This window comes from Ictidomys tridecemlineatus, chromosome 11 (assembly GCF_052094955.1).
Source record: "Ictidomys tridecemlineatus isolate mIctTri1 chromosome 11, mIctTri1.hap1, whole genome shotgun sequence".
NCBI lineage: Eukaryota > Metazoa > Chordata > Mammalia > Rodentia > Sciuridae > Ictidomys > Ictidomys tridecemlineatus.
In genome coordinates this window covers 7,565,053-7,682,181 of record NC_135487.1, presented here as the reverse complement: position 1 = coordinate 7,682,181, position 117,129 = coordinate 7,565,053, and the positions used below count along the sequence as shown (strand labels likewise).

General features: G+C 54.8%; 6 protein-coding genes and 2 long non-coding RNA genes across 21 annotated transcripts; 4 read left to right on the top strand and 4 right to left on the bottom strand.

Annotated features, from left to right (window-relative positions):
- Nucleotides 1–6,793: 6,793 nt before the first annotated feature.
- On the bottom strand, nt 6,794–8,744 carry LOC144367863 (uncharacterized). Its single transcript, XR_013427412.1, has 2 exons — nt 8,430–8,744; nt 6,794–8,171 (listed from the first exon to the last, which is right to left on the bottom strand). It is a non-coding gene; the product is annotated as an uncharacterized LOC144367863 (long non-coding RNA).
- Nucleotides 8,745–11,109: 2,365 nt separating this feature from the next.
- LOC144367862 (uncharacterized) lies at nt 11,110–15,153 on the top strand. The gene is made up of 4 exons (XR_013427411.1): nt 11,110–11,593; nt 11,813–11,940; nt 12,038–12,072; nt 12,550–15,153. It is a non-coding gene; the product is annotated as an uncharacterized LOC144367862 (long non-coding RNA).
- A 15,715-nt stretch (nt 15,154–30,868) lies between these two features.
- Nucleotides 30,869–34,538, top strand: Nppb (natriuretic peptide B). Its single transcript, XM_005317469.4, has 3 exons — nt 30,869–33,402; nt 33,554–33,809; nt 34,352–34,538. Exons 1-3 carry the CDS (start codon nt 33,277–33,279, stop codon nt 34,366–34,368), a joined length of 399 nt encoding a protein of 132 aa, XP_005317526.2. The 5' UTR covers nt 30,869–33,276; the 3' UTR covers nt 34,369–34,538.
- Nucleotides 34,539–44,327: 9,789 nt separating this feature from the next.
- Nucleotides 44,328–46,253, top strand: Nppa (natriuretic peptide A). Its single transcript, XM_078027733.1, has 3 exons — nt 44,328–45,429; nt 45,552–46,031; nt 46,146–46,253. Exons 1-3 carry the CDS (start codon nt 45,229–45,231, stop codon nt 46,251–46,253), a joined length of 789 nt encoding a protein of 262 aa, XP_077883859.1. The 5' UTR covers nt 44,328–45,228.
- A 2,338-nt stretch (nt 46,254–48,591) lies between these two features.
- Clcn6 (chloride voltage-gated channel 6) lies at nt 48,592–79,818 on the bottom strand. 6 transcript variants are annotated; one of them, XM_005317463.5, is made up of 23 exons: nt 79,685–79,818; nt 78,529–78,588; nt 71,967–72,032; nt 71,545–71,610; nt 69,663–69,729; nt 68,104–68,210; nt 67,038–67,164; nt 66,199–66,266; nt 65,045–65,103; nt 63,807–63,939; nt 63,139–63,252; nt 62,741–62,907; nt 62,040–62,166; nt 59,180–59,306; nt 58,809–58,962; nt 58,530–58,689; nt 58,336–58,442; nt 57,018–57,204; nt 55,796–55,953; nt 55,553–55,709; nt 53,493–53,600; nt 53,282–53,407; nt 48,592–51,321 (listed from the first exon to the last, which is right to left on the bottom strand). In XM_005317463.5, the coding sequence occupies exons 1-23, from the start codon at nt 79,769–79,771 to the stop codon at nt 51,241–51,243; spliced, it is 2,613 nt and encodes an 870-aa protein (XP_005317520.2). In that variant the 5' UTR covers nt 79,772–79,818; the 3' UTR covers nt 48,592–51,240. The 6 variants fall into 6 exon arrangements, with proteins under 6 accessions (XP_005317520.2, XP_077881418.1, XP_021589179.2 ...); XM_078025292.1 differs by lacking the exon at nt 48,592–51,321 and adding an exon at nt 51,596–52,548; XM_021733504.3 differs by lacking the exon at nt 48,592–51,321 and having other exon boundaries at nt 55,553–55,675.
- Nucleotides 79,819–80,006: 188 nt separating this feature from the next.
- On the top strand, nt 80,007–94,472 carry Mthfr (methylenetetrahydrofolate reductase). Of its 9 annotated transcripts, none has more exons than XM_021733482.3 (13): nt 80,007–80,133; nt 80,435–80,599; nt 83,456–83,695; nt 84,728–84,966; nt 85,731–85,841; nt 88,696–88,889; nt 89,517–89,767; nt 90,526–90,660; nt 90,814–90,994; nt 91,157–91,339; nt 92,182–92,283; nt 93,086–93,205; nt 93,536–94,472. In XM_021733482.3, exons 3-13 carry the CDS (start codon nt 83,469–83,471, stop codon nt 93,752–93,754), a joined length of 1,962 nt encoding a protein of 653 aa, XP_021589157.2. In that variant the 5' UTR covers nt 80,007–80,133; nt 80,435–80,599; nt 83,456–83,468; the 3' UTR covers nt 93,755–94,472. The 9 variants fall into 9 exon arrangements, 8 of the variants coding, with proteins under 8 accessions (XP_021589157.2, XP_021589166.2, XP_077881423.1 ...); XR_013427410.1 differs by lacking the exons at nt 80,007–80,133; nt 80,435–80,599 and adding exons at nt 83,023–83,211; nt 91,568–91,649 and having other exon boundaries at nt 93,536–93,555; XM_021733491.3 differs by lacking the exon at nt 80,435–80,599 and having other exon boundaries at nt 80,023–80,133.
- Nucleotides 94,473–98,457: 3,985 nt separating this feature from the next.
- LOC106145147 (uncharacterized protein C1orf167) lies at nt 98,458–109,636 on the bottom strand. Its single transcript, XM_078025299.1, has 12 exons — nt 109,367–109,636; nt 109,120–109,256; nt 108,289–108,404; nt 107,704–107,878; nt 105,887–106,062; nt 105,331–105,502; nt 103,544–103,729; nt 103,310–103,456; nt 102,456–102,664; nt 100,842–100,959; nt 98,832–99,075; nt 98,458–98,685 (listed from the first exon to the last, which is right to left on the bottom strand). Exons 1-12 carry the CDS (start codon nt 109,634–109,636, stop codon nt 98,638–98,640), a joined length of 1,998 nt encoding a protein of 665 aa, XP_077881425.1. The 3' UTR covers nt 98,458–98,637.
- Nucleotides 109,637–109,896: 260 nt separating this feature from the next.
- LOC144368553 (uncharacterized protein C1orf167-like) lies at nt 109,897–112,167 on the bottom strand. Its single transcript, XM_078027732.1, has 2 exons — nt 112,098–112,167; nt 109,897–111,163 (listed from the first exon to the last, which is right to left on the bottom strand). Exons 1-2 carry the CDS (start codon nt 112,165–112,167, stop codon nt 109,932–109,934), a joined length of 1,302 nt encoding a protein of 433 aa, XP_077883858.1. The 3' UTR covers nt 109,897–109,931.
- Nucleotides 112,168–117,129: the final 4,962 nt, after the last annotated feature.

Genomic DNA, 117,129 nt, shown 5'->3' with positions numbered 1-117,129 from the left:
GCGAGTTCTGGAGCCCTGTTGAGGGTCCGTCTCCTAAAAGCGGGGTGCTGAGAGGAGGGCAGAGCGTGTCCATCAACAGGGGTGATCCTGATGACAACGGGGCGGACTGTGGGACAATATTATGCGACAGAAGAGAAGACTGCTCACTCAGCCAGGGACTGAAGGAAAGGAAGGTTGGGTGCCGTGCGCCTGTCTGAGCCCTTGAACCTGCACAGGGCTTCCCCGGGAGCCAGCCGAGGCCAGCCCGGCACCCAGGGCGCGCCCCGTTTCAGCACCGCGGACAGGGCCGGCCTCTTGTCCAGGGCTCTGCGGGTCCCGGGACCATACCCAGCCCCAGCTCCCTTGGTGGCCTGCCTGGGTCGGGTGCGCCCACTTCCTGCCCCGTTGCCCTCCCTGCCCGGCAGGACGCATGAGGATCCCCGGGGGCGTCCTTCCTTGTCCCTGCGGGACCCTCGGCCGCCAGCAGGCCCTGCCTGTGACCCAGCGAGGGGGGAAGGGTTCCAGAAAGGCCGGCTCCGCCCGACGGTGCGGTCCACGCAGAGCCGAGCCCAGGCCCGGTGCCTGGTGGGGACCAGCGGCCAAGAGGGGCCCCGCTGTCCGGGGCTGGAGAGGAAAAGTCGTCTCCCCGCGCTGCTGGGCTCATCCCGAGGGCGCGCGAGGAGGGAAAGGCTGAGGCCAGAGGAGGGCACAGGGCACCTCCTGGGAAGTCCATCCAGAACAGGGGAGGACGGTGTCCCTCAGCCCAGAGTGCACTGTCCTTCCAGGAGCTGTCCCCTGTCCCAAGTGCAGCCTGGATCACCTTCCACGCACCTCAAAGCTTCTGTTGCCCCACAGTGTTCTGAGCCAGAATCTGGACCAGGGAGGCCAGACCCTGAGGTGGGCCTTCCCACACAGATGATGATAATCACAGTTATAATTATATAGAATAAATACATAATAATGTTTATTACTAGTCATATTGGGGCTTGAACCCAGAGGTGCTTTGTCACTGAGCCACATCCCAGCCCTCTTTTATTTTTTATTTGGGACAGGGTCTCACTTGGTTGCTTAGGGCCTCACTAAATTGCTGAAGCTGGTCTCGAACTTGTGATCCTCCGGCCTCAACCTCCTAGCTGCTGGGATGGCAGGTGTGCGCCACCTCGCCCAGAGGATGCAGATGATTAGATGCAGCTCCTAAATCACGTCAGAATTCAAATCTTGGGCCCTATGAGGCTGTTCTGGGGGTTGCAGGAGGGATGCCCAGAGCGGGTGGGCGGGGTGCTCCTACCAGCACTCCTTCTGAGGTTCCTCCTAGCGCTCCCCCTTCACTAGCCCTGCCCAGGCTAAGGCGACCTGGCGTCCTGGAGAGTGCAGCTTAGTCCTCCAGGGCAGATGACCTATTGCCCGTCTGCAGGCTGGTTCCCACCGCTAACCCAGTTACCCTCCATTGTCCATGTGGATAAGTGGGTGAAACAAGAAGCCTCAGGGGTTGGAGTCCTTTCCCCTTGGCTTGGGAGTGTAGAGGGGGCTCTGCAATAGACCCGCTTTCTGGCTCAGTGGTGAACAGTTAGTCTGTACCAATCAGAACGTGCCTCCGCAGGGGCAAAAGCCAGGCCCCATGAGATTATAGTAGCCACCCCCAGGTGGCGCTGTCCGGCCTTGGGTAGTCGTGGGACACGGTGGGATTCCGTGGAACCTCCACTTCTGTCCAAGCCCTGGATCCAGAAACCACCAGGGACACAGCAGGTCAGAACAAGTGTAGCTCACTTCTGTGGCAGAGAGGGAGAGAGTACCCGCTGGGAGAGGAAGCTGCGAAAGGGGGCTGAGTGTGGAGGGGAAGCAGGCCAATGCAGCCCTTGGGCATCTCGAGAGATTTTACCCCTAGGGAGGGAAACCAAACCAAGGCTGGAGCTATAATTGGTTAAAAAAAGAAAATATCCGTCACTTATTAGCCCAGAGAGGTGGTGTCTGGGGTCCTGTGGCTTGGACTGTGGGGGTGTTTTGTCTGTATTCAGGCATGACTTTGGAGAGGTCCTATTTTGTCTTCATCCATCACAGTCCCAGAGTGGCCTTGTGCCATGTTGATGCTCTGTGTAACTGTTCCTTAGCTCCAGGACTCAGCTGTGAGTGCCAGCCAGCTCTTAGCGGAACTGGTCCTTCCGGACCACAGGACCAGACGGGACAGCCCCCAGACGTCCTGGGCTGCAGCTACAATGATTTTCTTTTCTTTTTTCTTTCCCCTCCCTCCCTCCCTCCCTTCCTTCCTTCCATTTTCCCTCTCTTTTCCTTTCTCCCTCTCTCTCACTTTCTTTCACAGTGCTGGGGATGAAACCCAGGGCCTGGAGCGTGTTAGGCAAGTGCTGTACCACTGGGCTGTGTGTACCCCCAGCCTCAGTCACAATTATTTTTTATGTGATTTTTTTTTTATACAATCAACCCACATTGGCAAAGGCTCTGTCCCTACAAAACCCACTGAGGGTCTCTGAGAGAGCCATGTTGGACTCATAACAGAAGAGAGGGGCAGTCGGGTAGATCATTGATGGCACATAGAATAATGTGTTTTCCAGAAAAATATCTTTTTTTCTTTTTTAAAGAGAGAGAGAGAGAATTTTAATATTTATTTTTTAGTTCTCGGCGGACACAACATCTTTGTACGTGGTGCTGGGGATCGAACCCGGGCCGCATGCATGCCAGGCGAGCATTATTATTTTAATAAGTATTAAAATTCTTTCTCTCTCTCTTTATTTTTTTTATTTTAAAAATATATTCAGGATCTTTTTTTTTAAAGAGAGAGTGAGAGAGGGAGAGAGAGAGAGAGAGAATTTTTAAAAATATTTTATTTTTTCATTTTCGGCAGACACAACATCTTTGTTGGTATGTGGTGCTGAGGATCAAACCCGGGCCGCACGCATGCCAGGCGAGCGCGCTACCGCTTGAGCCACATCCCCAGCCCCCCTCTCTCTCTCTCTTTAGAAAAAAAAAAATCTCAAAGGCTCTTGGGTTGCGGTGGTCCTGGATCCTCCTGCACCACTGCCACTCCACCTTACCTGCTGACATGTCCACGGGAGCTTGCTATCTCCCCTCCTGCCAGCAAGCGTTGTCAACAGTGCACGGGTGATTCTTTCTGACTTACACATAGAGACTAACTTCTTCACCGATGGGGTCAAAATTTTCTCCCAGGGTGGGCTCACCTGGGCCCTGGACAGTAGCCGGGGGACCCTTCAGAGAGCCCTGTGATCTTGACAGAAAGGGTCCAAGAAAGACCTGGGTCATTTTAGCTGATTGGACAAAGGAGTTAATGAACATTGCTGAAGTGAAGTGTGTTCTCGGCAGTGACCCTTCTGAAGATCTGTCAAATTCACACTTATGTTTGTCTCCAAAAGCATCTATTTATTTATTTACCTATTTATTATTTTTGGTCCTGGGGATCGAACTCAGGGGCTTTTATCACTGAGCTACACCTCCAGTCCTTTTATTTTAAAATAGGATCTTGCTAAGGTGCTTAGGGCCTCACTAAGTTGCTGAGGCTGGGCTTGAACTTGCAATCCTCCTGGCTTCAGTCTCCCGAGCTGCTGGGATTGCAGGCATGTGCCACCATGCCCAGCTCATATTTAATACTTTTTATAGCAAAAATATGTTTGCTGGGGCTGGGGTTGTGGCTCAGCGGTAGAGCACTTGCCTAGTGTGTGCAATGCGCTGGGTTCGATCCTCAGCACCACATAAAAATAAATAAACAAAACAAAGGTATTGTGTCCAAGTACAACTAAAAGATAAGTATTAAAAAACAATGTTTGCTGCAAAAACCATGTGGCCTAGATGCCAGTCAGCGGTGACACTGGCTGTCCCTCTGCCTGTACCAACTAAAGAGCCGAGAGGCATGGATCAGTGCTGTTCCAGTGCTCACGCCAGAGGTGGGGAAACTGGGGCTCAGAGGGGGCTAAGGAACTTCTTCAAGGCTGGGCGGGGTGGCACGCCTATAATCCCAGTGACTGGGGAGGCTGAGGCAGGAGGATCACAAGTTCAAAGTCAGCCTCAGAAACTTATCGAGGCCCTAGGTAACTTCGTGAAACACTGTCTCAAAATAAAAAAGGGCTGGGGATGTGGCTCAGTGATAAAGCGCCCCCCGGTTCAATCCCTGGTACCAAAAAAAGGAACTTGTTCAGCATCACAGTGCCGATCTGTGAGCACCAGGTGCTGTAGTTTGTAACTTCCCTGAAGTCTCGTGTGTCGGGGGCTTGGCCCTGACCCCTGTGCTACTGGGGCGATGGGGGGAAGTTAGACCGTTGGGGGTGTGCTCTTGAAGGAGGAATTGAGACCCGGCTCCTCCTTTCTCTCTCTCTCTCTTCCTGGCTGCCAGGAGGAGAGCAGCTCTGCTCTGCCCACACTCCTGCCATGCTGCGCTGCCTCTCCACAGACCCGAGTAATGCCAACAGCCCACTGTGGACTGAAGCCGTGGGCCCAAATAGACCTTTTCTCCTTTTAAGTTGGTTACCTCAGGCATTCTGTCACAGTGACGGAAAGGTGGACAAACACCCACCAGGACTGGCCCTCTGGCTGTAGAGATGGCTTCCCAACCAGCCTGGGATGCCACTTTGTCTTAAGCAGCAGGAGGTGATCCACAGGACTGGATCCTGGGGACCAGGGACATTGATGCTTTTCTCTGGGTCTGAATCTCCCTCCTTGCTCCCTCAAGGTCACAGGGAGAACTCGTGTGTCGTGGCCTGGGCCACGTGGGACCACATAGGACACACGTGATAGGTGTTAGCGATGGGGACTGCCCTGGGTCCCCCTTTTCCTCCCCAGGGCTGAGCTGCCCGCTTTTCCCAGGTTCCTGAGTCCGTGTCATCCCAGTCCCCACGTTAATGGGAGCTGCGGTGGGGAGCCAGCCAGCCCTGGGAGAGCAAATGGGGGAGACTGGAAGTCACAGTGGCCCTGGCTCACAAATAGGGTTGTTAGGAAAATTGGGGGCTCACCAGAAATAGGGATGACACGGCCCCAGCTGGCCCTCTGGTCTTCTCTGGACTCGTGTCAATCCTATGGCGGTCAGCCAGCCTTCCTCCTGGCCTGGCCCTCAGCGGAGCCTCCATCCAGGCCTCCCTGCATGCAGCCACCTGGCCACCCTCCCACCACCTCACCGGGGTTCCAGTGGGAAGAACTGGTCACCGGGTTCACAGGGTCAAGGGTAAGCGCTAACCTGAGAGGCCCCGGCTCCCCTCCCTGCCCTTGGTCTGTAGGAGGCTGTTACAGATCTCCAGCAGGTGGCGCTAAAGGCCTTCTCCTCACCAGGGTGACCCGCCCACTACCTCCTTGCTGCTGGCCAGAACTGGAAAGATAGGTCAGCGGCCTAGCCTGAGGCCACCTGAGTCCTTCCCCACCCAGCCCCAGGTTAGTAGGCAAGGCAGAGGAGCGCTCCCAAGAGATCCTGCCCCGACAGCCGCACTAACAGCTCCTGTAGGGACACCACTGCCGGTTCTAGTGACTCACAGTGGGGAGGAGGGGAAATTCCAGGTTACTTCAAGGACAGTCACTTCTTTTAGAAAAAGCTGGACAAGATAAGCACCGTAATGTTAACCTGAGGTCAGTGACTTTCTTTTTGTGGTGCTGGGGATTGAACCCAGGGTCTCATGCTCATGAGGCAAGCGCTCTACCCACTGAGCTATATCCCCAGCCGCTTGGTGACCTTTTTAAAGAATAGCGAAACCCAGTCTTGGGGTCCCTGGGAAAGGCCAGGTGTGGCTCCCCTGGCAAAGCTGTGCCTGGGGCACCTGGTTCTGAAATGGGCAGCAGAATATCACAGGCTACCGACAGGTGGACCCAAGTCCAAGGTACAGTGAGTGACCAAGTCAGACGAGTGGGCAGGAGCAGAGCCAGGAGTCCGGGTGCTTCCAAAGCGTGTCTGTGGCCTGGGAAAGAAGACACCAAGTCTGGGCTGGAGGCACAGCTCAGGAGCAGAGCGCAGGCCTCGTGCGCAGCCAGGCCTTGGACAGGTGGGCAGAGCCGGTGGGGGGGGGGGCTGTCTTTGGTCCCATGTAGCTTCTCTGGGCCTCCTTTAGGGGACCAGGTGGTCAACAGGTTGACAGCAAACTGATGGAAGGACCCCAGTGGGAGGCCTTAGGTTCCCTTCCCCGATGGGGGTCTCAGTTCTCAGGGTCCCCAGAGGTGGACAAGCCACAGTGCTATGAGGGCACTTTGGAGATTATGAGTTAGGGCAGGGGAGATGCAGGGGCGTGTGGGTGGGCAGGGTGGCCTCATGGGGTGGGGCAGGTCTCAGATGGAGACTCCCGGGGTTGACACTGGAATCTGTCCGTCACCAACGCCTGGCTGACCCTTCTTTGCTGCATTCCGAGAGCGTCCTGTGGAGGGCCAGAGCCGTCTCTGGAGCTGCACAAATCTCTGTGTCACCTGTCCCATCAGCACCTCCGCAACGTCCTCTCCGCCTCAGCTTCCCTCAGGGTCTAGAGCAGGGAGCTGGTGTTCAGGTGATGGGGGTGGGTCCACCCTTCTGAGATCTGTGGCTCCCAGCCCTGACTGTCCCACCCCCTCCCTCGTCCCCCAGTCTTGACACAGCAGCGTGGAACCAGAGACCCCAGTTGCTGCTGGACACTAGCAAAGCGCTTCTCTGGTCTGGGCCTTGGGTTTCCTTGTCCATCAGATGGGTACAGCTGACCTGCCCAGTCTGCCTCCAGGGCTGGGGTGACAGTGGGACCACACAGTGTGCCTTGTAAACAAGGGAAACAGCACGTCAGCCACTGCTGCCTCTCCGTGCCTCTCCCCAGCTCGATGCAGTCGGCAGACATGTTTTTGTTTGAAAAACTCAGCAGTAAAATATTTTTAATTAAAAAAATTTTTAATAACATTAAAAATATCAGATTCTTCCATAGGATTTTAAAGAATTTACTTCCTTGTCTGACTGAACAGAAATATTCCCACAAGGTAGCCCTCAGGCTCTTCAAGCTGCTTCAGTCCCCAGAGCACCCTCTACGTCCTGTCATGTCCCCAGCCAGGCTGAGGGTCAGGAGCTGTGTGTCACCCATTGCACCACCCACCTGGCCCCCGTCTGAGTCTGCAGCCTTTGCATTATTTAAATGGGAGGCACTGGGTGGCGGTCACTCCCTCTGGTCATTTCCAGGCTGGGCAGCCCCTGCCTTCCTAGGCTCTCTCTGGCCTTGTGCATGGACAAAGCACACGGGACAGACAGGGCTGTTGGGGACAGGGCTGCTGGCTGAGCCTTCCCAGGACGTGATGCCCCTTCCTTGATTGTTTCCTGAAAGCACTTTCTTTGCCAGGTGTGGCCTGCAACATGACCTTCTCGCAGAGCCCTCACCTCTGAGCCAGGCTCCATTTCCTCCCTGGAATCCCGCCTGGGGCTTGGACCTTCGGAGCTGTGTTTCCAACATCACTAATTTGCTGTGTGACCTCAGGCAACCTAGACAGAACCTCTGGTCTGCTTGGTAGAAGAACTGAGTAGAGGGCCTAGACAAAGGCAAGGGGAGAGGCCATCGCAGGGGTCAAAGAGCATTCAGGTAGGAGAACCACGTGCCCCACGAGGCAAGGGCTGGGAGCCACATTTCCTGAGTTCAAATTCCTGTTCCACCTTTTGGCACTTGGGGACAATCATAGTACCCACCTCACAAGGTAGTTGAGGGAGTCAAATGAAACCATCCAGGAGAAGCACCTGGCACCCACCCACAGCAAGTCCCCAGAAAACACTTAGCCATTGTCACTGTTGGGACAAGAGGGTGCAGAACCCGAGAAGGGAACGGAGGCCCCCCTGGGCCGAGCTACCCGCCCACCCTGGGTCCCACAGGTGGGGCTGGGTGAGTTGGCACCTTGGTTCTCAGGGGGTGGAACCTGGATGGGGTCATAGGAATCGGGGATGTCCCTGAGGAAGGCAGATGGACGAGGAAGAGGGGTGAGCACTGACCGCGCCCTGCCCAGTGTCGCTGCCAGCGTGGGGGCTGTGAGCTGCGCTGGCCAGAGGTGGGTCCTCTGGGTCCAGCGTCACAAACGCACCAGGGACACGGCTCCCCCACGGAGACCCATACAAGGCCTTGGGCTTGAGCGGACCGACTTGGATCACGGGGACGCAGGGGGTTCACCTTCTCCAAGGAGGGGGCAGGAACACAGGGGAAAACAGGGAGCTATTTCGAGAGGTGTCGAAGGCCGGAACACTAAAATTAGAGCCTCGGTTCCTAAAAAGACATTGGCGCCAACCAAGGCCTTGGAGAGGGGCTCTTCAGCACGGAATGTGACCCCAGGAAGCACTCCCGCGGGCCTGGGCAATGAGGTCAGCCTGCGGGGCCAATGGCACCGCCCAGTGGCTGGTGGTCCCGGGCACCTCTCCCCTGGCCAGCCCCGCCCGCCCGCCCACCCTGGAGCTGCTTCAGCCGCTTCCCCGCTGCGCCAGGCCAGCGGGAGGGCAGAGCCGCCCATTCCCGGTGCTGACTGACCTTCCAGCCGTGGCTTTCCTTTCTTGACCGTCCTTTTTGCTTTCTGCTCTACTCTGGGGGTGCTGGTGGTAGGGGGATGCCCAGGTAGCCGTCTAGCGGCCTGGTGCTCAGCCCAGGAGCCCTGAGGGCCTGGGTTCCCAGCCCAGCCGGCCTGGGGCTGGAAGCTCAAGACTTCCTCCCGCCTTGGTCTCTAGGCTCCCAGCACTCCACCCTCAGGGACAAAGTCCCATGAAGCCAGCCTCTGGATGGGACACACCGAGGGCCCGCAGCCCCGCTGCACAGGGACGACTCCTCTCCAGCTCTCCAGGGCCTGGCCTGCCATCCAGGCATGTCCTTGACCTTTCCTTTTATCCCAAGGTTTTTTCCGAGGCAGGAAGGGTAGCAAATGGGACCTGCTGGCCTATTTCTGTTCAGTTTAGTGGCTGCCCCTGGCCCCTGGGGAGACCTGACTCCCATAGTCAAGGAGGCCCCACAGAGCTCAGCCCTGTCACCCCTCACCCCAGGCCCAGGCCCACGGTCATGGCTCCTGTCCAGCAACACACCGAGTCCCTTTCACAGGGCCTCCCACAGCTCTCCCTCTCCTTCCTCTCCGATGCCACCTCTTCAGAAAAGCCCTCCCAGGCCCCCGGAGAGGCTCATTCTCTTTCCGTTCCCGCAGGACCCTTCTCTCCTTTGGTGATACATCAGCTCCACGCAGAGCGCTGGGGGCTCCCCACTGTGACTCCAGGACTCGGGGCTCAGGAGCTGCTTGAAAACACAAATTGAGACAGAGCCCAAGAGGGCAGTGCCTCCGTCACACTTGGACAGAGGGGCCCAGAGTGCAGGGAAGTGGCTGGGCCCCATTGGAGATGCGCCCCTCCGCCCTGGGCAAAGGAGACGTACAACCTATCCGCCAAGGAGGCAGCCAGATGATACGGTGGGGGCTCAGCTGCACCAGGGCCTGGGGACAGTCTGCATGCTCACCACACGGGTGACGGGTGGCTCGCTGGCTGCCTGTCCCTGGCAGCCTGGTTCCATGAGACTCAGGCAGAAGTGGACAAGCAGGTGGGCGTGGAGTCAAGGCTGGGAAGCCCCCGGAGCATCGGGGCAGAAGTGGGGGGGGCACCGAGGAAGACGAGAGGCACATCTCCCCCAGCCTGGCCCCTCGTTCTCCCTGAGTCCCCAGACAGTCTCCCCAGGAGCCTCGCGGATGTGAACAGAGTTGGCGCAGAGCCTGCCCGAGGTGCCACTCCCCCCAGGCCCCTGAGCTGTTAGGTCTGTTAAGTCTTAGGGTGTTCAGGTGAGTGCACGAGGTTCCGCTTGGCTCAGCTCTCTTTCTCCCAGCTCCTCCTTCGACATACTTGTCTAGGGCCACCCTGGTTGACACCCTCCACTTGGCTTAATGTATCCCATGTCATTCTTTTTTTTTTTGGGGGGGGGACCAGGGATTAAACTCAGGAACACTCAGCCACTGAACCTCATCCCCAGCCCTATTTTGTATTTTATTTAGAGACAGGGTCTCACTGGGCTGCTTAGCACCTCGCTTTGCTGAGGCTGGCTTTGAACTCACGTTCCTCCTGCCTCAGCCTCCCCAGCTGCTGGGATTACAGGGGTGAGCCACCAGGCCTGGCTCCCTTGTCATTCTTGAAAGCCTCTGGGTTTGGATTTTATGCACAAGCCTGTTATTAGGATTCAACATGTTCATGTGGAATTGTCTCTAAGCTGATTCAGAAATTAAATAGCTTAATAATTTATACACACACACAAAAAAGGAAAAAAGTAGAAATAAGCCAGCAAAGCTGGAGTGGAACCAAGGCATGGATGGGAGGGAGAGTCACCTTTAAAGGTGGACTTTTTAAAAAGTTGATTTTATTTTTTTTTTACTGTGAACATATTTTTTAAAAAAGTTCTCTGAGGCCCACGGCCCGCCCCAGGCCCCCAGTCTGAACTTCCAGGTTTCCATGCCATGCTTGGGGGCTTTGCATTATTTTTCTCCCACTGAATTCTGAGTTGGGGTGGGTCCCGGTGAGACCTGGCCTTTGTAATTAATGACAGAGCAAAATAGCAACAACTACAGTTGGTCTTCCTCTGTTTCTCGACTCGCACATTTCTGGAGGCCAGGGAGGGGCATTTGGGGTATTTGCAGAGTGCATGGTGGGTGTTGGCTGGGCCCCTATCACCCAGGGAGTGGGGCAGGGCAGGACGGGTCAGTCTCAGAAGCAGGAGGCCCCTGCACCTCCGTGGTCACTGTCTGGAGCCGACCTCCGCTTCTCTCCCGGCTTTTCTGGCTCTTCTACCAGGGATGACCGAGGAGCTGACGGACCTTGTCACCCATTCTGTGGACGGGGCAGGAGGGTCCTCTGAGCTCCGCATGCTCCAGGCTGCTGTGAGCCAGGTGTGGGTCACCGAGCCCGGGGCCCGAGACGCTCTCTGGCCACACTGCACACCTGCAGCTGAGTCCCGCGTGGGGAGGGGGCTGAGGAATCTGAGCAATGTGAGAGCAGCCGACAGCACTTCACACCAGCTGTGGGGCCAAGTGACTTCCACGTGACTCCTCCAGGTCTATAGAAGAAAAGTGTTCAGGGGTGGCGGAGGCTGGGGCACCCAGATCCTGTCTCCAAAACTCTGGGTCCGAGAAGCTGGACGAGCAACACCCAGAGACCAAATTCAGTGGTCAAAGCCGATCATCAATAGTCACCTCCTCGGTCTTCCAGGGACCATAAGACAAAGGCAGAATAATTGTAACCATCATGGTGACAGATTGCGACTGGGGGGTACAGTGTGACAAGCTGAGCACAGGGCAGGTGTCACCCATTCAGCCATCACAAAAAAACCCACGAATTAGGAGGGCTCTGAATTCAAGACCATCCCAGGCGACATAGCAAGACCGTCTTAAAAACAAACACCGCCCCCCCATACCTGTCACCCCAGGAACCCTGAGGCTGAAGCCCCAGAGACCAGCCGGCGGTGGTGCAGGCGGGAGTTGATCTTGGCGTATCATCCAGACCCCCAGAGCCGGATTCCATTCCTGGGAACTCACCTACCAGCTCCCCTGGCCACGGGGCCCCAAGGCGTTCTCCATCAGAACAGGAAACTCCCAGCCACACGAGCTCAGGGCGCTGGCGCCCACAGATTACCTGTGTCATCCGGTTGCAGTCTGAGGTGCTGCAGGAAGGTCCCCACCTGTGAGTGGCATCTTTGGCAGGGAGCCAAAGCCTTACTGAACGCCGCTGGGGCTTCTGCTGCAGGAAGAGGGGAGGAAGCCGGTGGGAGCCTGGACTCCAGGCAGGTCAGGTTCTGCGGAGCCCCCCTGGTGGCCGTGCAACCCTACCGTTGCCTCGGGTTGTCATGACAAAGTCCCACAGATTAGGTGACTTGAACACCAGGAATTCCTTGTCTCCCAGTTCTAGTGGCTGAAGTCAGAGACCAAGGCCTGGGACCTGTCCCCTCCCCCTCAGCTGCTGGTCTTTGTGTTCCTGGACTCCTGGGTCTCTAATCTCAGCCTTCGCCCCCACATGGGGGTCCCTGTGTGGTATGTCCTCCATGTCCTCTTTTATAATGATATGCCAGCTATATTGGATTAGGGCGCAATCTAATGAGTTCATTTATGTACTTTTACTTTTTTGCAGTGCCGGGAATCGAACCCAGGTCCTGCAACCGCTAGGTAAGCTCTCTACCACTGAGCTACATCCCCAGCCCTTTTTATTTTTTATTTTGAGAAAGAGTCTTGCTAAGTTGCCCAGGCTGTCCTCACACTTGCCGTCCTCCTGCCTCAGCCTCCAGAGTAGTTGTAATGACAGGCATGTGCCCATGCCCAGTGGTCTCATTCTACCTTGATTACCTCTGTAAAGACCCTTTCTTCAAATAAGGTCACCTTCTGTGGTACTGGGGCTTTGGGGTTCAACATAGCTTTTCTAGGGGACATAATTTAACCCATAAAGAGGACTTCAGGTAAGTTGGGCAAATGCTCTGAGCCTCACTTTACTTACCTGTAAAATGGGGTTAGTAATCATTCCTCCTCCTCACCCAGAGCTGCTGTGTGGGAGCTCCACCTGCAGGAGCATCACCTGCAGGAACCGTAGCACCCAGCTCATTGTTGGCACCCTGGAAACCACGGCTGTAACTCCCATGTTGTTCCTAGAACGAACCTGGCCTAAGGCATGGAGTACCTGCATGGACACCTGAAGAGCGGGGAAGTGCCAGCGCTGGGGCCATGCGGGCTCGTCTGGTCGTCTGGGAGGCATTTGACAGGCGACCCTGGTCCTTGTCCGGGCTCCAGCAGGCCTTGGACTGGCCTTAGCCCCTCTGGGCCAGGCCCTTGGAGGCCCCCTTCCAGGCTTGCTCCCGTGTTCGGCTCGGGGCTTCTCAACTCCGGCACTAGCGACGCCTGGGCTGGGTTGTGTTTTGCAGTGGGTGTTCCTGAGCGTGATGGGGTGTTGAGCTGCCCCTGGGCCTCTGCCTCTGGGATGTAGGTAGCCCCCCTCCCTGGTGGCAACAGGGGATAACACATTGGACATCGCCAAATGTGTCTGGAGGGACAGAACCACTCTCTGGGGTTGCAGGGTGCCTGGGGAAGGGTCCCCACGATGCAGAGCTTTCCCGACAATCACGGTTGAATTCTATCTGCTCCCTGCTGGCTTCTCTCTGGCCATCCACACACCGATCCCTCAGAGAACAGAAGAAACCGTCTGGAAATGAGGGCCCCGGACGGCATTTGAGGCAGGAGAACATCACCATGGTGGACTTGCCCGGTGGACTTGCCCCGCGTGCGGCCAACTCTCCGCCCCTCTCCTGCTGCTGCAAGCCTGGCTCCCTAGGGTCACCTCAAGGTGGCCTGGGCTTGGCTGTAAACAGGCGGCAGGAAGCTCCGAGTGTGTGGGGCGGAGGCCCCGGGCTCCTGGCTTGCGGCAGCTGCAGACCCGGCGCTGACAGCCCCAACTTATCAGGGCTGGAGGCCCGGGCTCCAGATCCGCAGCTTGTGGGGTTTATCAGCTGCTAGAGTGACAGAGCTTGCAGCCATCCTGCTGCCACTGCGGGTGCTGACAGCCAGGAGCTGGGTGGCAGAAGCAGCTTCCCATGGCCTCCCGAGCCAGGCACAAGGAGGGGTTTAAAGGAAGTCACCCTGTGGGGACGAGAGAGAAAGAGAGGCGCAGAGGGCTTGCTTTCTCTCCACCCAGGGACACCATCACTGAGCCACCTCCCCAGCCCTTTTTACTTTTTGAGACAGGGTCTTGCTGAGTTGCTTAGGACTTCACTCAATTTGCTGAGGCTGGCCCTGAACTTGCAACCTCCTGTCTCAGCCTCCCAAGCTGCAGCGGTTACAGGCAAGAGCCACCACGTCCTGCTTATGACAGTCAAATGTATTTCTTCCTTCCTCTATGTGCCCCCCACCCTCCGCCTTTCTTTCTTTCCTTCTGTCTCTGCAGCACGAGAGATTGGACGCAGGCTGGCACGTGCCGACCAGCGCTCTGCCACTGAGCTACATCCCCAGCCTCGAATCACCTTCAAAGGGGTGGGGATTTTTCCCACCGCCTGACCTGTCTGGGTGACCATCCCCCTTGCCCCTTGTGGCTAACACATTTTCAAACATTTTGTGGCTTAAAAACAATACAAAATTATCTTATAGTTCCAGACCAGACGTGTGAGTCAGCACCACTGTGGGTCAGACAGGAAGGGCCTTGCTCCCTCCCGGGGCTCCAGGGGAGTGTCCTTTCTGTCTCTTCCAGCGTCTGGGGCTGCAGGTGGCCTTGGCTGGTGGCGGCGTCACGTCCATTCCTGCCTCGGTTGCTTCCCACTGCCCTTTGGCTGCCCTGTGTAGGGCTAGCCCCTCTGCCTCCTCTCGTGGGAACGCTTTTACATGAGGGGTTCCCCTGGATGATCCAGGACAATCGCCCCATCTCGAATCCTTCATGAAGGATCTTGGTGAAGCATCTTCATTCTGCCACCTTATCTGGCAAAGACCTTTTGTTCCTCAGGTACGGTGACATTCGCAGGCTGCAGGGATTCGGGTGGGGCATCTCCTGGGGCCTTTAATCCGCCCACTCTGCACCCCGTCTCGGCGCCCTGGCCTCCAAGGCTCCTCAGCCTGCCCTTTGCCCTGGCTCCTTCTCCCTCCTTGGGACTCAATGAAAATGTCACCTCTGTGGAAAGAGCTTCTGGCCCATTCCAACGCGAGGTGGCCTTTCCTGTTCCTGCCTGGGCCTGGCCGGCAGCACTTGCACAACACCCGGCGTTGGTGAAAGAGGACTAGAAGTCCCGGCTGAACGCCGATGGCCCGAGGGGACGCAGGGGACGCTGGGATTCCCACACCTGGAACATGCCCTGGGCCCTTCCCTGCCTTTGTTCTCTGCATCTGGACAGAGGTAGCCCCGGGCCCTGAGAGGCGGACAAGGACTGTCCAGGCTGGACAGAGCCTGTGGTGTGTCTGCGCTGGCCCCTAGGCCTTTCCCCCACCAAAGCCTGGGCAGGGGTGTGGGCGGCTGCACTGTGTCCACTGCAGGCCAGGGACAGGAGAGATCACCGAAGGGCCCTGCCTGGCAGCAGCCGCCAGCGGAAGGCCACCTTCCCAACACATTCGGGAACCCCTTGGGGACGGAGTGGTGGGTGACAGCAGAGGCTGGCATTGGCCTGAGTGGCCACCACCACCTCCTGGGGGGTGTTGGGGGGCACCCAGTGTCATTAAATAAGAGCCTCTGTCAGGGCACGGATGGGCCAGGGCTCTGCTCCCGAGGTCCCAGGAAGTAGGATGGCAGGCACCTTGGGGTGTTTCCCGGGCCTGGGGTGGGGGGGCTCTGGGTGTCCATGTGACACAGGAAGGGAGGAGGGTTCCTTTTCTGAATGAATCTCAAAGTCCCCTTCATGGTTGTTTGTTTGCTTTTGAGACCAAGAATAGCTGAGGTGCTGGGTGACAGGGGTCACCCCAGGGGACATAAAACTGAAAACTCGCCCAGGCAGAAACCGACAGAGCCTGGGCGCTGGCCCTCGGGACTGGTGAAGTCGGCCAGGGGACCATGTGGCTGGGTGGGGACGGTGAGCGTGAACCTCCCCCCAGGGTCAGAAGAGCCAAAGAGACTGATGGGGTCCCAAGAGCAGCTGTCCTCTGTCACTGCTGGTGAATGACAGAATTTTAATCATCCTTCAAAAGCCTGGAATTCTGTCCAAAGCCATTTCATGTCAACAACAACAACAAAATCCTACCACAAGGGGCTTCAGAATCACCAACGGGGGGCGCCCAAGCTGTGGGTCAGCTTTATTCTCTTAAGTGGTCCCAACCGGGGACATTCTGCCACTCGCTTAATTTAATTCTTTTTTTTTTTTTTTTTTTTAACGTACTGAGGATTGAATACCTTTTTATTTACTTTTATGTGGTGCTGAGGATCAGATCCAGGGCCTCGCACGTGCTGGGCGAGTGCTCTGCCACTGAACCACAGCTCCAGCTCCTCCCTAGACCTTTTTATTTTTTATGTTAAGATCTTGCTAAATTGCTTAGGGCCTCACTGTTTCTGAGGCTGACCTCAAACTTGTGATCCTCCTGCCTCAGCCTCCTGAGTTGCTGGGATTATAGGCGTTCGATTCCTCGCCTGACCTGCCACTCTTTTCCCACCCTACAATCCCTCTGGGAGCCCAGGTATCTGTCCCACCCTCAGCAATGAGGGGTAAGGTCTCTCTTTATCTCCTGACCTCACTGAGGGGAAGAGGAGGAGGTGAATGATGAGCACTTCAGCCTCAGAACAATTACTCCACGAGATGAGAACCCTGCGTCTTGGGATCAAAGAGTTGGACATGGACAGACTGACGTTCAGCCATTATGAAGTGCCTCTGGGTCTCTAGGTCCACGCATGGAGGGTCTTGTAGTCCTTGTTTCCTGTTGTGGTCCCTTGTTTAGATGGTGCTTGGCATATTGCAAGCGCCCAATAAATGGTTGTTGAATGGATGAAGGAATGCCTACCTTCCTCGCGTGCAACAGAGAGTAGTGGTACCTTCCTGCGTTAGTCATCCATGCTGCGTAACAAGTTAGCCCAACACTCGGTGGCTTAAAACTATAGCAGTCAATTTTTTTTTTTAAGAGAGAGAGAGAGAATTTTTAATATTTATTTTTTAGTTCTCGGCAGACACAACATCTTTGTTGGTATGTGGTGCTGAGGATCGAACCCGGGCCGCACGCATGCCAGGCGAGCACGCTACCGCTTGAGCCACATCCCCAGCCCCAGCCCCAGCCCGATAGCAGTCAATTTTACACCTGCCTGTGGTTTCTGTGGGTCAGGACTTGGGGAAGGGCTCGTGTGGTTCTGACTCAGGGTCCTTCAGGGCGTTGCAGCCAGACGCTGGCCAGGGTCGGCCAGCAGGAGCTGCCCAGGCATTTCTCTTGCTTCCTGTGGCCTCAGGACACCTCCCAGTGCACTAGTCTGGTCTCCGGGAGGATCTAGCCTCGGGCTCCTGCGCAGGTGTTCTGGTGAGGAAGGCACTTGTACTTCTGGCCTGACACGCCACCACCGAGTGTCATCCTGCCTGTCCCAAGCCCATTTAGATTCAGGAGAAGGGGAAAATATGGGCGGGGGTGGGGGGGGGAGAGAGAGAGAGAGAGAGAGAGAGAGAGAGAGAGAGAGAGAGAGAGAATATGGAACACAAGCAGCACTTTTTGATGGAAGGAGTTTCAAAATCTCAGTCAAGGTCCCAATGTCCCTATGGCTGACTTGGGATTCACTCTGCCACAGTGAGAAGAGGTGGTCTCCAGGCCCCTGTCACTGCACGGTGTCATGGTCCCTGCAGCGTACACCTGAGGGCGCAGTGAGGCCCAGACCAAGGAGCCCCACCAACACAAGAGGCCGAGCTTCACAAACGGAGGGACTGGAAACAACAGAGATCCACCCTCTTAACCTGTGGCGGCTGGAAGTCTGAGGGCGCAGTGTGGGCGTCTTAGGGGAGCGTCCCCACCTCTTCTAGCTTCTGGAGCTGCTGGGGATTGAATCCAGGGGCTTTTTACTACACAGCTGCCTCCCCAGCCCTTTTCATTTTTTATCTGGAGACGGGGTCTTACTAAGTTGCCCAGGCTGGCCTCAAACTTGTGATCCTCCTGCCTCAGCCTCCCGAGTTGCTGGGATTACAGGTGTGCACCAACAATAGGATCTCATTTTAACAAATGACATCTGCAAAGATCCTATTTCCCAACAAAGCCACATCCTAAGGTTCTGGGTGCACATGAATTTGAGGGGTGCTCTTGAATTTTCTCGACATGCCCTGCCTGTTCTCCCAGTCCCTTGCGTTGCTCTGCGTGATCCTTTAAGTGGGGGCAGGAGGTGACTTCAGGTCACCAACCCTGGGTAGGAAGACACAGGCCGCCTCGGAGCCTGTGGTGCCGGCCACCTTCCCTGGGGAGAAAGTCCTGGGCAGAAAGCCAGCCAGAGGCACTGGGGCCCCTCCCGACCCCCAGCGTGGGGCGGTCACAGGGCTCCTTCTGGCTGGGGCCCTGTTCCTGTGTCGTCCCCCCGGCACAGTGTGTCCTCCCTCCAACAGCTCTATTAATAACCCTCCTTACGTTCCAGACTGCCATTCATGCTCTGTCCCCACTCCAGGCCATCTGTGGGTGTGACCCCCCTCACCCCGCTGGCTCCCTCCCTCTCTCCATTCTCAAAGTGACTGCAGGACACACCCACGTGCCTCTTCACCGTCACCCCACGAGGGAAGGGCCACGGCGCCTACATCAGGGTCTAAAGGAACAGTGCCTGGCTGGGGGTGCCCGCGGGCTCTCCTGGGGACAGTGGCAGCGGCGGCCCCCATGGGTCCAAAGGATCCCTGATTCTACTCCTCTGACCCTGGTGACAAAGACCCCACGGACCCCAGTCCTCAGCACTGAGACCCATGAGCACCTCAAGGCTTTGCAGTGAGTAAGCCTCATTCCTGGGCCTTTGTCCTGGGTAAACTGTTTAACACGGTCCTTTTCAGTGAGGTACAGTTTTGTCCCTCAGGGGACATTTAGCAGTGTCTGGAGGCAGATTTAGTCGTCACAGTTTAGGTGAAGGAGTCGCTGTATAATGGGCAGAGGCCAGGGAGGCTGTGAGCTCTCCGGCAGCACCCAGGAGAGCCCCACCTCCACACCAGCACAGGATGACCGGGAGCCGGGACTGAGGAGGCCACCTCCTCACCTGGAGACATGTGAAGGTGCTTATAGTAGCACTTAATTAAGAAAAAAAATCTAGACACTATTTAAGCCCCAGTTTAAAAATAGCTGATTATACGAAGAATATTGAACTCAGTGGACTCTTAAGCAGCCACTTAGAAGAATGGAAGTGGCGGCTCTTAGTAGCAGGAAGTGCGTTAAAGTTGCACTTGACCATCTGTGGGGTCCTCGAGAGATGAAACACGGTTTCCAATGACCCGCCGATTCCACCCCTGGAGAAAGAGGAGAACCTGTGTCACATGCAGACGCGGGCGTGAATGTTCCCCGCCACTTGATTCGTTTTAGCCTAAAGATGGGAACCACCCGAAGGCTCTTCAGGGGTGAGTGGAGATAAAGTGGGTCCACACAGGGAAGCTCATGCCACCAGCAGGACGAGGGGGGACAGGGAGGGAGAGAGGCACGTGTGAGTCACCCCTGGCCCTCTCCAGCATGTCCTGGGACCCTTGTGGGAGATAGTGGCTAAGAATGTGTGACAGGCCAAAGGGCGGCCTTAAAATAAGTCCCCAGTCGGCCATGTGACATCCTGGCTCTGTCCTGTCCCATTTTTGAGTCTGGAGGGCCCAGGTCAGCCATCCCACCCTGGACACACCAGAACTGCCCGAGGACCGGAGCAGGGGCAATGACAAGGACAACGAGCACCCAAGTTCAAGGCAGGTGCTGAGGTGACGGAGCAGGTCGGGGAGGTCCTCCCGGAAAGCAGACAGCCCTCCCTGTGGTCACTCAGGGAATCTAACAAGCGGGGCTGTGGACAAGGTGGGGCGTGGAGTGTCTACGGCGTCCCTCTGCTCCCCAATTCATCATGGCAGCTGGAGGTGGCCTCGGGAGGCGGAGGCAGAGCCCTCAGGAGTGGAGTGACCGTCCACCCATGAGCGACGAGTGTGTCAATACGGAGTGGCTGCGGGATCCAGCAGGCTCTCTCCAGCTCGCTTGCTCGTCTTGCTCTCTGCCCTGTCGTGACACAGCAAGACCTTTGTCACGTGTTGGTGTCATGCTCTGATGCTCCCCAGCCTCCAGAACGTGAGCTCAAGAAACCCGTATTGGTTACAAAGTCAGCCTGTGGTGGTCCGTCACAAGGTCAGCCTGTGGCGGTCAGTCACTAAGTCAGCCTGTGGCGGTCAGTCACTAGGTCAGCCTGTGGCGGTCAGTCACTAAGTCAGCCTGTGGCGGTCCGTCACTAGGTCAGCCTGTGGCAGTCTGTCCCAGCAGCGGAAGGCAGGGCAGGCAAGCCCGAGGGCGGGCATGGGGAGAACCCAGCAGACCCTGTACCCAGGGAGGGCAGCGGCAGCCCTATCGCACCCCTGAGCCGGAGGCAGGCAGGGCTGGAGAAGAGTAGAGGCCAGTCGGGGGAAGGCAGGGCTGGCAGAACAATCCCCTCCCTTACTTCTCTTCCTCCCTCTGAAAACTTGCAGCCTCTGCCATCCGTGAATCTAACTTGGAGCCAGAGGGCACATCAGTGGGTCCTCAGAAGCCATACAAGTCAGCCTCACGGGTGCTGAGGGTGGGGAAGGGTGAGGTTCAAGGTTTCCAGCCCAAGCTGGGTGTAGTGGTGCACGCCCACAGTCCCCGGGACTCAGGAGGCTGAGGCAGGAGGATCATGAGTTCAAATCCAGCCTCGGCGAGACCCTGTGTCTAAACAAAATACAAAACAGAGCCGAAGATGTGGCTCAGGGGGTGAGCACCCCAGGGCTCCATCCCGGGCTCGGAAGCTCAGTAGAAAGGCTGAGGAGGTGGTGGGGCAGTGCGCCAGCCTGGCGCTGAGAAGGAATTAAAAACAGAAAAGCTCAGTGAGGAGAGAGAGGAGAAGGGAGCTCAGGTCATCGACAAGGAGGAGCGGAAACCACCCGCGGAGGAGAAAGCCCATCGAGTGGCCGACGTGGACGCAGGCGTGGGATGTGGCGGGTCAGCGGAGCCTCGGGAAGGGCTTGAAGCGAGTGGTCACGGGGACGGTCTCATTAGGCACTGCGCCTGGGAGGGAATCTGGGGAACCCCTGGACCACTGTGGGATCCCCTCTGTCCGTGGACTTGCTGGGGCGGGGCGGGGGCTGCTTTAACCAGTGGACGATGAGGAGGAGGCTGCCCTAGGAGGACTGGCAGCTTCCCTTTCGGACCCTCGCTAGGGGACGATCCACCGCCACTGACAGCTCACGCTGGCCGCCCGCAGAGGCTGCGTGGACACCTAGGCCCTTCATCAACCAGGCCGGGCCTGTTCGGCTGCCCCAGCCCAGACATTAGGCAGTGAATGAGGACGTCTTCAAGTGACTCCTGTCAGCCACCAGCTGACACCCCTAAGGGGGACCCAGGGGGCCAAGCAGCTGAGGCCAATGATCTCTAAGATCATGAGATATAATGAAATATAATGCAATGGTCGTCACTTGAAGTCACTAGGTTTCAGGTGGTTTGTTATATCGCAGATCACCAAAATGATAGAATGCCTGTTGGTGGCCCTGGGAGAGGTGGCCGGAAGGGGAGGAGGTGAGGGGACCTTCGGGGTTGAAATTGTGTCTCCCTGAAATTCACACGCTGAAGTCCTCATCCCAGGACCTCAGAGGGGGATGGCATTTGGAGACAGGGTCTTTCAAGAGGACAGTAAGTTAAGTGAGGTCACTGACCCAATAGGACTGATGTCCTTCTTGGGAGACTGGGGCCCAGACAGGAACAGAGGGACCACCTCTGGGGACACGGGGAGGGGGAGAAGAGGCCATGGAGAGAGGCTTCGGGGTGAAACCCGCCCTGCTGGCCCCTCAGCTCCGACCTGCAGCCCGCAGGACCCGGAGAGGTAAATCTGTTGGTGGGACACCAGTCCGAGGCGCTGGGCCGGGCGGTCCTCGAAAATTAATCCCAAGTCACACGGATCCAGTTTCTGCAGGAAAGTTTAAAGAGAAACCAGATGGACCTCCCCCCAACCCCGCAACCTTATCCAAGTAAACAAGGTACTGTCACAACAGGAAGGGCTGTTTGGGACCAAGAGTCAGACCCCCAGAATGCTCCAGAACAGGTGGAATCAAGTCTGTTTCAATTGCGTGACATTTTTTCAAAAGTCCTAGAATCCGAAACTCAAATCCTAAAGGAAAAAATGCACAGGATAGGAAGAGGCGCAGGGAGAGCTGCTGAGATGCAGGAAAGAAAGGGACTTGGACGGAGGCTGAGCTGAACAGACAAGAGCTGTGTTCTAAAGGCGCGGGAAAGAAAGAGAGGAGGAGGCAGGCGTGAGGGGATTCAACCTTCAGAACGACGCTGTGGGGACTGGGGCTTTGGCCCTCAGCACCACATAAAAATAAATAGAATAAATAAAGACACTGTGTCCATCTCAAAAAAAATCCTATGGAAAACTATGCTGTGACACCTATAAATCTTTATAAACATATCTAATTATTTTCTGGATGTACAATTCTATAGATGGAATTTTGGGGGTGAAGGGTATGTTTATTATGCTTGGTTAAGTTTAAAAAATATCATCCTCTGTAAAGCAAGGATGCATCTTGATTTAAACACAATTTATGCCGGGTGTGGTCGTGCACATCTGCAATCCCAGTGACTCAGGAGGCTGAGGCAAGAGGATTTTCACAAGTTCAAATCCAGCCTCGGAAATTTAGCAAAAAAATTAGAAAAAGAAAGTTCTGGGGATGTGGCCCAGTGGTTTAGCAACCCTGGGTTCAATCCCCAGGACAAAAAAAAAAAAAAAAACTAATTATAACTTATGCTTCTTTAAATGAGAATAAAAATTCTCTTCTTTCCAATGATCAATAAGCATAAATAAGCTAAAGTATGAAAATGCTATTTGAGATGTTATCATGGAACTTCTATTGTTTTGATTTTCACTTAGTTCTGGGAGAGACTTCTTAGGAAAGTGAACAGGGCCTGGTCCCTGGACATGTCAGTCTCTGTGACTGAAGCGCAGAAGGCCCAACTCAAAGCTAGAACTGTCACATTAGATACCAATGCATAACAGTGGAAATATATATATATATATATATATATATATATATATATATATATATATATATATATATATATCATGCTTTCTTATGTCACTAGTGTGAATATTTAGTATTGAAGACTCTGACATGCAAAAAAGAATAAAACAATGTAACACGATTAATATTGTAAAATATCCAAGAAAACCTTTCCAAAATAAAAGAAAATGTATTCTCAGAAAACTGTGAGGTTGACCATGAATTATCAACTCCAAGACACGCTGATAAAATTATTGGGAAAAAACTATCCTAATTTATTACCCAATTTGTTTATTACCTAATGTATATGTGTATTGAATTGTATACTGTACCTTGTGAGTACATGCAGTTATTATGTGTCAGTAAAAATTATGGTGGTATCCAGGATAAATACTAAATCAAATTATTTATAAGATCAATGAAATGAGTCTCGGATCAGACATCTCAAGAGCAACATACAAAGCAAGACCACAGTGGAGCAGTATTTCCAAAAGATTCAAGAAATAAAGCGTGAGTCAAGAAATTTATGTCTACTTAATTGTTCTTCCAGTATGGAGGGTGTGGAAGAACAGGCTTGAGCAGAGTAAATACTGTGTACAGCCGCCTTTTCTTTTTCTTTCTTTCTTTTTTTTTTTTTTTTTTTTAAAGAGAGAGTGAGAGAGGAGAGAGAGAGAGAATTTTTAATATTTATTTATTTATTTTTTTTTAGTTCTCGGCGGACACAACATCTTTGTATGTGGTGCTGAGGATCGAACCCGGGCCGCACGCATGCCAGGCGAGCGCGCTACCACTTGAGCCACATCCCCAGCCCCCTTTTTCTTTCTTTCTTTCTTTTTTTTTTTTTGGTACTGGGGATTGAACTCAGGGGCATTTAACCTCAGAGTCACATCCCCAGCCCTTTTTTTTCCCCTCTATATACACATTTACTTGCAACTGAAAATTAAAACAGCACATCAAGATTTCCTTTTATTGCAACTCAAATTTTTGAAAACCAGAAAATCTAATTATCTATTCTATTTATTACACTCTAATCAAACTACCCAATATTCTCTTTACATCTCTTCCAGTTCCTGAGTTTTATTTCAGATTTCAGGCTTTTAAAATCCACAGCAGGGCTGGGGATGTGGCTCAAGCGGTAGCGCGCTGGCCTGGCATGCTTGCGGCCCGGGTTCGAACCTCAGCACCACATACCAACAAAGATGTTGTGTCCACCGAAAACTAAAAAATAAATAAATAAATATTAAAAAAAATTTAAAATCCACAGGAAGATTTGAGACCTATTGGTACTTCTTTGAGTCAAACAGAAAAGTAAAACTAAAGTATATTGAAATCACTTATGCACATTTTAACTGCTCAGATTCCTTATAAATTACTGGCATTAAGGCATGAAGGGATCCCTAATACCAAAAAAAAAAAAAGACACCAAAGAATGAAGACATCACAGAACTCATATATAAGCTTTTCAAAATCATTGGTGTGCAGTCTGAGCAGAGAAAAGTGTGCCTAAAGTTACCGTCATGAAGAGCAAGTACAATTTACACCTATTTTGACTCTGGGTCATAATCATACCCTATTCTAGCATTCTCAGAAGGATCCCATCCATGATATACGCAAAACTGCAGGGACACTTGAATGCTACACTTTGTGACTTACCCTGAGCTTCCTTAAGATTGTTGTCTCTTTCTCTTGAAGAACTTGGGAGATATCTCCATCTTGCCACACGGTATTTCCGTGCAGATAACAAAGTGCAGACTCCTCGCCGCCGGTTGGGAAAGCCTCTTCAGACCTCCTGTTGGGCCCTCTCACTCCTGTCCAGTGGTTGAGGTGGACCTTCTGGCAGAGGAGATGGGCATTTAGTACAAGGATTCAGAGTCAAGTCATGAAGTTGCTTTACTAGCATTTCTGAATTGACCGGATGAGAGTCCACTGAATTTTCTTCATTTTCAGACATCGGAAAAGACTCCTGAGTCGAGGTTGGGTTAAATTTTTGCAATGGGTCCATTGGGAGGTGAGCAGAACCCTCAAAAAAGTTGCTCCCACTGTTGCTTGGGAGGAAAAAAAATCTTGTAGCCCTGAGACAAACTTCAACAGCTAGAGAGACAAGTGGAGCCAATCTCTACATCCCCAGCCCTTTTTTGTATTTTATTTTGAAAAAGTCTTGCTAAGTTGCTTAGGGCTTTGCTAAATTGCTGAGGCTGGCTTTGAACTAGTGATCCTCCTGCCTCTGCCTCCAGAGCCTCTGGGATTACAGGTGTGTGTCACCACACCTGGCCTACAGGTGCCTATTTTGAGAAATCTAGTAGGTTTGTTAGTCAGCTTTCTGTTACTATAACAAAATCCCAGAGAGCGTAATCTTAAAAAGAGGAAAGACTAACTTTAGTTTACTGGAGTTTCTAGCCCTCATCAGTTGGCTCTGTTGCTTTGGGGCCTATAGCAAGGCAGGGAGCTCCTGGTGGAGCAAGCTCCTCACCTCATGGTGACTGGGAAGCAAAAGAGAGACAGAAAAAGATGGGCTTCTCGTAATTCCCTTGCAGGGCACACCCCAGTGATCTACCATCTCCCGCTAGGCCCCACCTCTTCAGGTCCTCACCACGTTCCAGCCGCCGACATGAGACTTTGGGGAACATTCTGAATTCCACCTGGACCAGTAGGTGAGCTTAAGCAAGCAGGATTGGGAAAACATAGGGAAAAATTCAATAGTCAACACTTTATGTATATTTTTTCTTTTTTCTTGGTCCTGGGGATTGAACCCAGGGGCACTTTGTCCTTGAGCTATATCCTCAGTCCTGTTTATTTTTTATTTTGGGACAGGGCCTTGTTATGTTTTGGAGGCTGGCCTCGAATTTGCCATCCTTCTGCCTCAGACTCCCCAGTAGCTGGGATTACAAGTCTGCACCCACGGTTGCTCCTGGTGGTAAGAGTTCTTGTCTATTCTGGAGCCTTACAAAAGACAAAGCTTGCACATGTTTTCAAATGTGGGATGCCTTTTCATTTTTTAAAATGTATATATACTTTCAGTTGTCAGTGGACCTTTATTTCATTTATTTATACGTGGTGCTGAGAAACGAACCCCATGCCTCATACAGGCTCGACAAGTGCTCTGCCACTGAGCTGCAACCCCAGCCCTGTTTTCATTTTTTAAAATGTACCTTTATTTATTTATTTATTTATATGTGGTGCTGAGAATCAAACCCAGTGTCTCATACATGGTAGGCAAGTGGTGAACACTGAGCCACAGTCCCAGTTCCCTCTTTTCATTTTTTGATGGTGTCCTTTGATGCAAAAAAAAAAAAAAAAATTTAATTTTGCTGTAGTCTGATTTATCTTTTTTTTTTTTTTACTCCTGAAGTTGCTTGGGTTTCAGGTGCCATATCTAGCCTAATCCAAGAGAGAAAAATAAAGGTGGCAAAATATTTTAAAACATTTATCTGGGTAAGGAGCACATGGGAGTCCTCTGGATTATCCTGGCAAGATTTCTACAAATCGAAAAGTGTTTCAGAATAAACCATGACTGGCATCTGGAAAGCCTTCGGCCCGGGGAGCGTGCCTGAAATGTCGGGTAGTGTGTGCTTTGCGTGGCCTGGGCTGTGTAGATGACACAGCCTTCATGGGTGACCCTGGACAGAGACCTTCGTCTCTCCTGGCCTGTTTTCCCAGCTGTAACAGAGAGGGACCAAGGGGTGCATTTTCCAGGGTGAGGCCAAGAAGCCCTGGGGAGAAGGCGGGGAACAGAACTCAGGCCAGTGGCCATCCTCCAGAGCAGAGGCTGCTCAAACACAGAGGCTTTTGCCTTAGCCTTTGTTATGTAACAGATTCTGCCGCTAAAACAAACAAAGCAAAACCAGTGTGAACTAGCCTCTAAGAGCTCTTCCATCTGTCCCCAAATCCCTGGTTCTTAGGGCCCGAGCTGGCCAGGTGGACCCTCAGGAGGGGTGAGCTTAGACTCCATCCCCATCTTCATACAGAGCTCACCACCTCCTTCCTCCTCCTAGAAGGAGTGGAACTGGGTCCTCAGCAAGAAGGCGACTTCATGGGACAGAACAACACCTTCCAGGAGCTGAGCACCTGCAGGACATGGGCACCACCCTGACCCGAGGCCAGAGCAGAAGGGGTGGCCATGGGCACAGAGGAGATGAAGGCGCTTGGCAGTCACACCTCGGGAAGCCACCGAGGACCAGGCCAGCCACAGCATGCTGCTCTTTCCTGTCTGAGTGGAGAGGGGAGTCCAGTGGGAAAGAGCTCCAGAGACTGCACAGGCCTCGTGCCCCAAGAACAGGATGAAGTTCCAAGTCACTCGTCCAAGAATTCACTGCCAGAAACTTGGCCCAATGAGATAAGCAGGAGGGACATCAGGAAGAACAGCCAGGATTTCTGAACATTTCGTACCTGCCAGGCGCTGTCCCAGGTGCTGTCCCAGGTGCTGTGTGGGTTAATTTGTCTTCAAAAGATCCCATTGTTCCCATTTTTGATAAGGGGAACAGTGGCACAGAGAGGTTGCAGGACTCGTCCGAGGTGGCGCAGCTGGTAGCTGGTAGCCGTGAGGGAGGCTTGGAGCTGGAAACCTCACCCCTTGGTCCCAGCTTGGGCTGGGTGGCAGATTGAGACCCTGCGGGGGGCAACTTCCACAGAGCAGAGATTAGTAACGAGGCAGGGCTGGGGCCTGAAGGTGGGCCAGGAGCCTGTGGGTGGGAGACGGATGCGGGAGCTCAGGCTGCTGGAGGGGTGCTGTTCCTTAACCAGCCTCCCATGCTGGGCGACACTCCACCTGTGTGACCCTGCTGAGGTCTTCAGACACACAGGTCAGCACCCACAACGGCAGGCAGTGGCCTGGCCTGGTGCGACCAAGGCAGGCGGCAGGTAATGGGGGAGGCACCAACGAAAGCTGGAAAACGGCTCCCCAGGCTGGTCCTGCCTCCAGTGTCCACAGGGAAAGGATGCACGAGGGTCATGGAGCACAGGCAGTGCCCACTGTCACTTCCTGCTCAATCTAGCACACAAGGTAGGACGTCCAGGTAAGCATGGATTGCAGACAGGCGAGACTGACTTTTAACATAAGCAAGCTCCAGCTCTCCCCCCGGGAACTGCCGGTGCCCTGGGCAGAGCCTGTGGCCCGACCTCGGTGGGGCTGGGTCATGCTGCCTCCGACCTAGGGGGGAGAGGCCTTCAACTGGGCAGCCGCAGCCTGAAAACAGGCCTGTGAGCTAAGGACCTGGGGAGTCACGGGGTCAGCTCCTCCGGCTGGCACTGGCCTGGGCAGTGAGCACCCTTCAGGGCTCCCCTACCTGGCTCTTTCACCTGGAGCCCAAGCTAGCCACACCGGACATGCCAGTCAAGCCCGTGCTGGACTCGAGGCCCGTGGAGGTGAAGTTTGATGTGCTGGGGTCTCATCCCACCTGGGGCACTGGTGCAGACCCCACCTCTCTCCCAGACTAGCAGGGCCAGGGAAGAAATGTCTCAGACTGGTGACTGGGAGCTGAGATATGTCTTGCCCTCTCCTCCTGCAGGAAGGGGACGAGGTTCCTGGACAATGAGGGTCTTGGGAGGAATCTGCCTCCAAAGGTGGAAGGACCCCTTTCTCCTGGTGGGTGGGGCCTCGGTGCTGTCCTTTGCCCTGCCTCTTAAGGAGCCCTCTTCAGCCTGATGGGCGGATGTCTGTGTGTCCGATACCACTGGAAGGCAGGCTCTCCAGTTCCTGCAGCTGTCCCCACCATGCCAGGACAGAGCCAGGTGTGTCGTGGTGTAGCTGTCGCTCTGCCCCCTGATTCCTCCCATCTGCTGATTCATGCCCACTATTTAGATTAGGGGAAAAACCCCCAAAATCAAAAAACAAAGACAAAACAAAACCCAACAAAAATAAAGCCTGGAAAACTAAACAGGCTTCCAATTTCCTCTGAAAGTGCAGGTCCTAACTCGCTTTCCCACCTTTTGTCTGACCACAGGGGATTGACTCACATGGCGAGAGGAGAGAATTCATCAGACAATGATCAGAACATTTGTCTGCAAAGCTCTGAGCCTCGAGCTTCACCAAGGGTGCGGTGTCTTGCCCTCAAGAAGTCTTTCTAAGAACGAAGGCAGGCAGTTTCTTTTGGTGACTATGTCAGTTAAGAATCTGGAGATGGGGGCTGGGGATGTGGCTCACCTGGCATGCGCAAGGCACTGGGTTAGATCCTCAGCACCACTTAAAAACAAAATAAAGATGTGTCCACCGAAAACTAAAAAAATAATTATTTAAAAAAAGAATTTGGAAATGGAAGTGACAAAAATCTAATCTGAGCCTGTTTAGGCAAACAGGGAAAGGCAGATTTGTTGGCTCACATACTGAAAAGTCCAAGGTGGATTGAGTTCAGGCACTGCTGGATCCAGGGCCTGCAGGATGTCACCAGAATGTTAGCTACAGGGACAATATGGGGAGAGAGGGAGAAAGGAGCATTCCCTGCACTACACTAGGACCCTCAGATGCCCTGACTCTGCTGGTGAGGCTGGGCACGGCAGCGGGGGGTGGTGGCAGTTAATAGCTGCTTTCCCCATGTTGCCGCGCTGGCTCTTCCCTTACAGCCACAGTCTAGAGGATCCCTCAAGGCCAGGGAAGGACTCTACACCAGCTGGTTTCCAAACCACCCCCAACACTCTCTCTTTGTCTCTGACATTGTCTCTCTCTCTCTCTCTCTCTCTCTCACACACACACACACACACACACACACACACACGCCCCTCTGCATTCTGCCACACCTCTGAAGGATCTGGAAGCCCCTCTGCAGGTGGTTTCTGGCCTTGGGGAAGGCCTGAGGGTCCTGGAAGATGGACATACCTCTGTGGGGTGGGAGCTGGCAAGCAGATGTGACCGTGAAGTAGGGACACTGACGTACACAGTTCGGGTTTTGTGCTTGAGGGAAGTCCCAGCCTAACTCCTTCCTTTTACCAGGGGAGACAGAGGCCCAGGCAGAGCCGCACCTTGCAGAGAGCCTTGTTCAGTGGCCAGAAACGTGCCCGCCTCTGCCCTGCCTGCTCAGTGGTCCTCTCGTTTTCCCTTGCCTGTCCCCAGGTGCCCGGGGCTCTCATGCCACCGGCTATGGCTACTCATGACTGGGATGGAGATTGGGAAGCTACAGAAAATCCCTGAAGAGGGGACCACGCTCCCCAGCCATCGGGCCTCTCCTTCCCTGCACCCCCCTCCTCCTGTCCAAAGCCTTGGAGGCAGGGGACCCATGAACCAGCCCTTGGCTTTCGCTTTCGCTGACTGCTGGGCCCAGAGCTCTCCCACCCTGGCTCTCACGGCCACTCCTGGTCCCTCAAAGCCTCGGTCCAGCCTTTCCAGGAAGCTCTCTCCTCCACCTCCACCCTGCGGTGCTTGCAGAGCACCCAGGACTGCGCCACCCGCTGTCCCTCACCTCACCCCGCGCCTGCCTTTCCCCTGCACCAGGAGCTCCTCAGAGGCGGGACTGTCTGGTCCTAGGTGCCTGCAGGAACAAAGCCTCATTGTCTCCACAGCACTGTGAGCAGGTGTGAGAGGACAGAGGGACAGCGACCTGGCAAGACCACACAGAGAGCAAGAGGACGATGAGGCGGGAGGAACCCAGGAAATCGGCTCCAGAGTCAGGCTCTGGACTCCTGTGCCCCAGGTTCGTGATGAAGGTTTGTTGGGTGGATTAAGGGTCTTCTTTCTGTCTCTGTGGCCAGCACCTTGCACATAGGGTTTGGCCCTAGTGAGAACCAATTTTGCCACCGCAGGTTTTCCTGGGGCTTCCCTGGGGCCAGCGCCATGCTCAGGGTCACACGTCCTGCGTTACTCTCCTGGCTGCTGAAACAGATGCCACAGGTGTGCTGGCTTAGGTGACTTTGTTTTCTTTTTGGAGATCGGAGTCTGCAATCTGCTTCACTGGGCCAAATCAAGGTGGGCAAACAGTAGGGCTCAACTCTGCCTCTTGGCTGCAGCCCCTCCTCCACCTCCTCGCCTCTCCGTGCATTCTCTCTCTCTGACCCTCCTCCTCCTGCCTCTGTCTTCTGAGCGCCCTTGTGGCCATCTTGAGTCCTCCTGGATAACCCATGAGAATTCACCTCCAGGTCCTTAACCTAGCCACACCTGTGGAGGCCTTTTCACCATGTAAAACAGCATTTTCTCAGGTTCCGGGATAAGGACACTCTGAGGGGATATCATTCCACCTACCATGGGCACCATCTAACAAAGTCCCTGTGCAGAAGGCTGCGACAGAGACCGCAGGATTAGCCATTGAAGGAACGAACAAGGCTCCTTGTGGAGCCTTTGCCTGTTTATTGAGGAACAGCTCTGCTTATTTATAGAGCAGGGGATGGTTTGACAGTTATGACAGTTTAACGGTTTAATGGTTTGACAGTTGGCACGGGATGGGGGCTGGAGATGGGGGCTGGGGATGTGGCTCACCTGGCATGCGCAAGGCACTTGGTGCTTTCTGATTGGTGGGTAAGGGTCATGTGAGTCAGCAGGGCTAGTCTGATTGGTGGGTAAGGGTCATGTGAGTCAGCAGGGTAGTCTGATTGGTGGGTAAAGGTCATGTGAATCAGCAGGGCTAGTCTGATTGGTGGGTAAGGATCATGTGAGCCAGCAGGGCTAGTCTGATTGGTGGGTAAGGATCATGTGAGCCAGCAGGGCTTACCTTTGGATGGCTCTTCTCTGGGGGGATGGGGAAGTTAGTCTTTGGAGCTGGGGCGACTCCCAACAGCCATGTTGAAGAGATGTGGAGAGTGCATGGTGTACAGTAGGCGCTCAATGTGTGTTCGTGATCCGGTGTGCGAGCCGGTTGGTGTCCCGTTGTTCTTCCTGGAGAGAAGCCTGGAGGATGCACTCAGTCCTGTCATCCCTGTCCCCTCCTCTATGGGCAGAGACGCTCTGGACTTGACTTCTCCGTCTCCTTGGCAAGCTCACAGTCCCCTCGGGTGCAAGGACCAACTCTCTGGGTGTATTTCTGATTCTTGCTCCCCACAGCACAGGTCCCCAAGTCTTCATAGATGACAATAGATTTACCTAAATTTTCTTTGAGCAAAAACATCTTGCAAGCATCCCAGCAGCAAGTAAGAGTTTCAGGTCTGGAATCAGACTGCCTTGTGTGCAGATTGTGTGACCTTTGGAAAGTAGTTTAATTCAGCTGAGCTCTGTTTTCTCATCTGAAAAATCAGGACCAATAAGAACACTTTTCTCACTCAGTACCTGAAAAGATGCTGTTTTGGTTTGTTTTTGTTTTTGTTTTGGTACCAGGGATTGGACCCAAGGGCACTTAACACTGAACCACATCCCCAGCCCTTTTTGTTTTTTACTTTGAGACAGGGTCTTTTTGAGGCTGGCCTTGAACTTGCAATCCTCCTGTCTCAGCCTCCTAAGTCGTTGGAATTACAGGCATGCACCACCACACTCAGAAAGAAGTGATTATGCTGGAATTTGCTAAGTGGTCCCAGGGTTGTTTTGTTGTTGTTGTTTTGGGTACTGGAGATTTAACCCAGAAGGACTTTACCACTGAGTTATATCCCTAGTCCTCTTTTTTATTTTCATCCTTGGTCTCACTAAGCTGCTGAGGGTCTTGTTAAGTTGCAGAGGCTGGCCTTGAACTTGTGATCCTCCCGTCTCAGCCTCCTTCATTGCTGGGATTACAGGCATGCACCACCACGCCTAGCAGTTCCCAGCTTCTTGCTGTCCCCTCCCCCATCTCTGCCATATCCTGTCTCCTATTCTAGACACCCCACCCCCGCCCGCCTATTAACACAGATTCTCTGGAAGGGACACACCTCGGATGTCCCACCACATAGATAGCCATCTTTCCACTCGGCCTTTTCCCATCACGCATTGTCTTGGTGGGGCAGAGGTGACGTTTGCACCTGGAGGAGATGTCATAGAAGGCATTCCTGCATGACTTCATCTCTGGGCTGTGCTCTCAAAATTCCAACCGAATCAGCTCTACCCTTTAAGGGGTGGGAGAAGGGTCGGCATTCCAGAAGTTCCTTGTCATACTCAGGCTTTTAATCAGTTGACATTGGAGAATTCGCATCCCAGTGCTGAAAGGCTCCCGGGGTTGGGGTGTGAGTCGGGAGAGGGGTCAGAGCTGTCCTGCACCCCGCCCCGCACAGGTCTGTCTGGTCTGGGAATCTGGCTGGAGGGCCAATCTTGAGAGTCCGCACAGAGTTCCCTGTGGGTGGTCAGCACCACGGACAGCGGCCCCGGCGACGGCCGGGTGTGAGGACCCAGGCGGGTGCTGGGTTACAGCTGCAGGCGCGGGGAACTGCGGGAGGAAGACGCTGCTGGCGGCGGTGGGCGTCGGCTGGGGCTCCTCTCTGAGTCACCGTGCGCCCCACGCTCCCGCGGGCCTTGGAAGGCTGGGGTTCTACCCGCCGCTTCCAGCAGTGGCTGGGTGGGGAGGGAAGGGGAGAGAGCCATGTTCAAGGCCCCAGATTTTTGCGAAGGAAGAAGCTGTCCCCCGCACGCTCCCGCCCTGGCCCGGCCCATTTCTATACAAGGCCTGCTTCCCCACCTCCACCCCCAGTGAGTATTCCTCACAGGCGCAGAGCATTCCCAGGTCCTGAGCTCAGAGGGCCGGAATGTGGCTGATAAATCAGAGATAACCCCCACACAGGGGGGAAGGGCTGGCCGGACACTCAACGCCAGGATAAAAGGCCACGGTTGCTGGAGGGGCCAGGAGAGCCTCCGTGGGCCTGGAAGAGGTGGCCGTGAACTTGGACGGAAGCAGCAGCAGCCCCAGCCCACCACCCAAGCGACATGGACCCCCAGATGGTGCTGTCCCGGGGAAGTCTGCTTGTGCTTTTCCTGAGCCTGTTGCTGCCAAGAGGTCGCCCCCACCCGCTGGGCAGCCCTGGCCAGGCTGCGGAGCTCGCCCGGATACAGGTGAGGCTGAGGAGCTGGAGGCTGAGCTGTCCGAAGGGCTTGGCAGCAGCACTTAAGGGGCTCCCACCCGTCATCCCAAGGGTCTGCCCTTCATTGGGGAATGAGTGACAGGTGAGGCGCATGATCCTGAGCTCAGGCTCCCCACCTACAGGAGCTGCTGGGTCACCTGCAGGACGAGGGGTCAGAGCCACCAGCAAAGCAGACGACCCTGGAGCCGCTCCAGCAGGACCAAGGCCCCACAGCAGCCTCGGAGACTGCGAAGGCTGCCCCCAAGGGTGTCCCTGGGCCCAGAGACAGTGTCCTCCAGGCTCTGCGGGGACTTCGCACCGCCAAGATAATGCGAGACTCGGGTTGCTTCGGACGGAAATTGGACCGGATCGGCTCCTACAGCCGCCTGGGCTGCAATGGTGAGACCCCACCTGGCCACCCCGCTGGCCAGCTGCACTCTCACCCACATCCCTGTGCAGGCCACCGTTAGAGGCCCTGTGGGTTTGTTGTCTAGGACACCCGGGCATCTCCTCTGACAGTCCAGGGCCAAGGGGTGCCTTTCTGGAAATGTGAAATGGGGACATCATTCATTAGGTGCTCAATGAATCCCCACCCTCCTCCTGGCCACTCCCTGCCTCTGACCAAACGGGAGCGGACTCTCCAGAGGGTGGAGTTTGTTCACTGCCTGGCAGCCCCTCCTGGGAGCAGGCAGGGTCCTAAGCCAGGAATCCCCTGGCTTCTCTGGAATTGCGTGGAGCCTTGAAGGCAGAGGACAGGATCGCCAGGGTCACCCCACTTTCCAGAGGAGGAAACTGAGACCCAGAGAGGAGGATTGTTCCAAAGCCTCAAACATCAAGATCAGTGGAGGGACCGGAGGGTGGGGGTGGCACAGAGCGGGGGAAGCTCAGCTCCTGCCTCCATTTCCCCTCAAGGTCATGGTCACCCTGTCTTCTCCCCACAGTGCTGAGGCGGCATTAGGAGGAAGTCCTGCTGCGGACACCAGCTTCCGATTCCACAGGGGGCTCGTTCCCCAGCCCCACGGCTCCCTTTGAAGTGACTGCTATTTATTCTACTTATTTATTTATTTATTTATTTAGCTGTTTTCTATGTTTCTTACCTCTGAGCACAGATTTCCTCAGTGAAATAAAGCCAACATTGTACCTCTTTTGAAATGGATTTGTCTCCCTGTGTTCACAGCAATCCTGAGTTTGGGGAAAAAAACAAAAATCACAGCACCCTGCGTTTTCTGCAGGTCCCAGGGGGTCCTAATGGTGGGTTGGAGGCGCAGCCTGAGGGCTGGTCCAGCGGGTGGTGGGGCTCGCTTTCCCTCCAGGGTTGTTAATGCTCTGAAATGTCCGTGCACACGTCATCCATGCAAGACACTTTGCAGAAGCCGCTTTTCCGAGCGGATACTCCCTTCCTGGGAGCGGGGTGACCGCGGGGCATGAGTCACCGCCTTTGTCTCCCTGGTCTTCGGTGCCTGGAATCCCACGAGCCAGTAAAGCTGTCTCCCTGATGACGGCTCCTTCCAGAAGCTCTAACCAAAGTGTCAGGGACTGGAGGCGGAGGGGGGGGGTGAAGGCTGCTCACTTGCACCCAGTGGGGTGAGGCTCCATCCTGCCCCAGACCTCAGCTTCCTGATGCCACCCAGGAAAGGAGCCTTCAAAAACCCCTAACCAGCTGGGCACCACAGAGCCCGCCTGTCATCCCGGAGACTCAGGAGGCTGAGAAGCGGGGATCTCAAGTTTGAGGCCAGCCTTGGCCACCAAGCCACACTGTCGCAAAAGAAAACATAAAAAGGGGCTGGGGATGTGGCTCCGTGGTAAAGCACCCTCGGGTTCAATCCCCAGTGCAAACAAATAAACAAGACCCCAAGTCACAAGTCAACGAGGTTCTGACCAGAAGCCCAGCTCTTTGGGTGCCCTTCCCCTGTGGCTGCCATCTCACTTCCTCTGACCCCAGAGAGAGACAAGGAGACAGCCTGCAGAATCCCGTTGTGTGTCTTTCACAGGGTCCTCCTCCCACACCCTGCGTCATTTATGGTCTGAGCTCAGCTGCGGGATGAGGCCCATTTGCTGCGTGAGAAAACTGAGACTCAGAAAAAAGCAAAGCACCCTACCTGAGAGCCTGCAGCCACCAAGGGCTGGTGCTGGGGTGCTGGTGGGAACCAGGCGGCGGCCAGGTCCGTGCGCTCCGACGCCCTCACTCCGGGCCCTGCCTGCGCTCCCACAGGTCCTTCCCACGTGCTCATCCGGGTTTCTTTGAGTGAGAGGGAACCAGGAGGCTGGCTCTTCATGTTATTTCTCATTGTAACCCAGAGTGCACCAGAGCTTAGGGGTGTCTGATGAGGTCAATTAACATTTTTATGTTTTAAACTGGGGATTGAACCCCGGGGTGCTTTGCCACTCAGCCACATCCCCAGCCCTTTCTACTTTTTTTTTTTTGACACAGGATCTTGCTAAGTTGCTTAGGGCCTTACTAAATTGCTGAGGCTGGCCTCAAGCTTGCGATCCTCCTGCTTCAGCCTCCAGAGTCACTGGGATTGCAGGTGTGCGTCACCACACCTGGATTTATTAAGATTTTTTTTTTTTTTAATGAAGTTTTAGGAGCAGCTTATTTTCCAAGAGACTGTTGAGTCGTCTTTGTTTATACTTCTGACCCAGGAGGGCAATGAGTGGTTAGAACATGTATGAAGGTCTTATCAGTGGAGCAGGCAGAGTCCTATCAGCTGTGACTGTCCTTACGACTCCACAAAGAATTCCTACCACCCCTGTTCTAGAGACGGGCAACCAGGCCACAGAGAAGTCATGTACCCTGCTTAGGACTCTGCAGTGAGTAAGTGGCTCTGCCGGGACTCAACCTGGCTCCTAACCACTGTCCTGCCCAGCCTTTCCCGAGCCAGTGGACTGGGCTTGCCGGTGGGAGGGAGTTTCCTCCTACTGGCATTGCTACTTCAGCACTTGGGGACAGGGCCTGCTGGCAGCCTGTCCCTCTGCTCAGTGATGAAGACACACCCCTCCCAGAACAGTCACTCCCCAAACAGCCGGAGCTTCAGAATCTTCAAGGGGAGACCAGCTCATCCCTAAGGAGGGCTCGGTTGGTGGAACCCGCACACGTACTAGATCCTGTTACTGGGTCTTCTCCCCAAGTAAAGGTCCAGGAAAGAGGACCCCAGGTTACTTGTGCAGGAGTCAAGTGTGACTGCTGGGGACTAGGCGGTGGGCAGCCTGGTGTACCCAGAAGAGGGACGTCTGTCTCACCCAGTTCCCCTGCAGATGGTGTGGTGGACAGCACCACTGTGCATGCACTGTCCCTGGATGCCCTTTAAAACCAGCCCTCCATAGTGCACGCCTGTAATCCCAGCGACTCTGGAGGCTGAGGCAGGAGGACCGCAAGTAAAAGGCCAGCCTCAGCAACTTAGTGAGGCCCTGAGCAACTTAGTGGAATGGTATACCAAAAAAATTTTTTTTAAAGGATTGGAGTAAAAGCACACCTGGGTTCAATCTCCAGTACCTAAAATAAAATAAAATAAAATAAACTCCGCCCTCCCTGATGTATTCCCTTGTAGTACCATGGCTCTAACCTCCCCGGCTAGCCGGTCTTCAATCTACCAAATGATCTTTTTTTTTTTTTTTTTTTAATTGTAGTTGGACACAATATCTTTGTTTTATTTATTTGTTTTATGTGGTGCTGAGGATCGAACCCAGGGCCTCATCCATGCTAGGCGAGTGTTCTTCTGCTGAGCCACAACCCCAGCCCCAAATGATCTTTCAGACACAAATCACTTTATTCTTTCTTGAAAGAAGTGTTGGTGAAAACAGGCCCAGGGAGATTCAGTCCACTGCTCCAGGAAAGTTTTCAGGGGAGGGTGACCAGCTTTGCCAGGCCTTGAGTGACGAGGTTACGGAAGTCAGGACAGCGGTGGGACAATTACTTCTTTCTTTCTTTCTTTTGGTTCCAGGGATTGAACCCAGGGACACTTAACCATTGGGCCATGTCCCCAGCCCCCTTTTAAGAGATATTTCATTTTTTCTGTTTAGATATGCATGACAGTAGAGAGCATTTTGACACGTCATGCATACATGGAGCATAACTTCCCATTCTTGTGGTTGCACATGATGTGGAGTTTCTCTGGTGTGTAGTCATATATGAACATAGGAAAGTCATGTCCAGCGCATTCTGCTGTCTTTCCTATTCCCACCCTCCCTCCCTTCCCTTCATCCCCCTTTGTCTAATTCAGCAAACTTCTATTCCTACCTTATTGTGAGTTAGCATCTGCTTATCAGAGAGGAATTTCAGTTTTTGGTTTTGGGGGATTGGTTTATTTCACTTAGCATGATAGTCTTCAGTTTCATCCATTTACCAGCAAATGCCATAATCCCATTCTTCTTTATAGCTGAGTAATAGTCTTTTTTGTGTATATAACACATTCTTTTTAAAATTTATTATTTTTATTAGATCTACTTTGTTGTACATGACAGAAGAAGGCATTTCAATTCATCGCACACAAATGGAGCTCAACATTTCAATTCTCTGGTTGTACACAATGTAGAAACACACCATTCTTATACCACACTGTCTTTCTCCATTCGTCTATTGAAGGGCTCCTAGGCTGGTTCCACGGCTTGGCTATTGTGAGTTGAGCTGCTATGAACATTGATGTGGCTGGTCACTGTAGTATGCTGCTTTTAGGTCCTTTTAGCATATGCCGAGGAGAGGCCCAACTCTTTTCTTATATTTTATTTTGAGACAGGGTCTCACTAAATTGCTTAGGGTCTCGCCCATTGCTGAGGCTGGCTTTGAACTTGTGGTCCTCCTGCCTCAGTCTGCAGAGCAGCTGGGATTACAGGGGTGAACCATGGCGGCCAGCACCTGTGATGCTCTTCCCGCTGCTCCTTGCGGTGGCCTTAACCCTTCTGAGAATGACTGGTGGAAAGGCGAAAAATGCAGACCCAGGTCTAACCCAGATCAGGAACTTGGCTGTTGTCTGGCTCCTGCTGTGACTGTCTTCTGTCCTCTCTGGGACTTGTCACCCACTGCCTATCTGGAAGAATCAGTCCTATTCCACTAAGTGACCCGTTTCCCCCACGGCGGGGTCAGGAGTCACCCCACACAGCTGGGTGACCTAAAAACCCGCTCTGTCTCTGTCTGCCCTGGACACTGGCTCCTGCTCTCCTGCCCCTGACATGGCCCAGCCCATGGCCTGACCTGGCCACTTCTGTGCCACCGGCCCGGCTTCCAACAGCAGTCCTGCTCTCTTCTGCCTGAGGGCCGTCTCTGGCACGGGGCACACCCGGCTTCCCTGGAGCAGACGGGAAGTGCTGGGGAGCGGACCTAGCCAGAGCGGCCTCCACCAACCTCTGGCTAGACTTGGCATTTGAAGGCCCAGCTCCCGTAGCTCACAGGTGACTCTCGTCTTCCCCAGGCTCAGTGCTGTCCGCAGGAGGGACAGCTCACGTGGCCATTGAAGTCCCACTTTCCTGTGCCACTTCTCTGCTCTCCTGCTGGCATTTCCAGGGATTGCCTCCAGAATAAGCCATTTGTGTTTGAATCCTTGTCTCAAGTTCAGGAGACCTAAGCTAAGACGCCCCCAGTGATTAACCCTTCTTCAGGGCCCTCCTGGATGACATGATGCCGGCCCTTGGAATCTTCCTGGACTCTCTTCTCTGGCTGGACCCTGGGCAGGCACCACGTCCCGGTTCCTCCCTCCTCACATCTGCTCATGACCTTCGTCCTGGTTTAGGCCCACGCTAACCGCTGCCCCAGCTTCCGTTCATGTCTCTCTGCATCAGTGGAGAGAGCAGGACCTTTGTGTTTCAGTCAGAGTGTGACTCCCTCTCTCCATGGCGTCCCCTGGGAGGACAAGGTACAATGGTGGGCACTCAGGTGTATTCGGGGCCCTGGGTAGAGAGGAGGCACCGAAGGCAAACTTATTGCTGAGGCTGGCTTTGAACTTGTAGGTCCTCTTGTCTCAGTCTCCAGAGCAGCTGGGCACCGAAGGCAAACTTATTGATTTAGTCATTTAGAAAATATCATCTAAATAATTGGTATGTCCCCTCTGGGTGCTGGGTGCTGGGACAGTGTCCTGAAGCTGCCCCACACCTGCAGGGCCTGCCCGCACCTCTTGCTGCCCAGCACTTGCGGCCATAGCCAGGGCCGACGCGGTGCTCACGGTTGCCACCTGCACCCCCCGCCCCCCTGCATACCAAAATGTCCACACAGGCAGCACCTGCCGGCAAGGGAAGGTTGTCCATCAGTCATGAGAGGCTCAGAGGGGACCCAGGGAGGAGCCAAGCAGAGCCCAGAAGTGCAGGGGAGTCGACGGCCTGGGGTGAGAGACAGAGCTGGGAAAGACGCTGCAGATAAAGTGTGCGCTAGGGGGTGACTTGTGCCCCCCAAATATAGAATTCCTAGCCCCTGGAACCTCAGAATGTGACCTTATTTGAAAATAGGGTCATTAGCGGTGTAACGAGTTAATGCGTAGACATGCTGGTGCCGGGGGACTCCTGAGACAGCCCAGAGCAGCAGACACCTGGAGGCAAGGAAGCCTCGCACTGTCGGGGCCAGAGACTAGAGGGTGGCAGCCACGAGCCTAGGATGCCAGGCACGGCCACCAGAACTGAGGAGAGGAGGAGAGGACTCCCTTACAGATTCCAAAGGAGCAGGGCCCTGGCAGCACTCGCTCTTCCATGTCCAGCCTCCAGGACTGGGAGCAACGCATTCCTGTCACTTAAGCCCCACTGTGTTCTTCTCAGGGACGACTCTGAGCAGTTCTCTGTGAACTCTGCATGGGTCCAGTGTGACCACCCACTGTGGCCGGCTGGGTCACATGTCACCTTTCATTTCCTCTCTTCCTGTGTGGGCAGCCTCAGATGGTCCCCAAGGACGACATCACCCCCCCCACCCCCCACCCCACCCCCGTTCTCCGGCCCTTGTGGAACCCTCCCCCTTGGCCTATGAGCAGAGCCTAGCAACTCACCTCGTGGTGAGGCTTCCAGAGCTCCCCTTCTCTCCTCCCTCCTCCCCCACCTGACGGAAGTCCATTGCTTCTCCGACAGCAGATCCTCCCCAGCAGGCCTTGCCATGACCACAGACCCAGCAGCATCTTCGCGGCGGCCCACGAGAGCCCTGAGCCGGAGACACCAGCCCAGCTGGTTCTCACCCTGATCCACAGCCATCAGTGGTCAGCTAGTAGGTGTGTTGCTGAAGGCTGCCAGGGTTGGGGGCTGCTTGTTACTGCAACAATGGCTAACTAACACACTCCCTCACTTCCCTTTCCCCCTCACTCTCATTTCCGTGGGGTTGGCACCCCCACAAAGCCTTAGCAAGTGAAATTTTGCCTTGGGCTTTGTTTTCCAGGGAATCAGGTCCCTATCTTTCAGCCCCCAGGGTCCTCCATATTGTACCAAAGAAACAGTAGGTTGATTTCAAAGTCAGGAACAGCCATTCCTAGATCCTGTAGATTCCAACCGGCTTCTCCCAAGTGAGGTTTCTGCCTTAGACCACTGGGGTCTGATAGAATCATGCTACCAATGTGATGGGTTCTTCTGCCAGGTCGGCACAGGTGTGGCGTTGCTGGGACTTCAAGGATCCCTGCAGCAGCCCACAGCACCCCCCAGGGAGAGTCGTGAAACCAAACTCCAGACCAGAAACTAGAGAGACCCAGATTATGGATTCTGCACCTATTGGCCACATTCCTTCCACCCTAGGACCAAGATGAGCTCTTTCCAGAGGAAAAGGAAGGCCCAGCTGATTGTCCAGCTGGAGGGGCGGTGGGGAGGCAGTGGGCCCGGCTTCCTGTGCCTGTGGCTCCTCTTCTCACTCCCACAGGTGGCTTCTCCATAGTCCACTAAGTATTGTGTCTGCACAAGGCTCCCCGAAGTTGAGCAGGGATATGACGAGGAACTCAACATTAAACCATTTCGGATTCAAATCAGGGCTTTATTAGAATTTGGGGGGATGCTGTTGAAGGCTGTCTGGGTCTGACCTGGCTCTGTTGTTGTAGAAGGTGACTCTGGTTCTACACAAAGCCTTCCCCTCCCCAGTAAAATACGGTCATAAAAGAAACCTGACGAATGGCACTCACGTCCCACTCCAGTTTCACTGGAAGAAGAAGATGGATTTTGATAAAAGGAGATGGGCAAATTCTGAAATTCTCTTTCCAGAAGCTTGGAGGGGGACTTCTGCTCTCCTGGGGCCACCTGTGAACCTCAGACCTGGCCCAGGAGAGGGGCAGCCTTGTCCCTCTGAGGTCAAGCTATGCCATAATGCCTTTCTGGAAGACTCTGCCTGCATCAAAGGCCTGTCTCAAAGAGCATCTCCAGGAAATGCGCCGCGTGGTGCGCGCAGCAAGGGGCCGGTCCCCCGTGTGGCTGTATGCTGAATCCCTTTTGCTATTAATAACCCTGCAGCCGAGTAATTAAGCTGTGAGTACATTCCAGAGACTCATCAGGATGGATTTTTGGCTCAGATCTTCTACTTAGAGTTGTACCAATTTCAGATTTCAAGATGCTCAAACCCTCAAGATGGCTGAAGAGGGTCCCCATTTCCTTCCATCTTAGAATACAATCACCTCAGGCTCCTCTTGTGACCTTTGGCCGTTTGCTGCCCTGACTCGCTGTCTTGTGGCTATCTAACAGCTTCTCCATCTGGACAACCAAGGGGTCAGCACAGCTGGGGTGGACCTGGCCAGGATATCCTGAGCCTTCCAGCGGTCTCAATCACAGTGGGAGCAGACACAGGTCATGGAGATCAGAAGTGGCCCTTTCCCTGTGACGGTCAGAGAGGGGGACAGCCACCAAGTGCACAGCTACAGCCGCAGGGCAGGGGAAGGTGGGAGCTACTCATGGCACCCGAGAGGTGTCTCGTTGGGGAATTCACCCACGGGGCAGAGAGGCAGCAGTGTGCCGAGATGGCTTGAGAATGTGAGCACTGTCACCCCTGGGCTTCCACCCTGGGATTTGTCCCTCTGAAAATGGTACACTGGCACCCACCTCCTAGGGGTTGAAATGAGATGGTCACATATGGCCGTCAACACAGGGCCGAGCACATCCTGAGTGACCAATAAGGGTGACCATCACCATCACCCACTGTTCCAGAGCAGCTCCTCTGAGCTCCAACACTGCTCTGAGAGGTGGGTGGGGGTGGCTTTAACATTTTTTTCTACTTCACAGATGAAAAAAAAAATAAGGCCCCAAAGATGTAGGGGACTGGTTTGTTGGAGGCCAAGATACAGGTCTCTCAACCCTTCAAATTCACCTCCCTCTGCCATGCGCCCTGTTGAGCCGGCCCAGTGTGGTGTTCAGCAACTGGAGGCCACTCTCTCAAGGCGGGCGCCTCACTGCCAGTCCTTTCTCCTGTGGGGCTCAGGGAATTGAGCCTCTGTGGCGCAGTCACTGGCCTGGCCTCCCAGAGGAACGGCTTGAAGGGGAACGGCGTAGGCCACTTGCCAACTCGCCCTGGCTGCCCTCCTGGAGTGGTGAAGGCCATCCCCCACTCACTGTCTTGCAGGGTCACAGTGAGAAAAAGCGCCGGCCAAGCCGCGCTGGTTGGTGGGAAACCGAGACCATGAGACCCTTTTTTGTGTAATTGGGACTTTTCATTTCCATGCTCATGTTCCTGACAGGAGGCATGAGCATGTTAAATGCCAAACAAATTACATTTCAGATGGTTAGAACATAACAGGTAGTTCATGCCTTGGAGGCTGTTCTACTACCCCTCAGCATGTCAAGGACAAAGTAGAAGGCTGTTCTTCTATCTCAGCACATTGAGGACAAACCTGATAATGGACGACAATCATCCTCTGAAAGGTCACGAGAATTTTAGGCACCACATTGATTATATCAACTAGAACCCAAGCCCATATTTCCGGCCTCTTAGAAAACCTAATCATTATGCTTATTTTACAAAGTTCACCCTATGTGGTCTCATTTTTGGTTAAGGAAAGTTACATTATACACTTAGGAAAGTTAAAACATATAAAGATATATTCTTCTCTTTTTATAACCCCTTTTTACTTTACATAGGAATTTATGATGAGCATAGTTAATATTGGTGGAAAGTGGACTGATGTTTAGAGCTTACTTTCTATTGAGAAAGATTATAAAGATATGAGAACTAGTGCACCTTGACTGAGAAACCAAGAAACTCTTTGAGAAAGCAGCTCAACCAGTTTTATGAGAATAAATTTAATAATTAATTAAAGTAGCTTTATAAGACACAGTTTTAGAATAATGTTAGAAATATTATTTTATTTAGATTCTTAAGTTTAGAAATTCTTAAGTTTTTAGTTGTATGGGTTTCTGATGTTTTAAGAATGATTTATAAACTTTAGGATGTTTTAAATATAAGATTTAAGGGGACTTTTTTAGATGGGAATTTTAGATTAGAAATAAAGTACAAGTGTACTTTAAACTTAAAGGTTAATGATAGGTTAGAAGACTTAGAGTCTGGTTATGTAGTTTGGCATTAGTTAATAAGAAAATAGCATATCTTGAGGAAAATAGTAAATCTTGGGAAAATCTGAAAAATGTAAATTAGTGACGTATTTTATTAATGATTCTGTACTTTTATTTCTTATTTTTAATTTTTTAAATATTTTATTTTTTAGTTGTAGTTGGACACAATACTTTTATTTTATTTATTTTTATGTGGTGGTGAGGATGGAACCCAGGGTCTCACACGTGCTAGGCAAGTGCTCTACCACTGAACCACATCCCAGCCCCCGATTCTGTACTTTTAATAATTAAATAACTAAAGGGCATATACTGGAAAAATGTAAATGAATGTTACGTTTTTTTGTACCCCCAATCATGGTTAAGGAAATGTCATGTCTTGGCAAAGTTTTAAATTATTTAATCAATGATGTATTCTGAATTTCTAATGATGAGAAAAATTGTAATAAAAGATGACCCAGAGAAAGCTGCATTAGAGCCTCTCTCTCTGGAGATTGCTCTTTTCGCCGCCGCCACTCATCCTTCAGGGCTTCCTGGACCCGGCTAGGGCGGGACCCCGCACTGGAGAGGATGGGGCCGCCGCAAGCTCCCAGCAGTCCCCAAGCAGCAAGGTGGGGAGATGAAGAGGCGCCTCCTCCAGGCCTGTCCCCTGCACACCTGGGGCGGGGGCGCCCGGGGGACGTGAAGGAGGAGCAGCTCTGGAGAGGACCAGTGCGTCCCCCCACTCCTCTGCCAGCGGAATTCTTGGAACCTTCATCGCATTTGTTCCCAGCTGACCTAATACTCTAAAAAATGACTCCCTTTCACCTGACCGCTGAGAAGGACGCCCAGGGGTGAGGGCACGGTCTGCAGCCAGAGGTCCACCCCCAGCCATGAATCAGGTGTGAAGGCAGCCGAGCACCCGCCTGCACTTCCTGGGCCCGAGCCCCTGGCCGCCTGCCATCCCCTCCTCTCCCACCCTTATTTGGAGCCCCTGACACTGAGCCACCAGCAGACAGGGGCAGTTGGGCCCCGGCCAGCGGCCACCCTCTGCTTCCCGCGTGGGTCCCCGTTGCTGAGGAGAAAGAATCCCGGGGCGCGGCGGGAGATAACCAAGGACTCTTTTTTGCTCTTCTCACACCTTTGAAGTGGGGGCCTCTTGAGGCAAATCAGCAAGAATGTGGCTCGTGCAGCGGAGGATCTGGGGGGCTGCGGGAGCGGCCCGAGGCGCAGGGGCCGTGACAGCGCTGCTGGCTGATAACTTTAAAAGGGCATCTTCGGCGGGCTCCTCACTCTGCCGCTTTATCACTGCAAGTGACAGAATGGGGAGGTTCTGGCCCTGCTGCATGCTCAGACGGCAGGGGCTATAAAAACGGGAGGCGCTGGGCAGCAGAGACAGTGACGGATGCAGGCCAAGGAAGGGGAGCCAGAGAGGAGGGAGAAGAGGCAGCAAGCACCCCACCGCCCCTCGACCGCCACCAGCATGGGATCCTTCTCCGCCGTCGCCGTGAGCCTCCTCCTCTTCCTGCTGTTCCAGCTTCCAGGCCAAGCAGGAGCCAAGCCCGTGTACAGCGCCGTGTCCAGCGCAGACCTGGCGGAATTCAAGGTAGGGCCAGGAAGGAGGTACAGCCTGGCACCAGGGGGCTTTCCAGTGCTGGGCTGGTTCTTTTCCATTCTCTCCAAGTCAACGAGACCCCTCCCTTCCCCCTGTATTTTCCTTTTGTGAAGAATTTGCTAGAGCGTTTGGAGGAGAAGATGCCTTTAGAAAGTGAGGTTCCCTTGCGAGTCCGAGGCGAGCAGAATGAAGAAGCAGGGCCAGATGTCCCTGACGAGGCTTCCTGGACCGGGGAGGTCAGCCCAGACCAGAGAGATGGGGCTGGCCCCGGGCCGGACCCCTGGGACTCTGCTGATCGCTCTGCCCTCTTGAGAAACAAGCCGACGGCCCCTCGGAGCCTGCCGAGATCCAGCTGCTTCGGGGGAAGGATGGACAGGATTGGAGCCCACAGTGGCCTGGGCTGTAACAGCTTCCGGGTAAGAAGATCTGGAGTTGGGAACAGGATGGGAAGAAGATGGGGTCGCATTGCCATAGCAGTACTAGCAGGGGACTCCTACAGGAAGGGGACCAGTGAGAAGATAACTCCTTCTGAGTTTCTACCCCGACTTGGGGGGTGCCCCACAAGTCTCAGAACAATGTCATCACACTCAGCTGTAGCCTGCTGGAAAAATGCTTTAAAAAAAAAGTTACTACCACAGCATTGAACAATTAAAATACAGGGTGAAGTCCCCTTTGCTCTGCTAATTAGCAATTCGTGTTCTTTCCAGAACTGCAAGATCCTGCGGGAGCTAGGTGACAATGACAAGGATTGCTCCTCTGAGTTCAATGGAACTCAGAGATCACTAAGCTGGAGGGGGCACGGGGCGGGGGAGTAGCTGCCCGAAGGTCAAGTAAAAGGTTTGACACTGTCCTATGATGCTGACCCTCTAGTAGAGCCAGATCGCCAAGCCGAATGTCTTTCTCTTTGTAGTACGGAAGATAACAGCCTGGCCGGGCAGTCTGCAGGAGACCCTCAACCAGGGGTCTCACCAAGTTTGGTCTCATCACATTGCCACTGAGTCGGGATGAGCACACTGTTGGAGCTTCAACTTCCTGTCAACATTTCTCACATCTGATGCTAAATGTAGATCAAGTGGCTTAGCTGTGGCTCCTCTGCTGCTCCACCCCACGCGTCACTGTCAACCCCACCTACTACTGAAAGCCTTGCAAAACCAATAAACTTCAGCACCACGGACAGAAGCCGAGCCCCGGGTGTATTTTTTTTTTTTCCAGTTTCCAAGGGAGAACAATGGAGCCCAGTAGGCCATTGTCTGGAATGAGAATGCTGTTTCTTTCTTCCTCTTTCACCCCCCTTTATTTTTGGTGGGAGGTGGGGACCTCAAATTGCAGCTTCCAACCTGCTCCGCCTCCTCAACAGCCTCAGCCCCAGAACCCAGAAAGTCCCTGAGACTGAAAGGGCACTTCTCCAGACTTGCTCACATTCAGGGCATTGTTGATCGAAAATAAAACTCACAAACCTCTCCATTTCATCTCCTGGTTACAGCTACCGCAGCCGCACTCAACAGACAACACTTGCATCCCTACTGCTTATGGGTTAGAGTATTTGTTTTGTTTAGGGCACATTTAGAACAAGAGGCTATTAGCTACGTTTTATCTGATTCATTTAAGAGAGTTCACTGCGGCAGCCAAGCCAATCACCCTTCTAGCTTGGTTCAGAGCTGGCTGTGCACTGGGTTCAACGGCTGAGCAAAGTGAAGAAAGGTTTGCTGTGCCGAGGGGCCGTGAGGGGCCATCAGGGCCACCAGGGGCCGTGAGTTCCCGTGCCTTTTGTGAACTACCTACCAGAGTATAGTCTTTTCTCTTCAGGCCCAAGGTGCCTGGACTTGTGGATGGCACCAGGTGCAAGCTGCTGGGGAGGAGGCAGTGTTTTTGTGTCTACATCTGGAAAGGGTCTTATCCTAAGCAGGAAACTCCACCTTAACCAGGGCGCGGTATTCCCCTGGCCCTCTACCTGTCGCCCCAGCCACCAGCCCTCCTCTGCAGGTTCTGGTACTCTAGCGAGCCCCTTACCCACACACCTGCCCCTTGGGGCCTTATTTCTGCTGCTCCCTCCAGCCGAGGCCTGCTACCTGGGCCCCCAAGACGTGCTCCTCACCCCGAGGCTCATTGAGATGCCACTTCTTCCCTGACACCATGTGCCCAGTAGCCCCAAGTCTTTTTACAGAAACCCTTTTGTGACTATTACGCCGGGGTTTGGCGTGTGACTGTGAGTGCCAGGAGGGGAACACTCTGCAGTCCTCGCATCTTGGACGCTCATGACTGCTGGCCGCGTTGTCTTGTACAAACTGGGAAGAGGAAACCAAGTAAATGTGCCCCTGCCAGAGGGAAGGGGAGGCCCAGAGTGAACGGTGGTAAGAGGCGGGGGTGAGGGAAGAGCTCGAATCATGTCCCAGATGCTCCTTATTTGGCCTTCAAATACAGGAGGGCAGAGAAACAAGCAGCACAGAGTGACTCAGGAGGACAAGCATAGAGCGGCACAGTATCGCTCCACGCCTGGCTCAGAGGCCGGGCACCAGGGGTTGGGTTGCTAGGAGGGAAAGGGAGGCAGTCGGGCACCCTCCAGAGGTGTCGCCTGGCGAGGGAGCGCTGGCTGACTGGAACTGACCCAAAATGGCAAACACACAAGCAGAAAGTCCCTGAACTTGGAGAAGGCAGGGGTGAGGGGTGGGTGCAGGGGCCAGACTGGGCTGTCACTGGTGGCAGGGCGACTTGGGGCAGGACGCAGAGACAGTTCTTGCAAAACAAAAAGCAAGTGAACCAAGAGTAGTGACAGATGGCACTGCCAGATGCCGCCCGGGGTGGTGACATCCACAGATGCTGAGCTGGCTTGGTTCTTCTGGGCAGAGTTCTGAGGAGTCCTTCTGCGGCAAGTCCCTAAACACAACACTGGCAGGAAATGAGCACTTGGGGTGGACTGGTGTTCCTGTGAGAGAAGGACCAGAGGTGACCTGGTGACGTATGCAGGACCTAGGTGCTTACTGAGGCAGTGGGTGGCCTGATCCAGCTGAGCCCACTGTGAGGGTGAAGAGGCGGCCGGGCAGCCACAGGAGCTGAGGCCGAGACACCTCCCAGCACCCGAACACTGGCCTTTTAGAAAGAGAGGGAACAAGCTAAAAACCAGCACCCTCGAAAGAAAGAGAGCGGGAGTCAGGCTACCGGAGACAGGCAGACGTTTTACTCTGACATGTTACAGTTACCATGAGAACTTCCAAGTTCCAAAAATTCAAATAAAAATAGAATTTTACAAATTAAAAAAAATACGATTCATATACACAGTGGAATTAGCTCACGTTACCTTGTAAACAAACAGTGCAAACAGAAAGGAGGCGGCTGCGGAGGAGGGACGCCCAAGGTCAGCAGGGCTGAGGGCGGCACTGCATGTCAATACTGAGGGCCAAGTGGCCTTTCCTGAAGCCTCCTTGTTACCAGGGGCCCAGTCAGCACACAATTCTGCATCAGAACTGTCACGTGGTTGTCTGGGCCAAGCAAGATTCCATTCCCACCAGGGCAAACAAGATCGTGCATGAGCAGAGATCCCCCAAAGGGCAAAATTCCACCAGGACTGGAGACCTGTCACACCACTGCCTCAGCTAGAGGTGGAGCAAAGAGCCCCTCTGGTGACCTGATTCCCCCCTGCAGATGCCTTATCCAGGTGCCCAGCTCCGGGCGAGGCAGCTGCAGGGCTGTTAACAAGTGAGACTCTGCGGGCGCTGGTTTCTACTGCACAGAAATCCAAGGAGCAAGGCTTACGATTTCTGGTCACAAGTGGAGAAGTTGTCATCTTTGGGCTTTTCTGAGAGGGGCAGGTGCAGAGGAGTCCAGGAATCCACACGCCTTTAGGAGGCCTGTGCTGGGGGCCTCCTTGGTGGCCAGTGACTGGCTCAGGGCGAGGGAGGCGTCTGCACTCTACTATCTATTTCTGGGTTAAACTGATCAACAGAACAACTTGATGTGCTCAAGGGATGAAGTCCAACAGTGGCATCCAGACAGCCTCAGTGAGGCAGGTGGCTGGCGGCCCAGCCCTTGAGGCCTAGGGTCCCCACACTGGGCAGGGCCAGGGGGTGAGGGTCCTCTGACAGGCAGTGACTTGGTTCTCCTGCCTTGGGCAACTGGCTTAATAAAACCAGTTCTCAGTAAAAGGAAAAAATAGGGTCAAGCTCTGAGCAGCACAGTACAAAGCTGCAACCAGATGAACACACCCCGTGAAAAGTGCTCTGAGCTCCTGAACTAGTCACTGGGAGTGTCACCCCAATACACAAGCCTGCGTCCAGAGATGCTGCAAATGGAGAAGTCAACATCATTTTGGTCAAAAGGATAAACAAATGGGCAACTGGAGGGCCACAGGCCTTGGTCAGTTGGAAAAGGCCCTGAAGCCCACCTGCACACAGAATGATTCTCTAGAATGGGCGGGGCATGAGGCCGGCCAAGCCGGGAGTGACACCATGCCCAGGCTGCAAGAAGCCAGGCCCAGGGCACAGATGCCATGGGGCAATTTCATGGTTTAAAAAACACTAAATGCAAATGAACACCATCTCGAGTCCCAAAAAACAGCTGTTAGAGGGACACCTGATGGGACCACGATGCCAAAAGACATGTAGAAGTTGGAGGAAGATGGGTGCCAACGTCCCATCCAGATCTTCTGGGTCCTGGAAGAGCAGGCAGGGTGCTTCCTCTGGTCACCACTAAAGCCTTCAGGCACCTGCAGGCGGGAAGCATCTCCCCCGCCCCACCCCTGCAGCGCAGCAGACCCTGCTGAGCCCCTGTCCCTGAGCCCCTCAGGAGGATGGGGAGGTCGGCAGCAGGGGAGTGAGATGACCGTGAAGGGGAGCCACCTCCTCCTGCAAGCAGCCCCTGCTTCCTCCTACAGGAGCCTCTGAGGGACTGCCCTCTCAGGTGGACTTCTTGCCGGCTCCAGGAACAACCTACTCCCTGGGGCTCCAGGAAGAGGGTTAGTCTGGGGGGCTCTGGTTTTGATTGACTTTGAGGGTGAGTCAAGACTGAGATGGGGCCCTCTCATCAGGGAGATGGAGATAAAAACTTAGAAAATCTAATAAATGGTGGAGATGAAAGGATAGGAGACTGTTAGGGGACAAATGTGGCCTGGAAGACCTGGAGCAATCTGCAAATGGAGAGACAGGGTGGGGTCAATCTGACCCTGTGACTGGACTCCTCATCTCCAGCTGCAGTGCTCCCAGAGGGCAGGTTCTGAGGGGAGAGCAGAGCACCTGCGCATTCCCGAGAGCACACAGGTTCCCTTAGATGAACCAGAAGACATCAAGTGAGCAGTCCCAAGGGAGGAGGATCGAGTGAAGAGTCCCAACAAAGTGGCCCCTGAACACGGGGAATCTTCCGGGTGCCCGATTCCTAAACTTAGTAATGAACCTGATTTTGGAAATGGCATCCCCCGGGTGCGCCTCGACCCATGCTCCTCCCAGAGGACTAAGGCAGCAGCTGGGCTGTCCAGGAAAGCAATGTGGGGCAAGAAACTGCTCCACGCGTGCCCTGGGGATCCAACCTGACTTCCCCCTCCAGTCCTGATCTCTTGGGGCCGGGGCAGGCCTGTGCCAACACGGGCAGGAACACAGGGAGCAGGAAAGAGGAAGGTACTTGCTGAGGAAGTCGGGAAAGTCCACACTCTGATGGTTCAATGTCATCCCCAGGACCTCTGACCAGCAAAGCGTTCCACGAGACCCGGTTCTGAGCAGGTGGGTGGCCAGGAACCCCGTGCCCTAGAACAGCCCCAGCCGGCTGCAGCAGCCGGAGTGCGAGCGGGGGGGCTGGTGGTGGCAGCGAGGCAGGCTGTCAGAGGGTCTGGTAGTGCTGCCGCAGGCGGGCCTGCAGGAACTCGGACGTCAGGTTGTGCCGCGTGATGATGCCAACAATCTAGGACAAGGGAAAAGACCCAGGTCACTTGCAGAAGAAAACCCACGGCAAGGACAGCTGGCCCAGTGTGTCTGTCACCAGATGTGGAAGGAGACAGAAGCGGGCCTGATCAGTACAGGGCCAGGCATGAGAAGAACAGAACAACCATTTCACAGGCTTCCTACGTAAGAGAACTACAGCAGGTAACTAGGGCTCACAGACTCAGGGGGCAAAAGTAGCTCTTTTTAAAAAGGGTCTCAGTTGGGCAGCCGACACCTGAATTGGCCTGTCTTCATTTCCTGTATTTGTTTCTTTTAGGGCTGGGGTTTAAACCCAGGGCCTCTGCCATCTTTACAATCGAGTGACAGCCTCAGCCCTGGCATGTCCTAAAAAGGGCCTGTGCTGTAGCGCTGTCCCTTCCCGCCATGCCTGCCTGCTTCACTGGTGTGTGCAAGAGCCAGGGACCCAGAGGCTCCTGAGCCCAAGGCCCCTGCTACATCCACCTGTAACCACCACCTTGCAGAGCCACCGACAAGAGCCATTTGTTCACAATTCCTTAGAGTGATTCCCGATGTCACTGATGGTGGGTGCCCCAAAGTCACACTGCAAACTGTGTTTGAACTGGTTAATGGAGTTAGCAGTTACCTTTCAAGAAACACAGTTCATCCTCTATAAATAAACTCACATAAGAATGTGCCTCCGGACTGCTCAGAGGACGCTTCCTCTAGCATCATTCTCCAGAGGGCAGCTGGCCACATGTACTGAAAGCCTCCAAAAGGGAGGTCTGCTGTAGGTGCCTTAACTGAATATCCAGCAGAGAGGACGTGGAATGGGACAGCCATGCTACAGTGCCATCAAGACACCATGGAAGCTGTACTCGTAGTGACCCAGGAGGCTGAGGTGGGAGAGTCACAAGTTTAAGGCCAGCTTGGACAATTTAGTGAGACCCTATCTCAAGGAAAATAAAGAAGGCTGGGGATGTAGCCGTGATAGAGTGCTTGCCTAGCATGTGTGGGGCCCTGGGTTTGATCCTCAGTTCTGCCAAACAAAGTAATACCATACACAGGTGGATACCAGGTGAAAAATCAGGCTACTGTACAGAATGAACAGCAACTCTCTTTCACCAAAACTTAACATTTGGTCAATCTCTGGTCTTGCAAAAAGACTGAAGGGCGGGATGTTGCCATGGTGATGCTGCAGCAGGGATGAGGGCTTGGTTTTGTTTGATCACCTGTTTTTCTTATTCTTCTAAAAGGAAATAACAATAATTGTGTAATAATAATAATAATAAAAGAACTTCTAAAAAGAAATAACGGAAAAACTTGTGGCAATAATTACTAAGTGTGGTAGCTTTAAAACTCTCCAAGTATCCTGCTTGAAAGCCTCTCATTTAATGCTACACAGGGCCATCCCGGGTGGGGACTTGAGGAGCACAAATGGGGTCAGGATTGAAGAGAAACTGGAATGAAGAGGCACCCCCTCCCAGGGGTCTGGCCAGCAGACAGGCTACAGCATGTTGGCGCCACCTGCTGGCCACGCGGGGCCGAGGCTCATCTGCACTAGAGGGAGGGGAAAGGGTTCCCAGGCCACAGCCTTCTGCCAGCCCTCCCCTCTGCCAGCCTTCCCTCCACTGGAGGCTGAGGCAGGAGGCTGTGGCAAATTCAAGGCCAGCCTGAACAACTTAGGGAGCCCATGTCTCAAAAATAAAATAAAGAGGGCTGGAAATGTGGCTGAGCAGTAGAGCACTTGCCTAGCACATGTGAGGCTCTAGGTTCAATCCTCAGTTTAAAAAAAAAAAAAAAGTACCACACACAGGGGAACGTTTATCTTGCTATGGATTGAACAAAAACCTATGGCTTTCCTTTTGGGTTCTTTGGGGTACCCGGGAGAGCTGCTGAGGTTTGAGAAACCTCCCTGTGATCGGCCACCAGCCTGCAGGGCCACAGAGGCAGGGCCCCCGGGTCCCCTCACCAGGACTCACCTCTCCCACGGCATTCACCACTGGTAAGTGGCGCAGCCCCATTGTCCTGAACAGGTTGAAGACTTGGGAGACGTGGGTGTTGGGGGACACCGTGAAGGGCGAAGGGTTCATGTATGGAGTGACATCCTGCAGAAGAGAATGCAAAAGTCACCCACAGCCTGGACAAAGAGTCACCCTACACAGGGCAGGCCCAGAGGGACAGTCCCCTCACCACGATCATCCGGGGGTTCAGCAGGGTCAGGTCCAGGTCATGGATGTCGGGGTACCGCGGGTAGTCCTCAGCCATCTCGGCATAGGAGAGGCGCGGCTGGCTGGCACTCTGCAATCCCAACCAGGACAGTATCCTTGCACCAGGGTTGGCAGGTCACATTACAGCCCCTCCCCCTTCACATCCACATGGACAGCCAGGCCCCCTGCCCAGGGGAGGGGTGCAGAGCCCAGGCAGCAGCGGGCACTCTGGAGGGACACAGTCTGATCCAGAGTCAGTTCTCACTGGCCCTGACAAGTCACCGTGGGCAAGGCCTCTAACCTCTCTGGATATTCTTTTCTTTAGCTACAAGATACAAATGGGTTTTTTTGAAGTTCAATTGAAAAAGGTGCTAATGGCCCCTCAAAAGATGTGGCCAAGTTCTAAGCCCTAGGTCTATGAAGTAACCTTACTGGAAACAGGTCTCTGCAGATGTAATCAAGTTAAGGTGAGGTCATTTTGGCCAGGCATGGTAGTGCACACCTGCAATCCCAGCGACTCAGAAGGCTGAGGCAGGAGATTCTAAGTTCAAATCCAGCCTCTGCAATTTAGCGAGACCCTGTCTCAAAATAAACAATAAAAAGACCTGGGGACATGGCTCAGTGGTTAAGCACCCCTGGTTCAATCACTGGTACAAAAAAAAAGATAGATGTCATTCTGTCATTCTGGATTAGGGTGAGCCCTAAATCCAAAAGGTGTCCTCACAAACTGGGAGAGGACAGACAAAGGATGCCATGTGACTACAGAGGTAGGACCAGAGCCATATGTCCACAGCCAAGCCACACCAGGATGGCTAGCAGCCATCAGGAGCTGGGAAGGGCAAGGACAGGTCCTCTCCTGGCCTTCAGAGACAGCACGGGCTGACTAGACCTGGATTTTGTACTTCTGGCCTCGTCCTCTGAAAGAATAAACCTGCTGTTTTCAGGAACTGGGTTTATGGCAGTTTGACACAACAGCCACATGATAGTGACACAGGCCTTCTGTTCCCTCCGGGCCTTCCCTTAATTCTCAGTCACTGCACAGGGGCCACAAGCCTTGGTCACTGCTCTCCCCAGCTGTGATCCTGCTCCCCTGAACCCTCTCTGAGCAACTGCACCTTGCACAGCTGTCTCCACACACAGAGTGCTCAGCTGCCCTCTGGGCACCACTGATCCCTCTGGGCACCTCTGGTCCTGCACTTTCTCCAGCTGGCCCAGACCAGGCCCCGCGGGACGCAGTGTGTGCTGCCCTGCCATCTCCTTGCCAGGCTGGTCCTCGACTCCACCAGGGCCCTTGCTGTTCTGCCCCACAGGAAAGAGAGCCACAGTCTGGCCCCTCGTGGCCAAAGCCCACCCAGGAGAGTCACCCTGGAAACCAGGTCTCTCGGCGACTTTCTCGGTCTTTTCCCAAAGAAAGTGTGTGATGGGGTGGCCTCAGGTGGCACAGGGGCCACATCAAACAATACAGCTCCCCCCCAAAAAATGAAAAAGAAAACAGCAGACGAGCAGTGAGAACGGTGTTTCTTCTGACGATACGCGTAAGAGAGTTCCCTCCCGGCTGGGCGTGTGGCGCACACCTGCAGTCCCAGCAACTCAGGAGCCTGAGGCAGGAGGATCACAATTTCGAGGCCAGCCTTAGCAACTTCGTGAGGCCCTCAGAAACTAAAGGAAACCCCATCTCAAAATAAAAAATAAAAAGGGCTGGGGACGTGGCCAGTGGTAGAGCACCCTGGGTTCAGCATTAGCAGCCTCCGCGCTGAGAGGAAGGCGTTGGATGAGCATTTGGCCGGAGGGCAGTGGAGGGGGAGGGCAGTGGAGGGGGAGGGCAGTGGAGGGGGAGGGCAGTGGAGGGGGAGGGCAGTGGAGGGCGGTGGGCAGTGGAGGGTGGAAGGCAACAGAGGGTGGGTGTCTTGACCCAGGAGGCAGCTGCGGGGGCCTGGGCTCAGCTGCTCAGGGGTGAAGGCGCGACTCAGCCTTGCTCTCCCCAGCTTAGGCCCATGCTCCTCCCCACCTGCCTCCAAATCCCAGGGCTAAGCCGACACCTACCGACTGACTCTCAGAGTAACACACTCCTCGGACGAGCAAGGTGACGAGCTGGGAGCGCAGGATGAGGCCGTGGAAGGTGAGTGGGCGGAAGCGCTCCTCCATGGTCCAGTCTTCGCTCGGGGACTGGTCAGGGTATAGGTTGGGGTAGGGGGTGTATCTGTTACACAAAAACCAGACGCTGCCTAGCACACCCTCAGCAAGGCCGCTCCTCCCGAGCGCTGCGGCGGGCACGGCGGGCCTCACCTCCGCTCCAGCATCTGCTGCAGGAGGTCCTCCTTCTCGCTGGGCTCCTCGGAGGCCACGTGCTCGTCACACATGTTGCGCAGCTCACTGGACGGGTAGGACTTCATGGACTGGCTGCGCTTGCGCTGCTCGCCGGCCCGGGTGAGGATGCTGGATTTCTGTGGATGGGGAGCAGGGACAATGACAGGCTCACACAGGGAGGCCACCACATAGCAGCACTCAGAGGCCAAGCACCTGGGAACAATGAGGGTCAAGACACATCCTGACATGGGACCGAAGAGGCCTCGCAGGACCACAGGGGACTCGCTGACTTGTGGGCTTGATTCTCGGGCCAGACTCCCAGGACTGGGCCGTGGACCCCGCAGCTGGTTTTTGGTTTTCCTTTGTGGTGCTGGGCGCCGCACCTGGGCACTGGGCTAGGTGTGCTGGCGAGTGCTCTACCACTGAGCCACACCCCAGTCTCTGACCCGTGATTTCTGCTGCCCCAACATCCCTACCCTTGGAGTCAGGAAGAACACCTCAGTTTTCCAGAGGGGACCAACCCCCTCCCACATCCTGTCTTGGTGGGACTGTTAATATCTGTGCTATCCTCCTGAAACCACCAAAGCCAAGGAGGGGCACACAGACCAAGTGAAGCAGTGGGACTTGCCCTCGTCTTGGAGTCTGGGTCGGGAAGAACCCACAGGGACAGCAGCAGCACCCATTCCTCCTGGGGCTGCGAAGGGCATCATGAGGCTCAGTGCTTCTGTCCCCAGAGCACACGGCTGTTCAGCCCTCCTGTCAGTCCTGATGCTTCCATGAGATTCCCTTCTCTGCTTTAGGCAGGTCAAAGTCCCTTCTGGCTGGGCACGGTGGCTCAAGCCTGTAATCTCAGTGATTCAAGAGGCTGAGGCAGGTGGAGCACAAGTTCAAGGCTAGTCTGAGCAACCTAGCAAGACCCTAAGTAACTCAGTGAGACCCTGTCTCAATGTAAAAAATAAAAAAGGGCTGGGGATGTGGCTCCGTGGTAAAGTGCCCCTGAGCTTAATCCTCAGCACCAAAAAAAAAAGAAGGAAGAATGGACACACACCTGTGGTCTGGTGGGTGCACCTGTGCGGCCCAGCCTCCTCTCTGCCGCAGAGTGAAGACCGTCAGGTTGTCCCTCAAGTCCATCCCAGCTGGGAGGTGGCAGCACCCTAGTGTGGACACCAAGGACCCTTCTCCTCTTGGCCCTTTCCCTTACCTTGAACTTGATGTTGTTGCTGATGAGCTGGTTGCCCTTCATGAACTCCTTCTCGTTGCCCCTGTTCTCTGTGACCACGGGGAAGGCGTGGTGGACCGTGGTACGCAGGATGCTAACCAGAGACTGGATGCGGGTGTGCGGGTAGACGTAGGTCAGGTTGGGCTCCATGATGTCACTGGCTCGCAACCTGGTGGGGAGGAGCAGTCCAGCCTGATGAGAGCCCATGGTCCCCTGGAGCACGCAGTGACGGGCTGCACTGTTCTCCATGGCTGCCTGGGTCACTCGGAGCCCCTCTCCTGAGCCATCCCCAGCAGCTCCTAGAACCCAACCCATTCTGCCTGTTACACGTGTCCCCATGCCTGGAATGAACTCTGGCTTTGTCATACAGGTGAGCCTTTGTTCAACCCTTGCTTCAATTTTTAATGTCCCCTTAACACAAACCTGCTAGCTCACCCCGGGACTGACCATCCCTGCCCGGCACTCCACGGCATATTCCACATGTTGCCAGTGAGTTGCTAACTGCTAGTACTGGAACTTGAAAAGCCATCTTTGGGCCAGGCACAATGATTCATGCCTATGATCCCAGCTACTCGGGAGGCTCAGTGGTAGAAAACCCCTGGTCTCCCTAGATTCAATCCTCGGGGATGGGGTGAGGGAGGAGCTACCCTTGATAGCCTTTAGATCAGGGATGGTCTAAAGGTCAGATCAGCCCACAGCTCAAACCCAGTCTTGCTCACTCATTTACATGGTATCTGCAGCATTGCCTGCTTTAACAGAAGAGCTGGGGGTTGTGACAGAGATGCATAAAGCTGAAAGCATCTACTACATGGCCTGTTACAGAAATGGCCTGCAGACCCCTGCATTAGCCCATCAGGTCCTTGCCTGATGGGAGGCCCAAAGTATTTGTGGATCATCAGGTGGGCTCTGGGCTGACTATGCCCAAGACAATGTCTGCTGACCATACATTCTGCTGGGTGCACGCGGAGCCCTGCTGGAGCGAGCTCTACCTTAATGTGAACGTCCAACCACACTGCACACTCCATCCAGAGACCCCACTTCAAATGTAACCAGGTGCTGCAGGAGTCAAACGAGCAGGAACGGCCCTTCCTCCACGACTCCACTGTTCCTGGCCCCTGCCCTGTCCCCTGGGCTCTGCCGCCCCAAGCTGTTCAACATTCCCAAACATGCTGGGAGAACAAATGTGCTCATTCTTCCAACCCAAGAAACCTGTAACTATTTCCCACCCGCAGACCAGCCTTCCCTAGGCCCGGGAGGTGGAAGTTCTGCCGCGAGGCTGGGAGTAGAACCACGGCCTTACTTGTCCATCTCCACCTCTGTCTCCCACTCTAGAAGTGGCACACCTCGCAGGCCCACGTGGATGTCATAAATGCCTTTATTGAAAAAGTCTCCTGTCCATTTAGCCACCTGAAACACAAAGTAGAGACCTGAAAATGGGCCCTTCAGGGTGAACTTGGCCCTGACCTGAAAGGGGCCTGGAAGGGACATGCTCACCATCAGAGTGATCATAATGGGAAGTCCGTAAGTGATCTCGTTGGTGGACTCTATCAGGATGACTGTGAGACTGATGGTCATCCGGACGACCCCACCCAAGAAAGCCGAGGCACCAATCAGGGCAAAGGTCCCTGAATATATGTGGCCCAATCCGATGTAGCTGGTGAAGAAGGAAACCGAGAACATGGCTTAGAATGCCGCCAGTGTGGGAGGGCAGTACGGGGCCAGCCTCCACACCCTGCAGGAGGATCTCCATGCACGCGCACACTCACACCGTACCTCTTCAAGACATTGGCGACTAAACGTCCAAAAGCAGCTCCACACAGCAGAGAAGGCACAAACAGGCCACTTGGCACAGAAATGCCGTAAGTCCAACACGCAAGCAGGAAGTAGAGGACGAAGAACAAGCCCAGGGTGATGGGGCTGAAAGTCCCTGTGATGCAGGAACCATCTGAGTCCTGCAGCCAGGCGCCTGCTGAGGCCCAGCGACAGTCCCGGCTTCTGCCAACCCCTCAGCCCCCACCCCATCACCTGCCAGCGCTGGAGGCAGAACTCTTACCTGGTTGCCATTTTTTACAAAGGAAAAGCCCTGTCCTTGCTCCAAATGAAGGGCAAGGCTGCATCGCAGGGAAGGGGCAGCGGACACTCACCGTCCTGGTGGAAGAGCTGGAGGATGGCAGACTCTTGGGGATTGAAGAAGAGGGTAGCCATGTCATTGTAGGTATCATTGGGACAAAAAAATGTCTTGATACTTGAATTCACATCTTCTGATGTGACCTACAAAGAAGGAACCCAAGAGTCACCACCAGGGCACCACAGGGCACCCCTAATAGGTAAGTCTGGGAACAGCTTTGCCTCCAGGTGAAACAGCAGCAAAACCTGACAGACATCCAAAAGCCACTGACTGCCATGTTGAATCCTCTGGGTTCTGCAAGGGTCAGGATGAGGGCCTTCATCCAACCATGCTCCAAACCAGCAACCATGGCTCACCGTGGGCTCAGCCCTGCTTCCTCCCTGGAGCTGATCTTGTGACAGCGCTAGAAGCCAGGCTGAGAGCCTCAAGGACTGTGGGAAGATGAGGCTGGTGAGAAGCAAGTGGCTGGGAGCTGACAGGTCAGGGGAGTCACCCGACCAAAAGTCCCAACTTGGGTTCTGAATGAAAAAAGCCTTTGTGCTGGATTTTCTGCAAAAGAAACCCAGCTTGACACCAGGGCGGACAGCAGAAACCGCGCTCCTGGCTGCCTCTCCCCCGACCCCTCCTGGAGAACAGAACCCAATTGGAAAAGGGTTGTTTCTCCGCATTCGAGCCTCTTGTGCTCACCTTCATTCTGTGTGGGAAGATGAAATTCTGGCACCACCTGATTTACTGGGGGGGGGGGGATCTGTAGAACAATGTTTTGGTTTTTTAACTGATGACTACAGGGGATATGCCTCACCCCATCGCTGTCCACCTGACAGGGCCCTGTCACAAGGATTGACAAGAATACAGGTTCTCCTGGATTCAGTTCTATCAATGAGGCTACCCAGAGGCCCTTGTGCAGAAGTTAACACAATGCTAGGGACAGTCTGTACCATCCCACCAGGTGCAAGCACCGCTGGAGGCAGGCTACAGGAGGAAGAGCACAGCGCCTCCTACTGGCAGATCCTGGCATAGGAGAAATGCCTGCAGAGCCCACCATGGCAGCAGGGCACAGCACACAGTGGACAAGCCGACAGCTTACAAGTGACACATGCAGGGCTTCCCAAATCGTGTCTGGAGGAACATGGGTCCTGAAGGCTTTCCGGAGAAAGTTCTGTGATCAACTGCACTGAGAAGCACCACAGCACTTCTTAGAAACCAGCGAGCCTGCTAAGCAGGGCAGACTCCAAACCAGACGCCTCTGAGTAACTCTGGCACTCCAGTGACCTTAGGAAGGTATTTCATTTTGTGAAAATTCACCTTCCTCATCCATAGCAAGGGAATATTAACTACTCTCATGTTACATGTTACTAGCCAAAGTCAAAACCTCATATGGCCTCAGTTTCCCCATCTGTGAAACGGGGAGGATATTATCAGCATGGTAGTGGTGAGGACGTGATCAGGCTTGGAAAATGGTGTAAACATCTGGCACACAGTTACACCAGTTACAGCTGAGCTTCCACAACACTTGTTAGAATGCCACAGGCCCTAAGAAGTCCTGTATGTCCTATGATGTCCCATCATCTTACACATATGACCTATGAAAACCTGTAGATTTTAATAAGACACCTGTACAATTGCTCAATTTAAGTTTTTATAGGTGCCCTATACATAGGATGATGGGACATAATGGCTTAAAGAAACTTATTTAATTCTGGTTAGCCCTATGCTCTCTTATTTTTGAATCATATATCAATGTTACAGAACCACATTTTGGAAACCACTGTCGGGAAATGAGGCAGCCCTGGGGTTAACTAGTGACAGGGGCCAGCCAGTGTCTCCATAAGGTCCAGCGTTTCACACTCTGCAGGTCACATGCAGTCTCTGTGGCACCTTCTTCTTTTCTTACCCTTAACCTGGGGCTGCACAGACAAGCAGTTCCAAGGGCCAGTTGTGGCCCAGGGGCCTTGTTTGTTGGCCTTCATGGACTGTTCCGGGGGAAACTCCCAGGCACCCCCATCTGGAACCAGGGGCCTGAGGGGCTCTGAGAGATCTGAGCGGCTGCCCGGGAGTGACGAGAAGGTGGAGTGAAGAGCAGGCTCACCAGGGTCCAGCCCAGAGGCCAGACACGTGGCTGCTCCCAGACCCACTAGAGTGGACCAGAAGCAGGGGAAGAGTAAAGTCCCCACCCAACTCCTCAGGGAAGGGTTCTGGAAAACACCATCCCTCAAGGAGGGAAAAGAGAAACACAGGAAGGGACATGCCCGTGAGTGAACCCAACCCAGCAGGACCCGAGGAGCTAGAAGAGCTGGGATCGCACAAGCCTCCAGAGGCTTGAGAGGCTCCAGAGGCTGAGGCAGGAGGACTGCAAGTTCAAAGCCAGCCTCTGCAAAAGTGAAGTGCTAAGCAACTCAGTGAGACCCTGTCTCTAAATAAAACACAAAATAGGGCTGGGGATGGAGCCCAGTGATTGAGTGCCCCTGAGTTCAATCCCTAGTACCACCCCCTCAAAAAGAGAGTTAGGATCATGGTTCACTCTGACAGACACCCCTCTGTCCCTATGCCAGAAGGACTCATAACCATGAGGGTGAGGCAGTGGGGAGGAGGCCCTGGACGGGGTCCCTGCAGGCATGGAGAGGAGCGGTGTGTGGGGGGCTCTTGCCCTTGTGTCCTAGAGAGCAGCTCCCTCTGCGGCCTCCAGGGTCACTGGTGCAGGTGAGGACAGAGGCGTCTGGCGCACAAGCTCTCTCAGGTAAGACGACATTCCCATGTCTCCCTGAGACCTGCCACAGGTGTCGAGCGGCCAGCCTCCACACCGTGAGCTCTGAACAGGCACATTTCTCGGTTCTCCTCTGTGTACACAGGACCAAGGCAGCAGGAGCACTGTTTACCTGGAGCTGGAATGAGCCGTTACCCACTTGACTCGAAGAGGACATCTGTCGGCATTCTCCTAACACCATCGAGGCCACAAACACCACCACGGTGGTCACCAGGGACACCAAGAGGCTCTCCAAGACCCTAGGAGGCAGAGCACTGCTGTCACAATACAGTAAACAGCCTGGCCTGCAGAGCCCACCCTACGCCCGCCCACCCTCCCCGCTGTCCCCAGAGGAAATGCACAGCAGCCCCGGACTATCCACACATGTGTGCAAGCGCACACACACGTGCATGCCAAGTTTATTCCAGACACGCGAGCAAATTGTACATAAAAAGTGGGTGTTCGAGACAGTGGGTTGTCGACCATCCCCTCTCTTTGAAGAACTAAACAGTTTTCCATGCTGTCCTGAGGCAAGAGCACCTCGTGACAACCAGCCCCTCAGCAGGGCCACACTGACCCTGCTGACTTGTGTCCCGTGTGCTAGTGATGGGTCAGGGGAGGGTGGAGTCAGTGAGCACCCTGGAAATAACTAAGCCCAGACACAGCCGTCTGGCCTGAGGAGCGGGTAGGTTCACGACCTTGTTCACATTCTCGGTCTTAGATGAGGAACCAAAGCTGCTGCGGGAGCAGGGCGTGGGCATGTGACGTTCCCCTAGGACAGTGCCCGGCCCACAAGAGCTCAGGGAGCCGTGACGGGGAGACAACTGCAGATACCTGACCAGCTTGGGTTTCGGGTGCACGTTTCGCATGCGGTACTTGGCAAGCCTCTTGTTCAGGCAGTTGAACGTGGCCCCCAGGAGGCCCCCGATGACCCCCATCACGACGAAGAAACCCAGGTCCATAGCTGTCCAGAGATGACATTTTTTATCAGAGTCAGAGCACTGAGAGAAGGGGAGAGGGAGGGAGAGAGAAAGCAGAGCAGCCATGAGAACAGGAGGGGAGAGGAGGAGACAGAGCAGAGCCAGCCGAAGCCTGTGCGCGGCGGGCACAAGTGTGCCCAGAGGCTCAGGGGCGAGGTGGCCCTGCTAAAGCCGTCCTTCTCTCTGGTCCTTTACTTAAGAGCATGTTTCATGGGTCCAGTAAGAAACCCTGGGAGCAAGGACAAGACCTACCTTAAACTCGCCAAAGTTCAGCAATCCAGGGAGCTGGAAGGAGCCCCAACTTCCAAACTGAATCCCAGAACGAAAGAAGTTGAGGGTGAAGGTGGCAGACATGGAACAGAAGAGCTAGGGAACAGGGACAAAAACCAGGAACTCAATGGCGCCAGGTCCTGCTTTCTCCCCGATGGTTCCTCCTGAAACCCAGGGTGCTAACAGGGACCTCAAAACCTGGGCTGCACCCAGGGAGCTGCAAACCACTGTCCACTTCAAGGCGGAACAATCAAAATTGGGTTCTAAGACCTTGTCACTCGGCCAGCCTATTGTGGGAGACCATGCGTTTAGAGCCTCCTGGGAGCAGGTCCTGGGCCAACAGGGAAGGTAGACGCGGGGGACGAACACTCCACCTGCAGCAGGAGATGGGCTCAAGTGACGCCCGAGACCTCCCGCTTCATGTAACCGCCATGTCCCCTGCAGGGTCAGGGGCTCGTGAGGAGGGTTCGCAGCATCTGACGTGGGCTGTTTGGGGGTGGGAAGTACTGACAAGGGAGGTGCAAGAGCCCAGTTTGGAGGTCATGGCTGCTGCCACAGAGGACGCTCAGCCCATCCAAGGCCGGTACTGAGGCCCAGCGTGATGGGGCGTGCTTGGGCCTGGGTGGGGATTTCAGGGACAGCCTCCTCACCACTTTCCATGTGAGCCCCTGGTTCCAGAAGGACGAGCCCTCCTCCAGGCTGAACAAGGTGCCCCCAATCGGGGCCCCGAAAGCTGCAGCGACCCCAGCAGCCGCCCCTGCTGACACAAAGTCGCGCTTGTCTCTGAGGAGAGGAGAGAGAGGTTTTATTCAAGAAAGAGCCCACAGGCCCAGAGCACTCTTCCTGCCCATCTGTGAACGCTTCCTCTCGTTTCCCTCATGGCCACCTTCCTTGGCCACCACCAGCCAGGACTGTGGGAAGGGCAGGTCTCTGGCTGCAGTTCACCTGTGAGACGAGCACTCCCTGCATCAGACTTCCCTCAGGGCAGCGCCCCTCCACCTGGGAACAGGAGCTGCCGACATCTGTGTGTTCCACAAACTCGAGTCGCAGCCCAGTTCAGGGAGCAAGGCTGCCAGCGCTGAGCCACCTTCCCCCCAGAGCTTCATTCCAGAAAACCACAGCACCACGGAACAGCCTAGCCTCGCGGGCCACGTGTGCGGAGCAGGTGGACGACGACTGGATGTACCACGAGGAGAAGGTGGTCCGTGTGCGGAGCGGGGGCTTCTGATTCCAAGGCCCTCCGAGGTGTGCAGGTGGGTGGCACGATCCACAGCAGGACAGCTTACAACTCAGGAAGGCAGCAGAAGCTTAACTTCACCTCTTCTTTCCTGTGTTGCCTTGAAATCCTGGGCTCAAGCAATCCTCCTGCCTCGGCCCCCTGACAAGCTGGGACTACAGGCATGTGCCATCACTCCTGGTCATTAAGTCACTGGGAATACATGACATCTTGAATACATGCCCGCCTGTGCCCTTCCTTGGTTGGGTTTTCAATCGTGAACCATCTTCATTGGCTGAGATGCCTCTAGGCCGAGTGGCGTGGCAGACCAAACCCACGATGCGAGTTTAGTCCTTTTGTTTCTTATTTTCAGAAAGAAATGCAAAGCCCCCTGGTCTACTCTGACAGTTGGGTTTCACGTGCAGCCTGCCTGGCACAAGTAACCGAGCCAGGCTACAGCAGGCGTTGGGTCTGACGGGTAGGTCATTAACATGAACTCCCACGTAGGCCTCCACGTGCCAAGCCCAAGTTCCACCCCTGCCCCCAACAATTTTGTTTTTTCATAAAAAGGATTCTGGGGCTGGAGCTGGAGCTCACCAAGTATGCACAGTGCCCTGGCTCAACCCCAGGGTGGCGAACAACAAAACAAATGAATTCCTGCCATCTCCATACCTGTCGCTTCGGAAATAGGGGAAGTTAAACTGGATCTTCCGTAAGGAGATGCTCTGAAACTAAAACAAGAGAAGGCGAGTCAGAGAGGGACCCACGGGCACCGACGCTGCAGGGATCCAGGAGGCCCTTGGCCTGAGCACACCTGGGCAGGTGTGTTGCAAGAAGGAAGTGTCCAAAGAAGGAAGTTACCTCACTTGGGAGCAGCTTAGTTTTCCTGCCTCAAAGTTTCTAGGCCCTTCAGAAAGCCCCCTGTGCAGAGTCAGAAAGTCAGGAAGCTGAGCTAAAAGACTGGGAGGAACTGAAAGTGCCCTGAGAAGAAGTGAGGCCTGCGCAGGACGCCAGCAAGGAAGGCCGAGGGCCCGTCCCTAGTCCCTGCACAATCCTCACACCAGCGCCCGCGCCCCCGGCCCCCTCCTCAGCTCATTTCTGGGGACCTGGCTTTCGAGGCAGGAGCGAGAGAGATGAAAAGATGAGCCTGAGGGAGAATCTTCCCTCTTTTGCCTCAAAGATTCACCCACAGGGCCCTGAGCTCTCAGAGCAGGGAGGGCGAGGTCCTGGAGGCGCAGCCCCCAGGAATCGAGACTTCTCAGCCGCAGCCCAGGAATGTGGAGCGGCCCTTGAGAATGGCGAGTCTGAGTCCTGAGCTGGCCCCTCGGCCTAAGCCCGGGTTTCCTCTGAGGGCGGGAATAACAAGGAAACACGCAGTGGCTGGAGGCACAGGGGGGCTGGTGCACAGGGGTCCAGCACATGCCACACGTCGCTGGCAGCCACCCCTGTGCTGCACTACTGGACTCCTCAGAGCTGGGCCCGAGGCCACCATGGCCGACACGCCCAGCCCCTCTTTCGGTGACACAGAAGCAAGCTGCCGGGCTGCCCTTGAGTAGGCGCTTGGCACTGGCCTGGAGGGGCCAGGTGACTTGCAGTTGCCTCTCCTAGTTTCCCTCCAGGTCCCGGCTCTCTCCTAGGAGGCGGCAGGGCATCGTCAAAACTCTGAGGTCTGAGTTACAGGCTCTGCTGGGAGACGGGCCACCTCGTTTTTCTTAACCCCAAATGGCATCAGGTTCCAGGTCACATTAGGGTGACTCTAATGGCTTTTTCCAAAGCCAACCAGAGGCACGGCGCTGAGCCTATCCAGGAAGCCCACCGACCCTTACCTGAGGCAGGCCAGCTCCCACCACGGCCCCGCTGTGGATCATAGGGCCTTCCTTCCCCACAAAGAGCCCTGGGAACAGTGACAAAGAAGACCATTAATCAGCACAGAGGAGACCTCTGCTACATAGCCCTCTCTCTCTCTGACTAGAAAGTGGAAATGAGCATTCCCACGGGGGTCACACCCAGGGCCTGGCACATACTAGGCCAGCACCACCAGAGCCACTCTTCGGGCCCAAGCTCCGTTCAAAGTCTTGCTCTTTACATTCTAAATATGGGTTCAGCAAACCGTGGCCTGTGGGCCCAGACCTGCTCTCTGCCTCCCTGCACAATTTTGAAAGCTGAGAATGGCTTTTATATTCTTTTTTTAAAAAAAATATTTGTTTTAGTTATGTGTGGACACAATAACCTTTAATTTATTTTTCTATGGTGCTGAGGATGGAACCCAGCGTGCCGGCGAGCGCTCTGTAACTGAGCCCCAGCCCCAGCCCCTTGATATTCTTAAATGGAGACATTCTCATCAGTTACACAAGTACTTACACTATATCCTCAATTTTGCCTCACAGCTCACAAAACCTATCTGTACATTTACACAAAAAGCTTGCTGATTTTTATAAAAACAACTCCACATACAACTAGATAGTCATTCTTTTTCAAAACAGAATGGTGCGTCTGTCAGATAAGGCTGAAAGGTCGCAGACCTAACAGTCCACACTTAACCATCCACAGAAAGCACAGACATCTTGATTAGGAGCAGGCCCTTCAGTCCAAACCAAATGAATTTACGAGTCTAGTCATCTTTGCCAATTACACTTGAAGAGGAAAGCAGAAATGCCCTCCTCACCTCCAGCCACACTGAACAGCACTCCAAAGACTTTACAGAGCAGGGTTCGGAGCCGGACGATTCCTGGCACCTTCACGCCATTCAAGTAGCATTTGATCTCAGGTATCCCAGAACCCGCTGCCACTGGCTGGTGGGGGACAAGAGGCACACCCATAAATTTTTTTTTTTTTTTAAAGAGAGAGAGAGTGTGTGTGTGTGTGTGTGTGTGTGTGTGTGTGTGTGAGAGAGAGAGAGAGAGAGAGAGAGAGAAATTTTTTTTTTAATATTTATTTTTTTTTAGTTTTCGGCGGGCACAACATCTTTGTATGTGGTGCTGAGGATCAAACCCGGGCCGCACGCATGCCAGGTGAGCGCGCTACCACTTGAGCTACATCCCCAGCCCACACACCCATAAACTTAAAATCCACTGCTTCTTCAGCTAACCAGTAGCAACAGGCTTCTCAACCATCGGTGCTCACCTCGCCTAGATTCCCAACTCCGTAGGTCTTAAAGAGAACAGGAGCATTTACTTTTTTTTTTTTTTGTTACCGGGGATTAAACCCAGGGATTCTTAACCACTAAGCCACATCCCTATCCCTTTTTATTTTTTATTTTGAGACGGGGTCTTGCTATGTTGCTTAGAGCCTTGCTAAGTTGCCGAGGCTGGCTTTGAACTTGAGATCCCCCTGCCTAAGCCTCCCCAGTCACTGGGATCACAGGCACCCAAATGAGCATCTGCATTTCTGACAAGTTCCCTTAAGTCCCGTGAGTCTGCAGCACCTGGGAGTCTTTCAACAACCAAAGCAGAGCCCACTTCCAGAGGTTCTGATCTATGCATTTTTAAAAAGCTCTCCCATTGATGCCAATGTTCCGCCAAGGTTGGAACTGTCATCTTATCTAGATTTTTCCTCTTTTCTCACCAGAGACTTAAGCCCTAACTTCCTGCATAAGTGACCAAGAGGACCCTTGTGCAGGGACCTACCAGCTATGCTGTGCAGTGTCCTGATGTGCTGGGAACGGAGATGAAGCAAATAGGCTCAGAACTGAAAACCTCGAGGACAAAGGGGTCATTCCCAAACCAGCTCACCTCGATGAGGACAAAGAGGCTCGCCAAGAAGACGAAGGTCAGGTTAAAGCCCAGGAGCTCCAGGAGGGACAGGGCGAGGTAGCCCTTCTGGCTGTACTCCTCCACCGCTGCAGGGGCCGGTCAAGGAGCACGCGTTCTGGCACACACCTTCCTGTCCTCCAGGGGTGACATTTGGGAACACCACCTGGGTCATTGTGTTAACTTCTGCATGAGGTGACATCCTGTGAACACATTGCTGTCTTCCATGCTCACACCTGGTGACCCCCTTCCTATTGTCGCACAGCAGCAGACCACCCTGGACATGTCCAGGTGCTGGTCTAGGAGAGGAACTTCTGAGGCAGGAGACTGGGCACCTTCCTGTCTATTCCTTGGGCTCACCAGCCATCCAGGTTTCCTCCTCTGACAATGGTCGCTCCTCATTCCCCGCCCAGTTTCTACTGTACCTTGGGGTTTTTCTTAGTAAGCTGCTGGCGGTCTGTCTAGTCTAGAGACTATCTGCCCCTTCGATGCCTAGAAAATGTCTTCCAGGCTTGGACTTTCTTACTGTATTTATAGGGTTTCATTGCTGTTTCTGGGTTTTAGGTCTGTCTTTTTATCAAACCCAGGGCCTCACACGTGCTAGGTGAGTGCTCTACCGCTGAGCCACAGCCCCCGCCCAGGAATTTTACTCTGATAGGAAAAGATCAGTAAAGTTGACCCTAACAGCCTGTGCCTTCTAGAGTTTTAAGAAATTATTCCCTCTTGACATCATCTTGTCTCTTACACAGTTTTGTTTTGCTTATTTACATCTTCAATCCATCTGGAATTGAGCTTTATTTACGGTATGAGGAGGAATCTAATTTTATACTTTTCCATAGGGACAGCTAAAGTCCCAGCATCTTTTATTAAATAATCCCTCACTCTCTCACTGATTGCTAAATTAACCGTCATTCATCAGATTTCTCAATGAATGGGCCAGTTCCCGCTCCTCTATTATTTTCCCCATTGGTCTAACTGGGTATTACTGCGTCAATATGACACTGTTTCAATTGCTACATCTTAAATTTTCTAAGTCTTGACATCTAGTAGGGCAAACCCACCAGTCTGTTGTTCAAAACCATCTCAATTACTTTTGGCCCTTTATTCTTCTATACAACTTTAGAAAGAGAGTTTTTGAGTTCCATAATAGATTCTGTTGGAATTTTTTAAAGTATTTTTTTAGTTGTTCGTGAACACAATATTTATTCACTGATTTTTTATGTGGTGCTGAGGATCAAACCCAGTGCCTCACACATGCTAGGCAAGCACTCTACCACTGGAATTTTGATGGAAACACTGAATTTACAGACTGGGGAGAACAGCCATATTTGTGACACTGGTGTTTAACTAACCACAAATATGTAGTATATCTACTGAAGTCTTTTTCCCCTTTGGTCCCTTGATGACACTTAAAACCTTAGAGCCGAATGGCTGGTAAGGGCCCTTCAAATGTTGTGTTGACTGTCTGGCCCATTTCTAGGTAAGGAGGCAGCTCAGGGACCACTGAAGTCTGGAAGAATCAGGAACCACATAAAGGATACACGTCTGAACCACTCCAAACTTGAGCTGGGTGAAGAGTCGGACAAAAAAGTCCACAAAGAGACCCACCTGCAGACAGCAGAGACCTGGTCAGACTCTTCCTGGGGTAGCGCCTTCCCTCGCTGCATGGATGTGGCTGATCAAGTCAGCACCAGCAAGGTACAACTGAACTTGGTCAGTCACTCTGGCTCTGAGGACAGCTCTGCCCCAGCCTGGCCCCACTGCCCCAGCAGAGAATAGAGACGGGGTGCAGCTAAGTGGAGAGAAGCAGAGCAAAACAAAGTGGAGAAAGGACACAGAAAAAGATGGGAGAGCCAGGAAGACACCCCAAGGTTAATGAGTAGTAACACTGAGCTGTGTGGGGACCCCTCAGCTCTTTCCAAAGGCAGTTTCAAAAGAGGAATGGCCAAAATGTCTGGGGCTGCTTGGCTGGGTAGGCAAGCGGCTGAGGATGCTACTTTAAAAGAAAACATTTTCTTGGGCATATAAAGTTTCTGCAAGTTTGTTATCAGCATTTTCTCTCTCGTTGGCCATTCTTTTGACTGAGAACTAGCCTACAGCCCCTGGTTACCTGAGTAGAGGAAACAACCTCGGCTCCATTATTCTACTCGCATTGCTTAAAGGAGACTCAGAAAGCCTGATGGTGTGGAGACAGGATCAAAGGCTCCCAACTCTGGCCTTCCCTAAAGTCAATGCCTGGAAGCTTATGAATACTGGAGTAGGAAGCGGTGACAGATCAAAGGAGAAGAGCCAAAGCCACAACTGCTGGGTGCTACTTTATAAGGTCTGCCTTCCCAGCATCTAAGAGTGTGAGGAGAAGCTGCCAGTAGTGACAACTGAAAGTTCAAAGGAGTTTGTATTAAAGGAGCAGAAAGAAGAGTAACTCTATGGCTAATGACTGAGCTTATTACTGGGAGATCTAGACCCAGAAATACATACAGCAAAACAGACACTTGGACCTCAATAAGACCAATCAACCCGAGTTTCCCCCATGATGGTGTCCAGCAGAATGTTAGCAAAGAGGGTTCTGAATACCATTAGTCTTACCTAGATGTTCCCTGCGAATTTACTACAGTAAAAATCTGATGAGTGTCATGAAAATAGAAACTGTGGTAGTCCTTGGAGCTGTATTCTATTCAATACAGGTTTATGCTTCACAGGTCTATCATGGAGAGTTAGGCACGAGACTTGTGGCCAATTCTAGAGAAAGGAGATAAACAGGCTGCTGCTCAGGCCCAGGCACACCCCTGCTCACACTGCACTCGAAAAACCAAGATCTGTCGTGTGTCTTTTTGGCTGGCTGCTGACATTTCCGACTTCTCTTTTCCAGATTTGCCAACGTTAAGTCAGCAGTTCCAGTCCCAGACCTTTGGCGAGTCTGCAGTCTTTGGCAAGGCTTCCCACTGTCCTTGTCTGGTCTGCCTGTGAACATGCGGAGCCCAGGAACCAAGTTCACTGAGGTGTACCTCCACCCACAACTGCCAGCTCTACCCTCCAGACCAGATCATCCATGTGCTGGGAGAAGCGCAGGGCAGCATGACCTCAGCACCCACAGTGTGGTGCTGCTCCACCTGCTAGGTCACCTACTACCCACCACAGGTATGCTGTCCAGCTTATCAAGTAGACTAGGGGCTAGGCCCTGTAATCGTATCATAAAAGGGATGTTTTGGCCAAACCTTTGAGTGCTTAAAGAGCCCTTTCATTTCACAATGCAATAGCAAGCGAAGCAGGAAAACCTGGGCAACATTATTATTAAAAAAAAGCAGGCTTGGTTATCATGACAACTGCTACAGTAACAAATGAAAGAAGTCCATAGCCAGGCCAGGCCTTTCCTGTGACCTGCCCACCCCTCTGCCCATCACCTGCCCCCGGCCTGCTGCTTACCAGCCCAGTGCAGACTCCAATGGCGAACACCATCATCCACTTCACCGCTTCGTACCTTCGGCCTTTCTGTTTACGTGGAAAAAGAATGATTCCCTGTTACAGGATCACACTGCCAGCAGGAAAGGAACACACCTTGACCAACCAGTTCCAGACTAAATTCCAGGGGTACAGCGAGCATGTGAGGGGAGGCCTGGCATCTCAGCTGCTTCATGATGCAAGAATGACGGCCCCTAGGGGCTGGGCCAGGTGCCCTGGCTGTGATTGCGCTAGCTGGCACCAGGAAGGTTAGAGAATCAAATGCCAATATCTCATGAAAAAGTCAAAAGACTAGAGGTAAAGACGTTTCCTGGAGCATTTGGAAGAAAAGGCAAATTGTCCAAAGACCCACTTGGTCCCAAGAGACCAAGAACTGTGGGACTCACCTTATTATCCATCGTCTCCAAAACCTCCAAGTAAGGGTCATTGATGCAACGGTCATAGTCCAAACTCTGGAAGAAGGACATACAAACAAGAAAGTCACATCCAAGTAGGAAGAATTACCAAGACCTAAAGAGGGATAAAACTTCAGATTCCCACTATGTGACCCAAGGGTGGGCAGGAGGGCTGTCCTGTGGCAACACAGGACCTCAGACCCCAGACTTGTGCTCAACCTGTGCTTTCAGGAGCTCTGCAGACGCAGGAGGATTGGGCAGCGCTGCTCCAGGTTAACGCTTCATGCTCCGGAGGAATCCGGAGGCACGTTCTTCTTCTTCTTTTTTTTTTTTTTAACATTTTTTTTTTAGTTTTGGTGAACACAGTTCATTTATTTTACTTATTTATTTTTATGTGGTGCTGAGGATCGAACCCAGTGCCTCACACATGTGAGGCAAGCGCTCTGCCACTGAGCCACGATCCCAGCCCTGGAGTCAAGTACTTCTAATCTTTCAGTTTCTATGAAATAAGGACCTCAGCACTCACCAGCCTTGCCCCATTGTCTCCATGTGATGTGAACAAAAGCTTCAATTAACCAGAATCAAGTTACTCCAAAAAGTCAATCCATTTTAATCATATTTTACAAGTAGTTTCTATGAAAATGAGGTTGGTCATAAGACAAATTGACAGGGAGACTATTTTTAGAAGGAAATTCCAGTTCATGTTCAGAAGAGGCACAGATTCAGGCCAGCTACAGCTTCAACATCCAAGGCTGTGTTCCTGAAGCCACACTCTACAGACACGATCTTGCAGGTGAGCCTCGGACATTACAAGAAACAATTCAGAAGAAATTACTTTGTTTTTATGTCTTATAAAAGTGGCAGCAGTTTGTCAACAAAGAAAAACAGTCTGCCATGTGCTCTCTCCTGCCCATCACCTGTTCCTGCAGCCACATCAGCAAATGAACAAGCTGGATACTGGCCTAGTGGCCATAGTACCAGGCAATACTCTTTTTTTTTTTTTTTTTTAGACGGATGCAATATCTTTGTTATTCATTTTTATGTGGTGCTGATGATCAAACCTAGTGCCTCTCATGTGCAAGGCAAGCGCTCTGCCACTGAGCCACAACCCCAGCCCTTAATTCTTTATTTTTATTTTTTTAGTTGCTAATAGACTTTTATTTTATTTATTTATATGTGATGATGAGAATCAGTGCCTCACACGTTCTAGGCAAGGGCACTACTGCTGAGCCCCAGCCACAGCCCCCAGGCAATACTCTTGAGTCAGCCAAACACAGGTATGATGTGTGATGATTTATTCCATGTATATGACTATCTGGAGTAAGTCCAAATTCCTTTTTTATAAGAGCTCTGGAGTAGCAACAGGTGATTGGTTAATTAATTATCATACATCTAAATGTAGAAAACTATATAGCAATTAAATACTTATAGTAACTCCATAAGACAGATATGGGAAATATCCAAAACTTATTAAGCAAATAAAGCAAGCAGCAATAAAAAATAAAAATAAAGCAAGAGGTAGAAGAAAATGTATAATATAATCCCATTTTGATAGACAAAATTAGGATTTATATGTCAGCATAAATAATGCAAAACATCTTGGAAAACATCTATAAGATGACATTTTAAATATTCACATTTCGGTATCATTTGGAATTCTCACATCTCATATGGTGTGCTTTTATATTTTAAAAAACACAACTTTTTCTTCTTCTGTCTACAAATCAACCATGTGACATCGCATTTTAGGAACAAACAGAAAACTTATAATGGAAACATCCTTCCGTGACACTGTCAAGTAAATATGTGGTCTTCGTCCTGTTACTAGCATCCGGGACCTAAAACCGCTGGCATCTCCGAGTGCAAAGTGTCTTTTGCATGTTGATGAAAGGGTGGCTGCGGCCCTAGGTGGCTTTAGGACGAGGCTGAGCACTGGAAAGGGTGAGCTGTGATTAAAGGGTTGGAACTGTGACCCCCCCACACCAGTCTCCAGGGAGCTGAGGGACTGGAGGTTATGCTGGTCACCAGCGGCCACTGATGTGGTCAGTCCGCCTGCGTGATGCAGCCTCCACTGGGCCCCGGGAGCTTCCTGACTGCTGCGGCTCACCCGCTGCACATCTTCTCCATCTGCTGTTCATCTGGACACATTGTTATATCCTTTATTAATAAGCTGGTGAGCAGCAAATAAACAGTGTTTCCCTGACTTTTGTGAGCAGTTCTGGCAAATTAATCAAACTCAAGGAAGGAGTGGCGAGACTTACTACTTAACACCAGCATCTGGAGGAGGTACAGTCTTTGGGCGCCTCCAGCCTGTGTCTGGTGCCATCTCTATCCAGGGAGACAGCGCCAGAACAGAATTAGAGGACACCCTGGAGCAGGTGTCTGCTGGACAATTTTTACTCGCTTGGTGTGTGGGGAAACAACCCACACGCATATGGTGTCAGAAATGTGTGCTGAAGTCTGGTACTTACATCCCAGCCAGGCAGGAGTCTGACACACGACGATCACAAATTCAAGGCCAGCCTGGGCAACTTAGCAAGGCCCTGTCTCAAATAAAATGAAAAGCGCTGGGGTGATGCCCAGTGATGGAGCACTTGCCTAGCATGCCTCAGCAGCTGGCTTCAATCCCCAGCACAATAAACAAACAAACAAACGTATGTGTGAGTTGGGTCTGAGTAAAAGGAAGAGCACTATTTTTTTAAATCTCATCTTTATACCCATAGAATTTATTGGTCAATTAATTATTTGCTTAATAGGTTTATCTAAGAATGTGTTGGGGCCACTTTGGACTTTGACCGACCGGAGAGCATTTGTGGAGTGGAATGAGCAGCAGTGCTGAAAAGCACCTCCTCTGAACTCTCCCTTAGCTACCTAAAGGCTAGATTCTCTGGGTGACTGTCAAACGCTGTCAATTCCTTCCGGATATCTCACCAGTGGGGGAGACTGCTGAAGTCTCACTCACACGACAGGAAGAAGACCAGAGTGGACACCGCACAGAGCCCAGACAAACTGTCCCAGGCTACTGCCTCATCTTTGGGCTCATACACCTCCCCTAAAAACCACTGGCTTTTTCTCTGAAACATCTACACCCCCTCTCCTCTCCCGGACTCACAGGGTAACTGACACTCACTCTCCTGCGATGCCCGGACACTTAATAAATCTGTACACCTGGTCTCCCACTCATCGTCTACCATCAGTATATTTCTCAGACTCGGGATATCAAACCTCCAGCAGGAAAAGAGCAGGGTCTTCCGCTCCTACATTAAGACTCCATGAGCATTTACAAGGGCTTTCTTTGTCCAGAACAGGCCACTCTTTTACGACAGAAAGTGGATTAGTGATTGGAGAGTTGGAAGCAAGGAGAATGGGCCCCAACCAATAAATGGATACAGGGTTTCTTTCTGGAGTGATGAAAACACTCTAAAATAGACTGTGGGGATAGCTGCCCAACTCCGAAAATACTGAGAAAAACCAATTGAATTACACATTTTAAATGGATGTATTGTACACAGTGCATTATAGCCCAATGCTAAAAAGAGCATTTAGAAGCAACTGCAGCCCAGAACACCAGTATCTTTTCTCTTTTAAAAATAAATTAGTTGGGCTGGGGATGTGGCTCAAGCAGTAGCGCGCTCTCCTGCCGTGCGTGCATCCCGGGTTCGATCCTCAGCACCACATACCAACAATGATGTTGTGTCCGCCGAGAACTAAAAAATAAATATTAAAAATTCTCTCTCTCTCACTCTCTCTTTAAAAAAAAATAAATAAAATAAAATAAATTAGTTGCGTGTGACACTGTAAATATGTATCAGTGGAATATATGATCTAGTAAAACCAGATCTTCCTTCTCCTTTGCTACAAGTATCATCCTTTTATTTCTGCTATATGTGTTGTTCATTGGTTTGAGAAACTAACAACTTTTATTAATAAAATTTTTGTAGGTGTCCTGTAGGGCTACTGCTTATGGCTATGAGCAAAACAATACCCAACCACAGGAACAAGTGGGGCTGAGATGCAGCCCAAATCCAATCAGGAAGGGCTACTTTCGTCTCACACAAAAGCACCTTCAGCAGGCCTGAGCTAGGGCCATGGCCATGTCTGAGAGGAGGAGGCAGTGACATCCAAACCTGCTCTGAAAAGAGCCTTTTTCTAACTCAGAAGAGCAAGACAGACTCAATGACTTGCCTGAAAACAGAAAATAGCACCATTCATGACAGGAAATTATTATCAAACCACCCATGAGAATGGATGTCAAAATGGGATTCTTAACATCTTATAAGACACCCAATTTACAAACAAAAGAGTCAAGTACACATTACAAGCTCCCCCAAAGCAGAAGGGAAAAGAGTACACTCTAGAAAGACCTTGAACACAAGGTTTCTAGTTGACCCTGAAGTAAAATCTGAGCACTTTCCTGATTAAGTGTCTAAGTGAATTTGCTCTTACACAAAGCAAATGCTCTCAGGAAGCTCATATGCAGAGACAGCTAACTGGGAAACACTAATAATCCACACGAAAGAACATCTACCCATGGCATTCGCATGCTGGCACCTCCACTCAGGGCAAGCACATCACAAACACAAGTGCAGTCTAGTGGAAAGAGAGATAAAGCCTCAGAAAAGGCAGGGTGGGTGGAGGAGGCTGGCCCAGCTCCCAGATGTGGGAGAAGGCAGTAAGATGTCTTCGATGTTTGAGGGGCTCAGCAAGAGGGCAAGGTGACAGCACAACATGGAGCGCCTTCTGGTGATTTCTCAAAAATCTCAACTACATACAAGGAACTAAATTCTTAAGAAGTATGAGGAAATACACCAGTGGATACAGTGCTTTTGGATTCATTAAAAATTGTCCCATCAGAGTTGAGTATTAAACTGTACCATGGAGGCACAACAGGCAAAATCTAGAGGGCAGAAAATTCCAGAGTCCTAATGATATTGTAAAACAAATTACAAGGGGGAAAAATGTAAAGGAAGAAAGCATAAATGAAAAGAGACTTAAGAGGGCTGGGGATATAGCTCAGAGGTAGAGGGCTTGCCTAGGATACACAAGGCCCTGGCCTTGATCTCCTGCACATGTGCCCCTTTCCCAGAAGGACATCATTTCTTACCCACTCACACCCTAGGACAGAAGGTCAAAGAGCATCTCATACAAAAAAAGAAAAAAAAAAAGAAGAAAGAAAGGGATTTAAAAGATTTCAAACAAATGTAATGTGAGAACCTTATTTGGAACCTATTTCAAACAGAAAAATACATATAACTATCATATGAAAACTGGGAAATTCATATACTGGATATTTGATACCATCTTTTAGATGGAATAATTGCATTATGCTTCTTTAAAAAAGTCCTTATCCTCTGGAGATACACAAATTATTTTCAGGTGATGTGATATGATGGATAGAATTTCCTTCAAAATAATATGGGAAGGGAGAAGTGGAGAAAACAGAGATCAAACAAGGTTAAGCTTGAGTTGATGGCTGTTGAAGCTGTGTGCGAAGACAGGGTCTTCGATACACAGTCCTGGCCATTTTTGTGCATGTTTGAAATTCTCTATAATAAATGTTTACAAAATTCTGTGCCATACTACAAATCCTAATGTTTACACTCTATAGCAAATGTGCAGTATTTAAAGTAGTCAAGTATGTTATTGTCCTCACATATGGGATCTTTAGTCTACATGACATTTAAAAAAGTGCTGAACACACACATGATTAATTCCATTTCTCAGAAGTGATCCCTAGGGAGCAGCTAAGGATGGGCAAGAAAAGACAGAGGTTCCCCACCATGCAGTTCATTACAGAGAAGGTGGGAAAACCATGGATTAAATAAATCACGGCAATAAAAAATTGTTTCCCTATTTAAAAAGATATTATAGAAAAGCAGCAGTACAAAAACTGTTATCAAGTTGGGCTGGGGAGAACAGGCTAAGATAGCATATTATTAGAATTAGGATTTTATCTTCTTTTTGTAAATTGTTTAAGGATTTTCTACACAATCATAGTTTGCTTTTGTCATTTCAAAATTCATATGAAAACTCATCATGAACTGATTAAATGATAAAAAGTCAATTTCACTCTAGCAGCATGACTTACAAAAAATACATACTCATAAGAATCCCATACATGAAACTGGAAACTATAATCAAGAACATTTCAGAGAGAAACTGCTTGGGCAAGAAACTATCATTTGAAAACTAAGTTCTCTCAGAAGAGAAGCAAGGATTCCTTAACAGGGTATGAACACAAGCCTGTTATGAGTGTACATTGCAAGTAGCTTTGGCTATGGATCTCTGTAGGTTGTAAAGGCAGTTTAAAGGCAAATGCATACTCTGGGTAAAGGTACTAGAGGTCCATAAAAGCACAGACACAAGATACTGGGGGTTAAGGTGAAAAAAGGCATTGTTAAATAGCCCCTTTCCCAGAAGGACATCATTTCTTACCCACTCACTCCCTAAGACAGAAGGTCAAAAAGCATCTCAGGTTAGAATCATCACTTTGGTCTGAAGTAAGCAGCCCACTCACTATTTTAGTACCCAACACAGAATCTAAGAATCTCACCTCATAGTCTTTCCTTGGAAGGATCTCATCCTCCTCTTCCTGTGTCTCTCCAAGGATGGTCTAGAAAAACAGATCCACATTAGGGAGACCTTTTTAGTGGTTAAGAGTGGAAGGAAGCAAGCTGGGCACCATGGCGCACCTGTAATCCCAGAGGTTTGGGAGGCTGAGACAGGAGGATAGGGAGTTCATCACCAGCCTCAGTAACAGCGAGGAGCTAAGCAACTCAGCGAGACCCTGTCTCTAAATAAAATACAAAAAAAGGGCTGGGGATGTGGCTCAGTGGGGGAGTGCCCCTGAGTTCAATCTCTGGTACAAAAAAAAAAGAGAGAGAGAGAGAGAGAGAGAGAGAGAGAGAGAGAGAGAGAGGAGAAGAAAGAGGCAGAAATATTTACTGAAATCTGATCAGTTGCTAGTTCTAAATCAGCTGGAGCCACCATTAAAGTGGAACAAGACCTCAAAAAAACCTTTTAGGATGAGGAGTCATGTGGGTGGAGATCTAGTCATCCAGCTGAGTTCTTCATTTCTATTGATACATTCTCCAAATAACCACTGGCATTTTTAGGACACCTCAAAGATGTCCACTGCCAGTTTAGAGGTGGGGGCGGAGGATTCAGGCTCCATCTGACAATGCGCTGAACCTGAAATCAGAAGGACCTCTCCAAGTAGCCAGGATACTACAATTGGGAAACTGTTAGACTAAAGAAGTAATCTGTCAACTCTGGGGACACAACAACTCAAGTTTCACCTGGTTGTTTTGCAGGGGGAATCTGGATCTACAGTGACCCAGAAAGGGTGAGATAGAACAAAAAAGGGCTGGAGAAACTAAACCGGCTGTATGATGCGCACAAAGTCCTGTGGAAGGGGCTCATTCTGAACAGGCCTGTTTCATTAAAAAATACTTTCAGATGACAATAAAAGAAAATACACATGAGATAATTGGAGTTGGCCTGGATTCTCCTTCAGATTCCAAAGAGGGCTTATGAGAAAAGCTCTGCACGTTAAGCAGGGCAGATGCTTCCCGAGCCCAGGCTGCGGTCCCTAGGCCCCACCCGCTGCCACCTGCGGGCCCATTTCGGCTCAGCCCCACCCCCGGCAACGCCTCTCGCCATCCCTTAGCAACCGCCCCCTCCCCAGCCCGGCCCCGCCCGCTTCTTACCAGCTCCTCGGGAGTGCGGGTCTCACGCTCTCCGCAGCAGCAGCACCACCTGCAGCAGCAGCACAGGGACCCCCTGCACCCCGCCATCTTCCTCCTTCGCTGCCACTCCGGACCACTCTGCCAACCCCCCTCCCACCCAGGGTCCACGCCTCACGTGACTGGCCCCGGGAGGGTCACGTGGCCTTCTCGAGCTTGGGGACGGAGACTGGGAGTGGCTGCAGACGGGTGGGGCGAGAGCCCGCGTCACATGACGGTAGAGGGACAGCTTCCAGCAAGACCTCCAGGCGCGGCCATCTTGGAGGCGGGGCTTCCGGTCGCCGGCGCCCGCGGTTCCGCCCTCGCGTCCCTCCTCCTTGGCAACCGACGCCCGCGCCCCGCCCCCTCCACGAGCAGCGCCGCGGCTGCCAAGCTGCTGCGGACCGGCGTTCCAAGACACCAGAGACCCGCGGGTGAGTGACGGCGCGGCCAGGGTCGCCCGGAAGGGGAGGCCCCGGAGCCCGAGACACCCCCGGGACCTGCGTGGAGGCAAGGAGCGCTGGAGGCCGCCCGTCCCTTCCGCGCGCCCTCTCCGCGGGACTCGTGGGATCCCCGGTGGCTCCCAGCGCAGCGACCCCAGCTCTGAGGCGAAGACTTGCTTTCAGGGGGACCCTGGGATGGAGGGACCCGGAGCCAGGAGAGATCCAGGTTCCTGGGACCGGCCTGGCCCCGCACCCCCGCCAGTGACCCAGTGACTCTATTCCCGTCACTCAGGCCACTCGGCACCTAGGCGGCTTCCAGTCCTGCGAACACCTGCAGAAGCGAGGGACTAGCGCCGCAGTCTGGGGCCCACTGCGTCCTGCTGCGCAGGGACGTCCACCGGCACCCTCTGGAGTAGTGGATTTCGTATCCTGCTGCTGGGCACATTCTGAAAGCTCAGTAAGTGGCAGAGGGGTGTTTTGAGAATGGAGTGAGGACCTGGTCCGTTGGTGTGGCTTGTGACTACTGTGCGCCAGTCCCTGGGGATGCCATAGGCAAGATACCTGGTCCTGATCTCAGGGAGCTAAGAGTGTGTCAGTGATACCGCCGGTTATTGGTGACGAGTCCTGCTCCCCCACATGTTGAAGTTTGAACATCAGAGAAGAAGGCCGAGGCAAGCACAGAAGCAGGGTTTACTTAAAAAGGGGTAACATAGGCTTCTCCCCGGAGGGAGAAGGGGGCCAAAGCTGGTATCCGAAGAAGTGAAGTGTTCTGCCCTTTTTATATGTCCTAGGATTCCTTTGTTCTCCTGCCTTTTCCCCCCTTATCTTTCTTCTTCCTGACTATGTAACTGTGACTAGGCCCAGGAACTGTTCGGTGGGATGGCCAAAAGGTGGGAAATAGGAGGGATGAAGGGGGAAGGGCAGGATGGCGTAGACAACAGCCTTGTAGCTCCCTGTAGGGAGGGGAAATTCCTGGAACAGGTTACTTGGCAACTGGTTGGAGCAGGGGCAGGTTCTTTTTTTTTTTTTTTAAGAGAGAGTGAGAGAGGAGAGAGAGAGAATTTTTAATATTTATTTTTAGTTCTCGGCGGACACAACATTTTTTTTGTTGGTATGTGGTGCTGAGGATCGAACCCGGGCCGCACGCATGCCAGGAGAGCGCACTACCGCTTGAGCCACATCCTCAGCCCCATGGGGCAGGTTCTTGATAAGATCCCTCAGGGGACAGTCTCCAACTTCCCAGACTCACTCAAAATTGGCCTCCTAGATCTGACCTGACTCGATTTACCTATCTACACTGACTGCCTGTCTAATTCTGGCTTCTTCAATCAGCTTTTTCACTGTTGTGACCCAAAGACCTGACAAGAACAATTAGGGGAATTTTGGCCTCACAGTTTCAGAGGTCTCAGTCCAAAGTCAGCTGGCTTCATTCCTCCGGGCTCCAGGTGAGACAGAACAATGTAGTGGAACAGAACAGAACAGAACAGAAGGGTGTGGTGACGAAAAGCCACCCAGGACGTGATCAGGAAGCAGAGACTCCACTCACTGTATACAAAATACATACCACAAATGCAGGCCCCCAGTGGCCCACCTCTTCCCGCCACACCCCTACCTGCCTTCCTTACCCCCCTGTTATCCCTATCAGGGGCTTAATGCACTAATTGGGTTAAGGTTCTCATGACCCAATTGTTTCGCCTCTAAGCCTACTTGCTTGTCTCACACATGAGCTCTCTGGGGACACCTAGTACCCAAGCATAACAAGGATGAAGGACGGAGACAAACCTGTTGCCTAGGTGCTACAGTGGGAGTTGGCTGAAGGAGAGCATCCCATGGCATGTGCCTGGCATGTACCAGGAATGCAGTTAGTGTAAAGAGCAGATCATTTGCAAATACTCCAGCTTCCTCCCTCCTCTCCAGGTTGGGTTCCAGCAGCAGTAGATAAGGCCCTCCCAAGTGACTGCCAGCCAGCTCCTCTGCCATCCCCCCTTCCTCACTCCCCACTGAGAATCTGGAGATTCAGGTCGGAATCAGAATGAGCATGTCATCAGAATGAGCATGTCGGTGGGGCACGGGACAACGTTCCCTAGTGTGACCTGTGTGTCTGTGTGTCCCATACTCATGTGTCTCAGGAGAGGAGCAGTGATTTCACCAGGTTCTCCAGTCCAGATCCAAAATGGTTGAGTACACCGGCTTAGGGGTGGGCATTCCTGAAACCTGGTCTTTCGTGTTGCTCCATGTCACATACCAGTGTCACCATTGGGTGTATATCCTTTGCTATGCAAGAGTAATGTTTTGTTTCATTTTAAAATATTTGTCTCATTTCCCCCATTCACCTGCCATATGGCACGGTGCCCTGTTGGCCTGCCTGTGGTCGCCCTGGCCGTGGCTTTGAATGTGGTGGCTCTGCAGTCACAGATTGCTTGGACTTCAGTAGTGTGCAGGCAGGCATACAGCCTTTGTTCTGAGTTGGAAATAAATTCGTGTCCTTATTGAACCTGGGTCAGGCTCCTTTTAGAATAAAGCCAATGTCAGGTTCTAACCCACAACACAGTTTTGAAGTAGCATGAACTCAGGGGAAATCCAGCTGCCTCAGCCCCGGCTCCTTCCTTCTTGCCCACAAACTGAAACTGTAACAGGAGATGTTCCAGGCAGGGCCAGCCCAGCCAGCCAAGCCGTTCCTTCTTTGGAGGGGGATCCCGTGACCCTGAAGGTCTGGGGCCTCAATGCAGCCACCCCCAGCCTTCTCCAGCCTGTGCACTCTCCTTCCAATGTCCCCCTCCTCCATCCGCCTTCTCACTGGCGCCTCAGCTCTCCCTGGAGCCTGGAAACCTTGACCCCGCCCCTTGAAGGCCCCAGCTTAGCGCAGGGCTCTTCCTTTGTCACAGCTCCGCCCAGTTGGGCATACCCGCTGAGGGAAGGTTCCTCTGTTCCTGTCCCTCCTCACTCTGGGTCTAAGCTGACAGAAATGAAACATTGAAAAGCCAGAGTCCTCCCAGCTCAGCTCCGCTGCCGCCCGCTAGAAATGTGGGCATCAGGCAGCATGAGGTGGTCTGTGCCACCCTCCATCAGGTAGCTGTCACCAAGGGTTTCAGTGTGGGGTGGGGGTTGTCATGCCGGGAGCCAGGCAGCAGCAGAAGGAAGAGCTCTGAGTGGGGCCGCGCAGACGGTGGCTGTGGAGCCTGGAGCCGGGGCAGGGGCAGCTGCAGCCTTACCCGCCTTCCCTCCTCCCTCGCTTGAACCTGCACTCAGGTGCCTGGATGTGCCTGGTGCTTGGCTGCCCGCCTTCTGAGGCCCCCTGCCCCACCCTGTGCAGCAGGAGACGGGCCATGGAGACCGGAGGACTTGGCGGCCCCACCGCCCACTCGGAGGGTAGCAGCAGTGGCAGTGAGAGCTCCAGAGATGGTTCGAGGTGCTCCACCCCCAGCCTGGATCCCGAGCGGCATGAGAGACTCCGGGAGAAGATGAGGCGGAGGATGGAATCTGGTGACAAGTGGTTCTCCCTGGAATTCTTCCCTCCTCGAACAGCCGAGGGAGCTGCCAACCTCATCGCCAGGTGAGCTGCTGGGAGGCTGGGCTGAGCGGGAGCTGTCAGCCGGGCTGTCTGGGCTGCACTTTAACCCGGCAGGAAAAGGCAGCCAGAGGGGGCAGAAGAGAGCAGCGGCCAGAGAGGCTGTTGATCTGTGACTTCTCAGTTATCTGAATGTCCCTCCCCAGCCTCAGATAATTTTAGACACACTCCCCAATGAGTTAAAAAAGTTGATTCTCTTAGACTACATGTTTTGGCAGATCTTGGGGCTGGATCATGAGTGCTTTAGGAAGTCACAAAGCAGCAATTCAGAGAATGTTTTCAGCAAATTGGAAATTGGGATTATGCTTCTCAAGCTAGCAATGCCAACTTAATTAATTATGCTAGCACTTTATGAATTCAGTTCCTTTTTGTAAATGTGTGGCTTTTACTGTTTGCACTTCACATGTGTCGCTCCAAGGTTATGAGGTTTAGAGATACAAAGATGTTTAATTACACTGTCGTAGGTTGTGACACGGGTGCCTGTGCAGGCTTCTAGTCTGCTTTGGGCACTCGGCCTTGCTCTCCAGGACTGCTGGCTGCTGTCCTGTGGCCAGAGAGGCAGCACAAAAGCATCTTGTGCCTGCTCACCCTCTTTTTCCTGTTCCTAGAATGAGGCTCTGCCTGCCACTGAGAGCCTTACTCGTGACCATCCAAATGCCTAGAGTCCCCGAGATGGCTAGGGTGGCTGCGTGGCACACAGCACTGGCGCTTGCTGAGGGCTTGCTGTGTACTCCAGGCTCCTACTGAGAGCTATGGAGCTGTTTGCCATGTTTCTCAGGGGGCTGTTATGAGTAGGTAATGTCACCTGCAACATCTAATAAGGGAGGAAACTGAGGCTCAGAGAGATCATGTCATTTGCCCAGGATCATATGGCTATAAGTGACTGTGGGGGAGGTGAATGCAGGCTGCTCTGACTCCCAACTTGCATGCTGTGCCTCCTCAGCTCCCAGGCCCCATGGGGAGGTGTAAAGGCTGTGCTTCCCCAGGAACACCTTTTTAGAAAGAAATCCCCTACAGGTTTGACCAGATGGCAGCAGGTGGTCCCCTCTTCATTGATGTGACCTGGCACCCAGCAGGGGACCCTGGATCAGACAAGGAGACCTCCTCCATGATGATTGCCAGTACCGCTGTGAACTACTGTGGCCTGGAAACCATTCTGCACATGACCTGCTGCCGGCAGTGCCCGGAGGAGATCACGGGCCATCTGCACAAAGCCAAGCAGCTGGGCCTGAAGAACATCTTGGCGCTGAGGGGAGGTGTGGAGCCAGCACTCCCCTCCTCTCTGGGTTCTTGCTTTCCCAAAGGCCTCACCTGTCCCTGGAGCAATCCTTTATTTTCCCTGGGGCCCATCCTGAGCATCTCAGGGCTCCTCCTTGCCCACAGCCTCTGGGCATTGTGGGCAGTGAGTTTACATGGGCACTGCACAGACATGGCTGCCTCTTGCATCTCCCAGCTGGTTATAGGAATCCAGGCGGGAGAGCCGCTGGTGCCTGATAACCCTCTGTCCTGCTGCACAATTCTGTCAATCGCTGGCTGCACCTGGTCCAGTCACAGAATACAGTCCTGGCATTTGGCCAGGAGCACCTACTGTCATCAGGTCACCCAGGAACAGGAGGAGGGACCCTGATGGTTGGGAGGAATCTTGTGGCCTCATGCTCCTCATCACAGGACCACTTCTCACTTGAGATAGACAGGAAACAGAAGCTTCAAGAGAGCAGGAGGCACAGGAGAGGATACTTGTGCACACTGGGCAGCGGGGCCAGGCAAGGGACCACTGTCCTCTGTGCTCAGTGGAGAGCGGCATGTAAAACTCACAGGAAGTCGGCAGACATTGACAGCTGGCTGCTTTCCTCCACCACGCGCCAGAGCTAGGCTAGGAAGAGGAGACCCAGAGCTAGGCACTGCGCAGCCTCTGCCTTTGGGAGCTCACAGCCCCGGGTATCAGGGTAGTTAGAGGGAGCAAAAGGCTCTTTGGAAGTCAGACAAGAGCTGCTGACCATGACCTCTACCAACCCTGCAGACCCCATAGGTGACCAGTGGGAAACTGAGGAGGGGGGCTTCAGCTATGCTGCAGACCTCGTGAAGCACATCCGAAGTGAGTTTGGGGACTACTTTGACATCTGTGTGGCAGGTGAGTGGCTGGAGCATCCAGGTGGGTGGAGAAAGAGAGGGAGGCTAGAGAGCCCGGGTTCAGGACGGCGCTGGTTGAAGGACGTGCAGAGGTGAATTTCATGCTGTACTTAGCTTATCCTGTTACCTGCTGCCCTCCCAGGCCTGCCACTGCCCCTGAGCTTTTGTCCCTCTACTTTGCATGCTCCCAGCCTGCTCCCCAGCCCTCTACTCTACAGTAAAAGAGATTTATCATGAAGATTCCAGGGGGACAAGGACTCCTAGAACCCAAGTTGAGGAAGTGATGCCAGAATTCACAAGGCACTGGAACCTGGTCAGGAACCAGCTCTCTGGGGGAAGCTGCAGGTTTCCCATCTCTGCTTCCTCCCGTAGATCTGGGGGTTATGCATATGACCTGATTCTGAATGTATGAGGTGTCATTTCCAACCACTGTCCCAGACTGATTCACAGGTCTCAGGGTCAATTCCAAAATCCCAGGAGAGGGAGTGGGATTGGTTCAACACTAGCTCCGTTGTCTACGGCCAGGAGGACAAATACCATGGCCTCCCCTCCACCCCTACTTGCTGGAATTGGGCCTTCAGCTTCTCAAACAGGGAACAGGTATGGTGAGGCCATTTTGGCCAGGGACACAAGAGGTCCCTGGATTGATTTGGGATGTCTTAAATTTTTTTTGGAAAATAATGCTTTTTTGGGGGTGGGGGCCGTACTAAGGATTGAACACAGGGGTGCTCTACCACTGAGCTCCATCCTCAGCCCTTTTTATTTTTGGAGACAGGATCTTCCCAAGTTTCTGAGGGTGGCCTCGGACTTTTAATCTTCCTGTCTCAACCTTCCAAATTGCTAGGTTTACAGGCATGAGCCACCACACCTGGCTAAATCAAACCATACTTATATTAACCTAAGCATGGCTGTGCTATGGAGTAACATCTCAAATAATCTGAATTTTTAAAAAATAAGCTATTTGGCTTTAAGAAAATTATTTGTTGCAGGTGACTTGGGCTGATAACCCTCTGTCCTGCTGCACAATTCTGTCAATCGCTGGCTGCACCTGGTCCAGTCACAGAATACAGTCCTGGCATTTGGCCAGGAGCACCTACTGTCATCAGGTCACCCACATGAGTCCCTAGGGGGTCCCTAGGCAGGCATGACTGGGAAGCCCTGATGAGGAGTTAAGAAGAGAAGAGGCATCTCCAGCTGTTCCTGGTGTCACTGCTCCCCAGCTCTAATGCTGACAGTGACTGGGCCTGCGCTTGCGCACCGTCGCTCTGTCGTGGGTGCTGGCTGATCACGGTGGAACCACAAAGCTGCAAGTGTACAGCCGCCGAGTGGCTTTGTGCTTTGGTGATCATCAAGCGGGTGACAGGAAGATCACTGGGTCAAACAGCCCCAAGCTGCTCATAGTAGAGAGAGAATGTGGTAAAGTGAGCAAAATCCCAGTGTCCCCAAGTGCTGGGTTTGGTAGGTGATACACTGTTTTATAGCCATGTGATTTTTCCTACTGGAAAAGTAGCTTTGCTATTGAAAGTATCCCCTTGCCCCTTTACTCCTTAAGACAACAACTTTTATTTGGCTTTTTCCTTTGGTTTTGTGTTTTTCAGTCCTGAGGGTTGAACAGGTATGCTCTGCCCCTGAGCCACATCCTCAGCGCTTCCTATTTTTTATTTTGAGGCAGGGCCTTACCAGGTTGTAAGGGCTGGCTTCAAACTTGTGATCCTCCTGCCTCAGCCTTCCAAGTAGCTGGGATTACAGATGTGCGCCACCGTGCCCGGATTTTATGTCCATTTTTGATGACTCTGGGTTGCTTCAGAAACAGGACTGCTTATCACAGCAGAGCAGTGTGGCCTCCCAACAGCCCAGGTCTCTTATCTGCTCCCGGTTTGGCTCAGAGTCCTGCCTTCTGGTTGTAGGCTGCTAGCCAGTGCAGTCATGTGGGGAAGGGGTCAGTTCACAGAACTAGTAGGGATCCCAGAGGGCATCTGGTCCCACCTCACAGGCAATTCAGAACCCCACCTTTTGCACACTCAGCATGTGGCCTTCCTGCTGTCCCAATATGTTCAGACTTGGGAGCTAGTTGCAGGGCTGACATGGGTACTGGTTCTGCCATCAGGAGCAATCAGGATGATACAGAGCTCCACTCAGGTGAATCCTTTTCCCCACAATGGACTTTAGACATGTGAAAGTCACTACTGTCTTCTCTCTTCACTTCCTAAAGTGAAACTGCTCTACTTTTTAAAAATTCTTCATGTAATGTTAGGTTTCCGTTGCTGTGACCAAAATACCTGACAATAACAGTTTGGAGAAGGAACAGTTTACTGGGGCTCATGGTTTTAGACGTTGCTCTGGCTCAAGGTCATGGCAGAACATTATTTAGAGACAGGGTCTCACGGAGTTGCTTAACACCTCTCTTTTTGCTGAGGCTGGTATTGAACTTTCGATCCTCCTGCCTCAGCCTCCCAAGCTGCTGGGATTTTAGGCGTATGCCACCGTGCAAAAACAATGTTTTTTACAAAAGTCAAGCCCAGAACCCCAGAAGCTGCTCAGCCAGTGCTGAATGTGATACCTGTGCCCATGGCCACAGTGCAGGCTGATTTGCTTGGCTGGTTGAGGCATCTGGAGCAATCCACCCCACGCCTTGGACACAGTGACTGCCGGCTGCCTCCCATGAAAGTCATCTCCAGGGTCGGGGGCACATCAGACGTGACCCAGCTGCCCACGTCACCTGTCCACACTGTGCTGTTGGAAGGTGCCAGTGCAGAACGAAACCAGGGACTCTGCTCCCAGGGTCTCTGGTGTCTCTACCATGCACCTTGAGCAGGTACAGGCCAGTTCCTTCCTACACTTGTCCCTTTTGGCAGGTTACCCCAAAGGCCACCCAGACGCACAGAGCTTTGAGGACGACCTGAAGCACTTGAAGGAGAAGGTCTCGGCAGGCGCCGACTTCATCATCACCCAGCTCTTCTTCGAGGCCAACACCTTCTTCCACTTTGTCAAGGCCTGCGCTGCAACGGGCATCACCTGCCCCATCCTCCCCGGGATCTTCCCTATTCAGGTGAGGGTCCAGGGAGCTGTCCCCCGGCACCCACCGTCCCAGCACAGGCCAGGGCTCTGGGGAGGGCGCTGGCTCATGCTCTAGTTTCTCCGCGCTGCTCCTGGGTGTCTTGCCCAGGGGTGTCTGGCTGCCTGGTTTTGGTTGCCTCTGACCCCACGCCCCCTGCAACAGTGCCTGTCAAGGGTCCTGCTGTGTTGTGACCTACTGACAAAAGGGATTATAACTCATAAATTTTGCTAAAGTCCGTGTTCCCCAGAGTTGGCTGACATCAGATCCATCGGATAAGCTTTTCCCACAGCCTGGTCCTAGGCCCGCTCAGGAGTTCTGATGTCACAAACCTGGTGTGGGCCTGGGAATCTGCCCTTTACTTCTTGGGAGTGGCTGGGTTCGATGGCCACTGTGTTATCACGTCTTGGGCTCGAGGGCTGGCCAGGCTGGTGGCAGGAATGCTGTGGGCAGCTGCTGAACTCTGCAGAGAGTGGAGGAAGCGGGACAGGCCCGGGCATACCCTGCCATCCCCCAACATGACGCTGCAGTTGTGGGAGGCCTGGTGGGGGCTGGGAAAGGGGAGAGGGGTGTCGGAGGGGTGGGCTGGGAACTGACCCCACAGCCCCGTGTCTTGGACAGGGCTACTCCTCCCTCCGGCAGCTCATGAAGCTGTCCAAGCTGGAGGTGCCGCAGGAGATCAAGGATGTGATCGAGCCCATCAAAGACAACGATGCTGCCATCCGCAACTATGGCATCGAGCTGGCCGTGAGCCTGTGCCGGGAGCTTCTGGCCAGTGGCCTGGTGCCTGGCCTCCACTTCTACACTCTCAACCGCGAGGTGGCCACCACAGAGGTGCTAAAGCGCCTGGGCCTGTGGACTGAGGACCCCAGGTGAGGGTGGAGGCTTGGGGAGACCCAGGGAGAGTCAGAGCGGTGTCAGGGCAGTGCGGCCCGTGGTGGCACAGAAGCCTTCCTGCACCACGGCTGCCCTGGCTCTCACTCTCCTCAGAGAGCACCCCGTGTAGCTCAAGGTTCATTTTCTTACATTTTTGTGGTACTGGGGACTGAACCAGGGGTGCTCTACCGCTGAGTTAGACCCCCAGCCCTTTTTATTTTTGTTTTGAGACAGGGTCTCACTAAGTTGCCCAGGCTGGCCTGGAACTTGTGATCCTCCTGAGTCAGCCTCCCGAGTAGCTGGGATTACAGGTGTGTACCACCATGCCTGGCCTCACTTCTAGTTTCTAATACAGCAAATGTGGATAGATAGAAAAGAGCCACATAACCACAGGCTCTTCAGATCTTCAAGAATTTTTGAGTACAGGGTGATAACACCACACCAATTTGGTAACTCTGACACATCGGTTGCATAAATTCAACTACACTCCTCAAAGGGGTTATTTGACACTCCATGCCTGGTACACATGGTTTTTTTGATTTGAGACCAGGACTCACTATTGCTGTTGCCCACACTGGCCTCAGAACTCCTGGGCTCAAGTGAGCCTCCTGCCTCAGCCTCCGAGTGCTGGGACGCCGGGAGCTGCCCTGGCTGGAGGTCCAGAGCCAGGTCTGAGAAGCCAGGTTCAGTGCTGCGCCACCTCCTCCTGCTCCTTACGCCAGTTCCTTGTCCTGTCTGTCTCCGTCCTCACCAGGCGTCCCCTGCCCTGGGCTATCAGCGCCCACCCCAAGCGCCGGGAAGAAGATGTGCGTCCCATCTTTTGGGCTTCCAGACCAAAGAGCTACATCTACCGCACCCAGGACTGGGATGAGTTTCCCAATGGCCGCTGGTGAGCCCCTGCAGACGCTCCTGCGGGAGATCCTGTGCCCGGGAGGAGCCGGGCAGGACTCGCAGGAGTGTCCTCCTGGGCACGCGGTGGCACCTTCCCTGCCAGGAGCCCGGGGCAGGGGGGTGCCCTGACCTTGGGGCACCTCCCTGCCAGGGGCAACTCGTCCTCGCCAGCCTTCGGGGAGCTGCGGGACTACTACCTCTTCTACCTGAAAAGCAAGTCCCCCCGGGAGGAGCTGCTGAAGATGTGGGGGGAGGAGCTGTGCAGCGAGGAGAGCGTCTTCGAGGTCTTCGCACACTACCTCTCGGGGGAGCCAAACCGGCATGGCCACAAGGTGAGCAGAGGTGGGGGGCCCTGTCCCCAGCCGTAGGCCAGATCATGGACTTGGACAGCTCCGACCTATGCCAGCCCGTCCACATGGTGGACGCGGAGCCTCAGCAGGGGGAGGAGGGCGAGTTGGGGAGGGGCTGCCAGCCCAGCTCACCCTCCCTGCCAGGTGACCTGCCTGCCCTGGAACGACGAGCCCCTGGCCGCCGAGACCAGCCTGATGAGGGAGGAGCTGCTGCGCGTGAACCAGCGGGGCGTCCTCACCATCAACTCCCAGCCCAACATCAACGGGAAGCCGTCCTCTGACCCCGTCGTGGGCTGGGGCCCCAGCGGGGGCTATGTCTTCCAAAAGGTACGGTGGAGATGCCCAGGCTGCCCCACTCTGCCAGCACCCCCAGGTTCTCGGGAGGTTGGGCACAGCTCTGGTCTTTCTCTCCTGGGCCTTTCGTTTTGAAAGACAGTGGACAGAGTGGCCAGGTGCTGACCCTTCCAATCAGCCAGCCCTGGGCAGCCGGACCCCTGGCCTCTCAGCCTTCACTTCTGTCTTCTGTAATGGGATGTATTTCATGTTTTGGGTCAGAATTCGATCAGCATGGAAAGGCTCCGCCCCTGGAAGGAACATGGGAGTGGCCACTCTCAGGGAGCTGCTGCCCCGAGGCCAGGTGGGCAGCTGCTGGAGTTAAACTGCATTCTGAGCTGCAGCCCGTGATCCCTGGCCCTGGCCCTGGGCACTAGCTCTGCTGTTCGCTGTCAGTGTAGGCAGCCAACTTCCCCAACACTAGCTCCTTGGGGTGAAGTGCCCACCTGACAGTGTTACGAACATTTTAGCTCAGTGACTGGGAAGGGCGGGATGGATCAGGCCTCTGCCACCCCTTAGCTTGGTAGTGGGTAAACCTCCGTTCATCTCCAGATATGCTTCTCCCCAGTGGCTGGACAGGTGGCAGATGACCCTGGATCTGTCCCAACTGAAGCCTCGTGTGCTAGTCCCCTCCACCTCCGGCTTCACCAGCTCCGCATTTCATACTCAGTTACGGGGCCACCTCTAGCCCTGATGCCCTCAGAGTCTTGTGCACATGTTGTGGGGCCCCTCTCCAGATGGGCAGGGCAGGCTGGAGACAAGGAGCATGCCTAGCAGCACTGGCCATGGGTGCCTGGCGAGAGGGGGTTTGCATGATGGGCGCCCACCTCCCACAGGCCTACCTGGAGTTCTTCACTTCCCGCGAGACCGTGGAGGCCCTTCTGCAGGTGCTGAAGAAGTACGAGCTCCGGGTCCACTACCATATCGTGGACGTGAAGGTAGGCCTGCCCACCTGCCCGCCTGGAGCAGTGCGCATCACTAGCGTGGCCAGGCACCCTGCGCAGGGCAAGACACGGGCAGACCTTGGCGCAGGGCACCCATCCTGGGAGGGAGACGGACACATGGTGATGACAACTCAGTGCAAGGGAGAGAGTGAAGCTCTGTAGGAGGCTGAGGGCAGAGGAGGATGTCAGAGCTAGGAGGCCAGGCGAGGACTTGGCCAACAGGGAGTAAGTGTCCAGGGAAAGCGCAGAGGATGTCAGAGGTCAAGCTGCACCATCTTGGGAGATGCAGGGCACAGGGCAAGGAGGTGCAGCAGAGTCAAGTAATCCCAGGGGTACTGATGGTCCTGCCTGGAATCTGAGGTTCCCTAGAGGCAGGTGGGGGTCTTCCTCCAGTGGTGGAGTGGCTTGGCTGAGCCCCCCGTACCACTTCAGGCAGGTCACGGTGGACAGCTATGTGGCTAACGGGCAGGAGGCCAGAGCCAGGGGTGCTCACCAAGGCCTCCGTGGTGGTCCCAGGTGGGAAACAGACCGCGTGGCATTCAGAAGTGGCAGACAGCGCGAGCGGTCAGGCAGCTGGGCACAGAGGCTGCCTGGAGCAGCAATGAGAGTAAACTGCCCAGAACAACTCTGGGTTTCGGGTTGGCAGGGACAGCAGTGCCACTCAGCTGCGGGCAGGAGGAGCAGGTGGAGGCACGGTGGGGTGCTAAGCCCAGAGCAGTCCCAGGAGCTCGAAAGCCTCGGGCAGTAAAGGGCTGCAGATGCCCAGACCTGCCTCCCTGACTCAGTGCCCCTTTAGGGTGAGAATGTCACCAACGCCCCTGAACTTCGGCCCAACGCGGTCACATGGGGCATCTTCCCTGGGCGGGAGATCATCCAGCCTACGGTGGTGGATCCTGTCAGCTTCATGTTCTGGAAGGTAAAGGAGTGAGGGGAGGGGGCGGGCCTGCCTTGCCCTCCTTGAGGACCCTGGGCAGGTGGTATGCCCTATCCCAACTGAGGGGCTGAAGGCCACACCCCCAGGGCCAGCAGACTTGGCCTTCAAGGCCACATGCTCACACACGTTTACTTCTGAGCCAGGCGGGAAAGATGTTGGGAGGGGCCTTGTTCTGCTCCTGGACATGTTCCGAAGGGCAGAAGCCCTTGGAGTGCTGCGCAGGGGTCCCTGACCCGAGGGCAGTCCTGTTGACCTTGCCTGTGTGTGCATGTACGTGTGTGTGCGCGCGCACACCCACATGTGCATGTGTAGGATGAGGCCTTCGCCCTGTGGATCGAGAGGTGGGGCAAGCTATATGACGAGGAGTCCCCGTCCCGCATGATCATCCAGTACATCCACGACAACTACTTCCTGGTCAACCTGGTGGACAATGAGTTCCCGCTGGACAACTGCCTGTGGCAGGTGGTAGAAGACACATTCGAGCTGCTCAACAGGCCTGCGCAGAGCGAGAGGGAGTCAGAAGGTCTATGACCTTGCGTCCTGACAGCCATGGCTTGGCCACTGGTATCCAGCCATTCCCCCCCCCCACATCCTGGCTCTCCTTTATCCAAAGCCTGGGCCTCTTCACCCCGCTGATGATGGCGACTAGGCCGATGTGAGGCTTCCAGGCTCTGGCTGGACCTGAGGCAGTGGCACAGGGGAGCCTGGTGCTCCCTGGTCCAGCCAGGGTCGGGGTCAGTCTCTCTGGTGAGAGCACTGCCACCCTGCAGGGGAGCACGGTGGTGCACACCACCTCCCTGAGGAAGCGGGAGACTGGTGGTTGCATCTGAGCCCTCACACCAGGGAGCCTGTGGATCCGGCTGGGACTCCAGTGAACTTGTACTTGGGCCTGTGTAAGATGGGCAGAGAGACCACGGGTGACAGGCACTGTGGCATTGAGGACACTTGGCTAAGTGAAGGGGCTGCACCCTTGCACCTCTAGATGCTGGCAGCAGCCCCACCTGTGATTATAGGGGAAGACCTCGCACATGGCAGGCCACGCCAGGCCCTGGACAGCCTTGGCCGACCCCTGACGACCAGGCACTGCTGCTCTTGACCTCCTGCTGTTTGAAAGCCTCGTCTGTGTTCTGAGGGCTTGAGAAACAGTGCCCTTGAAGGGTTCAAGTCTGTCCTAACCCTTGTGCTTTCTGGGCCCGTTGCCTTCTCTCCTGTCCCACTGTCAGAGGCAAAGATGAGACGCCTGAGCAGGCCCCGGTCTCCCTGGCTTATTTTTAGGCAAGTGCTTCTCCTGCCAGCTGCCCGCCCTCTGCTCACCCTGGCCCAGAAGCCACTCTGGCACTCCTGCCCAGCAGCCAGCCCTGGGGCCACGTTCCCTGGGGCAGTGACTGGCAGGCGCAGATGGGCTGCCCCCCCATCCTGGGCTTCCAGGCTTAGCAGGGGGAGCCCTGCACCCAGTGGTGGTGTCTGCAGAGCAGCTGAGGGCAGAGGAGGGGCTTCCCCTTCCTGCTCAGCCCAGCTGAGAGGAATGAGGGGGGACAGCCTTTTAGAAAGACTGAGCAAGAGAAGCATCGGTGACCACGGAGGCCTTTATTGTACTTCAGAGCTCCCTGAGCTGTCGACATTCCGGGTGTGGGGGGCACTGCCCCTCCCTGGGAAGGCCGGGCTCTCCTCTGCTTTTTATTCTGTGGGAATGCCTCGCAGCAGGTTGGACCCCTGTTCTGGTCCAAGCCCGCCATACCAGGGACTGGGCAGCTTCCAGCATGCTCTCAAGGCCCTGGTGTCTGGCCTGTTAGGGGACTCAGGCTGCTGGTGGCGCCCCTCCTTTGGCGTCTGGCCACCAAGCACTGATGCCACTTCTCAAAGGCCTGGAATCAGAGTAGAGGAAGGACTATTTGTCTCAGACTCTCTCTGGGGCCTGTGCTATGCCTGCCAGAGTGACACCTGTACTGGCTCTTTCTGTCCCCATGGATGTCCCCTGCATCTGCCTCAGGCAGCCAGCCCATCCTGCCCCAGGCCAAATGCACAGGCTCAGAATAGACTGGACAATGACCTGGAAGCCCTCAGACAGCAGCAAGTGAGGAGGCGGGTGCCCCAGACCCAGACCCAACGGGCTGATAGGAGCGGCCAGAGTGCCACAGGCCAAGCCTCACTGTTCCCAAGTGAGTGACCTCAACACAGCTGAGCTTGTGGCCACTAGTCCAGTCTCAGGCTCTAGCCTCTAGGCTGTATGTTCTACACTCAACCCCACCCCTCTTCCCTACAAATGAAGGGGCCCCCGGGCGTGGCAAGCAGGGAAGACCCTCAGCCCAGCCATGACCAGAGCTGGTACTGGTTTGGGGAGGGCTGGCTGGGTGAAGTGAGGTGGCCCTGGCTGGTACCTGGGAGAGGACCCAGCCACCTTCTTGCTGCTGTAGCCTCACAGCTACCTGCAGCTGCAGGACCCGCCGCCGCCATATCCTCCAGGCCTGTCCCAGGTGCCACTGCCTGAGCTGTGGGGAGAGGTAACCGGGAAGCCCCGCCCTTCTGCCTCCCGCCAACTCCCACACCCCAGTGAAAGCCATGTGCCAAGGGCTGTCATCTTAGGCCTATTAGTAACTGCAGCTTCCTTGTCCCAAGTCCCATGCTTTCAAACTCTGAGGGTCCAGAGCCCAGCCCTGGGGGGCATTGCTTCTAGGCTTAGCTGAGGGCGGAGTGGGCAGAGAGGTGTGCCCCGGGGCCCAGGAGGAGCCTACAGTGTGAGGTGGGGCCCGGGGAGCGCGGGCAACCACTCACCAGGGCCTGAGACAGCTGCTGCCCCCTTCGAGCATCTGCCCAGCTCCTCCAAATCACTGCCAGGCGCCTGGCATTCTGGGAAGCCTGGAACCTGTGAAGCCGAGCCTCAAGGCGCCAGCACCGCAGGTACTTCCTCCTTATAACCACAAGCATCAGCACCTCTCCATGACCATGGAGGAGCGCAGAGCCATGGGACTGGGGCTGCTCTTCCGGGATCCTACAGGAATGAGCACTGGCCAGAGTGCCCAGCTGAGCCGGGGTGCAGGCTGGCCCCTTCTCCCACCCTCGCCCACGTGCACAGCTGTTCATACCCCGGCCTCCTGGGAGGGGCCTTCCCTTGGCTTTGGAGGGCTCTGAGCCCCCCACCTCTCAGTCCCGAAGGCAGCCAGCTAGAGGCCCAGCTGCTTTGTCCAGGCCACTGCAACCAGAACCGAGAGGTGGGGCAGAGGGGATGCTCTCTGTCACCTGGAAAAGGAAGTTGGGCAGAGAAGACACTGGCTCAGACTGGTAGGTGCTCCCTCTGTGCCACCTGCAAGTGGAGAGTACTGCAGAGGGCCAGGGGGCGCTGAGTGAGCACGGCCCTCCTACCCCATGTCTCCAGGCTCAGGGAAAGAACAGGGGTGAGGCAGGACAAGGGGACTGTTTTCTCAAACTGGCTGAGACAATTGGGAAGAGGAAGAGAGTGGGAAAACACAAGAGGGATTGGCCAAGGAGGTCATTTCCAGGTCCCTGAGGACTGGTGACCACCCAGGGGCAGGATCTCCTTACTCTGAGCCCAGGTGGTTTCTTTCTGTGTCCTCTCTGCACTGTGGCCGTGCTCCCATGTTGGCCGGGGCAGCACAGGCCCTGTGGCCCATGTCCAGCAGCTGCGGGTCTACAGGAGCAGCCAGAGAGGAAAACCTGAATCCAGGGGGCTTTGAGCTCTTGGGGCAGCTGACCAGGTGGGAGTCCCTGCCCTCAGCATCAGGGCCAGGGCCTCTCGCTTGCATGTTTACAAATACATCACTCACCTCACATTCTCCCATAAGCCCCCAGGCCCCTGGAGGAGAGGAGTTTCCCAAGAGCAGAGTGGCTGTCAGCACAGGCCGCTGCCTGTCCCTCCGCCCAGCCTCCCACTTGGCCAAAGACATCCTAGCAGAGGGTGGGCCAGTAATAGCTACCTCTTGGTGAGTCCCCATGCCAGGCCCAGCCCCGAGGGTGCCAGGGGAGCCACTTATCTGCAGTGGTCCAGCCCGCAGCCCCAGGTGGTACAGCAGACAGACCAGGGGCTCCACAGGACCGCACCACACGAGGTGGCTCACCGCTGTGTGTGTCATGGGGCGAGGGCTGCGCCAGTGTGTGCTCCCATGGGGGAGGGGGAGGGGAGGGACTGGGATGGAGCGCCTGGTGCTAAGTCTGCCAGCATTGACTTTGTTCTTCATTTTTTTTTTTTTTTTTCTTTTTGCTATCAGGGATTGAACCCAGGGGTGCTTAATCACTGAGCCACATTCCAGCCCTTTATATTCTTTATCTGAGACAGGTTCTCACTAAGTTATTTAGGGCCTCTCTTAGTTGCTGACGCTGGCCTTGTGTTCCTCCTGCCTCAGCCTCCTGAAATAATGGGATCACAGGCGTGCGCCACTGCACCTAGCTTCTACTTTGTTCTCTAAGCCCAAGTTTCTCCGTCAGTGATGGGAGGTCTTACCTTGCTGACAGGAAAGCAGTGAAGGTATAAATACTCTGAATAAAAATTTGTGCTGTAACACATCCAGAAATACCCTGAGACGCCAGATCTGCTATTGCTGTAGTCTCATGTGTGCAAACTACCAAAGCCAGTCATTTAAAAATACATTTACATTACATTTAAAAATATATATTTTTATAGTTATAGGTGGACAGAATGCCTTTATTTATTTTTATGCAGTTCTGAGAATCGAACCCAGTGCCTCACACATGCTAGGCAAGCGCTCTGCCACTGAGCCACAACCCCACTCCCCTCAATTACATTTTAAAAAGCAAAAAACACGGGGTTGGGGTTGTGGCTCAGCGGTAGAGCACTCGCCTAGCGCATGCGAGGCCCTGGGTTCAATCCTCAGCACCACATAAAAATAAGTTACTGTGTCCAACTACAACTAAAAAATATTTTTAAAAAGCAAAAAACACTTTAACGTTTTTCTTAGAATCTCTAAAATTGGTCATGTGGAATTTTGACTCCTCGTGATGGTCAGAGATCTTCAGAAACACCAGTTGACCTACCAGTATATCTGGGCTGTGTCCCTCAAGGATATGTCCCCAGACTACTATGCAGTGTTACATCTTGTGTTTTGTAGTGGCCCCTGCCCTCCTGCTAGGCCATCAGCCTCTTATCACCATTTGCTGTGTCAGAACTAACAGCTTCTGGTCTGGAGAAAACTGACAGTTCCCTTCAGGTGGTAAAAATTAGGACAGAACTTTTTTTTACTGTGTTTTCCAGTTTTTCTGTAATGGGCATATTTATTTTTTCCAATAAAAAAAACTTCACAAAAATTACTACTGTCCCCATGTACCTTCTTGATCCTAAGCTGCACATGATACATAATTTAAGTGTCCGCCTCCCTGACAGATGGAGATCCCAGCAGGTTCGACTCTATAACCAGGTCTGCACTGAGCAGATCCAGAGGTGCTCAGTGAATGTCTGCAGAGTGGCCTGCCACCCTGAGCCTGGAGGGCACCTAGGAATCAGGTAGGAGAGCTGTCCATGAGGGTGTTGGGCCTTTAGAGGAGCATCTAGCCAGCTGTCACCATGGACTGGTGATTCTAAAATCAGTGGTCAGAGGGTCACTTCTACACCTCCCACCCTGCCTGCACCCCACCCGACCTGCTTCCAAGGGGCTGGAGTGTCCATCAGCACGAGGCACCCTCTGCTGGCCAGCCTGGGCCAGTGCTCAAGGTCCATCCTCTGGGCCTGGGTCCATGGTTTCAGCCGCACTCTGAGCAGCGCCATCTGCCACTGGGCCCAGTGGGTCCAAAGGAGCCGCCTGAGCCCAGCCTGCTGAAGCTGGGTGATGGCAGCTTGCTGGACGTGGCCCTGGGCCGCTAACTGAGCCCAGGCCTTTAGGACCCTGGAGGAGAAAGAGGGGGGCTATACCAGAGGCCGCGGGGCCAGGATTCTAAGGCAGGTGGGACAGGAGCCCTCTCCAGTGTCCTCTGGGAAGGGCCTCCCCCACGCCTTTTGTGACGAATTGGGTTAAAATGAGTGTGGAGAGGGCTCTGGATAGGGACTAGCTTCCTGTTTATGTGGCAGAGAGGACGGTCCTGTCAGCTCTCCTCTGGTGCATCTGGCCCATGCTGAGCGCCTGCACTCTGGCCAGGCTGCGGGAACTGTCAGGCACTTCCCCAAGGAAGGTCCCCTGCTAGAGTGGCAGACCTGTGCTTTTGCCCCTGGCCTTGGCCCTGTGGTGGCCAAGATGGCCTCTCCCCATCATTCTCCTCACCCCACTCCTGCTCAATATGCCTTGCTGCTGGGAAAAACAAGCCCCCGGCCTGAGCCGGAGCTTGCTGGGGGCTGCCCTCGGACTGCACCACTCCCAGGCACTCGTCGGTCCGGCACTCAGCTTCCAGGCCGTGTGGACCTGTGTACCCACGGGGACCTGCCCAGAGCCACCTGGCCTGGGGCCTGGGCCTGTGCTCTCACTTCTATCTGCTGCTGGGCCTCACAGCACCATCCAAGGTCACTTGCCATGCCACCAAGGCCTGCTGGGCCTGGGCCCTCTGCTGTCTGTGCCCAGCCTTGCTCCACATGGCCTCTCCAGCAACGGTGCAGGCCTAGGCAACGTGCTGCTCCTGTGCCCAGGTGGCCACTCCAGGCCTCCTGCCAGTGGCAAATGAGGCCCCACTGCCCTTCTTCTCTGGCTGGACTCTGAGCCCGGGCCACCCCTGCCTCTCACAGGCTCACCCCAGTGCCAGGCCTGGGGGTACTGCAGAACAGGAGTGGAGAGGGGCCCAGCTGGCTTAGAGTCAAAAGTCACATTTACTTAAAATGACACCTGCTCGTCACCCACAATGTCACATAGGTTCACATGACTTGGCGTACATAGCCCTGTGCCCTAAAAACGTCTTGGCTAACAAACAGCAGAGAAAGCACTGCTTTCTTTCAGGGACCTTGACGCACATGGACCCCATCTTTGAATCTTGGCCTTGGGGGGCAGATGCCACCCTGGGAGGGGGCTGACCCAGCAGTGTGGGTTCATGGCCACTGCCAGCTTGCCCTGCCTGCCCTGGCAGCTGGCAAGAGGAAGGGAAAACATGATCCCCCACTCCAAGGGTCCAGAGCCAGCCCAGGCTGCTCAGAGGTGAGAGCAGAAACAGCAGTCGCTGAGTGGCCAGCCCACTGGGACCCTGGAGATGACTGCAAATCAGGGCCCAACAGGGGAGGAGACATTGTCCTCGTGGCTTAATTTCAGGGTATCGAGTCCCCAAAACGTTTCTTTTTACAATTTTTGTGATGTCTTTTGTTCCATGCCCAGCACCGAAAAGAAAAAAATCATGGTCTCCCTCTCTGGCAATCGTGGGTTTGATCAGGGCTGCGGCTGCCCACCCTGCCCCCCTTACGGTGGACGTCCGAGGCATTCATCTTCCATCCAATGGCACCTCTGAAACCTCAGCACCGACCTGGCCCAGTGGACTGCTGGGTGTGTCGGGCCATGGGGAGCGCAAGGGCTAGCCACCCCCCCCAAACACAAAACAAGAGGTTGGTGGTCACAGCCTCCTCTTGTCCGGGGTGCCCTCTTCATTCTCAGCCTGGGCCACCCGAGCATCCCAGCCCCCGGCTCGCTCCCTGCTCCCCCTGGGGTAGGATGAGCAGTGTCCCTGCCCCAGGCCCACCCACCTCTGCTTGTGCCTCCTTCGAGCCGCTGCCTGCCACCAGCCCTGGAACATGGCCCTCCGCAGGCCCCGGAGGTGGCCCTGCACCCACCTCTGGTACTTCTCATGCAGGACCTGCTGCCCTGGGACAGAGAGAGGCTGCAGTGCCCCTGAGCTCATCGGGCCCCTCCCCGGCCCAGCCCTCTGCCCTTCACCCACAAGGGAGCCGAGGCGGCCGCCCGGACTGACTGGGTTAGAGCGCTTCTGCGGCAGCTGACCATCCTCTGGTCACTAGGCCAACCCGACTCAGGGTGCCGTGGGGTGGTTCTGGTCTTAATTCCAGTACTGGGAATGGAACCCGGGGCGGCACCTCACTAAGCACAACTCGGCCACTGAGCTGCGCCCCCAGCCCCTGCCTTTCCAAAAAAGTTTTTGACAATGTTCAGGCATTGTTAGAATTCAGATTTCTAGTTTTTCTTTAAAACCAAGGAGGTCCTGCGTCAACATCGGTCAGCATTCCGGATGGGCAGGAATTGCGCTGGAGAAGCAGCTGTCTTCAGAGAGACAGATCAGGCGCTTCTCTGCCCATCAGCCTATTCATATAAGTCAGCCCCAAGATCCCTCCTGCTGTCCATGTCCTGTGCAATGCCCCCTCCCACACCTGAAGTGCAGCCTGGATTAACTGACCTGCTTCCAACCAATAGCATTCAGCAGAGGTGCAGGGGTGCTGACCAGGTCATAAACGACCAGCTTCTGGCGGGCACCCTCCCTGCCTCTTAGATCACTCACCTGCAGGGTGGGGGCAGCTGCCACTCACGCAGGGACCCTGCTGAGAGATGACACTACATCCCCACCTTCAGATGGCATGCAGCCTCCGTGCCTGGCCAAGCCACCCTGGACCCAGCACATGGACTCTGAGATACTGTCTGTGGCTCATGACTGGTCAACAGGGCGGGGCGCGGGCGGGGCGCAGCCCTTGCCTGGCACACCTGAGGCCCTGTGCTCCATCCCTGCCACTAAACACTTACTAAAAACTAGTTCTGGGGTCATTTGTTACACAGCAGGGATCACGGAGGCTCTAGCAGCCCTGATGATAGCTGGGCTCAGACAGAGCAGAGGAAACAGCCCCTCCCTCCAAGAAGCCAGTCTGTCTTGGGACCACGCCCTTCCTTCCCTGGCCACACCCCGTCCTACCCCCTGCCCTGGCATGTGCAGACAAACCCCCTGCCTCCACTGCTGAGCCACCCACCCACCCTGTTGAGGACCTGCCACCTGGGAGCTCCCACCAGTGACTCTGGGAGGCCAGGCTGGGGTGACAGGAGGAAGATGAAGGTGATCACAGTGGAACCGGGTAGGAACTGGGCTGTGGGCTGAGCTGTGTGGGGGGTCCCTAGATCCCCACGATCACCCCATGAGCTGGGTGCTGCATCATACCCCTTTTACAGGTGAGTAAGCTGAGGCTCAGGGGCCAAGTGGCTCCGTCAAGGTCCCTCCAGCCAGGGGAGGGAAGGCAGGGCCCCAGCCATGACTAGAGTCCCAACCCCCATCCTGCTCCGCCACCCGGTCTGTCCTGGGTGTGCCCTGCCGCAGGTGTGGAGCCCTGGGCCTCAATGATGACCCAGGCCCACGCCCGACTCACTCTGCCAACAGGAGTGCCAGCAGCGCAGCGCCTCCCGCGCCAGTCCCCGGCCCCGCTCCTGGTTTCGCTGCTCGGCCTCCTGCCACTGCGCCAGCCGCTGCCGCCACAGCCCCAGCGCGGTCCTGCAGCTCCGCTCCCAGGCCCGGTGGGCAGCCAACTCCCTCCGGGCACCTTGGGCTGTGGTCCAGTGGCTCCAGCTGAGGAGGACACTGGGAAGGGGCATGTCCACCCAGAGGCAGTCACTGTTACTGCCACCCTGGGCCAGGAGTCCCCTCTCTCCTCCCTTCAGCAGCAGGGAGGGCTTGGGTGACCCTCCCTGCTTCCATCAGGGGGTGGATGGGCTGCTGGGGCCTGGAGGGGGTCATGTGGCAGGTGATAGCGATAGGAAGGGCCCCCCCTCAGTACCAAGTCCCAAGCTCAGGCAGAACCAAACACAGCTGTGGCCCGAGCGCCCTGCTGTGCCCGGATGGACGCGCCCACTGGAGTGGGCACTACCACCGCCCCATCTTACGGAGCGTTTCAGCCACTCGCCCAGGTCACGCAGCCCGTGAGGTGCAAGTCTGGGCTATGCCCCGGGCAGACCACTCCTGGGCACTGTGCTACGAATGGATGGATGAATGCGCCCCAGCTGTGACCTCTGAGAGACACGAGGACCCTGCAGAGTGCCCACCCTCTCGGGAGGCAGGGCAGGAGGACGGGCATGGGAGGACCTGCATCAGGGGCCAAGCTGACGGGACATGAGAGAGGCCCCAAGGGAAGGCTGCCGTGAGGCCCAGACTGCGGGGAGAAGGGCCAGGGAACAGCCATCTCCCGCGTGGTGGGCAGCACAGCCCTGACGGGGGGAGGGGCCCTACCGCCTCTGCAGGCTGCGCTGGCACCACCTCGCTGCGCCCCGGGACTGCTGGGCCCGTGCCCACCAGAGCAGAAGGCTTTGCCTCTGCCGTCGCCGCCCAGCTGCCCACAGGAAGCTCACCCGGAGAGGCTCCAGGAGGACGGGGGTCCTGGGAGCCTGGGGAGGGACCCAGGCGCTGAGTCCTGGGTGCCCCTCCCCCCACTCCTCCCCTTGCCCATCCCCACCCTGCCCTCACCTGCTCCAGGGAACCTGGGGGTCACTGCAGCCCAGCCAGGCCTCTGCTCTCGGGCCACTGCCCCATGGCCCCAGGGCCGAAGTGGTCTCGCTGCCGCCTGACAGAGTGCCTTGAGCCCATGCCCTCAAGCGCCACCAGCTCAGGATGTGCCACAGGGTCCTCTCCCGCAGGCCCTGAGAGAAGGAGCTGCAGAAGAGGTGGCAGGGTCAGGGTCTCTGGCCAGAGCCGGGTGACGTCCCGGCTGCAGAGAGGCCGGCAGGAAGGGCTCCCCATGGGCAGACACGGGGCCAGAGGCCTGCCCCAGCCTCCAACCTGGCCGCACGCTAGGGTCATTAGGGGCTTCAAGAAACAGCAGTGCCCAGTGGGGTCCCACCCCGACATCCACCTAATGGCCAGGGTTCCCAGACCTTTCCACATCTCCCCTGGCACTCTGCTTGCATCACCGACTCCCAGGGGAGGGTGGGGATCGTGGCCCTGGTCGGGGGGGGGGGGGGGGGGGTGAGCTAGGCCCCAGGCCCAGTGACCCGACTCCAGAGCCCGCACACGCGCCACAGGATGTCTGCCGGCGCCTGGCCACGGAGACAGGAAAACCAAGGCCGGGGGTCATTTCCCAGCTGCAAGAACAGCAGGCCTGGGACGCACTGCAGGCAGCAGGGCAGCACCGGATGTTCTGAGAGTCATGAGGACTGAGTCCCAGGGAGGCAGGTGCAGCCCAGGAGGAGAGCTCGGCCCAGCATGCCCTGCCCGGCTCCGTCCCCAGCACCACACACACCAAAAGTGGATGTTTGAATTGGGGCACTATAATCATACATTTGGGCTTATTCTGACAAAATCATTTGATTTCAATCTCTATCTCCCTTCCCCCCTCCTCCCCCTGCCCCCTTCTCCACTCGGCTAGACTCCCTTTCTATCTTCTGTATACACACAAAGATGGAATTCCCTGTGGTACCTTTTCATATGAATATAACATGATTTTGTCAAATTCAATCCATTTATCTCCTCCCTCCCTCCCTCCCCCACTCCAGTTCCCCTGATCTTTTCTGGAGCTTTATGAAACCTGATCCCTCCCCCACCTCTTCCCTTTGTTTTGCTCTAGTTTTTGCAGGAGAGAAAACATTCCACCTTGATTTTGAATCTGACTTGTTTCACTAGCATGATTTTCCCCATTTCCATTTCATACCTAGCACCAAAAAAACCCAAAAAATTAAATTAAAAAAAGACTGAGGGTCCAAATGGGCCAAGTGTATGGGGGGATGATTGATACCAGGTGTGGCTTTCAAGAACAGATTTTTTTTTTTTTTGAGATGGGGTCTCTAATGTTGCCCAGTTCATGATTCTCTTGCCTCAACTTCCTGAATAGTTGGGATCATGGGCAGGTGCCACTGTGCCCAGTTAAACTGGGCATATAGCCCAGAGCCCTGCATAGACTAGGAGAGAGCTCTCCAGCTGAGCTGCACCCCCAGGCCCGGGAGGGAATTCTTGATCCCGCAGTTCCGGGTTTGTCTTCTCTGACATCCCTGCGGGAGCACGGTCCTCCTGATCACCTTCCCCTCACTCTCAAATGTCAGTCTGGGACCTGAACCCTGGCCCCTGCTGTCCTGGGAAGGCATCTCCACCATCCTGGCAGCTCCCTGCTCAGGTCACCTGGCCACCTCCCAGGGCCTAGGACCTCCTGTGCCCACCCCTCGATGGGGCCACAGGGAGGAGCCATGTGGCCTGTGGGACACTGCGCTCCTATGCCCACCCTGTGCCCAGGCCAACCTTAGGCCACGCTCCTGGGCACCTACGTAGCCTGCTGGTGCTGACAGAGCCGTGTCCTCCACAGCCGCAGTGCCTGGGTCAGGGTCAGTCTCCGGCAGGCCTCCTGGAGGGAGCCCTGGCCTGGCCCCTGGGGTGGCCCCTGGGCCTGGGCCACTCTCTGAAGGCCGCGGGCTGTGGTGGCTCCAGGGCTTGAGCTACCTGAGAGGCAGGGAGCTGGGTGAGTCCCTCCCCCTCTGCCTCAAGGCCCAGGGCCTCTCCCTCAGGGTCATGGCCCTCCCACTGCCTCCCGTCCTCCCCTCTAGGGCACCTCCAAGGCCAGGAGCCTCCTGACACCAGGCACCAGTCCCTTCCAGGCAGGACGTGGGACAGCCTGGCACTAAGTGAGTTGTGGGAGGAAGTCCCTCTCACACCAGCTCAGCTCATGTAGGGGACCAGGAATGTGGCCCACCCTGGGGACACCCCCACCCAGAGCACCCCCAGGCCAGCAGGTTGCGCCCCCAGAAGCCCCCACTTCTATCACCTCCCGTCGTAAGAGTGACAGAGTGGCCAGGGGACCCTTGCTCTTGTCCGTCACTCGCTCACCCGCCTTCTTCAGGCAGAGGGACAGCCGGGTCACCTTGGTGCCCTCTGAGGCTCGGAGCTGCTTCATCTGCACCCACCGTCCCAGGCACACTCTCAGGGTCTCCAGCCTGGGGTCAGCCGGGGGGTTCTGGACCTGGGCTCCTCTTGGTGCCAGCTGTTGCCAGGCCCCCGAGCACCTACAAGAGCCAGGACAGTGGTCAGCCCCTGCCCCACGGAGACACGCCCCTGAGTGTGGGGGGTGGAGGGCCAGCACCTTGGCCCTTCCGAGCTCCCGCTTTCTCATCTATGAAACAGGACTTGAGTTATCCCAAAAGAAAAGGGGGCAGTAGAACACCGTGTCCCTGAATGCCCCTTTCTCTTCCCCAAACACCCAGCCACACTGAGGGGACGGCCAGGGCAGGCCTGGGCTGGGAAGTCCAGACCCAGGGACCAGGCCATCTTGAAGGACGCTGGCTCCTCCGAGGCACCTGGGAGCCAGGCGAGTTGGGTCATCTGCGGAAGCCGCTTCCTTGCTCGTGCACAGGGACAGCTCCCTGGGTGCTGGTCAGGCCAGCCAACAAGCCCGCTCAGGGTGGCCACGTCACTGCCTCTGTGGCCTGAGGTACAAACACCTCCTGGGACAGACGTGGAACTGAAAGGTGTCATTCACTCAGCCACCGCTAGACAGGAGGTGGCCCAGGGAGAGGAGGCGCTGCTCAGGCAAACAAGGTGGGGCTGGAGGTGCCGTCCCTCGGCCTGTCACCAGCCTGTCACCACAGACGGACGGGGCAGCCGCACACCTCCTGTGAGCTCTCCCAGGAACTCGCGGCTCCCGCTATCTCCAGCCCTTTCTTGGGCTCTCTGGCCACCTGCCCACTGTCCCTGACAACTGCTGTGAGGACCGGAGCCTGCCCTGCTCAGCCACAGCACTGTCACCTCTGGGAGCCCAAGTGGCTGCTTCCGCCCTGCGCCAGTCAGTTCTCCAGTCTCTCCCTCCAGTGGCCACCACCTTGCCCTTAGGGTAAAATGTCAATTTCTTCCCATGGCCTGGAAGGCCCGTGACCTGCCCCACAGGCCTTTCCAACCTCTTCTCCGGTCCGACCTGCCAAGGCCCGGCGAGAAGAGACGCTGTTCTTGAGCCTCCCGAGCCTCCCGAGCCTCCGCTCCTGGGCGGCTCTGCGCACTCGCTTCTCTTTGCCTGGCCAAGGCCCTGCTCTCTCCTTTCCACCTTCACAGCCCTGCTGGACCCCGGTTTAGGCCACTTCCTGTGTTAAAAGTTCTCGGGGCAGTCCCCACGGGGGAATCACAGATTCAAACGACTGCACAGCGCAGCCGTTCCCCAGATCAGAGGCACACAACGTGTGTCGACTTCAAACCGAGCATCGGGAGCCCGGCGCCCACCAGGGTTAGTTAGTGATGGGGTCATTGCTCCTGTTTTTACGTGGGGGATGGTATTGCGACATGCCCCGCAGGCTGGGGACGGCGGTGGCACCTGCAGTCCCAGCTATTCAGGAGGCCGAGGCAGGAGGATTGCTTGAGCCCAGGAGTTCAAGACCAGCCTGGGCAACAGAGCAGATGCTCCCCACCAAAAAGAAACGGACAGCTCTGTGATCCTCCGCCTCAGCCTGGTGCTGTTCACATACACCTGCCCCCAGCAGCCGGGGTCCTGCTGCCGTGTGGGTGCAGTGGGGCCAGGAGCGCCCTGGCTGGGCTGGCCCGTCTCAGGCCTGCTGGTCAGTGGCGGCTGTTTTCATTTTGGATGCGCTTCCTGCCTCTCAGTGTCAGGAGTTGACTTAGAGGCAAGTGTCCCCACTCCCACCCTCCTCCACGCCCCCTACCTGGGCAGCCAAGCTCTCTGCAGCTGGGAGGTCACTGAGGCACCTGCAGCACTTGGGTGCCAGGCCTGTGGGGGGCTGGCCATCCTCCGAGTCCTCTGTGGGGCTCCAGGTGCCTCCTCCAGGACCGCCCGCTCCTGCCTGGTCCTGTCCTCCAGGTGGTACTGCAGGAGGGAGACTGGGAAGAGGAGGAAGAGAGTGAGCGAGGGAGGATCTGGCCAGGAGGGGCCGCTAGACTGCGCCTTCCGGGCCTTCCCAGCTCTGGGGCCATGAGTAAGTGAGGAACAGTCCTTCGTTCAGGCCTCCAGCCTTGGCCTCCATCAGCATCAGAAACACAAAAAGACAGTTTGTGCCTCACCTGCTGTGTGCCCTCAGACTCATTACTTCACGTCTCTGGGCCTCAGTTCTCCAAGAATAAAATGGGCCCAATGAATTCCCCAAGAGAGCTCACAGTGAGGACCAAATGAGATCGTCAGAGAAGTTGCCAAAACAAATACTTCGTCAACTCATTCACCCAGGACCCACGGCCTGCAGGCCTGCCGGGGGCACTCTGTCCCCAACACCCCCTTTCCAGTGCCCCCACCTCACCTGCCAGCTGCTGCAAGGCCTGCAGGACCTGGACTCGCTCGTCTCCATCATCCGCTCTCTGCCCAGGCCGCAGTGGACGAGGCCGGGATCCCTCCTCCTGCCTCTGTCTCCCTGGACTGAGAAACAGACGACCCAGTGGAGGAAGTGCACGGGTCCCCACTGTCCCCTCCAGCTGGCTACAGGGGCTGGGAGCTGGGGGAGCCGAGCACCCCGCCCCAGACAACGCATTTATTCCTGATTACGGAAGCTGTCTGGGAGCGGCGGGTTCTGCTTTTGCCTTCTTCTTCTTTTTAAATTTTTTTTTAGTTATTGATGGACCTTTAGTTTATTTATTTAGATGCGGTGCCGAGAATCGAACCCAGGGCCTCGCTTGTGCTCGGCAAGCGCCCCACCGCTGAGCCCGGCCCAGCCCTTGCTTTATTCTTTCTTTATGGAGAACTTCCCCCTGCGCTGGGCTGGGAGCCAGGGCCTGCCCCGGGCCAGGCAAGCGCTCCACCGCGCGCTACAGACCCAGCCTGGGTTCTTTTTAGATCAAGCATGCTTGCTGTCACCATCGGAAACGGCACCAGTAAAGGGATGGAAAGGAGGAAACGGAGAAAGAGGGGAGACGTTTCTAAAGTCCTCATGAACAGCACCCGGGGTTCGCCCGACCTCGCACCCTGCGGTCCTGCTTCCCAGGCTGCAGGGCTAGAGTGATGCTCCAAGACAGCTTGTGCCCAGGTCTCTGTCCACACCTGCTCCTCCGTCCTCCTCTTGTTGGGAGGAGGAACAGAGGACAGCAAGGCAGGGGGCAGGGTGGGGGTGCCAGCTGCCTGGGCCACACAGACCAACCTGGGGGTTCCAGCCGACCTGCACCTCTGGGCAGGGTCCACCACTGCTCTTCCCAAGGAAGGGCCGTGACAAGGGGGTCTGGACACAGACTGGACATGGGGGTGCCCTTGCTCCTGCCGCAGAGCCAGGCTTCTCCACTGGACCAAGAGAGAAGGGACAGGGGGTGTCGGTCATGGCCTTGAACGAACCTCCCCAGGAGACACCAGGACCTCGTCACCTCCCCCGGCCCAGCTTGGAGACCCCTGACCTTTCGGAAGCTCTGGGCTAGCAGGGCCTTGGTGTGTCGTCCCCAGGCCGCCTCCAGCTGTGCCTCCCGGAGCCACAGGGCCCATCGCAAGGCCCGAAGGCCCTTTCGCAGCAGGCGCCTGCGGCTCAGAGCCACTGCCGTGGTCACTGCCCACCGCCTCCAGGCCAAGCGTCTCCAGGCTCTGAAACATCTGGACAGTCGCTGCCAGCTGAGGACAGACCAGGCTGATTGGGGAGGGACCCGGCCCTCCCACCACAGGGGCAGCGGCATCTGGGCCCTTCCTGTGGGGCCTTTCCAGCAGTCGCAAGGGGCTGGCCCTGGCCACGCAGGACAACCTCCCTCTCGCTAACAGCTGGACAAGAAGTCCCAGCAGGAGAGCTCCCGGGACCAGGGACCAATGACTCCCTTTGCCTTCCTGGAAGACACTTCCTCTCCTGTGGCTCTGCCATCGCCCGCCTGCCTCTCCCACCCACCACAGCCATGGCCTCACCGGGCTGCCTGGGGCTCCAGGGTCACACCGTTAAGGGCCTCGCGCTGTGGGAAGCAAGAGGACACAACACCGCGCTCAGGCCGGGGAGCAGGAGGCCCTGCCTGCTGGGAGCCCCACCCTGGCCCAGCCTCCTCCAGCCTCCACCTGCCGGCCGCTCCTCCTCGCAGAGGTGGCATCTGAGGGACAGGAAGCCGTCCTCTCGGCCTCCCTGTCTGCCTGCTCCGGCAGGGGCTGCTCTCCTCCTTCCTGCCCGAGGAGGGCATCCCCAGTGGCGCTGGAGGAGGCTGAAGAAGTGCCTCTGGCCTCCGAGCTGCCCGTCCCTCCAGCGAGACTGGGGATCCCCATGGCCTCCCAGCCACGTGGAGGCTCTGGGGGACACTTGTCTCCTGGTCCTGGGGGCTGGGCGGGAAGGACCTCCTGCTCAGAGTCAAAGAAGTTCCCCGTGAACGTCCCCAGAGCGGTGGTGAACGACTCCGGCTGGCTGAGTGCTCCAGGGTCTGTGGGGGCCTGGACCCCCCAAGTCTCTAGGAGGCCGCGGGGGCGTCTCTTCTCATCCCGGGAAGCGTGAACAGGCTGGCTGGGCTGGGGGCGGGCAGGGAATGCCTGGCCACGGCGGGTGCGGGGGCCCCACGGTGCATGGCCAGGGGGCTTCTGGGACACTCTGCACCTGAGGCCAGTGGCCTCTTGCTCCAAGCGCTTCACAGAGGCCAGCAGCAGGCAGGTGGCGCTGGGGGGCGGGGCCCGAGCCTGGCTCTGGGCAGGGACAGCTAAGTCCTCCAGGGTGAGGGGCTCCCCCACCAGCCTGCCAGTCCGGCTCTCCAGGTCACGCCAGGCTCTGGGACCTGGCCGTGGGCATCCATCCAGTGGACCGAAGCCTGTGGCCGGCCTGAAGTTGGAGCAGGGGGCCAGTGTGGCCCCGGGGACCTGCCTCATGCAGAGGGGCAGGTGAGCCCGCGGCCTGTGGCTTTCCCGGAGGGAGCTGCTGCCCGTCCCCCCAACATGCAAGTTCTTCTGCTGAACAGGGGACTCTCGCACCTTCCCCTGGGGCCTCCCAGCCAGTGACCACAAGTTGCTCTGTTGCTGGAAACCTGAAGTGTCCAGCCAGCAAGTCGTGTCCTTCAGGGGCAGGCCCAGGTGGGCAAGAGGACTGGCCAGGTTGCTCTGCACTCTGCAGGGATCCTGGGGCAGTGCCGTTCCTGGAGAGGGTGTGGTAGGCGGCCCTTCCCTTGTGACCTGGCATATGGGCACCGACTGGCCATTTCCATGGCTCAGGCCACTTTCCAGGCCCCTCAGAAATCTTCGCTGCTCTGCAGAGAGGAGAGACAGTCATGGGAGAACTCAGGTGGTCAGTGGTCAGGTGGGCCAGGCCTCAGCTGGGACGGGGCAGGGTCCCAGCTCTGTCTCCTGGGTGGACAGTGGGATCTTAGAGCCAAGAAGTGACGTGGTCTGACATGAAACCTGACTGCGTGGAGCATGGACAGGGGAGGGGACAGAAGGACAGACACACAATGAGGAGGCTCTTGAGAGGTAACAGCGGCGGGGACGGAGGTGGGTACCGGGAAGACTCAGGTACACTGGGAGGGTAGCTTAGAAGAGGGGGCAAAGGGAAGAGAATAATGGAGGGTCCCCCCTCAATGTTGGGCTCAAGTGGAGACAATGGGTGCCCCAGGCAGGGGTCACAGGCAGGGGTCACAGGGGGGGCCACAGGCAGGGGTCACAGGGGGGCCACAGGCAGGGGTCACAGGGGGGCCACAGGCAGGGGCCACAGGGGGGTCACAGGGGGGTCACAGGCAGGGGCCACAGGGGGGTCACAGGCAGGGGCCACAGGGGGGTCACAGGCAGGGGCCACAGGGGGGTCACAGGGGGGTCACAGGCAGGGGTCACAGGCAGGGGCCACAGGCTGGGGGAAGGCAGCTGGAGGCCAACTCGGGGGATGTGCAGTGGGGTTCGGAGCCCTTCCTCAGTCCCCAAGGCCCCTCTTCAGAGTGCAGAGTGTCCCCGCTGTCTCACAGCCCCGGAGCCAGAGCAGGGAGGGCCCCTGCCCACCAACCCTGGCATCTCAGCCAGGGGCACCAGCCGGGCCCACTCCTGGTCCTGCCTGCGATGCCTCCCAGGCCCCAGGCTGGGGAGAGTTTGTCAGAGGCCCAGCCGACCCTGGGAAACCCACCCTCAGGCCTGCCCGGGAAGGGGCTGAGTCTGTCCCGAGAGGGGACCCTACCCGGGCCCACTGAAGCCTCTTGCCTGGCCTCCAGGGGGTTGCAGGCCCTGGGGGCACATTCTCCTTATAGCTGGTGACAAGTCTTGGCTCCATGGACTGTGGGGACAGCAGTGTCCTCAGTTCACACCACAATGGACGGTCTGGCCTGTTCAATCAGAGGGGCTGCGTGGGGGCTGCGTGGGGGCTCCGTGGTGGAGCACATGCCTGGCGCGCACAAGGCCCTGGGTTCCCCAGCACCCCAACAAGCACAGACAAATCCCATGGGCTCTGCAGGGACAGGACAAGGTAGCGTGGCCGTGAGTGCCCTGTTCCCCACCTCCACCCCGCAGCAGCTCCCCCAGCCTGGCCACGGCCGCTCACTGCTTGAGCCCCAGGTCTCCTCTCCTCTCCTTCAGTGTCCCCTCTCCCCATAGTTGCCTCTGGCCCAGCGCTCCTCACACTGACCACACATCCCCTAGGGACTCTCATTCCAGGCAGCCCCTCAAGGTGACCTGGAGGAGGGCCAGCCCCCTCAGCTTCCTGGTGCCTCCTCCAAACCACTCCCCTCCCTCCTCTGAAACCCCCTGGCTCCGAGCTGAGTGGCCGGGAAGGACGTCAGGCCTCACCCTGAGGCTTCAGAGTTCAGCTCTTGCTGGGTTCATCCTCACCTTCCCAGCACACGCCCGTCTGAATTCTTGGTGAGTCATCATCCACCCAGAGTCCCTGACCTTCTCCTCCCCCAACATCCTGTCCTTCACCTGATCTCAGCCACCTGCCCCCAGGTCCCCTGTCCTTCCCCTGTCTTTCCAGCTCACTCCCTCCAGCGTCCCAAGCCCAACAGTCCTTCCTGTCACGAGACCCAACCCTCTGAGCCAACCGCCTGGCCCTCAGACATTCCCTCACCCCTTTGACGTCCTTCCCTCCTTCACAGCCAGTGATCAAGCATGTAATCCCCCAGCCCCTCCCTCCTACTGTCCCAGTCTTTTGGCAAAATTAAGAGGCTGGGTAAAGGCGGCCACCTGTGCCCTGGGCTGCACCTGAGCAGGTGAAAGTGGACAAAGCCCTGATGGCCTTGTTCAGAGTCCTGTCCTCTGGCCTCCAGCCTCCAGACCCTGCCGGAGGATCAGACTCCAGTCCTCTCCCTCCAGGACCTGCTCCTCACTCCTCCTTGTCCCCTGCACCCCCTTCAGCACATGGCTGCAGCCTGGCTCTCCTGCCAGGACCAGCCCGACCGCCACACCTTGCACTCATGGTGTCTTCCCACCACCTCCAGGGGCCTCGCTGTGAGCCGGGAAAAGCACCAGGGGCAACCATGGGCCCCTGGCAGACTCAGCCCAGCACCAGGGCACAGAGCTGGGGGCGCTGGGGGGGAATTATATGCTTGATCACTAACTGTGAAGGCTGCAATGTCAGCCCCTACTACTCAGAAGTCCCCTCCCCGCCCTCTAGCACTGCCCCCTGCCTTACTGAATCATTTCACATGTAGGTGGTTAACTTCTATAGTAAAAAACAAACAAACAAACAAAAAAACACTAAAATAGTGCAGGGTCCTGGGTTCAATCCTCAGCACCAAAGAAACAAGTCCAAATAAATAAATAACACACACACACACACACACACACACACACACACACACACACACACACAGGTCCTGGGCCATCTATCTTCTCACCTGGCCATCACACCCACACCCCAGTCCGCCCGGCCCACCACGTTGACCTCACTTCCATCTGGCCTGCCCCAGCTCCCGGCCAAGCTGCGCTCCTCCAGGTGAACACCAAGACCTCAGCTCTCAGCACTTGGGGTTTTTGAGGCCTCGGGGCACAGGGCTGGTGGTCCTTTCTGGAGGCCTCCCTGAGCTGACCCCAGGATGCTCCTCTCTGGTCCCCTTCCCCCTCCCTGCACGCTCTTCCCAGGCTCCTCTGCTGATGCCTCCTTGGTGGCAAGGCCAGGGCTGAGCCCTACCCTGTGGTCTCAGCCTCAGGTATGCATGGCCTCGCCTAGCCCCAGACCTGTCCACCGGCCAGCAGACCAACCAGGGAGACCCACACCTCCTCCACACCTCTGCCAGATGTTTAATGGCCATCTCCTCATCAGGAGGTTCAAATCCCAATTCCGGCATACCTCCAAACAAGCTCTCTCCCAGAGCTTCCCCCCCTCTCACGCCCTCAGTCATCCAACTCAGTCCACCTTCCACAAGTATCCAAAACATGAGCCTGGGCATGGCCTCCACCTGCACCTCCCTGGGTAAGCCTCCCCCACCTTCTGCCTCCCAACTGGGCCCCCTGCCTCTACTCTGTGCCCTCCCTTGACATCTAACTCCCCACACAGCAGCCTGAGTGATCCTGGAACACTCAGATCAGATCTACCCTGCCTCAACTCAGACATTATGGCTCCCAGCCCTCTCCATGCACTGCCAAGGCCTTCCAGGCCCTGTGGCAGGAGCTGGCACACTGTGACCAGGGCATGACTTGTATTACACATAACAAAGCCATATCCATCTGCTTATGGACGGTCAGCTTTGAGGCTGTAATGGTGGAGTTGAACAGTCACCACAGACACCTTCAGGCCAACAAAGCCTTAAAACATTTACTCTCTTAGCTTGCTGCAGCACTGCACACCTGTAATCCCAGCAGCCAGGAGGCTGAGGCAGGAGGATTCCAAGTTCAAAGCCAGGTTCAGCAACTTAGTGAGGCCTTAAGCAACTCAGGGAGACCTTGTCTCAAAAAAAAAAAAAAAAAAAATATATATATATATATATATATATATATATAGAAAAGGGCAGGGGCTGTGGCTCAGTGGTTAAGCGCCCTTGGGTTCAATTCCTGGAACCAAAAAAACCCAAACAAAATATTTACTGACTGACATTCAGGAGGTGTGCTGGCCTCTGCTGGCTGACTCTGTTACCTTCCTGACCTCAGCCCTGCTCCTCGCTCACTCTGCTCCAAACTCATCGGCTTGGCTGTTTCGCCAACATGCCACGCATGCTCCCAGCACAGGGCCTTTGCACTGGCGGTTCCCTCTTTCTGGAACTCTCTTTCCCTCATGCTTTCAAGTCCTTCTCAAACGTCCAGCAAGCCTTTCCTCCACGGCTCTCTCCCCAACTGCAGCACCCTATCAGCTCCTACTCTCTTTACCTGGCATTATCTTCCTCCATGGCAGGTGCCACCACCCACAGTACTAAAGGAATCACCGTTTCTTCCTTTAGTGCACGGAGCCACATGAGAAGGGACCACTGTCTTGTCCCCCTGCTGTACTGGCAGGACTAATGAGAGCTGGGCCCCGAGAGCAGGGCTTATAAACGCGCCTTCAATGACTGAACCACGCTAAGCACTGCACAGCCTTCAGCAGGCCCTGAAGCCCTAAGACTTAGGTTCCGGGTTTTAGAAATGACCATACTGGAACTTGGCAGGCCTGCCTGTCCAGCACCAGGCTACAGCTAGCTGGTCAGCCGCTGCAGAGGGGCCAAACCAGGGCTGACTTCTAACCAGGTCCGCCCCTCCCCCGCCGCCTGCCAAAGTTGACTGGAGACAGCTTGGTCCACAGGATCCCCTCCTACCCGCCCGGCCCGGGTCCATCTACCATCTCTGCTCCCCTCACCGCGTTGCCCCATCCCTCTCCACTCCAGGACACTCAGAGCCTCCTCTTCCCACCAAGAGACAGCAGGCGGTTTCCTGCCCCCACGTGCAGCAGTCTTCCTTCCTCGCTCAGTACGGTTTGAACCTGAAGGGGACCCCAGCAGCTGGCCGCTAACGACCAAGACAGGTGGTGCGCGGACTCCGCGAGCAAGCCCCGGCCCCGCCCGCCACACCCCACCGAGCCACCCCCACCGAGCCACCCCCACCGAGCCACACCCCACAGAGCCACCCCCACAGAGCCACAACCCCACAGAGCCACCCCCACAGAGCCACAACCCCACTGAGACACACCCCCACCCAGCCACCCCCACCGAGACACACCCCCACCCAGACACCCCAAGGAGACACACCCCACCGAGACACACCCCACAGAGCCACCCCCACAGAGCCACCCCCACAGAGCCACAACCCCACTGAGACACACCCCCACCCAGACACCCCAAGGAGACACACCCCCACCGAGACACACCCCACAGAGCCACCCCCACCGAGACACACCCCACAGAGCCACAACCCCACTAAGCCATCCCCACCGAGACACCCCAAGGAGACACACCCCCACTTAGCCACCCCCACCGAGGCACCCCCACCGAGACACACCCCACAGAGCCACAACCCCACCGAGACACACCTCCACCGAGACACACCCACTGAGACACACCCCCACCTAGCCACCCCCACAGAGCCACAACCCCACCAAGACACACCCCCACGGAGCCATCCCCCACCGAGCCACACCCACCGAGCCACACCCACTTAGCCACCCCCACCAAGGCACACCCCCACCAAGACACACCCCCACCCAGACACCCCAAGGAGACACACCCCCACTTAGCCACCCCCACCGAGCCACTCCCCCACCGAGCCACACCCCCACCGAGCCACACCCTCACGGAAGGCCTTTTTTATAAAAGGTACCCGCCCAGGCCCCACCCACAAGGCCCCGCCCACAGCACCCCGGGAGCCACACCCCCAGCCCTTTTTTTTACGTTTTATAAAAGGTACCCGCCCAGGCCCCGCCGCAGGTCTGCGCTCGCGTGGGCCCGGGTTCACTGGGGCACGGCTTCTGCGCAGTGTCTGCACCTGGGTACCGGCCCAGACCCTGTGCATACCGTTGCGAGGCCCCTGACCCGGAACAACCTTGCTTCCTGCGTGAGTTCCCTCCAAAACGGACTGGAATCCACCCTGTCCCACCTCCTCTGCGGTGAGTGTGGCACAGTCACTTCCCTCCAACCTCCAAACCTTCCTCCTGCATTTTCCACCTGCCAAGCCTTTGCCCACGCTGTTGCCCACTCTCTGCCATGCCTTTCTTCCCTCCGTGCAGATTGGATGCTCTCCCCTTTAAAACACCCGCGGGGAGAGGAGAGAACACTGGGATCCGAGTCTTAAGACTTGTGCTCCAGAGTATTGGGCTGCTGGGTGACTTTAGGCAAGTCCT

Bases quoted from the DNA above. Each gene is read 5' to 3' on its own strand.
- Nppb (XM_005317469.4), top strand. From the start codon at position 33,277: ATGGACCCCCAGATGGTGCTGTCCCGGGGAAGTCTGCTTGTGCTTTTC. The intron at 33,403-33,553 runs GTGAGGCTGAGG...CCCCACCTACAG, and splicing joins CGGAGCTCGCCCGGATACAG to GAGCTGCTGGGTCACCTGCA.
- Nppa (XM_078027733.1), top strand. From the start codon at position 45,229: ATGCAGGCCAAGGAAGGGGAGCCAGAGAGGAGGGAGAAGAGGCAGCAA. The intron at 45,430-45,551 runs GTAGGGCCAGGA...CCTTTTGTGAAG, and splicing joins CAGACCTGGCGGAATTCAAG to AATTTGCTAGAGCGTTTGGA. The intron at 46,032-46,145 runs GTAGCCTGCTGG...TGTTCTTTCCAG, and splicing joins CAATGTCATCACACTCAGCT to AACTGCAAGATCCTGCGGGA.
- Clcn6 (XM_040287926.2), bottom strand. From the start codon at position 79,771: ATGGCGGGGTGCAGGGGGTCCCTGTGCTGCTGCTGCAGGTGGTGCTGC. The intron at 62,908-63,138 runs GTAGGTCTTGTC...CCCTTCTCTCAG, and splicing joins TGAACTTTGGCGAGTTTAAG to TGCTCTGACTCTGATAAAAA. The intron at 58,443-58,529 runs GTGAGCATGTCC...TTTGTGTTTCAG, and splicing joins CCATTATGATCACTCTGATG to GTGGCTAAATGGACAGGAGA.
- Mthfr (XM_078025294.1), top strand. From the start codon at position 83,400: ATGTGCCTGGTGCTTGGCTGCCCGCCTTCTGAGGCCCCCTGCCCCACC. The intron at 84,967-85,730 runs GTGTGGAGCCAG...CCAACCCTGCAG, and splicing joins CATCTTGGCGCTGAGGGGAG to ACCCCATAGGTGACCAGTGG. The intron at 89,768-90,525 runs GTGAGGGTGGAG...CGTCCTCACCAG, and splicing joins CTGTGGACTGAGGACCCCAG to GCGTCCCCTGCCCTGGGCTA.
- LOC106145147 (XM_078025299.1), bottom strand. From the start codon at position 109,636: ATGCCGCTGCCCCTGTGGTGGGAGGGCCGGGTCCCTCCCCAATCAGCC. The intron at 107,879-108,288 runs GTGAGGTGGGGG...TCCTCTTCCCAG, and splicing joins GGCCTTGCAGCAGCTGGCAG to TCTCCCTCCTGCAGTACCAC. The intron at 99,076-100,841 runs GTGGGTGGGCCT...TTTCTCCTCCAG, and splicing joins CGAAGGAGGCACAAGCAGAG to GGTCCTAAAGGCCTGGGCTC.
- LOC144368553 (XM_078027732.1), bottom strand. From the start codon at position 112,167: ATGGAGCCAAGACTTGTCACCAGCTATAAGGAGAATGTGCCCCCAGGG. The intron at 111,164-112,097 runs GCAAGAGGCTTC...TCCTCTCTGCAG, and splicing joins TGCAACCCCCTGGAGGCCAG to AGCAGCGAAGATTTCTGAGG.